We start from the raw sequence: 141,830 nt of genomic DNA on the forward strand, positions 1-141,830 counted from the left end.
ATTGTTAAACATACCCCGCCAAGATATGTATGTATGTATTTATAGTCTGCCTTTCTCACTGAGACTCAAGGCGGATTACATAGTATCAAGGACATTTCCATACAGTGTCAAGGACATTTCCACAATGTCATAGGATTTTACAAAGACACAGCATTAGCAAGGATCCAATACAGAGTTGAAGAATTGCTGAAACAGAACACAATCAATTCTAGGACTGACATTAGATAACATGAAGCACAGGTAGTACATAGGAGTACATATTTAAAGCATCAGATAATATGCAAGGCAACATAGTGGTGAAGTCTGTGGTCCCTGTCTCATTAGTGCAGCATCTAAGTCCCCCTCCCTGCAATACTTCCCTCCTATCTGAGTAAAAAGATAACTAATCACCTGATCAATTAACCAACATGCAAGAAATCATCAAAAGACCTGAGCCAAGAAATGGATGTTCACCTAGTGCTGGAAACAACAGGCCTGGTCCTAGGCTAGTGTCGCCAACCTCCAGGTGGGGACTGGAGTTCTGAAATTGCAGATGATCCCCAGATTACTAAAATCAGTTCCCCCTGGAGAAAATAGATCCAGAGGAGTTGGCCGTGTACTAGAGAATCCAGTAGCACCTTTAACCAACTTAACTGTAGCATAAGCTTTCAAGAGCCACAGCTCTGACAGGTTCTAGAGGGAGGGTGATCCACGTCTGGGGTGCATCAGTGGAATATGCTGGTGGTCCATCCGGCCTCGGTGGCAGATTCAAAGCAGGCGATGAAGTGCCTGTCGTAGGTGATGGGTGGCAGGGATGCTGTGAACCAGAAAGCTTCCAGCTTGGCCCTCCAGCAGGCAGGGCCCAAGGACTGGCAGGAGACCCTCTTGCTGTCTCCTCTGACAGTCAGGGAACGGCAGGAGAAGGAACTGCAGAAGGGCTAGGGGGATGTAGAGGTTAGTGTTGTCAGACTCGGACCCGAGTTCAAATCCCTTTTCTGCCACGGAGCTCACTTTGGGCAAGTCATCTCCTCCCCGCCCCCTGCCTGGTCTGTCTCACAGGTGGTTGTGAGAATAAAACGGAGGTGAACTGTGGACCTTGCCCTCATCTCCTTGGGGAAGGGGTGAACTGAAAATGGGTAGAGGGGATGGGGCAGGGAATTTGGGCTTTCCTAATGGGCCATGTTTGTGCATCCGGTTTTGCTACCGGTTTTATCAGTTTTATTTGAGGTCTTTTAAACTGATGTTAATCTGTTCTGAGCCTGCTTGACGGGAGAACAGACTATAAATTCAATATTTTTTTTAAAAAAATCATGCTTGCCTCTCGACTTCCTTCTGGCTCCCTCACTGAGTCTTCTCTGCAGCCCTCTGGCAGCACCGTAACTGCGAAAGTTGAAGGAAATTAACATTTTTGTCTCATCCACCTTAAAAATAGGCTCCGGCTTTCTGCTTGCTTTCTATTTTGAGGGCGCCTTTATCAGTAGAGAGAAGAAAGGGGAGTGAAGGAGCTCATTGCACAAACAAGAAAATAAATATATCCATGTATATATAAAGACACTTCAGACTTGAAGCAAGTTATATAATTGCGTGTGGGCTGGCTGCATGAGAGAGAATTGCGTGGCAGAAACAGGGGGTCTGCAGCTGCTCGGGAGCCCCGAGGATGATGCAGGCCCTCGAGATCAAGGAATCTCGCAGCAGCACAGGAGAGGCACCCAAGGGTTATCTTGCCCAACCAGCAACTTTAATAGATGTCCAAATGAAACATGTTCCACAGAGCCATAGAGACTGTAAAAGGCAAGAAAACTTCCTCTAGGAAGTGAGTCTTGGCCCAAAGTGAATAGTGACACAATCACCTTGGATAAGGATTCCAATGTATCAGATCCAGAGGAGTTAGCCGTGTTAGTCTGTAGTTGCAAAATAGTAAAGAATCCAGTAGCACTTTTAAGACTAACCAACTTTATTGTAGCATAAGCTTTCGCGAACCACAGCTCTCTTCATCAGATGCATAAAGTTGCATCTGACGAAAAGAGCTGTGGCTCTCGAAAGCTTATGCTACAATAAAGTTGGTTAGTCTTAAAGGTGCACCTGGACTCTTTACTATTTTGCTGTTTACTGGATCTTAGATTTGAAGGGATCTTAGAGATCATCTAGTCCAACTTCCTGTACAATGCAGAAAATCCAAAACAAGCATTCCCGCTAGATGGTTGGCCCACCTCTGCTTTGAGCCCTGTAGCGAAGGAAAGTCCACCAGCCTGGTAATCACTTCTGTTGTTAAGCTGCTCTTACTGCTAGGAAATTTCTCCTGATATTCAGCTACAAGCCCAAGGCGGCACCGGAAAAGGGCCTGCGGCAGCCCAGTACTCCTGCCAGTGCTGACCAGGAAGTGGCTGGTGGCCTCCACCAAGAAGACCGACTGTTTCTACTGAAGAGCAACATGGCTACCCCTAAAACTATATATAAAACATAAAACATACACAACGGTACATAAAACATAAAAACAATTAAAACATGGGGCAGGTAGGAGAACACCAAAGGAAGCAAAGAAGTTTTCACCTGCTGGCAGAAGGCAGCAAGAAGGGGCAGAGGAGTGTCTCTGGGGAGGGAGAGCCAGAGTGGGTGCCACTACCGAGCAGGCCCTCCCCTGTCCAGGGTTGCTGCTCACCTAGGCTCAGAAGGTTGGGGGCACCTGGAGCAGGGCCATGTTGTCGGGAAGGTTCCTAAGAGTAGGCAGTCTTTCAGGCATGTTAGTCCCAAACCATATCAGCCTTTAAAGGTCAATGCCAGCACCTTCCCTTGTGCCCAGGAACAGATTGGGAGCCAGTGCAGACAGGCCAAGACTGGGATGAGATGGCCCCTACAACCCACTCCAGTCAACCTTCTGGCTGCAGCATTGTGAAGCGGCTGTAGCTTCTGGACAGTCTTCGAGGGCAGCCCCACACAGAGCACACTGCAATAATCTAATCTAGATGTAACCAGAGCGTGCACTCCAGTGGCCTGGTCTTTTCTGCCCAGGGAAGGCCACAGCTGGTTAACCAGACAAAAGTTGGTAAAAGGCTCTCCTGGCCTGCTGCCTGGTCAGGAGAGCCTTTTACCAACTTTGTCTGGTTAGTCAGACAAGAGCACTCCAATCACGGACCTGTTCCTTCCAGGGGAGGGCAGTCTCAATCAGAACAGGTGGAACCCCAAATCCCAGGTGAGACCTTCCACTTACCAGTAGCACTTCCATTTTGCTGGGATTAAGCTTCAGTATATTTGCCTGAAGCCACTCGCAAAATACTTCCAGGCACCTGTTTAGGGTTTCTACAGCCTCCCTGTGATCAGCCAGCAATGTGAGCTTGAGCAGCTGAGTGTCATCCGCATATTGGTGACAACCCAGCCCAGATCTTCCGATGACCCCACCCAGTGTTTTCAAGTAGATGTCAAAGATCAAGAAGGGGACAAGATGGAATCTTTGGGCAGGGCTTTTTTTCAGCTGGAACGCGGTGGAACAGAGTTCCGGCACCTCTTGAAAATGGTCACATGGCCGGTGGCCCCGCCCCCTGATCTCCAGACAGAGGGGAGTTTAGATCGCCCTCCACACAGCGGCACAGAGGGCAATCCAAACTCCCCTCTGGAGATCAGGGGGCGGGGCCACCGGCCATGTGACCATTTTTGCCGAGGGCAATTTAAACTTTTAAATACCCCCCCTTGTTCCAGCTGACCCAAAGTGATGTCATTGTGTGGTCCTGGGAGCATGTGCGCACTTTGCGTGGACACTCCCTCTGTCCATCTCCCCGCGCAGGTCATCTCCCAGGCTGAGCAAGGCTGTTTCAGTCCCGTAACCAGCTCTAAAACCAGACTGGAGAGGATCTAAGCAATTTATCTTATCCAGGAAAGCTTGAAGTTGTCCAGTCCCCACCCATGCCATGACCTTGCTCAAGAATGGAACGTTTGAGACTGGCCAAGAGTAAACTTTCCCAAGAGCATTTGGCCAACAGGCTGCCAGAGGTGAAGGAAAAAGCATACTCTCGACATCAAAAGAAAGGACAGAACTGATAAAAGGCATTATCTGCATGGGAACAGCCTAACAGACCAGATACTATGTATGGATCAAAAACCCATTTGAAGCTCCAGAATTCGTCACACTTTCTTGGCCCCAAACACAACACAGGTTTTCAAGATAAATGATCAAAACTCGTAAATTTTCCTTTTCACATGCAATTCCGGGATCCTACAATAAGCAATCCAGGAACAACCATTTGTTCACCTCTCAGACAGCAATAGCATATCCATAATAAGATTATTACTAATCTTATTAATATGCTAGGTGCTTTCTCCATGTATATTCTAATATTACATTATCCTGTCATAGCCCAAATATCTCTGCACGAACCAGCATGGTCCAAAGCTGCACCAATCCGGATCCAGCCTCAAACCCATGATGGACAGGTTCAAAAGTAATGGCCTAATGCCAGGAAGGATCCCAATATTGGGCCAACGGCAATTCTTCCTTATTTGTTTATTGGTTTGTGTATGCTATTTATAATCTGCCTTTCTCACTGAGACTCAAAGAGGATTGCATAGTGCAAGTCCATATGATATATAGCTGGGACAGCCAATAAACAGTGCAACAGGGTTTGGATAGCAGAAACATTTGAAAACAAGCAGATACCTGATACACATCTGAAACAAAGCACAAGCATTTAAACAAGACACGTTAAACAACGCAAGATTACAAAGTGGATTTATAGTAACAGACAGTACATAGTACATACTATATACTGACTATGCAGTACATACACTGCTTAATCTGCCTCGAATCCCAGTGAGAAAAGATCCAGAGGAGTTAGCCGTGTTAATCTGTAGTAGCAAAATAGAAAAGAGTCCAGTAGCACCTTTAAGACTAACCAACTTTACTGTAGCATAAGCTTTCGAGAATCACAGTTCTCTTCATCAGATGAGAAAAGAGAATTATAAATAAAATTAAAAAATAAAATTTAAAAATGATGTAATGAAGTAGTACAATTTTAATCCCTTTACCAATGCATCTATGTAAACCATTTCCTTCCAGTACAGCCCTCCTATCTGTGTAAAAAAGCCATCCCAGATAATTCAGTTTTGCATAGTTTGCAGAAAGCCAGGAGAGGGGGGGCTTTCCTGACTGCTTCGGGCAGGCCGTTCCATAAGGGGGGGGCCGCTACAGAGAATACACGTGTACAAGCAGTGAAGGGTGGTTCCTGCAGAAGATCCTGTTTGGATGAGCAGAGTTGCCATGGCGAAGCGTAGGGAGAGAGGCGGCTCTGTAGATATGAGCCACCAGGGCCGTGAAGGGCTTTGTATGTGATAGCAAATATCTTGAACGGAACCCGGTAACTGATGGGCAGCCAATGGAGTGACTGCAGAATGGGAGTTAGATACCTGCTCCTGTTAGCTCCTGTTAATAACCGAGCTGCAGTAGCCATATCAGTCCATTAGCCAAATATTCCCCAAAGGAACTCCGATCAGCAAGTGGCACATCCTGAGATAGTGCTGGGCTCATGAAACTTCACATAGACCAGGAGACTGAATAAAATGTTTAATTGGACCAGTAATTCAAAACAACAGCAGCGCAAAAGAAATTTTTTAGTATCGACATCATCATTCCAAAATGGTGAGCAAGCTTCCGAGCTCTTCAGAGCTCTACATCAAGCCCGAAAAGAGAAGGGGAGAGAAAAGACAACTTAAGGCTTGTACCTCCACCTGAACATATCTTTCTCCTCTCTCCCCCCTCCCCCCGCATGACCTAGTTATTTTTCTGTTTTGAGCATCCAGTCTGGATCGCACCTGTGCTCCTATCATTTTATACACCTTGCTGGTTTACTACAAGCGACATGATGAACTCAGCAGAATCTCTTTTGCGCCATCTGCTGATCAGAGATCTGTACTGCACCATCCTTTATTTTATAGGACCTTCCCACCTGCTCCTATTTTCTTTGCTGGGAATAGTATGGTGGAGTGGAGTGGTTAGAGCATTGGACTAGGATCTGGGAGATCAAAGGAATATTATTCTTTACTGAACAAGTTTTTAAATTGTGAAATTCACTGCCAGTTGATGTGATGGCCAGGAGCACAGATGGCTTTAAAGGGGAGGAGGGTAGGCAGATTCATTCTTTCTCTTTGAAAAGCAGGTTGTCATGGGAGCCAGGAATGCCCTTTATCAGCTGCATCTGGTGTGCCAGCTCTCTCAATACCTTGACTCGGCCAATCCGGCCACGCTGAGCCATACTTTTGTAACCTCTCAGAGGGATTACTGTGTGAGGCTGCCCCTCCAGACAGCCCGGAAACCACAACTGGTCCAGAATGCAGCACCTCGGCCATTGTCAGGGTCTAGCCACCAGGAACGTATGTTATCCATTTTGAAACAGCTACTGTGGCTGCCAGTATGTTTAAGTTGTGGTTAAGTCTCACCATGTAATGATTAGCATCTGAAACAGGGAAGATGAAAATCCACTCCCAACTTAAAAGCACTGGTGTTTGACTAGCATTATTCTCCCCCGCCCCAAATCACGAACTGAACTCGGCAATGCAGGAAATATACTTAAAATTCAAGGGGTGAACAGCTGCAAGGTGGCTCCCATGTCTTTCCCAGATGAAGGACTTCTGAAGCATTATGATATGATCAGATACACATTCCGAAACACACACTTTTTCAGAGTGCAGGAGATCAGTTCCCTAGATCTGTGTGTTATGAAAAGAATGTCCTGCTGAAAGAACAACAGACATGTTAAAAAAAACTCCTTAGGGCTTTTCAAGGCCTTTTTGCCGCTCCAGAGGAATGAAAATTTTGCTCCCCCTTTCTAGCTTGTGCTCCAAGCATGTGCTCTGAGCAGCCTAACCAGAGCACATAGACATTCTGATCTTAAACCCTCAGTGCTGGCAGTGTCCGCACTGGTGACCCAGCACGTGCTCTTTCTGCAGAGAAAAGACACACCAAATCAGACCCATCTGCAAGAAGGTGAGAATGGTACAGAAGACCACAGCAACACCACCAACGTCCAGCAATCCAGGAGTGGCATGCTGACAGTGGCCCCCCCCATGTCAGCCATACATGAAAGAACTCACCCAGGGCTCCACCTTTCTCCTTGTATCTCTGCAACAGAAACGGCCAGAGATTTACTTTTCTTTTTTCAAACCAAGGCTGGGATCTAGGAGGTTATGGCAATAGATTGTTATAACATTATAAAGCTATAGCTATCTAGCAATTCTTGATCTTTTAAAAAACAGCCACACCCCCCAAAGCCCTCCCGTGTGTGTGTTGTGAAATGGTGGCCATGGGCGCCGAGGCAAGTTAGGAACAGAGAAATCTGCAGTGTGGCTGCTGTCGCAATGAAAATGACACGGAGAATCATCTTTGTGTAGAGCAGCCCCTCTCTGGGGTCCGCTAAGCTCTGAAAAATAGCAAAGAGCCCAGTAGCACCTTTAAGACTAACCAACTTTACTGTAGCGTAAGCTTTCGAGAACCACCGCTCTCTTCATCAGATGCATCTGACGAAGAGAGCTGTGGTTATCGAAAGCCTATGCTACAATAAAGATGGTTAGTCTTAAAGGTGCTACTGGGCTCTTTACTATTTTGCTACTACAGACTAACACGGCCAACTCCTCTGGAACTAAGCTCTGAGGGGCTTGAGCAGGCGGCCCCCTTCTTTTTTAATCTGATTCTCAACATTCCTTCCCTGGGGCATTTTCAGACTTCATTGGGCCAGTCTTTTTCTTTCTTTCTTTCTTTCTTTCTTTCTTTCTTTCTTTCTTTCTTTCTTTCTTTCTTTCTTTCTTTCTTTCTTTCTTTCTTTCTTTCTTTCTTTCCTTCCTTCCTTCCTTCCTTCCTTCCTTCCTTCCTTCCTTCTTTCTTTCTTTCTTCTGTAAAAAGGCACAAGTCCTATCCACAGGGGATGCCAAGACCCCTCCCACCGCCAAGCAGGATTTACCAGCAGGTGCCTCTGGGTTGCGTGGCAGTTGGCACGCCATCCCCAGCCCCCTCTCCAGCAGCCATCTGGAAAAACAGAAGGACGTAGCTTGATCGTGCCTGCGGAGTTTTTATCTTTATTAGATATATTAATAACAACACATAAATACTCCTGTCATTCCATAAACTATGCAAAACTAGGTTTCAGCTGGATAGTTGTGTTGGCTTACATCAAAACAGCAAGATTTGAGTCCAGAGGTGCCCTGAAGACCTATAAGATTCTATTTATTTACTTACTTCGTTCATACCCTGCCTTTCTTCCAGTAGGGAACCCAAAGTGGATTACATTGTTCTCCTCTCCTCCATTTACCCTCACAACAACCCTGTGAGGTAGGTTAGCCTGAGAGTGTATGACTGGCCCAAGGTATAAGCTTTTCAGGGTATACGCTTTTGAGAGTAAAAGATCCCTGCTTCATATATGCAAAACTGAATTATTCAGGAGGACCTTTTTACTCAGGTGATAACAAAACGGTTCTGAAGGACACTTTGGTAAAGGGATAGGAACTGGGGACTACACTACTAACTGTAAAGAGTCCAGTAGCACCTTAAAGACTAGCCAACTTTATTGTAGTATAAGCTTTCGAGAACCACAGCTCTCTTCGTCAGATGCAACTTTATTGTAGGATAAGCTTTTGAGAACCACAGCTCTCTTCATCAGATGCAACTTTATTGTAGGATAAGCTTTTGAGAACCACAGCTCTCTTCATCAGATGCATCATCAGATGCATCTGACGAAGAGAGCTGTGGTTCTCGAAAGCTTAGCCTACAATAAAGTTGGTTAATCTTTAGGGAGCTACTGGATTCTTTACTATTTTGCTACTGCAGACTAACACAGCTAACTCCTCTGGAACTACTAATTGTAGTACGTATTATGTCGCTGTAAGTACATTCCTACTATGTTATTTCTGCATCCTTCAACATATGTTTAAATGCTTATGTTTTCTTTCCGTTTTTTTAGATTTCTCCTTGGTTTTAGATCTTCACAATCCGATTGTTTTGTTTATGGGATGTCTCATCCTGTTGATCGCATTGACTTTCAGTGCATTCCTAAACAGAATCAAAAAGAGTCCAGTAGCACCTTTAAGACTAACCAATTTTATTTTAGCATAAGCTTTCGAGAATCAAGTTCTCTTCGTCAGATGCCTGTATCAGGCATCTGACGAAGAGAACTTGATTCTCGAAAGCTTATGCTAAAATAAAATTGGTTAGTCTTAAAGGTGCTACTGGACTCTTTTTGATTTTGCTACCACAGACTAACACGGCTAACTCCTCTGCATCTCTGTTCCTAAACAGAGTTACTCCAATCCAAGCCCGTTGATTTCAGTGGGCTTAGACGGGAGTAACTCTGCTTAGGATTGCACTGTTACACTGAAAAATCCGCCCTTAGTCCGGGTGAGTAAATAACGTAAGTAAATCAAAATAAAAACACACAATATTCGCTGCATCTCAATCAATTCAATATCAAACGTATTTTTGTTCTTTTACACAGAGAGAAAAATAGCCACGAATTCATCTTTGCCTGCATCTTGGCAGAGTCCACTGGGCGGGGGGGGGGGAGGGGGGCAGGCCCTGTCCTCCTCTGGGGGTGGCCCCTTTGGGTGGCTTTCAGCATGGGCTCACAGGCCAGCAGCTGGAAGGCGTGCGTTGGGCAATGCACCGGGGCAGGGAGACCTATTTAAAATGGTGGCTGTTTATAGTCTGCCTTTCTCACTGAGATTCAAGGCTGATTATATATTGTGAGTCACTACCGTTAATTTCAAAGATATTTCAATAAACAATATAATAGTGTATATACATTACTATGACTATGACTGTTCCACCTTTCTGAGATCCTAAGCAAATCTGCAAAGCACTGAAAAGAGCAGAAGCCCAATACAGACTTGAAGAAGTGCTGAAACGCATCACAAGCCGTTCTAAGCCTGACATAGAATCATAGAGTTGGAAGGGGCCACACAGAGACCTTCTAGTCCAACCCCCTGCCCAGTGCAGGATCAGTCTAAAGCATCTCTGACAAGTATTCATCCAGCCGTTCACCACCTCCCTAGGCAGCTGATTCCACTTTTGAACTACTCTGACCGTGAAAAAGTTTTTCCTAATATCCAGCCGGTACCTTTGTGCATGTAATTTAAGCCCATTGCTTCGCGTTCTACCCTCTGCTGCCAACTGGAACAGCTCTTTGCCCTCCTCCAAATGACAGCCTTTCAAATATTTAAAGAGAGCAATCATGTCCCCCCTCAACCTCCTCTTCTCCAAACTAAACATTCCCAAGGCCCTCAGCCTTTCCTCGTAGGGCTCAGTCTCTAGACCCCTGATCATCCTCGTCGCTCTCCTCTGCACCCTCTCGATTTTGGCCACATCCTTTTTGAAGTGAGGCCTCCAGAACTGCACACAATACTCCAGGTGTGGCCTGACCAAGGCAGTATAGAGAGGGGCTATGACCTCCTGCGATTTCGACACTATGGCCCCTTTGATACAACCCAGGATTGAATTGGCCTTTTTGGCCACCGCATCACACTGACTGCTCATATTCAGTTTACAGTCCACTCTTACCCCAAGATCCCTTTCACATATACTACTGCCCAGAAGTGTATCCCCCATCCAGTATTTGTGCTTCCCATTTTTGTGGCCCAGATATAATACTGTGCACTTGTCTTTGTGGAATTGCATCCTATTCATAGCTGCCCACTTCTCCAGAGTATTCAGGTCTTGTTGAATTTTAATTCTATCTTCTTGGGTGTTTGCTACTCCTCCCAATTTGGTATCATCAGCAAATTCAATGAGCAGCCCTTCCACTCCTTCATCCAGATCACTGATGATATTAAACGACCCAGAAAGTGCCCAGCAGGCTCACACTTACAGCAACAGGCAGTACGTGGTAATAAACAGTGCCATCCTAAACAGAGTTACTCCAATCGAAGCCCCTTGAAATCAATGGCCTTCGACTGCAGTAACTCTCGTAAAGGTTTGCCCGGAAACCGCCTCCAGCCGCCCGCGGGAATCCTTCAGCCCCGCTTCCCTTCGCCGGAGGGCGTGGCCAAGCGAGCGGTGGGGCGGGGCCGCTCTGCTCCCGCCCCGCCTCCCTCCGCCTCGGAAGGGCAGGGACTCCATTTCCCATCGGCCCTCGCGCAGGAGAGCCACCGCCTTCCGGCGAGCGACCGGAAGCGAGCGTGTGAGGAGAAGGAGGCCTTCGGTTGTGCTCCGGCCTCGCCCGGCGGGGCTGCCTCCGGTCCCCCCCCTCCCCTCCCCTCCGGTGGCCGCCGAGATGGAGGCCGTGCCGCGCATGCCCATGATCTGGCTGGACCTGAAGGAGGCCGGGGAGTTCGGCTTCCACCAGGCCGTCAAGAAGGTGAGGGAGAGGCCGGGGGGCGGGGCCGGGAAGGGCCGGGGGAGGGGCGGCAGCTGCTGCTGCTGCTGCTGCTGGGGGAAGGGCCGGGGGGGGGGCTGTGCGTCGGGGCAGGCGGGGGCTGCACCAAAGTGTATGCAAGTACCATTATTATTACTATTATTATTGGTGGGGTAGAGTGCCCTCAAGTCATAGCTGGCTTATGGCGACCCCCCCCCCCCCCGTGGAGTTTTCATGCCAAGAGACTAATAGAGGTGATAGATCCAGAGGGACTAGCCGTGTTAGTCTGTGGTTGCAAAATAGTAAAGAGTCCAGTAGCAACTTTAAGAATAACCAACTTTAGTGCAAGCTTTCGAGAACCACAGCTCTCTTCGTCAGATGCAAGAGGTGGTTTGCCCTTGCCTGCTTCTGCAGCCCTAGCCTTCGTTGGAGGTCTCCCATCCAATTACTAATCAAGACTGACCCTGCTTAGCTTTTGAGTTCTAACAAGATCAGGCTCACCTGGGCTATCCAGGGCCGGGCAATATTGATGATGTTGTGGGTTGAAGAGGGACAGGTGGCTGGCTGGTCCTGGGTGCTCAGGACCTCAGCCTGCTCTTGCCAACTGCGGGGGCGGGCGGTGGCCCCATGTGGACCTCCGGCGTGGCTCCTTCATGCCCAAGGGTCGATCTTGCTTTTTGTACATTAGATCATGAGCTGCTTTGACAATTTGGCATGCAGAAGATCACAGGGTCAGCCCTTTACGTCTCCAGTTAAAATGATCAGGGAGCAGAGTATGTGAAGGACTTCTGCCTGGGACCCCGGAGAACTTCCGCCAGTCTGAGTTGGCAGTACTGACTGTGATGGACCAATGGTCCGATTCGGTATCAGGCGGCTTCACGTGTTTGTGTTGTGTCCATGGGGGTGATTCTGCGTGCCAATGTGTGGCTTTGGGGGTTCAGGAATGTCTGTTTCTAAGACCAGTTCTAAGCATCCCCAGTTCACAGAACTTTGTGACTTACAGGAGACGACATGCTCCTGAGTGCACGTGAAGATCTCTGTATGGACTGATGTGGAACAGATGTGGTTAGAAGGAAATCTAAATTCCCAGTGCTTTGTGGGTTATTTGACATGCAGCACTTGTGAGTGCACTCCTTGCTGTCTCCTGAGACTTTAATATTTATTTACTTGCTGAGTACTTACTTACAAACAATGCAATGGGGACATTTCAAGGTGTAAAACATAGAAATGAGACTGGAATACCAGTTTAGAAAACAATAAAACTAGTATAAGACATGATGTAAAAAATGCAGAAATTGGATTACAAAAATTAGAAAACAATACAGTACCGGTGCAGTAAAAGGAAGAGATGTATATAGTGTCACAAACAGTGTCAAAAAGTACAGCCCTTGTCCCTTTGTAGAAATGTCCTCCCGAACAGCTCCATTTCACAACAGCCTTATTCCTTTTATAAAAATGTCCTCTGGAACAATTCCTTTTTACGTATTTTGTGAAACTACCAAAGCACAGGACCTTTCCTGACCTCCTCTGGCAGGCTGTTCCACTGGGTGGAGGCCCTAAGAGTGCTCGGGTACAGGCCGCTGCTGATCCTCCCCATCTTCAACAGGCTTTGCGTAGAGAAACCCAGCCGTTGCAGTGGGACATAGCAGGGTTGGTGCATTTTAAAAGATTTTAGGCCACATATCTGAAGGGCTCTTCTGGGTCAAGGGGTTGGGTGAGGCAGGAGGGTCATGGGATGATAAGGCAAGTCTGGTGCGGTCAGTGGAAGGAGAAGTTTGAGAAGGTGGGGAATGGGGGCGTGACGCCGATCTTATGACTGCTCAGCTCCTGACTCAGCATCTCTAATTGGATTACTCTCTACCCCCACCCCAGGAATGACACATCTCACCTCTGCATTCAGTCCTCTTCTTATCTTCCATGCCTTCCTGGCTCCAGACTCTCTTTCAGACCTTTTCTGTGCATGCCGTCCTACCAGCCTCCCCCTTCCCATTGATCACATAGGGCTGTGCTGTTGTTCCTGTGAGCTTTGCAGAATAGGAACAGCTTGCTTCTCCGAAGCCCTTCCTTGGGTGATATGCTGTGAGAAGAGGTGTCTGTCACATGAGCAGAGTTTCCTGTGGCATTGGGACTGCCTTGCCTGCAGAGGGGAGAAAGCTTACAAAGAAACCTTCCTGAGCTTCCCTCTTTCTGACTGAAGGGGATTGTTGGCAAGGGCGCTTTCTCTCCAGGGCCATGCTCGTCTCATCCCCACATCCTTTCTTGATGTTCTCATGGTTCCTGGTTTGAGAGAAAGTGTATTGGCAGAAGGGTATTGGCTCTCCCTAATAGTGTTTGGGGTTCCCATGGGCAGGCCTGTGGCTGTTTATGGTCATCGCATTTTCCAGAAGTGGGATGTAAGAAAACTGAAGAGTGCTTGGAGGAGAGCTGTGAAGCAGGTTGGGATTCTTGCATGAGACAAAAGACTTAAGGAAGTGTATCAGTTTGGACCCCCCCCCATGGTTAAGATGGTTAAGATTGCAATCATCTGATCCACCTCAATCCCAAGTCAGTCCCACTGAGATCAGAGGCACTTAAGTCTGCGTAAATATGGATAGACCGGGCCTGTATGGTTGCTTCCAATTTCCCTGACGAAAAGTCAGTGGAATCAGGTCTCTTAGTATAATGTTTATGGGATGTGCGTTCAAAGTGCTGCGTGTACGCAGGCTGGGTATAGTAAGGACTGTCTGTCCACTATGTTTTTCTTCTGCCCTTCCTCCAGGGAGCTCAGGGAGGCAAACGAGATAGGTTAGGCTGAGAGTAAGTGACTGGCCTAAGGTCACCTAGTGAGTTTCATGGCATAGTGGGGATTTGAACCTGGGCCTTCCCAGTCCTAGTCCAGTGCTAACCCCTGCATCAGAGTGGGTGTCCAGCTTCCATCTTGCTTGTGTTCCTCAGTTGGGCATCAGGTACTCAGTTGGCTACCGAAGGCGAGACAATCAAAAGTTGCAGGCAGGCAGAATTTGGATGGAAGATAATCTCCTGGTGCTCCAAAAAAGCAGTGGCCCAGATTGCTCAGGGAAGCAGCTGTAGAGTCCGCTTCCCCTGAGGACCTGGAAGGGCCCACTGAGAAGGGCTTTGGGATGAGCTTGTAGTGGGGTGTTTTTCCACATCCTTGATCGATCATCTGTTAAGGAGTTGTCACTGAAGTTCCATGTGCAGCAACATCAAATTTGTTACCTGCTAATAATGACACTTCTGGCTCATCTGGCTGACTCTTGGTATTTATTCCAACTCTGATTTCTATGGATCAAGTTAAGCTGTTCCCTGGAGCTAACAGCCCTAGAGCTGGGGCAGTGGCAAGCACAAGGCGTGCCTGGAGAGCTTCCTCCTGATTGGTCTCCCTCCCTTTTTGTAAAAGCACCTAAAGCGCTTGGTGCTGTACAGCTGTTGAAAAGAGAGAAGTCTCTGTCTTTCCCGTTTAGACAAATGTAGGAAAATTAAGGTGTGGGGGAGCATGGCGGTTAGGAACACAGAAGAAACGGGGAGGGGCTGTGGCTCAGTGGAAGAGCCTCCTCTTGGCATGCAGAAGGATCCCGTTTCAGTCCCCGGCATCTCCAGTTAAAAAGGATCAAGTAGGAGGTGGAGTGTAAGGCCTCTGCCTAAGGCCCTGGAAAGTCACTGCTAGCCTGACTAGACAAGACTGACCTTGAGAGACCAACGTAGAAGCAGCTCCATGCGTCAGGTAGTGCCTTATTTATCTATTCAGTAATTTTTATTTTACTTGGCGTTTCCTGGGTGATTCATGCCCTGTAAGAGTAGAGAACAGCTGCTAAGACTTGGGACTCTGCTGTGGATTTAAACTGGTTTAATTGCATCCTGTGCCTAGGGAAGTGTTGGGATTGAACTTTTGTGGCGGTGGGCCAGGGATCCATCTGAGAAATTTCAGCACCCTTCCAAATGACAGTACCTAGAAGTGTCTGGAATGGGCCGGGGGGGGATGTAAAAGTTTTAGAAGCCACATGGGGAAAAAATCCTTGATCCAGAAGAAAAACACAGAAGAATCCTTGATCCAGAAGAAAAATCCAGAAGAAAAACACAGAAATTTGGGGAGGAATTAAAATATATGCAATGCTTAATTTTCTACCAAACCTGAACTTTTCTTACTGATTTAACAACATAAAACACATCTTTATTTACTCTAACAACAATTGCAAGAATACCTGTAAGAAAAAGTGGCAAACCTCTGCATCCTATGCTACCATGGCACGTGTGTCTTAATTTTTGCCGTCTGAGAGGTAGGAAAAATACAAGCTGAAAGTAGAAAACAAAATCTGTAGTAAACAAAATAAAATTTGGATAGAAACAGTCACAGTAGGTAGGCCTATTAGTATATTTGGCTACTACAGTAAATTTTATAACATTGAAAACACTAAACTCTTTAATGTATTATTAAGCACATTATAGAGTTTGTTACCAAAACTATTTACATTTAAACAAAAAAAAATCTTGAAAATGTTGTTTACAGCGTACATAGAAATTATCGTTATCCAGTGCTGTAGCTTGTCTTACATAAAAATTTTCAAATTACATATTTTGAGTAAAAACCTTATCTTTCATTTCACTCATAACAAAAGGGAAAAAATGCAGGCTCGCCCCCCCCCCCCCGCCCCTCCACCGTCCTCCAAATTTTCTAATTTTTTTCCATCCGAATTTTTTTCTGAAGTCCTGAGACTTCTTCTAGCTATAAATTTTGAATGAGCATAGACTTTGCCATAAGAAGCATTTCCATCATTCCAAAAGCAAAACTACTTCCTAAGTGAAAATTTCTCAGTTTTTCTGTTGGAAAAGTTAAGAAAATCCTCCGACTCTTTCATGCTGTACATTTAGAACGAGTGAAACACTTTTAAAGAAAAGCTTTTTCTCACTCAAAACAGAAAATATTTCTGTTGGAGTTGTTCCTGCGCTCCCATGCTCCCGGTTTCCTCTGCACTCTCACCCTCCTAGTTCCAGATTGTTTATGAACAAATCAAGTAACATCGGCCCCAATGCCAGTCGTTGTGGGGACCCGTCTGCTCACTTCCCCCATTGAAAGAGCTGCCCAGTTATTCCTATCCTGCTTCCTGCCATTTATCCAACATTTGATCCATAAGAGGACCTGTCCTCTTATCCCAGGACCGCTCAACTTAGCCAGGAGTCTCTCGTGAGGGGCCTTGTCGAAAGAGTTTTGGAACTCCAGGTATATGATAGCTAATAATATCTTTCCCATACAGCTTTTGCACGGCAGTTGTGCAAGAGTCATCATTACCGCATTCCTTTTGTTTCAGTGTCACTGTTGGGGGAGAGAAAGACGACTGTCCCCCTCTCTTCACTTCTTGCATCCTATGCATAGTTGTAAAACACCTCTGAGTAATGAAAAGTCCCAGAACGCTGATTAACCTCACCTCCACTTCTACTGCTTTTGTGTTGTGATGGAAGGTGCCCCATAGGCTTTACAGAGGGCTCTAATAGTCTGTTGGGAGTGTGGGTGCTCAGGTGCTTTGTTTTGTACAGCTTGTTGGATCCAGGACTTGAGCAGAGTCCCGTGAACTCCTTCCTCTGTGCCTGAGCCCTCTTCCGCTAAGCTGCCTTGCTGCCTAGATGCCCGCTTGATGTGGCATCTCAGAGGGCCACCACGATAGGCTTTTCTTTAATCCAGAAGAAGCTGGTTTAATGGTGATGACATCACTCCTGTTTGGTTAGTCTTAACGGTGCTACTGGACCCTTTTTGATTTTGCTAACACAGCTAACTCCTCTGCAGATGCTGAGTTCAGCACCATGCTAGAAAATGCACAGCTTGGTTAGGGGTGCTGAATTTAGAATTGAGGAGACATCTAGGGTCCTGGATCCGGCCATGCAGGGAGAAATTAACCTCTTGTCGGAAATGTAATGGTAGCAGCACCTGATGAGCTGTGACATGGGGGAAGGGATTTAGCCACTGAAAGAACCTTTTGCTCAGTCACCCACTTGTTGACCAAAGGGTTATACTGCTCTTTTGAAGATGCCTGACGGATTTTGTGTCTGTCTGGGATGGAGTTGCCTTACCTAGTTCTTTGTGAAGGACTTAATTGTAGCTTGGCTGGTGGTTAGTTCTTCTGAGGGTAACTGTTTTGTCTCAAAAGGATAGTAGGGGAGGTCTTCTGGGTTGGTCTCTTGTCTGCTGTGATTGGTGGCAGGGTCCCAGGCGGAGGAAGGCCTTTCCTAACTCCTGATGCTGGAGATTTTTTAGCTGGAACTGAACCGGGCCAGCATCCTCCATACAAAGCTTGGCCTATCCCTGGGCAATAGCTGCTCCCCTTGCTCACTTGCTTTATAACCAGGGAAGTCAAGCCACTGAATTGAGGCTTGAATCAGCGGCCGTCTGGACAGGGCTGACGGCTCAGATTCCTCCTTGGGTGGACATGGTTGATCCCTTGTTCTCCCAGGGAAGAGAAAACAAAATAGGGCAAGTGATGCATTTAGTCTGACCAGCAAAGGAACGTGCAGGCTTCTTCCATGGCAGACTGAAGCTGTGGTTGCAGCTGTGGCTGAGTTAAAGCCCCCCCCCGTCCCCCCACCAGTATCTGTTACTCAGTGGCCCAGGTTTTTCCCAAGTCAGTCCAGGGTCTCCTGTTTTGAGTGCTGGTTGTGTGGAAAGACTGGACAGTGTCTGTTCCATCCTTTCCCCACCATCTTCTCTTCGTCCCTTTCCTTGGTTCCTGTTATCATAGTTTTTATTTATTTACATCACATCCATACCTTGCCTTTCTCCTACCGGGGACCCAAAGCAGCTTAACATCGTTCTCCTCCATTTCATCCTGACAACAACCCTGTGAGGCAGGCCAGTCTGAGAGGGGTTAGTCCGGTAAAGAGGGTCTTTTTTCAGCTTGCATTGCTGATTTTCAGAATGGCTGGGTCACACACAGATTTGAAGCGCATAGGATTGGAGAGACATGAATTAAGACCTGTCCGTGCCATGGGCTTCTGATGCAGCCTTGGGCAAGCAACTGTGTCTTCTTCAGGGCCAGATGCCCCCAACTACTTGCGCGTAACACCTAGTGGCCCTGGACTGGGATGTGAAGGCGAGTGCATTCAAAGTTGCACCCTGCTGTTTCAGTGGAGTCTTGTTACGGTGATGTGGCTGTCCAGGATCATCCATGTTGCCTGTGCATGTGGAAACCTCCTTCCATGCTCAGGTCTCCCTTGCTGGATGTTCCTGCTTCCAATTGCCAGCTGTGGAAAAGGATTGCCCTTACGGGGAGGGGGGTTGTCAGAATAAGCACGATAGTGTTCCTTGCCTGTTAACTCAGCAACATAAATAACAGAACGGTGTGGATGGGGAACCTCTCTGGAAACCAAAGCCAGTTCGGGCTGCTTTTCCTTGTTGGTGAGGCCACTCCTCTGAACTGCAGTGTGCCAACATCAACAGTGAGCCAAGAATGAAGCAGGACGGGCTGTTCTGGCCCAGCCTGCTTGTGCCTCGGAAGGCAGCGAGAAGGTAAATCCCTTGGAGAGCTAGCAAGGCTGTGGGAGCTCAGGGAAGCTGTGTATTTGGCAGCTTTTCAGCGTGGAAAAGTAATTTGTAGCTTACACGGCAGGGAGCATTCGTGGACTCGAAGTGCAGTTAGGGTAATTTCTGTGCAAGATCCAATGTTGTTATATTGAAGCCTGAATCCAGGCGAGTTCTGGTGTCAAATCTTAAATTTGCTAGAACCTACAAACTTTAAAGAAATCCAACTATATGGCTACCAAGAAGTTGCTTCTAGACTCTGGGTGAACTTATAAGCTTGTTTGCTTTTTGCAATTAAATTTAACAGCCTTACAGAAGTCAGATTTTTTAAACCTATCTTTTTAAACAAAGATGATTTTAACAAGGAAGTACAATCTGGATGTTCTCCATCTAATTTTTAAAAAACTAATGTTTTGGATTAACAACAACAACAACAACAACATTAGATTTATAAACCACCCTTCAGGATGACTTAACACCCACTCAGAGCGGTTTACAAAATATGTCATTATTATCCCCACAACAAAACACCCTGCGAGGTGGGTAGGGTTGAGAGAGCTGTGACTGAGCCAAGATCACCCAGCTGGCTTCAAGCGGAGGAGTGGGGAATCAAACCCGGCTCTCCAGATTAGAGTCCCATGCTCTTAACCGCTACACCAAACTGGCTCTCTTATACATTTATTATATACAGTTAAAATGTAAACATATAAATTGTACTGTATCTAAGAAGGTGCCCCCACTGTTGACACGCGAGATAGAAATGTGCATGTTGGCTCAAATAAACCTTCTGGGAATCACCCCCAACTTTATTGAACTTGCTACCCTCTACCCCAGTATCCAGTATTAGGGCAGTGGTAGGCCTTTCAGCTGTACTGAGGGTTCCAGGTTTGGGGAGGTTGAAGGGTCACAGTTTTAGATGCTGCATAGAGCACTCTACTCTTTCTGCCGCTGCTGCTGTCTGTTTTACTGTCTTGGCTTCTTATTTTTGTTATGAGCACACTGATGGAAACCATCTTGCTTCTTTGTGGGCTTTCATTGGAAACTTGGTAGAATTGTTCTTAGCTTGTTGAGTTAATTGTGAGTGGTGGAGGTTTAACCGTGTCTGAAAATGTGTTTTTGGAGAGGTTGGCTGCCATTTGCCTCTTTGCCTGCATGTTCTGTGCAAAGTTGGAACAGTCCCTTGCCTGAAGGGAGGTTGCATTTGGACTGAAGCCTGGAAGGCAATTCCGGACTGGACTGGTTGTAGCCCTCCCTTGTGTGGGGCCAGGTGTGTAGCTCTTCTCCCGTGTGCTAGATTCTGCTAAGGTAAGCCAAAACTCTTCTCTTTTTTCCTTCAGTTTGTCCTGAAGAACTATGGTGAGAATCCCGAGAATTACAACGAAGAGCTGAAGAAGTTGGAGCAGCTCCGGCAGGTGAGCTTGTCCTGGCCTCCAGTAACTTTAGAGTAAGCACCCCCCCCTCAAAGTAAATAAGATGGAGGTGGGAATGACCTGTGAGCTCCTGCAAGAGGAAGGGGCTGAACCGTCAAGGTGTGCCTCCAAGCCTGATGCTTGCGCCCTCTGAAAATGTTTTCCCCGCAGATGGTTTTTAGCACAACAGATGTGTTGATGGCCATCTGTGGCACCCCCACTCAGCAGCCCTTTTCGCGGGAGCGCTGTTCCTTCTCGGCATCCTTTGAGTTCCATGGCTCTCCTTTCTCTCTGCAGAATGCCGTGAACGTGCCCAGGGACTTTGAAGGCTGCAGCATCTTGCGGAAGTACTTTGGCCAGCTTCACTATTTGCAGAGCCGCATCCCCATGGGGGCAGAACACGAGGCAGCTGTCCCCATCACCTGGTAAGAGAGGAGGAGGCTGAGAGCAGAGGGGTCCACTTGGTACTCTGCTCCAGATCTCTTTGGCCCTCGGGGGTGGACAAGTGGGGCTGACTTTCTCAGCCTGCTGCTAAATGGCGTGCTGGGGTTGGAGGATGCCCTCCAGGAGACAGCGTGGCACATGGGGAGCTTACATTCTGCATCAGATGGCCGGGAGGGTTAGCTTGCAGCCAAAGGCCTGGGCAAAGTGAGCCTGGTCTGATCCAGGGAGATTGGGATTGGGAGGGGCTGGGAAAGGAGTTGGGGGGCAGAGGTGAGGCAGCTGTAAGCCCAGGAAATGACCGGGCAGTGGGCCAAGAGTGGCAGGGGAGTGCAAGGGCAGAGGGAGGGAAGAATGTAGGAGGCGAGAGGGACGCTGTAATTAGGTAGAGGTGCTGAGCCTCTGTAAGGACTAGGAGCTTATTGTTTGAGGAATGGCAGGAAGCACCTGCAGGCTCAGGGCTTTTTTTCAGCTGGAACGCGGTGGAACGGAGTTCCAGCACCTCTCGAAAATGGTCACATGGCCAGTGGCCCCGCCCCCTGATCTCCAGACAGAGGAGAGCTTAGATTGCCCTCCGTGTCATGGCGCAGAGGGCGATCTAAACTCCCCTCTGTCTGGAGATCAGGGGCGGGGCCACCGGCCATGTGACCATTTTCACTGAGGGTGACTTAACTTTTAAAAACTCCCCCCTTGCTCCAGCTGATCCAAAGTGACGTCATTGTGCAGTCCTGGAAGCGTGCGCGCACTTTGTGCATGTGGTACCAGGGGCACCACCTTCCGCCAGCAGTTGCCCTCTGTGCTGGCAACCCTCTGAGTTCCACCACCTCTTTTCTCAGAAAAAAAGCCCTGCGCAGATTTGAGTGGTGCCTCAGTTTAGAGCTCTCAGGGGAAGCAAGCAGGGTATCTTCTGCACTCTTCCAGGCAATGCATGAGGACAGAGATGTGAAATTTATGGAATTTTTGAAGTCACGAGGAGGAGATTCCCCCCCCCCATTAAATTTGGAGGGGAAATTGAAATGTGTACAATATTTACTATCCTATCAAACCTTTCTGATTGAACAACATAAAAGAAATCATTTACAACTTAGCGTATAAAATTGTACAGTCTAGCATATTTATATAAACATCTTCAATGTAAACATCTTCATTTTCTATAAGAAAAATTGTAAGAATGCTCAGTCCTCGAGTAAGAATTGCAAATTGCTGCACCTTATGCTACTGTAGCACGTATGTTAGGAAGAATACACGAGGATTAGGAAGAAAGGAAAGCTGAAGGTTGAAAACAAATCCTGTAGTAAAGAAAAGAAAGTATCATCTGGACAGAAACTCTCTGAGTCTCAATAGGTAGGACCGACAGCATATTTCAACAGTTAAAACATCGAACTCTTTAGTAATGTACTACCGTTAAACACATTATAGTATATTAATTGTTGCCAAAATTATTTCCATTGAAACCAAAAGAAATTCTTGAAAATGCTGTATATGACTACAGCATAAGAGGTTTTGTTTTTTTTAAAGTACTCCCACAAATTGTCCAGTTTTTCTACTGGAAAAATTGAGACGGTCCTCAGACTTTTTGAGACCATACATTTTGAATGTGAAAAACCTTGCCTTAAGAAGCATTTTAAGACAATACATTAGAGGCATTTGGGGGTTTATTTAGCGTTCCCTAGGATTGGGGGGAATGGGAAAATGGGGGGGAGGTGATCTTGGGTGGTGGTAGGTTTTTTCCTGACTGTTTCTAGTTTTTCCCTGGTACTTCACGTCTCTCTGTAAGGATGGTATCTGAGGGAACCTGGAACCTGCATCCATTCTGTATCATCACATGAGGTGTTTCCGTCTGACTTGACTTCAAACCTCGCCCTCCCGCCCCCCCCCCCCCCCAGAGGCATTTGCTTGAGCTGACTGGGGCCTGGAATGGGAGAGGATGTGGGGCAGTTCGGGGGCGCCTCCCTGTCTCCATGCACGTTCTGATCCTCCACCATCACAGCACTCTCTCTGCTTGCAGGACAGAGATCTTCTCTGGGAAGTCTGTTACCCACGAGGATATCAAGTACGAGCAGGCCTGCATCCTCTACAATCTTGGTAAGACCCTTTTGGCTGCCTGAGGTGGCACCTGCAGCGTCTGCGTTTGCTTCTACGTGAGGTGGCAGCATTAGAGGGGGGATTCGCTAGCCTTTCCCTGGAGGAGGAGGCTGCAGGCCTCTCTGGCCACTGTCTGTGCCTTTATGGCTGTGAGGCTAGACAACACTTAAGCTGCCCTCAGAAGTGTTTGGAGGCCACAACTCTGAAGAATGCAGTGAGCAGCCTCATAACAGTGCTACACGCTGCATAGCACAGTGTACGTCAGGGACTGTGCTGGCTTTCTGCACCTTCCTAAGCACACGCGCATTTGCTGCATAAGACTAAGCAGGGCTGTTCGTGTTCTGCAATCCCTCTCTGCGAGCTGGAATACAGAACCACGAGAGCAGAGCGTCCCATTTGAAGAAGCGAGTTTCTACCCATTTCGCCTGTGAAGACGGGCATGGAACGTGTGTGGGATGCCTGGGAAATCGGAGGTTCCGGAGTGCTTGTCTGAGTGGTTGATGGTGGGACTTCAGTGTTTAATTTGAATAAAAGCTGCCAGTCATGGGATGCAGTTTTTCTTGGCACAGACTGTGTGTGAATGTGGGTGAGTTGAAATGAATGAAATCCTGCCCGCGAGTCATAGTTGACTTAGGGCGACCCTGGCAGGGTTTTCAGGCCATTGCCTGCCTCTGCAGCCCTGGTCTTCAGTAGAGATCTCCCATCCAATGACTAGCCAAGGCTGACCCTGCTTGGCTTCTGAGATCTGATGAGATCAGGCTCCCCTGGGCTATCCAGGTCAGGCAAGGATCCAGCAGATCCTTGCCTGGCGTTCCACCTGCTGCTCCCTGCCGCCGCTCACTCTATCGCTTTTCCCTTCCCCAGGTGCCTTGCACTCCATGCTCGGGGCTATGGACAAGCGGGTGTCTGAGGAGGTAAGGCTTTGGGCTTGTGTGGCTTCCTGGCAGAGGCACAAGGTCAGTAGGGGGGCTCTTGATTTTAAGGGGATGTGAAAAATCCTCCTGGCTCTGCCAGGTTTCCTTCCTCAGTGTCAGCCCAGTGCACAGGGCATTGCAGTGGGGTGAGGGAGGGGGCATGAAAGAGAGTGGGGCAGGTGGGCTGGCAGGAAGGCGGGTTGGTTGGTGTTCTGTGGCACAGTGCAAGCCTGGCTGCTGGGGAGGTTTTGTTTGGAGCCCCATCTCTCTGCTCGTCCCTCGGGGGCAAAAGAGACTGCGGATTTCTGGCTGTGTCTGGGCAGGTTGGTTGTCTCCTTAAACTGAGCATTTACATTGGCCAAGCCCACAGCCAGGCGTGGGATGCAGCCCCTTCCCACCGTGCGGTGGACTGCTGGATGCAAGATCTCAGTCTAGTTTCTGCTGTCTAGGGAGGCAGCAGATGGAGGAGACTTAATGAGCCCCCTCCCAGCAGTGGGTCTGGGGAGGGGGAATCAATTTTACCACCTGGCCCAGTTTTAAACTGAGGGTGGGGAGCACCTGAATCGTCAGGCAGAGAAATTCTTGCCCTCTGTGCCTGAATTAAAGACGTCCCTCCTGCCCCTTGGCTTGCTGAACACAGATGATCCGTGTCTCCCTGTGTCTCATCCCTCTTACTGTCCCTCCTCCCCTAAATGTGGCAGGGCATGAAGGTCTCCTGCACCCACTTCCAGTGTGCAGCCGGTGCGTTCACGTACCTGCGGGACCACTTCCCTCATTCCTACAGCGTCGACATGAGCCACCAGATCCTCAACCTCAACATCAACCTCATGCTGGTAAGGAGTGGGAGCTTCCTCCCGTGTAGCTCGGCCCTTTGCTATCAGCCCCAAGGAAGGGCCGCACAACCTGAATTGCACTGCTGCTCTTCTTGGTTACGTGCCTGACTCTGGAGGCCACATCTGTCTTTTTGTGAAAAGGGGGCATGCAGGGTTTCAAGGAAGCCAGGCTCTTGGGCCCTAGCAGCAGAAGCCGAGTCCACAGCAGCAGCAGCAGCAACTACGCATATATATGTGTGTGTTTTGATGGCACTCAGTGGAGACAGCTGATTGCATGTACTGCATCACACAATAGTTTTTAGCCAGATGGGTGAACTGACTTGAGATAACGGGAGGAAATCCAAAAGTTCAGTATGAACTGTGCTGACTCATTCTCACGTACAAGTTATCCCCCGTTGCTGCAGTCAGGAAGTGAGCAGTGCTCGTTCATCCAGTGAGTTTCTTCACAATAATAGCTTGGAACAGAGCTGCCACCCTTTGCAACACTGTGGGGGAGAGAGAGGACGTGTGTGGCATATCTGGTGCACCACAGAAGCCCATTTGGGTCGCTCATCCCAAGGCTGCCTGCACTTTTTGTTTCCGGGAAAACGTCGCTGCTCGCCACTGCCTTTTCCCAGTCCTCCTCCTCCACAGACCTGCCCCTCCGCCCATGTTCCATTGCGTGGCTCGCTTCCTTGTTCAGGCCCTCCTGGACTCAGCTTTTTCATTGCCTTTTTAGGCTCCTCAGAGAAGCTTAGCAGTAAGATGGCCCGGGCTGTGGAGCTGAGTGCTGAGCTGGATTGGGTCCTTGTGGACTGACCCCACAGTGTGCAAGATCATAGTCTTTAGATTCCGACAGAGCAGTGCGGCTGGCTTGGGTGGGGGTAGGATTAGATCTCTTCCACTTAAGCATTGTCCTTAACCCTCATGGGGACAGTTGGTGGCAGTCCTTCTGCTTGACTCGCTGAGGGAGAAATCTGTTAACTGATTGGCATGAATGGGGTTCTGTGAACGGTGGCATTACTAGGGACAGACAGATTGTTTAGCTAGTGTCATCAGACTGCCCAGCGCAGGCAGCTTCCAGGGGTGGTGCCCTCTCGTGCTGAGGAACTTGCCCTCTGTGGTTGGCCAAGGAGAGGAAATGCAGCAGGCCTGCGCAGGGCTGCCTTCAGATGGGCGGGGAGACTGGTTAGTCTCTGTGGCCGCGATCCCCTGAGGCCCCTTCCTGCGTCCATCTCTGGAGGGACGCATTTTGGGGCCGTTGGCTTGCGCCCAGATGCTTTGGGTGGGTTTCCTGCTGGCTGCTGCTCTCTCATTCTGGGCCAGGGGCCGTGCCCACCGTGCCCACGTCGCTTTTCTTCTTGTTCCCTGGAGGGCCAAGCTCAGGAGTGCCTGCTGGAGAAGTCAATGCTGGACAACCGCAAGAGCTTCCTCGTGGCCAGGATTAGTGCCCAGGTGAGTTGTTTGCCACGGAGAGAACCTGGGAGCCTCAGCTTTGGGCAGCTAATTGTGAAAGGGTCGGGACCCAAGAAAGAAAACCTCTCCAGGGCAGCTGCAATGCCTACGGCACCCCCTTGCTTCTCTAGTTACCCTTGTCAAACAGGGTCCCCCGCACTCCTTTCAGGGCTGTGCCTGAGACATTCCTGCTCTTGATTCCCTTCTGAAGGTGGTGGATTACTACAAAGAAGCTTGTCGGGCCTTGGAGAACTCCGAAACGGCTTCCCTTCTGGGCAAGATTCAGAAAGACTGGAAGAAGCTGGTGCAGATGAAAATCTACTACTTTGCTGCTGTAGCCCACGTGAGTGTCCGAGACAGGCCCAGCTCTGGAAGGCAGGGCCTTTGCCCAGCGCTGTCCTCTGCATCTTTGATTTGTGCAGGACAGCACTGCCCACTGGCTGTGTCCTTAGAACACTGGCTGCTTAGAGCTCTGCTAAGGTTTTAATTTTACCTTTGCCTGATATTACCTTAGCACGCCGCTTCTGAAAACAAATGTGTAGCAAATGCATTGGAAATCTTAGAAAAGAAAGTCCTCTCTTAGCTTGAATGGCAATGATCCAAAAAGCAATCTCTGGGTCCCATCCCCCCCTCCCAAAGATATCTTACTGTGCTTGGAAAATGCTTTCCGTTCTCGCTGAAGGTTGCATTTAGACACTGATCAGTCCCGGGAATTGAGGACTCAGTGGTTAGAGGGAGGGGCAGTGTGGCAGAGGGCCTCAGCCACGAGGGGTCGGACTGGGCTCTTTCTGCCCGTCTGCTTCAGCACTGTTCTTTTTCTGTGTCTTTGCAGCTGCACATGGGGAAGCAGGCGGAGGAGCAGCAGAAGTACGGGGAGAGGGTAAGTCGAGCGGTTGTCTTGTGGAGCCTGGCAGGGCTGGGGCGGCCTAGAGAGGAAGGGGCCACTGGGGTGGGTGTGGAATCCGGGTGAGTATGCAGGCCCTCGGTGCAGAGGAAGAAAAGGGACTGACACCGACCCCAGGCTGGCTGGCGAGGGAAGGAGAGGGGAGCCTGTCCTTGGCCCAGCCGGGAAATGGAAGGTGGCTTGGCAAGAGACTGGCCGAGGGGGAGCTCCCTCTTGCTCTCGCCTCGTTCCCTGTCATTCTTCATTGAGGTATTCCTTGACCTCTGAGGCCCCTGGCCCTGCCTCCAGCGAGCGTCTAGGATTGGCCCTTGACAGGCAGGCACTTCCCTGGGGACCAGGGCAACTGTGCACGCTGGCCTTCGCTAGGAACTCGCTGGGGCCTTTTCCCTAAGCCCATGGCTTTTCCTTCTTTTTCGATACGAGGTTTTTCAAAATAGAATGCAAATAACGCATTTCATACTCCCAGCTACAGAAAGAAACCAAGGCGCATTGTAATGACTCATAAAACACTTTCTCACTTAATCTTACTACTAGCCCGTTGTGAGAAGGAATACAACGGGCTCTAGCAGTAGGGCCTTAGGAGAGCCATGCCGGCGCAGCCCTCCCAAGGCCTTGCAGTGGCCATGGGGAGCCCCCCTCCTGGCATGGCCTTCCCACCACCTCTGAGGCCCCTCAGAGGCCTGCTGCAGGCCGGACCTCCCAAGGCCCTGCAGCGACCCCCACGAGGTCTCCACGCCAACAACTCTCCTTTTATCTGGGCACAGGTGCACCCACAGGCCCCTCAGTGTGCCTGCATGGGTATAATAAGTGAGTCGTCGCCAATACGGCTTGGCTTTTATATAGTAGGAGGATTCTAAAATGTTATAAACAACACCCAATGCTCAATAAATTTGTCTTAACATTAAAAATGCTTTCTCAGGACCCTTTGAAAATAAGTTAAATAGGGAATAATGCATTGTTCCACACACGATAGATCCGTTCAGCGTGCAAAGGAGGGTCAAACTTTCCCCATTTTTCTGCTGTTGCCCATTGAGCAGTGGTAAGCCAGCTAGCTCGGGACCAGTCCTCCACCTGAAAGGGGAACACGTCCTTTTAAATAACCTAACAGAGTAACTTTTGGATCATGGGGTATGTTATGACCCACCATTTCATTAACAGACTCAATTGCCAGTTTCCAAAAAGATTGCATTTTTTAATATGACCCCCAAAATTGTGAAAAGTATCTTCTATGGATGAGCCGTACCGCTAACACTGGTACCACATATTTCTGTATAATGTGGCTAACTTACATGGAAGAGAGATACCATTGAAACAAAGTTTGAAAGAATCTTTGTTTTAAACTTGTAGAAATCATTTTAGGTACCACACAATTCCACATCCGCCTCCGTTCCTCTAAATTTCTGTCCCATTTTCTAATGTATCTTAGCAAATACATTTTTGTGATTAAACCACCAGGTAGCTGATCACTGATTTTCAGCTTTTTCCTCCTTAAACGGTGTTGGCTGAGCCCTTTGTCTGATACCAGTCAAGCCTTGCGTTCAGAATCCCAGTTAGAAGACCATGCGAGGTCCTGTTTCTTCCAGGTGCCTGAAAGGGGCAGTGCCCGGCCACGTGGACTTGGCTTGCCTCTGCGTTTGGGAGTTTCTCGAGCTGTTCTCTCTTCTTCACAGCTTTTGGCTTCGGGGCTAACTTAACCTTTTGCTGCCTTTGCAGGTCGTCTACTTCCAGAGCGCTTTGGATAAGCTCAACGAAGCCATCAAACTGGCTAAGGTACAGCGTGTCTTCGTAGCCTGAAGTTTTGCACACGAGAAACCCGGGTTTCCTGTAGCCTCAACGTTCTGTCGTCCAAAAAGATCGTGCGCAGTGAGGGAGTTTGCATTAATGAGTGTAGCCTGTTTCCCGTCAACAACTGGAATTCAGAGAGAAAGAGAGCGCAAGAGCACTGCTGATCACAGAGCTTGCAGTTAGCCATTGTCACCTCTTTCCTCCATTAGTGTATTTTTATCCCCATTTAGAACCGTCTCTGCCAGGGGCGGCCACTGCATTGTGCAGCAAAGGACACCACCGTTGTGTGAAAAAAATGTTCCCTTCTGTTTTGAAATCTGCCAACTTCACTGGGTGGCCCCATGTTCTTCTACAAATTTTTTTTCTTCTAGGGTCAGCCTGAAACTGTGCAGGAGGCTTTGCGGTTCACCATGGATGTGATTGGAGGAAAGTGAGTCCGCAGCAGCTGCAGGGGCCTCTCTGGTGCTGGAGTCTCTGTCTCTTCCGTGCTGTCCAGGTCTCATTCTTCACCCAAAAAACCCAGCACTGTGCAAAAAGAGACAAACTGTGATTGTGGCACCAGAGCTTGTTTTTTCAGTTTTTCAAACTGTTCTGAACGTTTGGCAAGGAATTAAAGTGGGGGAGGTTGGCAGGGGGCAATGGTGGTAAAATGGCCCGAAGAGGGCTGAAAAACTAGACACTGCCCTGTTACGAAATACGAGTTGAGATGCAGAGAAGTACCACCTCTCGACTGCGGGAAGCTCAGCTTTTGAGGCACTTCTCACATGTTTCTGTGCCAGTGCTGTACAGCTCGTAGGGCTAGGAGCCTCCTTCATTGACGCCATGTATATGACCCTAGAGGTAGCGCGTGTCAGAAACTAATCCATTCCTGCCAGTATGGTTTTGAGCTCAGGTGGGAAGGAATGACCGGCCAAGCAGGCTTTCCCTGCTCCTGAGCGTGGGTTTTTGGATCTCCTCTTCCAGGGATACAAGAAGCCTAAATAGGAGAGCCAGCCCAGTGTAGTGTTGGGCTTGGAGTGGGGAGATCTGGCTTCCCATCTCTACTCAGCCATGAATCTCAGTGGGTGACCACGGGACCGTCACTCTGTTACAGCCTCAGGGTGATTGTGGTGATAGAATGAAAGAGGGAAGAGCCAAAGAGATCCTTGGATGGCAGCGCAGTAGAGAAAAGTGTCCTGCAGCAAATGGCCATTACGACACGCTTGAGCCTCACTTGGATATAAGCCCAAAGATTGGGAGAAATTGCATCCCCCCCCCCCCCCACACACACACACACGCGCGCGCGCGCCAGTCTCTGGCTGCGTCAGTCTCCTAAGCTCCTCGTTTTGCTCTTTGGTTGCTGATCAGGTTCAATTCTGCCAAGAAGGACAACGACTTCGTTTACCATGAAGCAGTTCCCGCTTTGGATACCTTGCAGTCGGTGAAAGGTAAAGCAGGTTCTCCAGGGCTTTGTTTGCCTTCTGCGCGGGGGGAGGGGGCGCACAGGAGCATGGTGCAATAAGACCGTCTTGAGTGTGCCGTCCTCCTAGTGTGCTGCATTTGAAAGCTGTAATGGTGAAGCTCAGCACAGCATCAACCCACAGACATGCCCACCTCTGTACACTTGTCTGCCACAGGGCAGCACCAACTGTTTGCCAGGAGAGGAGAAAAGCAAAATTCCTCATGGTGCCCTCCCCCATCTTCGGTTGTCTTTTTTTGCCTAAGCACCTGCGCCCCCCCCCCCCCCATCACGATTGTTAGCCTTTTCTCACAGGGGAAGCACTCCCACGCCGTGATCCTTTGGGGCGCCAGTGCTGGTTCAGTCACATCTGTTTTGAGATGAGGCAACCAGAACTGTACACAAGACTCCAAGAGCAACCACCCCATCCATCCCTACGTGGACATAACAGTATGGCTGTTCCGTTTTCAAGCCCTTGCCTGATGGTCCCTGCCTTTCCCTCCCTACCAAAGGCAAGCAGTTCACCAGCAAGCAGCTCCTGCTTCTTAAAAGCTTCTCTCTAGCCCTATTCACAAGCTGCAGCGAATGCACGTAGCCTGTGTACATTGTGCCCCTGGTGGTTCTTTATTCGTGTGCTGAGAATTCTCGTGTTACAGAAAACACACATACAGCTGAACGTGCGATTTAAGCTACATACTTATCTAGGGAATGGCACCCAGTGTCACGCGTAAACACACGTTGGTTCTGTCTCACGAAGAGGCGCACCCGCACCAGAGCAGGAGGCACCCGCCCCCTTGTGTTTACCTTACGATTGGGGAAATTGAAGGGGGCCGCCATTTTGAGATGCTCTTCTGTGTATTCAAGTTCTTGGATTTTTAAATGTTACTGAGCATTTTATTGCACCTCACCCTGTCTGCGGGGAGGGCGGGCTAAAAATTAAATTCAGTAAAATAAATGAATAAATGCACGGGCCTTGAGTCATAGCACATCAACTGGGCTTCTGCAGGATGCAGGGCTAGCAACTTGTCCTGATGCTTCTCACGTTTGCTGATGCTGAAGGATCCTGAGTCCTGGCCATAATTCTGACCTGTAAGTGGTCTGTGGTCACACTGCCCTGTCTTGCCCTTAGGTGCGCCTCTGGTGAAGGCCCTTCCTGTCAACCCCACCGACCCAGCTGTAACAGGCCCTGATATTTTTGCCAAGCTGGTACCGATGGCCGCCCACGAGGCATCTTCGCTATACAGGCAAGTCCGTTGAGGTGGGGCGGGGGCGGGGCTCGCTGGTTACTCTTGCCTGGCCTTGGCCTGCGTGTCTTGCAAGAGGATGGGGAGTGTTTTGGTTCAGAATGGGCAAAATGGAATTGGTTGGGGTCAGAAGGTGAGAGAGAGAAGACTTCATTGGAAGGTCCAAGATTTTCTAAGAAAGGGAGAATGTATGTGGGTCAGCGAAGGCTGTGCTCCAGACCCAGTGCACCCACGGCAAGACGGCAGGCCATAAAAACAGTGGGCAATGGTGCGTTTGGAGCGCTGGGTTGGCCAGACACTGGCCAATTCCTCCCCCTGCCTGCAGTGGAGCGGATGGCCTGGTCCATCCAGTCATGGAGCTCAGCAGCTGCTCTTTCTCCTTTTCGTGCCCCAGTGAAGAAAAGGCCAAGCTGCTGAGAGAAGTGATGGCCAAGATCGACGCTAAGAATGAAGTTCTGGAGTAAGTCTGCTTTTGGTTTCTGGGGGTGGGGGGAGGAGGATGGAAGGGGGCATGCTGTGTGTGTGTGTGTGATGTTGCTCCAGGAGGGGGTGGTGATTGCTCCCTGTGGTCAGGAATGAGGTGAGCTCCCGTGGCGCGCTGGCCTTTATCATTGCTTGGGTGGCTCAGTAGGAGCCCCAGCTCCGGCGGCTGCCTCGTCATGGTTTCCTCTGTTTATAGGCAGTTCATGGACTCTCTGCAGCTGGACCCTGACACGGTGGACAATCTGGACATGTACAATCACATCCCGCCCATCTTGATGGAGAAGTGCGCAGCCCTGAGCGTGCGCCCGGAGACGGTGAAGAACCTCATCCAGTCCATGCAGGGTAAGCAGCTGCCTCCCCAGTCCTGCATCTGGGGTGTGATGCTTCTACCGGGACTGTCAGAGATGTGCCACAGGAACCCCTGAGTTGGCACCAAGGAAGACAAAGCTTGAAGGTTTCTGATACCACAGAATTTGTCATAAAGAACCACTGGTTGGTACCAATGGGCCAAAACTTCTTGCTTGGGCACATGACTTGCATCTTCCTGTGCGTATGTGGAGGAACTCGATGCATCCTGTTGGAGTTCTATACAAATCTGCTATTCCCAATTTGTGCCGCCTGCAGAACAGACACTGGCAATAAGAACCAGTATCCATCCTAGCCTCCTTTTGGGGTACATATTTTTTGCTTTTGTATATTGGAGTGTAGCAACTTGAATTTGGGAAGAGGGAAAATGTGCACAATGTGGGTGTGCCCTAGTGGGGGGGGGAGCATCATCCATTACCATCCCCAGATGTGTGATCAGGCACTTCCATGAAGAAGGGGGGCAGCAGGGGCACTGGAGCCCAGGAGTAGAGGATGGTGCTACTTGCGCCTTTGGGCTGTAATTCTAGACTGGGCAGACTCTGTTTCCAAGACCCGGGTCGGATGCCAGAACTGTCCTCTGCCTGTGTGTTGTGCTGGGCAGGTCCTGGCACTGTTCAGCTTGCCGTTCCGTCTCCATCAGTGACTGCTGTCCTTCCTCCTCCAGTGCTGTCCGGCGTCTTCACAGATGTGGAGGCCTCTCTGAAGGAGATCAAGGACTTCCTTGACGAAGACGAGGCCCAGGAACGGAAGCTGCAGGAGGCTCTGGGGAAGCTCCCCCCACAGCAGAGCTCTCCTCCCACCCCTCCTTCCAGTCTGGCGGAAGTGGCCAAGGAGTGGGCCAAGTACATGGAGGTGCACGAGAAGGCCAGCTTCACCAATGCTGAGCTGCACAAGGCCATGAACCTTCACATCAGCAACCTGCGGCTGCTCAGTGGGCCCCTGGAGCAAGTGAGGGCCGCCTTGCCAACACCCAGTCTCACCGAAGGTTCGAGGCGCTGCTGCTTCTTCACCTCTCAGTCCCTGTTGGCCCAACGGTGCCTGCCCTTTTTAGCACGGGGCTGGCTTGCGGTATTTGTTCCCCCGAGTGAGTGAGTGAGGGCCCTGGTGCTGCCGGCTTGGCTAAGGCCGGCTCCTCCTCCTCTGCTGCTGGGGCTGAGGATCAAGCTGGGCCCCTGCGGAACACCGGCAGCCCCCACCCCCCATTGTGCTGTCTCAAGCAGGCACTTGGGGGACTTGGCCAGAGGCCCTGTGCGAAGGTCTGCTGCGGGTTTCGTCTTTGGAATTAGGAGAATTCGCCCCGTTGCATCTTGACCAGATGTTCAGCCTCTCCCCTCCTTCTTGCAAGCAGGGTTTGTGTGTGCGTGTGTGCGCACGTGCGCTGTCAGAAAGAGAGTGAACGTGGTGCCGGATGCAGAATGTGGTGCCCTGAAACCTCAGCTTCAGATGTTTATGGAAGCTGCTAGTTGGGATGTTGGGAAGCTGAGCCTTGGCGGGCAGTGCCTGGTGAATCTTCCCAAACTGCCTGGGCATTGCTGAATGTTAGTGTGTGAGGTGAGGCTTCAGTGCTCCCTGCCCCCCCCCCCGCCCCCATCAAAAACACAATGCATTTAGTAAAGTAGTATACTTTGCCAGTCCAGAGTTGAGCTCTTCTCGGCCCTGGATTTTTGTAGCCAAACGCCTGCCCTTCTGGACAGTCTCCCTGCTCCGTGGAGGCCCCTTGTGTTTGAGCAGCCCCGCAGATGTCCGAACCCCTTCTTCTGCCTAGCAGCTAATCTGGCCAGTTTGGGGGACCCCCTGCTCTTGTGTTCTGGAGTTAAATTGACATGACTCTGGTCCCAGTTTTCTCTCCCAGTTAGGTGTGCTTGGTCTGTTGCTGGGAAAGGGAGAAATGCAAGGTTGGGCACTCATGGTGGCACTTTCCTCTCGTGCCAGAAGGCTACCCCCGTGCAAAACCAGAGGAGGGTTCCTTGCATTAGGGGAAGCACTGTTGCTAACCAAAGCGGTCCGTGGATCCCACCCAAGAGGTAGATCCAGGAGGGCAGCTCCCCCCAGCTGCAGTTGACCAGCTGCACCTTGCTTTTCAGATGACAAGCAGGTGATGCAGAACCTGAAGCGGATCCTGGCCAAAGTGCAGGAGATGAAGGACCAGCGGGTGTCCCTGGAGCAGCAGCTGCGGGAGATGGTCCAGGAGGATGACATCACCACCTCCCTGGTGACAACAGACAGATCGGAGATGAAGGTCAGAGCCAGAGGAGGGCGGTCTTGCCCGTCCCGGGGGGGAGGAGCTTGGAGGGGACACGCCCTTACTCGTGCTTGGGGGCGGATTGCTCATCAGCAGTTATTTCCATGGAGAACTCTGGAACTGGGGAAATTATTTCTTTTCCCATATCAGCCGTTAAAAAATTATTCTGCTGTTTGGATCCCTAGTGGGATTAGGGCCAAAATGGTGAGGAGCCCTGTAGCACCTTTAAGACTAACTAACTTTATTGTAGCATAAGTTTTTGAGAACCACAGCTCTCTTCTGATGATGCATCTGACGAAGAGAGCTGTGGTTCTCGAAAGCTTATGCTACAATAAAGCTGGTTAGCCTTAAAGGTGCTACTGGACTCTTTACTATTTTGCAGCTACAGACTAACACGGCTAACTCCTTTGGATCTATGAAAATGGTGAGGGGTTCCATACTCTCCAGGGTATGACTGGAGAGACCACATTGGGCCAGGAAAGTTACTTGGCCTGCCTCCCTTTCTAGTCCACCTTACAAGGTGGTTGTAAGGATGAAATGAGGGAGGACGCCCATTACGTTGTTGCTTGGAGGAGGAATGAGATGGATATGGGCTAGACGGATAGACCTGAACAATTCAGAGGCTTTTGGAAAAGGTGGCGGCTGGCCTGTCTCTCAGCCAGGTGGAGGTTACCGGGAAGGATGGGATGGCCTTTGGGCCCTTGCGGTGTCACCTTTGGCGTGCCGGGGCTTCTTGGGCAAGCCCTCGGTCTCTGGTCCCAGATGGAGCCGAACCGATTCAGGGGTGACGGAACACACGAGCATCCTGCAGCTGGCCTCCTGTTTCAGTCATGCTTCTCTGGCATCCTGACTCCTGTTCCTTTGCCTCTGGGCAGAAACTCTTTGAAGAGCAGCTGAAGAAGTATGACCAGATCAAGGTGTACTTGGAGCAGAACCTCGCGGCCCAAGAGAACATTCTCAAAGCCCTGACAGATGCAAATGTCAAGTACGCGACAGTGCGCAAGGCCCTTGCCGAGGTGGAGCACAAGTGAGTTGCTTGGCGGGGGGAGCTTTGGGGCCTCAGCCCCGCCATAAGGAGGGGTCAGCCGCACTGGTTTGCTCCAGCCAGCCTGATCTGCCTGTTAGCAACAGGCTTTTCAGTCTGCAAGGCTCCCTCCCAAGTTGGGGGTAGGGGTGGGAATTCCGGGCTGCCGAGCCACAGGTGTGTGGGTCTGACGTTCGGGGCAGGAACTCCTGCCACCCCTTCTCCAGAAACGCCTCCCCTTAGCAAGGAAAACAAAGAGGTGCCTCCTCCCGAACCAGGGCTGGCTGAGGATCGGAGGGGGAGCTTCCTTGGCCACCCATGGAAGAGAATGCAGCGCCTCTGGCGGCACCGTTCAGGGCATCCTGCCTTGGCTCTGCTCTCAGGCTCTTCGGCCTCTGATCACTGACCGGGCAGGCTTTAGGACACCCCGGAAGGCATCCTGCCTGCTCTGCCTGCTCTGCCTCTCACTCGGACTTTGCTGTCTCTCCCTCCCCAGGTGGAACACCACCTTGCAGACTTTGGTGGCTTCCTATGAGGCTTATGAAGACCTGATGAAGAAATCCCAGGAGGGAAAAGATTTCTACTCTGACCTGGAAGGCAAAGTAGCCAAACTCCTGGAGAAAGCCCAGACTGGCTGCAAGGAGGCTGAAGCCTCCCGGCAGCAGATCCTGGAGAGGTAAGGGGTGCTTGCGTAGCGAGGAGGTGTTGACAGTGCGATCCTTGCGTCTCCCGCACGGGCAGCTGCTGGCCTAGCAAGGAAGACTTGGGGCTCTGTAGTTTCCGTTGGAGATGCACCACTGAATACCGCCAGTCTCAGCAGATGTCTGACGTTTCCAGTATCCGATCAGGCAGCGTCCAATACCATGGAAGTCTCTCCAAGTGTTTCCTGATTCCGACTTTTCGCTCCAGATAAATATCAGAGATGCCTGGAACTGGGTTCAGAGGCCTTTGTGTAGGTGCCGCAACAGCCCTTGAAAGGGTCGCTGTGTCCCTGGGTGGTAGACGTGGACTCCAGGGGCCAGGGCTGCGGCCCATTGAAAACTACAACCCTGTCAAGCTCATGGGGTGCTTAAAGGGGCCGATGTACAGGAGCCCAGCTGCCCACCGTGCACAGCAGAAGCAGGGGGAGTGGAGGGGAGGAGAGAGTGCTCTCCAACTGGGCCGCGTGGCGTTACCATGGCCCATTAAACGTCACTGTGGTAGACCTCTGGTCTACCTAGGGTTGCCAAGTCTGGGTTGGGAAATCCCTGGAAATTTGGGGGGCAGAGCCCGGGGAGGTTGCTCAGCAAAAATATGATGCCGTAAACTCCATACTACAAAGTAGCCCTTTTCTCTAGGGGAACTGACCCTTGTAGTCTGGAGAACTGTAATTCTGGGTGATCTCCAGGAGGTTGGCAACTCTAGGCCTACCACGTGGAGCGTTCTCTGTTGTACCCCCTGCTGCTTCTGCTGCATTGGTCAGGGTCGGTCCAGGGCACGTGGGCCCCTAAAGGGCTATTCTTTTCAATGGGCAATAGCTTCGGGCTCTGGAATCCAGAGGCCGCATCTGCCATCCAAGGCCCGCTTACCATCGATCAGCTTGGGCATGCTTCCTCTCCTCCCAGCTCCTCTTGCGGCTTGCATGAATTTTGCTTTAGAGTTTTAGGAAGGGCATCAGCATAATTTTCGCTCGGTCTTGGGGCCACCGCAGAGAATGTGTTTGTACAGGCAGTTGTTGGCTTTGCCCCTGTGCAGGGTGGTACCTGCAGAAGGCCCTGTCCAAATGAGTGAAGCGTGAGTGGTGGAGCAGAGGGAGGGAGGCGGTCCTGCAGATCCGAGGACAGAAAGCCACGAAGGGCTGTGCAGGTGACCGCCAAAGCCTTGAATTGAGCTTGGTAGCTGATGGGTAGTCAGCGGAGTGACTGCAGGGTGGGCGCAATATGAATGCTTTGCCTAGTTCCTGATGACAGTGACGCTGCAGCGTTCTGGGGAGACCTGCGTGGAGTGCATTACGGTAGTCTGTTCTCGATGTCCCGGCTGTTGCTTACACTGTATAATATGCCTTGGTTCTGAGAAAGGTAAACCATAAACCATATAAATAAATAGTATTTTCCCAATATTAATTAAAATGGAAATTTCCCCCCCATTTCCAATACAGCATCAGTACTCCTGATTAACCACCAATGATAGTCATACCCTTACAGACCTTCCGATACAAAATTAAAATGGTTTTAACTGAAACATACTGAACTGTTTATTGAGAGAGAGAGTAAAAGATTATGAGAATGCCTAGGAAGAAATCAGCAAAAGGGCGGCATGGAAATACAACTCAATAGGACTGGGAGTTCTTGCTTCCATAAACCCTCTCCTGCCCCCTCTAATTTCAAGTTAAGTTACTAAATTTTTTTGTAGGCCTGTAAACCATAGGCATCTGTGGTTACATGTGTAGAGACCTGGACTTCTGGAAGGCTCCAGCGGCTCCCTCCCTGCTACTGCAGGGCCTGGAGTTGCCAAGATGCCAGGGGCCTTGGGCAGGCAGATGGTCTGTGCTGCCTGCCTACTGCTGGCCACGTCTTGCCCCTTCTCCTTCCCCTCCCAGATGAGGAGGCCTCTGGATTGGGGGCAGCTGTCAAGGGTAGGTTGGAGGCTTGCTGGTTCCCCTCCTCCTCCTCATGTTGCTTGCATGCCTGCTCTTGTTTTGCAGAGAGATGAAGAAGAGGCCCCCGCCCAGGCCCACCACCCCCAAGCCTGCTCTTCAGAAGGGGCCCCCGGAGCTGGAGCTTGCTGAGCCCCTGCCTCTGAGCTCCCTTTCCCTGGCTGACCTGCCTGAGGAACTGAGGAGCCTGCCTCCTGAAGTGCTGGCCGCTCACCTGGCGCAGCTGCCTGCAGATGCCCTGGCGGCTCTTGGGGTAGCTCCCACCCCTGGCTGTGGGGGCCCGAGAGCCCCGGGCCCCGAGGGGTTTGGAGTGGGTAGCAGGGCTGCCAGTGCTCCTCTGCTGCCTCTGGTGACAGGCCAGCCCAGAGCTCCCTACCCCCCCAGCCAGTACCTTGCTGCAGGCCCTCTGCCCAGGCAGTACCACCCCACGGCAGGAATCCCGGCCAGCTCTGGGCAAGGGACTCCTTTCCCAGGGGCCTTGAGGCCGCCTCACATTCCTGCCTCACGGCCAGCTGTGCCTCCCCTGAGCTCTGCCCCTTCCTCTGTCCCTGGCCCACATGCCTTCCCTCCCGGGGCCCTTCTGCAGGGCCCAGCCGTAGTCTCTATGCAGCCTACCTACCCTGGCCCCCAGCTGCCCCCGCAGAGGTCCTCCCCTCAGCATATCCCCACTCCAGGGGTTGTTTATTGCCTGGGGCAGCCGGCTTCTTCCTGTGGGGCGCTGCCAGCAGGCCACCCCCCTCCGCTTCCTATTCAGCCACCCCCGACAGCCCCCAACCACTTTGGGGTAGGCAGCTTCCCCTCCCACACCCAGGCTGTGCGGCCAGCAACCACCACTGTGGACAGCATCCAAGCCCCCATCTCCAGCTGCACGGCCCCCAGGGGCATGACTGGCCCCCTCCAGCACTGGGCGGGGCTTCCCCCCTCAGGTGGCTTTGTGGGACCGCAGGGGCCCGGCCTGCAGTTCCCCTACGCCCAAGCAGGAGCCCCTCCCTACTTGCAGCAGGCCCTGCCTCCGTTCTCAGCTGCTCAGCCCCCACAGGGCTTCTCTGCTCAGGGGCAGCCCCAGGTCATTGTGGGCCCACAGCCATCCCAGCAGCTCCCACCTCAGTTCCTGTCCCAGGTGCAGCCCCCTCATCAGCCGGCCTTCCCACCTCCGTTCCCAGGCCAGGTTTCCAGCCAACAGCCAGTTCTGAGTCAAGGCCCTGCTCCTCCTACCAGCCAGGGGCGGTTCCCAGGTCAGCCGGGAGCCCAGCGCTACCAGCTTCCTGCCCATGACAAGCCGCCTTCATTGGGCCTGCCTCCCCACTCAGGGGCCATGGTTTTCCCTACTGCTGTTGCCAGAGGCCCCAACCTCTCGGCTGGCCTGATGGGGCCAGCCCAGCACCTGCCCCACCACCCACCTCTCGCTGCCCTCCAGCCCTTGCCTCCCGGCTCACCTGCCCCCATCACCTTTGGTCCCACCCCCTCAGCCAGGCCTCCAGGCCCTGCTACGGCCCAGCTGCCGCCTAACGCTCCCATGGTGCTGGCTGGCCACCAGCCCCCGCCTGCCAGCCAGCCTGTCGGTCCTCACAGCCCTGCTGTGCCCCAGATGCCAGGTGGGGTGGTGGTGCAGGGAGCGGCCCTGCCCTCCCCAGCCCCCTCTCCCCAGCCCTCCTTGGCCATCCCGCCTCCCTCCCTCCGGCCTTCGTCTGTGCCTTGCTCAGGCCCACTGCCCCAGCTGCCCCCGTCCTCCTTGGCCGCGGGAGCCACGCCCCTCATCCAGGGCTCCTCTGAGGTCCAGTTTCACCGGCAGAGTACCTCCACCGATGACCTCTTGTCCTCCAGCCCTGAAAGCCAGTTGGGGTGCGCCAAGGCCTCGGTCAGCCAACCGCTGCTGCAGCCCACCAAGGCTGACGCCAAAGAGGGTCTGAAACCCAAGGCAGTGCAGCTGATTGAGAACGACCCGTACGAGAAGCCGGAGCACATTCGCCGGCTGCTGGTGGAGCTGGACCGTTTCCAGGACACGGTGGCCGGCCTGGAGAAGCCGACCTCCGTGGGCGGGGTCAGCGAGCTGGACGCCACCTGGAAGGAGCTGCAGGAGGCCCAGGAGAAGGACGCCCGGCAGCTGTCCATCGCCATCGCCCGCTGCTACTCCATGAAGAACCGCCACCAGGACATCATGCCCTACGACAAGAACCGCATCATCCTCCGGTCGGGCAAGGATGACTACATCAACGCCAGCAGGGTGGAGGACCTGTCCTCTTACTGCCCCACCATCATTGCCACCCAGGCGCCGCTGGTGGGCACAGCCTCTGACTTCTGGCTCATGATCTACGAACAGAAGGTGTCCGTCGTGGTCATGCTGGTCTCGGAGCAGGAAATTGAGAAGGTAGATGTTGAGGCAGCGGCAGCCAGGCACGTCCAGCGGCCAAGTAAAACCACCTTTCAGCCAGGAAGCAAAAAAACCTAGAGGGACTCCTGTGGCGCTTTAAAGAACCAAACATGGTTTGAGTTAAGCCAGAGCCCCTGAGGCCTAGAAAGTGGCATCTACAGCTGATGGCTGTGCTGATGTGTGTGCCTGCTTCTTTAATAGATAATAACGGTAAATGTGGGGATGGCGTGGGTTGCAGAATGAAATGCAGCCCAGAGTCCCAACCCCAGGCCAGAGGGACCGGCCTCCCTGGAACGCATGCACGAAGCGTGATGCGAGGTGGGAGGGAGATTTCTCTAGTGTGCTGGTTGCTCTTGAGCCCAGTTTGGATCATGTCAGACTTGCAGTAGTTTGCAACTCTCCGGCTGGGAACGGCAGGCACCCTCCTGAAAGGAAAGGGTCCCCTGCATAACCCTCATTTTGCTTTGCCAGTTAACAGCTAGCTGGAAATAGGTGTCATTCCACTCTGATTGGATTTTCTGCATTTTTTGGGGGGGGGTCTTGTTTTTATTTGCTGAAATCTAAAAAGGTTTCAGATAAGCAGCCTTTTCTGAGGCAAGGTTGATAGGGAGGTTCTAGTTCTGGAGCTGTTCTGTCATCACTTATTCCCTGTTAGGACAAGAGAGTCTTTTCACGGCCGGGTGGTTGGAAGAGGCTGGCCTGTCTGTCTCCCTGAGCAAGGAATACTGCTATGCAGGAAGCCGCTCTCCCCGCCTGCTGGGGAGGGCTCTTTTGGGCCTGCTCAGGTGCATTCGTGTGTGGGGGACTGCACAGAAGCCCCAGGGAGCCCAGAGCACGGGGCATCTGTCAATTTTCCTGGCCCTATCTTTTCTGTGGGTTAGCCAAGGACTGACCCTGTCCTGGCCAGATGGCCAAGTGTTGCTTTGGCCCGCTGCCACCACCAAGAGGTGCTGTTTCTTCTCACTCACCCAGTCTGAAGGTTTGCAGCCCGCAGTGACGGCTGTCGTGGGGTCTTGGCTGCCCAAGGGGGAGTGTGCTAGAAGCTTCTAGGGCTTGCTTGCCTTTCTCGGATGTTCTCCTGGCTTGTCTCAGGCCCTGCCCCCCCCCATCTGTTTTTCTGCAGCAAAAGGTGGTCCGATACTTCCCCACGGAGCGGGGCCAGCCCATGGTGCACGGTCCAATCACCCTGGTCCTTACCAGCTTGAAGGCCAGCCCAACCCACGTGGAAAGGATGATCACCCTTCAGTTCCGTGACCAGAGCTTGAAGCGGACGGTCATTCACCTGCAGTTCTCCTCCTGGCCAGAGCTGTATGCAGCCACCTTCTTGTTTGCCCCGAGTGGCATGAGTGGGGGGTGGGTGGGTGGGGGCGATGTGAGGGGGGGCTCCTGGAATCGGCTTCCCGTGCCTGCAACCCGCCAGAGTAACATGGATCAGCCCTGGAGTGAGCGGGTGGAGGGCTGCGGCTGGCACGTGGCCCCGGGCGAGACGCAGCCGCTCCGGGCCTGTGTGAGGGGACGGCTGCCTCGAGCTTTCCTGCTGCGCCTGCTGTGCCCAGGAACACAGAACACGCCTGCCAGCTTGAGCACAGCCAGGTGATGCCTGCAAAAAGCTGGGAAAGCAGAAACACACGAGCCTCTCCTGCTTTGCTTCCTTCAGGGGCCTTCCGGACAGCAAAGGGAACCTTCTCCGTTTCATCCAGGAGGTGCACAGCCATTACCTTCACCAGCGGCCTCTTCATACCCCCATTGTTGTCCACTGCAGGTAATCCAAGCAGGCTCCTCAGGCAACTGCCCCCCCCCCCCCGCCACACAATCTGGAGACGGACTGAAGCCTTCACTAAGGCATACACCACACACACACACACACACACTCCGCAGCTTTGCCTCCAGAACTGGCCAGTCAGAAGCCCTCCAGAAGTACTTACGCTGGGAGGGAGGGCCATCCACTGTGGATTGCTCCCAGCAGCTGGGAGGCAGAAGCATACTGCCTCTGAACATGGAGGCTCCACGTTCACCTGCCTCAGCCAGTGCAGTGACTGGACTTGGGAGAATCTCAGTTCAAATCCCAACTGCGGAGTGGGTGACCTGGGGCCATTTCTGTGCTCCAGGCCTAAACTACCTCTCAGGATTGTTGTGAAGGGCAAAAGGGAGTGAGGAATAGCCCATGTGCCCCCTGAGCTCCTTGGTGAAAGAGAAGAGTGCAGGAGGATCCTTAGCTCTGCTGGCCCTCCCCTTCACCAGCCTGCCATAGCACAGCCAGCTCCATGGGGGACTTGGGCTTAGGTGCACCTCAGAACTGCTGGGCAGGAATAGCTGCCTAGTTTCAATGAAGTGCAGGTAACTGCAAAGCCCCCCCCCCCCCCCCGCCAACCGCTTCTCTTGCTTCAGGCAGCCACATTTAAATCAGGCCTCTGAAAAGGCCTTTACGCTGGTAGCCGCTGGATTGTGTCCGAGAATGGTGGATGTGACTGGGTGAGGAATCCATGGTGGGGAGGCGTGGCTGCCTGCATGTGCAGGGGGGCAAGGCAGCAGAACCTGAGTTGGCGCATGCCTCCCCCACAGCTCTGGCGTCGGCCGCACGGGGGCCTTCTGCCTCTTGTATGCAGCCCTGCAGGAGGTCGAGGCTGGGAACAGCATCCCAGACTTAGTCCAGCTGGTGAAGAGGATCCGCCAACAGAGGAAGCACATGCTGCAGGAGAAGGTACCGTGGGGGTCAGGGCAACTCTGAGTAGACTGGAGGCTGAGCTCTGGGTCTGGGGGCTGCAGTGAGCTGCAGTGAGGAGGAGACGCTCCCGGTGCCCCTCCCCCAACCCAGCACCGTGGCAGCTGAGGCCTGGTGCCTTGGGGTGAGGTGTGGGTGCCACACAGTCTGGGTGTTCAGGCTCTCACGGGCTGCTCCTTTTCCAGCTCCACCTCAAGTTTTGCTATGAGGCAGTCCTTAAGCACGCGAAGCAGGTGCTGCAGAGACATGGGGTCACCGCGCCATCCACCAGCAAGCCTCCGAGCAGTACCTCTCAAAAGGTAGGGGGTGCCTGGGGCTCTCCTGCCTCCAGATGCAGCCACAGGCAAGGGCAGGAGGGGAGGGAAGAATGCCCCCTTCTGTGTCACGGCTGCCCCCTTTCCCAGCTCCAGGAGACTGAAAGAGGTGAGCTCTAGCGCCTCTCAGTGTAGTCAGGCAGGGCCTCAAGTTCGTTCCTCTTTCCCTGTCCCTCGCCCCAGTCGTGGTGGGGGTTTAGGGCAGTGGTTTTCAGGTTACAGTTGCAAGCCTTCAACGTCACATGAGAGGAAGGAGAGGGACCCCAGCCCCTGCCCGCGCTAAGAGGGACCTTTCTCCTTGCTGTGCGTCTCTGTCAAGAGAGAAGGGCGCCATGGAGCTGTTGTGATCTGGGCAGGGGCGTTACCAGCAGAAAACAGCAGCATTGCAGGGGCTTATGACCCAACAGCCCTACCCTGTGCGTCTTGGCCTAGGAGGGTGAAGACCTCTGGTCTAGAGCCACAGGCTGCCCCCCTGCCATACTGTGACATGGTTCAGTGGCTGTTGAATCTGAGCAAGAAAGGTGGGCTGTAAAGAGAGTAAATCCATAAATGCCCAGGAGTCCTGGTGTCATTTCCTGGTTCCGGGCAAGACCTGATAAGTTGTTGTGGCTCTTTCCCCCTCGTAGCCATATGTTCAAGACCCACAGGATCTGGTGCTGGGAGCAGACATGCCCATCAGTTCCATCCAGGCCACCATTGCCAAGCTGAGCATCCGGCCCTCCTTGGGAGGAGGCTCAGAACCTTCTGCAAACGGGCAGCCATTAGAGCCCCCCTCCGTGCCTACCATGGGTCATGCCACCCCAGTCCTGCCACCACCTGCCACGCCGCCTCAACCTGTGCCTGCTGATTATGGGTGTACCAACAGCCTCGAAATGGCCCCCCCACTCTCGCCGCCTGCCAGGCCCGAGTCCACCGGCCCTCCAACCGTAGAGAACAGCAGCCATGCGGAGGATGAGGGCGAAGAGGAAGGGCAGCGTTTGGAGCCCACCGCTGCTCTGGTGGCCCCTTCGTCCTCCTCACTGGAGCTCCTGGCCTCCTTGACCCCGGAGGCCTTCACTCTGGACAGCTCCCTCAAGGGCAGGCACAAGACGAGCAAACAAAGCTTCCTCCAGCCCCAGAATGGCGAGGGTCTGCGGGGGGCCAGACCCAGCGACGACGACCCCCTGAGCATGCTCGACCCACTCTGGACACTCAACAAGACATGAGAAGAGGGCAAGGAGAGGGAGCAGGCTGCTGCCTGAGGTGTCTTCCGCCCAGACACAGCGGGGCAGAGGGGGTGTTGCCCCGTCTGTCCCTTGGTCACGCTGCTGCTTCACTTCAAATAGGATTACAGCCAGGAAGCCTCTGCTATGGTTGCAGCAAGTTGCCAGTCTAATTCCCCTTTTGTCAAGATTTTTGAGCTGGCCGTTTCCCTCGCCTTCACGGTGAAGTCTAGTTATTGGGGGTGCCCCCCCCCACTCTCCAGGCAGCAGGGGCAAGCAGGAAAGGGGGGGGAGGGGCAGCTTGGCTCTGCCTCAGATCGGGGGCCTGGCAGTTACTCACAGCCCGCTACTCCCTTCTGATCAGCCACAAAAGGGCTTGGGCTGGGAGGGGGGGGAAGGAGGAGGAGGGCCACCAGTCTGCCAAAACAGCAGTTTTGGCCAGCTCAGGCAGCCCTGTCCCTCTTTGCGCGGTTCCTCCTCTTTGGGGCTGGGGCACGCCTTTATGTCACAGAAGAGGGCACAGGTAGCTCTGGACTAGGTCACCTTCCGGAGTGATCCCATGGGCACGGAGGTGGATCTTTTGCACTTTAGCTATTTTGCTTGATGGTGGGGGGGGGGGGAGAGGAGCGTGTGTCTTCTGCTTCCTGCCATCTGTTGAGTAGCCCTGCTAGTGACGAAAAGGGTAGATGTCACCTGAGTGCTGGCCTGTCGGTCTCTTCTATTCCTTTCCACTGTGGACTATGTAACCCTTCTTGTCCTGGAGTGGTTCTGGCGTCCCACAGGGTGCTCGTCTTCAGGAGTAGGCAGTGCTAATGTGACATACGTGTCCATATGCTGACTGCTGCCTCCACAGGCACCCTCCTTGCGTCTCCAGCAGATGCTCAATTACTGGGGTATGTGGCACTCCCCCCTCCCCCTGCTGGCTGAAAGGTCCTGTGTAGCAATGGACAAGGCCTGCTTCTTGCGGCTTGGGCCGGGAGTTGCCCTGTTGCTAGCACTCATATAGGGAAGGGCAGCGCTCCACTTCAGAGGACAAGCAGCAAGGGGAAAGGGGAACGGGCAGCCCTGAGACAGGCGGGCTGGAGGACCAGCGCAAGGACCAGGCCTTTCCGCCCACGACGGGGCGTCTCCTTGCCCCTCCCCTCTTCTGTCAGCAAGAAAAGCAGCGACACTCATTGGGGTTTTGCTGCATCCTTGGGTGGGGTTGGGGAGAAGAGCAGTCGCTTTCTGGGTTCCTTTTTTCTTTTGTATAAATGTAATATGTCTTCACCTTATTTACTCCAAATTAGAACCAAACTTTTTCAGCTCTTTGCTACTTAAATAAATGGAGCATTGCAGATGGAACAGTGCCCGATGTTTTGTAACCGGGTTTGGGGGGGGGGGATGCTGGACTGGGTGCAGAGGGCTTGGCTGCCTTTGACCAGCAGCATCTGCCGTAACAGTAACTGGAGGGAACAATCATTTCCAGGCCCGGGGCGGGGGGCGGGGCTGGTAAGAGGTTGGGCAGCTGTACTACGTCTCAAGCGAGGCTGAACATGGATTGAAAAGCATATTCTGTTTTAAAACCGTACACGGTTAGGCCCGCTTTCATTTCAAGCATCCTCCCCCCGCCCCATTTTTGTCATAATTAAACCACAGTGCACTTAGACACACACTACGGAAGGAGTTTCTATTCTGTGATTAGCATTAGAGAAACGTACACAAATTTATCCTGGGTGAGCAAAGTGACTGGGCTGGAAGGAAAAGCCTCTTCCCTCTCCCACCCCCGTCTACTGACCCCGTGTGCTGTTTTTCAGCTGCCCATGAAAAGAAAGCAAACGGCGATGCTTTAATGACCAATGGCAAACTTTTGGGCAGCAGAACCCAGTTCACTAGATGCTCTGAAGTGTGCATCTCTTCAGCAGGCAGCAGAAAGGGGGAGTGGGTATCCTTATCAAGGGTAGCAATCTGGTTAGAACGGATGAAGACAATTCCCAACTCCTGGTAATCCTACCCTACCTAATATTAATATATGGCTAGTATACGTGGGTCAAGTGTTGCTGACTTACAGCAACCTTCTCAGGAGTTGTCACGGCAAACGATGACCAGAACGAGTTTGCCATTGCCTCCCTTTGCACAGCACCCTCGGACCTCCCTTCGTGGTCTCCCACTCAAGTAATAACCGGGGCTGACTTTTTACATCTGTCTAGCCTGGAACATCCAGGCCATGATATGCTTAGTATATAGGATGAACTACACAGGTACAGGAGAACTCACTAACCCCATCTGTAAGCGGGTGGACCTAAGGAAAGCTTTAGGGTGCAATGAAGCGCATTACCCTTCAAGATGCCACCGGGCTTTGCTGTTGCAGCCACAAATGTAGGATCTCCACTCCTTGGAAGTGCATAGTGTGTCGGTGCTTCTTGGCAGCGAAGATGAGCTTTTGGGAAACTAGCTAGCACAAGAGCAGAAGCTCTTTTTCGGCCTGCCTCGCCACTCATCATGACACAGCTCAGATTTTGCTGCCAAACGTGCGGCATCCAAAGGGAAGGGACCAGGAGAAACTCCAAACTCTGCTTCCTTTTTTGTCTCTCCCCCATCCCCCTGAAAAACCACGACTGAGGCATTGAGTTAGTTCTGTTTAATGTGCCTGTACTTCCACACATTAGAAAACACAACCTGGTACAAAAGCTGCTGCCACTGTACAGTCCAAAGGGTACAGCAGAGCTAAGGCCACCTGAGGCATCGGGCAGACACTGAAGACAAGCCAGTGGGGATCGGCAGGAGCAGCGAGGGTGGGAGCAGCAGTGAGGAGCTGCGTGAGCACAGCCGGGGCAGCCTTCTGTGGCAGCAGCCCTCCCTCCGCAGCAGGTGAGTGCTTAGCCCAGCTTGGGGAAACGGGACAGGCAGGATACAGCAGATTAATGCTAAAGCACCCTTACGAGGTTACAGTGCATTCTACGCTAACTGGGATTAAAAACAAAAACAGGAACCTGATAGTCAATGGAGCTTCAACACAAAATGGTTCCAGTTGCTCTTAATATCTTTCTCCCCGCTCTTTATTTCTGTTAGTTGGTCATCCTTCCGTGGCCGGAAGCAGCCCCCTGAATGCCAACTTCTGCACCACACGCCATTCCTTTCTGGCCAGAAGGCTCTCCGTTGTGCCATCCCCAGCAGGCAGAAAAGCCTGTCCCTGGCAGGCCACCTCGCCACGCAAGCTCTCCTGCCCAGGCCGCTTCCTCACTCTGCCACAAGTGACCACAGGCAGCTTTTCAGGGGGCAGGACTGATCCACTACCAGAACGGCAACTTCAACAGGAGCCTTTCCCTCCCTAGTAGGCAAGTAGGCATGTGGAGAAAGGTGGTGGACAGCACTGTCCCACTGGTCTCCAAGCCACGCCCTCCTGCCACAATAAATAAATCTGTACAAACACATCAATAAATATGGCAAGCGGCACAGCAGGCCTGCCTTCCACTGGCCAGGCAGGGACAGGACACCGGCCAGAGTGGGCTTATTGCTAGGAGGAGCAGCCAGGCCTTTGGTGGGCTGAGCAGGAGCAGAGCAGGGCTCGCGGAATTTGCTTCTTCCCCAGGCCTGAGACCCAGGGAACACCCCCCCCTTCCTTTAGCCCTGAGCCAGCCCAACCCCCTTAATGTGGGCAGGACAGAAAAGAGGCAGCACAGGGAGGAGAGGAGGCTAAAGGGCCAGACTCCAGGGAAGGCAGGCGCCCCAGGGGCCACCGGGCAGGGCCGCCTTTCTGAATTCCTTCCTCTGGAGGTCGTGGCTGTCAAGAACAACCTGGGCAGATCCTTCTGTTCCTCACCACAATTCTTCCTTTTAGGGAGAGTAAGCGCTCAGGCTCTGAAGCATGCAGGCCCATCTTTGCACAGGCCGAGGAATCCATCACACACGCCACAGCGAAGGGGCACTATGGCTCACAAGCAGCTTGTGTGACCACTTCCACCCTGGCACATGCAAGGGGTGCGGGCACTACCCTCTCCAATTATTCTATTTCCTACGACCACAAGGGCTAAAAGCTATCCCTGTCTACCCCTTCAGAGGCCAACTTCATCCCCTTCCCTTCCACTACTGACCAAAAGTTCATAATCAGTGCTGAGAGAGGTGGCCAGGAGGCGCACTCTCTCCCCACCATGGAAGAAGCGGAGCCTGCATTCCGTGATTGCACAGAGCTGGGAGGGGCCATGCCCTGCTAGGAGCCCCCCCCCCGCACCCTCCTCCTCAGTCTCGCTTCTCCAGCACCGACGGGACGTACACCAGGCTGAGCTCACTGCCGAAGTTGCAGACGATGGCAGCGTTCTCCAGCACCAGGATCTGCCGGGCAGGCTGGGCCTCGTTACTCTTGCCCAGGTAGACAGTTTGCAGCAGGTCGCCGTAGCCGATGTCCCAGAAGGAAACGCAGCCCTGGCCTCCTGTGACCAGCAGGTTGTCGGAGATGACACCCAAACTTGCCCCACATCCCATATCCTGTGTAGAAAGCAAGAAAGGCAGGGAGGTAGAGCAGAAGGCAGTGGGCCGAGCCTCCACCCCACGTCCCCAGGTGTTGGCAGCTGGGGGGGCTTTCTGCTCATTTTTCCTGGCAGAGGATTTGCCTCTTGGAGCTGAAACACCATCACTCTAGTGAGAAGAGAGAGAGGGAGCCAACGGAACAGGCTGGAGGGACTGGCTACTCCCAGCCTTCTTGAGATAGAATAATTATGCTCCATTGTTCAGCTTGTATAATGAAGAATCTGCATTTCTAAATATATTTAGAAGATTTAAAACAAATCCAACCCTCACTCAGCTACAAAACCAAAGTAAGGTCAGATGTCTTCAGTTAAAAATCTGTTTATGGCTTTGCTTTTTAAAACAAATTTGCAAACCAACCAAGCTCACAAAACTGGCAGAACTGAGATGGCAAAGAGGCCTCTCCATGATAAAAGTTCTGCTGCAGAGAGCCCGAGATCTGACCAGATAGTCTAAGATATGCCACAACATCTTGGTTCTAGACCACAAAAAGCAGGGTGGGGCATGTAGGGGAAGACAGACCCCCCCCCGGCTGCCGCCGCCAACTCTTATGGACTGAACAGGTGGGACCAGCACCTTGAATCTGACCTCAGAACAAACCCAACCAACGTCTTCCCTTTGGCTACCACCAGCCACTACTCTCTCTCTCTGGCCGTCCAGCAAAGACAGGGTTTGAGCAGCCTTCTAGGACAGCAGCGAAGATGCTCCCTCCGGCATCCTGACCCAAATGCTGCCATGCACCTCCCCAACACTGCTTCAAGGAAAGGGTCCCAGTACCCACCTGCTGGATGGAATAATGTTTGATCCCAGAGCTTCGGTCCCAAATGCTGATGACGTCATCCAAGCCACTGCTGATGACACAGGAGCTAGTGCAGGTTAAGGACGTGACGTCCCCGCGGTGGGCATACATGTGGCTCACTCTGCTGCCTGTCAGCACATCCCAGAGGCAGATGGCGCCATCCTGGCCCCCACTTGCTAGCACCATGGTCTGGAAGGCAGAAGGGCAAGTCACTCAGAGCTCCATGGCCTAGCTGAGACCACTGCCTAGGGCAGAGTGCAACTGAGCACCTCCTGGTGAATTAGTAGAGAGTCCAGATGCATCCGACGAAGAGAGCTGTGCTTCTCAAAAGCTTATGCTACAATAAAGTTGGTTAGTCTGAAAGGTGGTACCGGACTCTCTACTATTTTGCAATTACAGACTAACATGGCTAGCTCCTCTGGATCCTGGTGAATTAAAATCAACAGACCAACTCTTTGCAAGCTGAAGAATGACCAGACAGGTGGAACCCAAAACACAATCTCCTCCCCCAGAAGGGAGGGGAGTCGGCCCCTCACCAAGCCTGGCGAAGAACCTTTCCCTTGCCGTTTGTATCTAAGGTAAGCCAGGACAACTGGCCCTCCTTGGGCACTGTGGGAGCCAGCTCAAGAGGAACGCCAGGCATGAAAGCAGGCTGGGACATACTGTGATTCCCAATCGCAGCACAGGCTTTCAGTAGCTTAGCTGTGACGTCAAACACTAGAAGCAACTGAACTGACTAGAATGCACATTAAGTCTATCTTTTGGACATGGCTCTTCCATGGCACCTCTGGGCCTTTAACTTGTTTATTCTGAAAAGCTATATATCTGGAATCTGTATTCCGGATTGAGAAATATACAGGAGGAGGCCTTTTTTTTTTAACGTTTATGATACCCCAATGTATTTTGCACTTATCAGAAATGGGACCCTACCTCCAATATACCCCAAAATTCTTCTATTGCAAAGTTTTGATAAAATGCAGGTTTGTGTGTTAAATCGTTTAATATCCACATTATTAAACTGAAACTGGTGGAGTAGACCTACAAGGATTCTTTATTCTCATACAGCACAGTTCAAAAGGTGATAAAGAGGAACATCCCAATTAAACATTTACCACTGAAAATTTTAATCATTTCCATTACTAAGTTTTTTCAGACACAAGACCGTCTAGAAGCCTGAAACGACAGGACATTCCCACACGACGTGCCCCAGTGACCCCACATCCCCAGGAGGCTGTGGTGCTGCTCCATTTCTTTTAATAAAGTGATTCAAATGTAATGTACGTATTGCCGTATGTATCATAATTTTTAGTCTACAAAGACTCTTATATGGATTCTACTGTAATCTACTACTGAGGTTTAAGAACACAAATCTCGTGTGCCTAAAGGTTTGGAGCTCCTTTCTTTTTGTGTTTATTTTACTTTTTGTTCCAGTTTGGCTGGCGTACCGTTGCAATCAGCAAGTGGCTGCTGGATTTCAGGGTATTTGCTAAGGAAAGCTCCGCACTCCAATCCCCAATGCTAGCCTCACCACTGTGAAGGAGTTTGGAAAGCAGGATGCTGGGGTAGGACTTGGCCTCTCCACTGCTGTTCATCAGCCCTCCTCCCTTCCAGCACCCCCGTAAACCCAGAGCCGCCCCCCCCGCCCCCGCCTTCTTCTCATCCTGACCTGCAACAGCGTGTGCCTGGTAACTATCGCCTACCTGATCCATGTAGACTGCTGTGATTGCTCCTGAGTGACCCTGCAAGGTGAAGAGGCAGCAGGAGTCTTCCAAACGATACACCTGCAAGTGGGAAAGGAGTAGTGCCATCAGGAGTGGCGCAGGGGGGCCTGCGTGGGAGAAGGTCCCCCGCCCTCTTCCTCTCACCCTCTGCCACAATCAGTGGGTTTCCTGGAGGGCTGATCCTGGGGCTGTGCAGCTCTGAATCTGCTAGGAAGAGGCTCAGGGCCAGAAGAGCAGATGGGCACACAAACACATCACTAAGGGCAGGAGCACTACGAAGCTTGGCAGACTCCATCTTGGTATGTTTCTCCCACAGCAACTCTGGAGACAGATCTCAACCAGTCCCTTAGAGACCCTCTCCTTAGATCGGGGCCAGACCACGAGGAGAGCGCCCCGGTGAAACTGGGTCCTCCAGTGGGGCTTAAGCACTCCCATGCTGCTGGTTGGCTGCCTACACACACACACACACACGAACCAGGCAGGCGACTCACTCTCAGTGTGTGATCTTGGCTCCCTGTGACCAGCCGCCCCGCTGCAGCCTTGAGGGCCGTAATTGGCTTTTGATGAGCACATGTCACCGTATGGGTCAGCTGACAAACGATGACATCGTTGCTGCTGTACATTGGAGATGACGGGAGGCTGCTCCTGCCCGGAGTTCCTGTGGAGAAAGGGAGGCAGATCAGGCCTCTTCCTGCCCAGGGCTGTGCCTGAATGCCAGCAACCCCAAAGAGCGAGCGGATGTGTAATTTAATGTAATTAAAAACTACATTAAAGTTCATACACAGTTCACTAAAATGCATGTGTATAACTAGGGTATACTGTGATATAATCCATATTCCTATTACAGGTGGGGGAGAGCTGAGCTCAGCTCATCTTGGAGCACAGCAGCAACCACTGTCCAGGATCTTCCAGCACCATCCAGGAGCGCTGCCTTCTTATTTCATATGTTCACATTATTTTCAGTCCCCCTTCCCCACTGAGACTCAGGGCGGATTATACAGCACGAGTCAATACAGCCAACAGCCCCGGGACATTCAATGAACGACACAATAGGGTACAGATAGCAGAAATCTGAGAAAGAAGCATAAGCCCGAATACAGAGCTGAAAGCAATGTGGAAACAAAAGACAATCGATTGGCCATGACATACTGAACGACGTGGAAAGTTCTTACCCCGGAACTGCGAATGATCCAAAGAGGCGCGTGTCTTCAAGGAGAAGAAATCCAAGGAACCGTTCAGCCGGGCAGCCACAATTCTAGTCACAGGGCACAGAGAGAAAGGGACAAGAGTAACTCCCTCCCGACACAACTTTTAGCCCCTCCTGCCCGTCACCCCTCATCCAACCGAGGAGAGCTTCCTATTCGGGAGAGTGGATGCCTTTGGGGAGGACATCTGACACCCAGGCCGGGTCGCTTCTCTTTCAAGTCTGGAATACAGCAAATGTAGCCCAATTTTTAAAAACACAGCCAGAGGGATGCTGGAAATTAGAAGTCATTTCCCAGTAAATCAGAAGAAACGGTTCTTCAAGAGAGAATTAAGCACGTCGAAGAACAAAGCCTGTTAAAGGAAAAATCAGCACGGCTTCTGCCAAGGGAAGTCCTGCCTCACAAACATTATCGAGTTCTTTGAGAGGGCTCGTGCAGACAAGAGTGATCTGGTAAACACTGCACACCTGTACTTCCAGAAGGCCTTTGACAAGGGGCCTCCCCCCAAAGACTCCTGAGTAAGCTTAGAAGTCACTGGCTAAGAGGATGGGTAGGGATAAATGGACAGTTCTCGCAAGGGAGGGAAGTGAGCAGTGGAGTCCCCACAGACGTCAATTCCTGGAGCCAGGGTGATTCAATTTGTTCATAAATGAATTGGGACTGAGGTTTTAACTTGATGTAAATGTTGGTAGAGCGTGGCAGTAATGAAAAAAGCAAACTCTGGTCCGGGAATTATTAGGGACTAAAAATAAAACAACTAATAATGTCCTTCTATAAACAGCAACAACATTTGATTTATATACCGCCCTTCACGACAACTTAATGCCCACTCAGAGCAGTTTATAAAAGTGTATTGTTATTATCCTCACCCTGTGAGGTTGGTGGGGCTGAGAGAGCTCCAGAGAGCTGTGACTGACTCAAGAGCAGCCCGCTGGCTTCAAGCGGAAGAGTGGGAAACCAAACCCAGTTCTCCAGATTAGAGTCCTGCCGTTCTTAACCACTACACCAAACTGGCTCTGAAGCTATTGTAGGCCTTATTTGGAATACTGTGTGCCGTTCTGGTGGCTGTATCTCAAAAAAGATATTGCAGAGTTTGGGAAGTACAAAGGAGGGCGGCCAAAATGATTGGGAGTTGGAGCACCTCTCCTATGAGGAAAAGCTGGAGATTCTGGGACTTTTCAGTCTAGCAAAAAGATGGCCAAGTGGGAAGAATGAAAGAGGATTATAAAATCACACATCACTCCACTTGCTCAGTTCAAGCTATTACGGCTCTTCAAAGCCTTGGTTCAGCATACGTACTTATGGCACTGCCTCGCCTCTTACGTTCTTCCATGGCAGCTTCACTCATTTGAATAGGGCCTCTTGCAGGTGCCAGGCTGCACGTGGGCAAAATCAACAGCTGCCTGTACACGGGCCTTCTCTGTGGTGGCCCCTACCCTGTGGAACGGCCTGCCTGAGGAGGTCAGGAGAGCCCCCCCTCTCCTGGCTTTTCGCAAACAATGCAAAACTGAATGATTCAAAAGGGCTTTCTTTCTCAAGAGGGCTGTGAAGTGGGGAGGTGGTCTCAAAGAGATGCTTAACTAATGAGACAGGGACCACAGACTTCACCACTATGTTGCCTTACATTTTATCTGCTGAAGTATGTGCTCCTATGTACTACCTGTTGCTTTAAGTATGACCCTACTGGGTAGTTCTATGTTGTCTAATGGCAGGCCTAGAATTGCTTATGCTTCATTTCAGCATTTCTTCAACTCTGTACTGGATTTCTGCTAACGTTATGTCTTTGAAACACTTGCAATTATTTATCCCATGGCATTGTTTACTGAAATGTCTTTGATATTGAGGGTACTAATCTAACACTATGTAATCTGCCTTGAGTCCCAGTGAAAAAGGTGGACTATAAACAAATGAACAAAATAGAAGGGGGCTTGTTTTCTCCCTTCCCTATAATATTAGGGCACCCAACGAAGTAGGTTCAGGAGAGACCAAAAACAAAAAAGAGTAATTAAACTGTGGAAATCATTGCCAGTAGAGGCAGCAGTAGAGGCCCTAAGCAAAGATGCCTTTAAGAGGGAATTAGACGGATTCGTGGAGGAGGGGCCCCTCAGTGGCGACTAGCCATAGTGGCTAAGAGGGAAGGTCCACACTCAAGGGCTGTAGACCTCTGTAGCACCATGAAACAGGGCTTTGGTGGCCAACTGCTCTGATCCGGCAGGGCTCTTCTTACGCTCTGTTTTGAAATGAACTCTCATCCCACACACTCATGTTTTTTCCACAAAAAGCAGTCAAGGCAGTCAAGCCCTGGAGCATGAAGCCCCCCACCACCAAAGCACTCAACGGCAGCCAGAAGGACAGCTGCCCCTTGGCCCCGGCGAGGTGCCACCACTTTCACCACTGCTGCCCACAGATCAAACTGCTGACAGGAGGACTCCCACGACCGACCAGGCCCGTGTAGCAGCTCCAGCTCTCTGGGGCTTTCTGGGATTGCCCAGACAGGGGTTCTTCAGCAGCTGCCCCCTCGCTTTGGGGCAGAGAGGAAGGCTCTCGTTTTGCCGGCCTTTTGGAGGAGCTTTCAGGGCAAGTTCAGAACACTCTGGGTCAGGAGAAGCCTCTACTCAGCTGCCCCAACGCACGGGAGATCCGGCCCCGGCCCATGTCAGGTGGGGTTTATAAACGGTGCCAGGTAAGAACAGGAGTACCTGCTGTTGAGGAAAACGAGGGAGGTGATGCCGGACTGGCCATCTTCATTGCTGCACTGCAGAGTGCCTTCAATGGCATCCCATACCTGGAACAGAGGAGGACGGTGGCAAGGCTGGTGGCTTTCCAGCACCCCAGACCCAAACAGCCAGAGCCTGGAGGTCGGCTCCCCTCCTGCTTGCCATCCCCAGACAACGGGGCCACGATCACTGCCCTACCTGCAGGGAGCAAGTCAGTGATCCAGAGCAGCAACGCTTCTGGCCGGTGCTCCTCTCCCTTCCACCCCCACCCCAATCCTTTTTTGGGGGGGGGAGAATTAAAACAGCTGTTAAATTCACATCAGGGCCAGCACATAAATAAATGCACCCTGAGAGTCAGGCAACAGCTTTCCTCCCCTCCCCTCTGATCCTGGGGCAGTCCTGGCTTTTCTTTCACTGCTTCAGAGATCACCCCAGCGGCAGACAGCATGGAGAGAGGGACTGGGCCAGGTTCCCTCTTGGGGTGACTTCAGACATTTTGCATCCATTTCCAAAGACCTCCAAATGTTCTGCAGAGCCCTCAAAAAAAGGGCTGTTCTTATACCCAGAGCATCGAGAGAAGTGCGTCCCAATGCACAGCCCACTGGCTTGAAGGACTGGGTGAGCCCCTTCTTGGTCTGCTCGGTGCAGATTGTGGCCTGGTGCCAGAAGGGAGGGGCTCTGGGGGTACGTGCACGAGGCCGCTGCCGAAGGGCAGGGAGCTGAACCCCTTGAGAGACCTGCCATGCAGATCCTTATATCAGCCTCTCTCCTTCCCTACTGTGCGGAGGGGCCTGCGAAGTGAGCGGATTACATGAGCAGCTCCCTTGCCATAAACACAGCCAGCCCCACCCCCCTGCCTTACCTCCAGCCTCCCGTTGCTCCGGCCCGCGACAATGAGGTTCCCCTGCAGCTCCAGGCTCCAGATGGAGCTTTCAAAGTCACCTCCCCAATAGGGAAGGGGTGAGGGTGTGTCCAAACCCACAGAGGGCTCATCTCCCAGGCTGCTCCTGCGGGTGCCAGAGTCCCCCTCCTCGCCCCCGCAGCCTGGGGACCTGAAGGCTGCCTGTCCAGAGGGGGCTGAGAAGCCCACAACGCTCAGGCTGTTTGAGGTGCTCTGTTCCTCGTAGACCTTCTCCACCAGGCTGCTGAAGTCATAGCCCAGATCTTTCGGGCAGCTGCAGAGGGCACGCTGGCGGGGCTCTGGGGTGGCCACCTTTGCTTGCTCGGAGAAGTTGGTGTCAATGAGGGCGCTGAGGTCCGGCTGGTCACTGAACAGGGGGGGCTGGGGAGGGCTCCGCACTCTCTTGAACGGGTGGCTACCATCAAAGGGGTTATCTAGCCCACTCTTGCCGTTGGGGCTCTGATCCCAGCAGTCATGGTAATCAAAGACACCGCTGTTGTCTCGGCGCAACCTGAAATACAGCAGCAGCAGCAGCCGCAGGAGGAAACAGAGTGGGAGGGCTGTGGTCAACAGTATGCTGCACCTCCACTGGTCAGGCACGTGGGGCAGCAGGAAGGAGGTTCCCATGGGACCACGGGGGTGTCCTTTCAGAAGCCCCTACACTGTCTCGATTCTTCCAGAAGCCAGCAGTCACTTGTGCAAACATTAGAAACTCCAGGAATTAATCTGGGGAGGGGGACAGTCCCAGCTAGTCAAGCGGAACTGGAGCAGCTCGCTCCTCTGGCCAGCCAGGCCACGCTCTCTCTTGGCTTGCTCTTGGCCACCAGCTGCCTCCACAGGAACATCCCACAGGGAACTTCCCAGGTCAGTTAAAGGGGGAAGTCCGCCCTCGGGAGGAAAGGCGGGATCAGATCCTGTTCCATGAACATTTTTCAGGAAAACCAGGCGCGCTTCAGGAAGAAAGGATCCAGAGCAGTTAGCCATGTTAGTCTGTAGCTGCAAAATAGTAAAGAGTCCAGTAGCACCTTTAAGACTAACCAACTTTGTTGTAGCGTAAGCTTCCGAGAAGCACAGCTCTCTTCGTCGGAGGCATCGTCAGAACCCCCCTCCCGTGGCAGAACTGATGGGTCAAGGCTCACCTACCCTTGTTTAGGAATAACAGTGAGGCAGTCGCCGGTCTGAGCGTCCCACACCCGGATCTGACCAACCAAGCAGCAGCTGACAAGCAGCATCCCATCGCTAGCCAGGCATTCGATGTCCTACAGAGACAGAACAGGTCAAGGTGAGCAAGAGCACGTAAGAAGAGCCCTGCTGGATCAGACCCACCGTCCATCTCCTCCACCATCCTGCCTCACACAGCCAAGGTCCACAACATGGCGCTGAGGCTGAGGCCTTGCCCTGATGCTGCCTCCTGGCACTGGGCTTCAGAAGTTTCCTGCCTCTGACTGTGAATGTTCCCTTTAGCCACCATGACTAGTAGCCACTGACAGACCTATCCTCCAGGACTATGCCTAACTCCCTTTAAAGCCGTCCATGCTCGTGGTTATCACTCCATCCTCTGACAGTGAATGCCACATTTTAATCACTCGTCGTGTAAAAAGATACTTCCTTTCATCTGTCCTGAATCTACCACCCATCAACTTTATTGCATGTCCTCAAGTTCTAGAATTTGGCAGATGGAGAAAAAGCTCTCTCTCTCTCTCTCTATACACCTCTATTACATCCCCCTTAGTTGCCTCTTTTGTAAACTGAAACATCCCAGACGCTCCAGCCTTTCTTCACCCTTCCTGTTCTTTCTTCTGTACTTTTCCTGATCTCAGAAGGTCACTATTGGAGCGCTGGCCGGGCACAGCATGTTGGCAAGGAAACTCCACAGGTTCCCACCCAACTGCTGAAGCTCAACAGTCCACTTCCTTCTGACCACAGAGTAAGCTTTGGAGCAGCAAGCGGAAGAGGGTGGGAAGCCCCAAGTTAGAGGGGGGGGGGGACTTTCCAGGGATCAGGGAGACTGGCGCTGAGGGCCACGTTGTTCCAAAAGTCACCGTCCCTTCCAGATCTGCTGCCCTTCTATAGGCCCCATGCTTCCTTCTGCAGGCAACATTCCCTTACTCCACCAGCCCATGTCAAAAGGGACTGGGAATCTAAAGCAGCAGAAGGGATTCCTCAACAGCTGACGATTCAGGCGACTCACTTGGCATAACTGATGCCGAATCTACAGAGCCCTCCTGGTTGCACACTTCGCTGCACAACCCCACTCAGCAGCCGGGCCTCTGCCAAGCTCCCTTTCCTGTGCCTTACCATGAGGTGCCCTCTGAGGACGAGAGGGATGATCTCCGTCTCCGGAGGGGAGTAGCCGTAGTCATCGCAGGGCAGGTCTCCCCTTCTCCGCCTGCTGTGGGAGAGCCCACTCTGGCCGTAGGTTTTGGGGCACAAGATTTTGTACAGGCAGAAGAGCAAGAGGACCAGGAGGATCCCAGAGGCCAGGCCCAAAGCAGCCACCCTGGCAGGACACAAGCAACACAAATCAGGCAGAGACTCTCTTCCAGGCCCAACTCTCTTAAGGCCACAGAGGGCGGTTCAACAGAATGCACTTGATTTGCATGAAGGATGTATACGCTGCCCCTCCAGTGAAATCTACTCAAGGTGACTTACAAAGGAAAACATGATAAAAATCATAAAAATAGTTAAAACTTAACCCCTAAAAAGCCCAGCCAGAACACAGAAATAGCACAAAACCCTCAGCAGCCTAAAATGATTCCTACGTTAAGCTAATAAACCCCAAGTGAGCCATCTCATCCTTCATCCCAGCCAAGTGGCTCCTGAGAGGACCAGGTGAGGACCAGCCACTGAAAAGCAGGAAGGAGCACAGTTTATGCCAGCTTCACACCCGGCGATCCATTTAGCCCAGCAGGTCTCAGGGCCTTCTGCACCCTGGCCACTCAAGATGCCGGAGGTCACACTTGGATCCTCCTGCATGCAATGCATGGCCTCGAGTGGGGGGAGAGGGGCCTTGAGCGAAGAGAAGTGCCCCAACCTATCTATTATGCTTGACTCCTGGGATTCTCATGCCCTAATCGCAACCCCTGCAGCACACTGACTCTGCAAACACAGCTGCAACAGCACAATACGGCTGTAAGGGCATTTATGACGCTGCCTGATGCAGAGTCGAGCCCATTGACTCAAGCCCATCGAATGTTGTTATGGTCTACCCTGACCAGCAGGGGGTCTTCAGCAGAGAAGGCTCTCCCTCAACACCCATCCTGTCCCCTTACTGGGGATTGAATGGGAGGGCCTTCGGCATGCGAGCCAGGTGCTTTGCCTGTGCCTGTGGCCTCGTCCCTCCCCTGCATGATTCAGCACATCCAGAAGCCTGCTTGGAGGGAAGGCACTGCGAGGCTGGCTCAGAATTGCAGTGGCTGACTTCGCAGAAGGCCTGGAAACCTCAGGGCTGGTCTCCACTGCCACTCCCCACCCCCATGCTCATCTTCTGTCCCCCGTGCCTCCTGGCCACCTCTCCGCTCTCTTACTTATAGAGCGTGATGTCACGGTGCCCCTGCCCCCTTGGCACGCCTTCGACCAGCTGTTCAGTCAGTCCCGGCTTCCCACTGCTCAGTGAGAAGAAAGGGTGGTAGCGATTGGCCTCCTGGGGGTGACGCGCTTCTAAGGCTTCTTGCGGATTCAGGTACAGAGTGACGGGGATCACCGGGAGGATGCTGATGTACCTGTTTTTTTAAAAAAGGACATGGACTGATGGACAAGAGAGGAAAAAAAACAGACGGAAGAGACGCAAAGGCCAGGTGATTCTGAGCTGGTGCACCACCTTTGGCCTCGGGGCTGAGTAGTGACTTTGTGACAGAGGCACAGTTTGAACTCGGAACCGCACAGATCACAGCGCCTAGCCACTGCACTGCACCATCTGCAGAGAATGTGCCTGGAGGCTGGTATGAAGCAGCACCGATGGTGGGCAGGGGAAGGAGAAAGACCAGCTTACTGACAGGGTGCTCCAAGCAAGGAGGGGATTCGCCAAGTATCTCAACATAGATAAGAGTCCCGTTGCACCTTTAAGACTAACCCACTTTATTGTAACGTAAGCTTTCATGAACCACAGCTCTCTTGGTTAGATGCAACCGTCAGTGGTTCTCGAAAGCTTATGCTACAATAAAGTGGGTTAGTCTTAAAGGTGCAACGGGACTCTTTACTATTTTGCAACGTAGATAAAGCTCAGCAATCGGTTAATGGGGCCGTTGTGGGTCAAAAGGCCAAGGGGCTGGCAGGGCTGCAGTGAAGAGGGGGAATCGAGAGCAAATCCCTCCACCTTTGAGAAGCAGATGGCCACATCCTGGGTCCAGGTATCCAGTGTAAAATGCCACGGCAGCACAAGGGGTGCACGTCTGATTTCATTGGGAAATACACGGAAACGGGTGGCCAATCAGAACATGCTTCCAAGGGGAATGGACAGGGCCCTAATTGCTGGGCTTCCAGCCTAGGGAGGCACGTCAATCTCCACTTGCAAGAAGCAAGCAAGGCGGGGGGTGATGGGCCACGGCGAAAGTGTTTACAGACTTCTGTCCTGGCTGAACTGCTGCTCAGTTCTTGTCTGCATTTCATGCCATCACCTTTTATGATTGCTAGACAGCAGTGCTTTTACTTAAAATGCGAACGCAAATTGCATCAAGAAACATTGGCTGGGAAGTGGTATGTGAAGAGAAGGAAGGAGCAGGTAATACAAAACACGGGCAGACAGCCTCCTGCTCCACCTTCACCCGCGACTAGAGGGGCCTGAAAGCTCCTTGTAAACCACAGACACACACAGTTGAGAGCCACGCACCCCCCCCCCCCGCTTCTCCAAAGCAGCCGTCAACTGAGGAAACTAAAGGGAAGCCAAGAGCCTCCTTTGGCCCAATAAAAATGCCAGTGTTGTCTCGACCCAGCTCACCTTTTGGCCAGCGTGATGTTGTAGTAGCTGAAGAGTGATGGCCAGTGCCGGAAGGACAGCTTCCTCCAGATCTCTTCATCCTCGGCTCCCCATGTCACTTCTGCTCTGGGGCCCACCTCTGGGTGCCCATTATTACCCTGGCTCTCTTGCTCCTCGGCTGGGTGACTGGCCTCCTGCCTCTTCAGAGAATCCGATGACTGATTCTCCAGCAACTGCTGCACTGGGTCCGGAGGGAAGACCGAAAGCGACAGCTTGGCATCCCCCGTGGGGAGGACTTCTCCAGGAACGGGCATGGCCGGCAGACCTGCCTCCCCCAGTGGGCTCTGCTCAGTGACTTGTGATGTCAGGTAGGGGCGAAGCCCTGCAGGATCAGTGTAAACCAGGATGCCAATCCAAACCACTGTTCCAGTCTCCAAGGAAGACAAGGGGAAAGAACATTGTGACAACAGGCAGACACACCAACACCCCTGCGAACACACAAGTCCCCCCAAACAAGAGCCTCAGCGTTTTAACTACAGAAGCCATCTTGGCCATCAGAACACCACGGCCTTCTTGGGGCTCCCCGGCATTCTTCCGCTGAAGAAAGAGCCGGAGCAGATCCGGGAAGCCACAGAGGCGCCCCCCCCCCCCCTTACTAGCCTCTCTGCTCCTGTCTGCCCAGCTCCCAGGTATGACCGGTGCCAGCATCCGCTCCCCAGCTGACTATGCTGCCTCAAGTACTTTTATGCCACAGAACTAATCTGTCAAGAGTGCATCACAATCCTCACCAAAGCAGAGGTGAGCTACATTCCTATGTCAAAGATGGGGAACAGAGACCAAGGGGCAACAACTTCCCAAGGCTATGCTAAAAAAAAAATTATAATGACCCACATCTTCCACAAATACAGGATGGCTTTTAAAAAATCAATTAAAACATAAAGATATGAGCAGGATATGAGCCCATTGGCACCTTAGAGCAACAAGTTTTCCAAAATGTAAGATTTTGAGAGTCAGAGATCCCTTCTTCAGACAGTCTGAAGAAGGGAGCTCTGACTCTTGAAAGCTTACACTCTGAAAATATGAATGTATCGGCCACTACGTTTGCAGCAGGCCCTACAAATCCTGGAGCAACACAGCCCCCTTCTGGTACAGATGGCATACCATGATGAGTCTCTGGGCAAGCCGAGTTCTGGCAAAGAAGTAGACCACCCGCAGTCGCTTGGGCAAGCGCAGATTCCTGAAGGACGAGGGCTGGAGAGTGATGGTGTGTGGGGTGGTGGGTCGCATGGGTGGCTGGCGCTCGTACCGTTGGGAGCGACTCACTGGCTTAGCTGGGGGCATGCAGGCTTCAGCTGGGAGCCGCCTGTTCAGATCGGCAAGCTGCCAAGAGAAGGGAAATGGGTGGGACTAGAACCAGAAGTGCAGCAAACTCTCCTGCCCTGGGGGTTTCTTCCCATCATTCCTAGATGTTAAAGAGAACCCTGGATGCCATCATTGCTTGGCACAATACGGAAGCCAACTTTTCAGCCTGAAACTTCTAAAGGTTCTGAGAACTTAGATTCAGCGATCCTCCTCTGGTAACACAAACTCACATCATCCAAGCCAACTGAGTCCTGGCCTGCTCCCCGAGCTCAAAAGACTGGCCAACACTCTTTTCATTGCAACAAAGCGTGCCCCATCTCTCACAACCAGCCTCTATTGCTCAACCCTGCTGCTGCTGCTGCTGCCGCCGCCTTGCGTTCCACAGGACACAGACCAAGAGCCCTGCTTGAGCCTTTTACCTCCATACGGCGAATGTCAATGGACAGGACAGTGGTGAAGAAGAACATCTGGAGGAAGAAGTCAGACACCAGGCCAACCACAGCAAAAAGGCAGAACTCCTGCAAAACAAGACCCAGGAAAGGAAGGGTTGTGACTTGCAGGGCTTCACCATGTAAACTATTCTTCCGACACTACCTGGCAAGGAAACTGTTCCGGAGCTTTTGTGACTCTTCAGCAAGTAATACAAGTGGCTTACTCAACAAGAGGAGCAGCAGTCCAGAGCCAAGGGGAAGGGGGTCTGCCAGCAGGACAGCTCGGGCTGCCTTGAGGCAATGAGTGATCTCCAAACACTTCTGAGCAGCAACCAAGAGGGAGCCATGAACCAGACGCAGAATTACGACTTCACCAGGGCCAAGTCTAGGACTGCAGGCGGGAGACCAGGGGAACACGGAACAGCAAACACAATTTGAGCACTGGGAGGTGGGCCATAGGCAAGGATCAGAACCCCGGGGGAATCCTTTCCACCACTGAGGGACCTCACCTCACCATACTGTTGCTCCTCTCAGTGTGAATGCAAAGGGAGACGGGAGCCACGGGATCCTGCCTGTGGGCGCTTGCGCATTATCAGCAGGTCCTTCCAAAACAAAGCAAAAAATGTTGCCTCTTTGAGAGCTTTAGCTCTCTTGACAGTCCCCGCCCATGGGCTGAAGACCACTCTCTTCAAGGCCGCCTTGTATCTGCCCATCACCCAGACAGGAAACAAAGGTGAGAGGCCGGGGTGGGGGGTGGGGGGAAGACTGGGAAGCCAAGGCTGAGCAGGAAGCACCCAAGAAGCCAGGAGAACAAAGCGGAAGTACACCAGGAAGGCCAAGAGGCTGTGGCTCTCAGACGCACTACTGCGATCATTAGCGAAAGAGCACAGCTCCAGGAACACAGCCTGATGGCGTGCTCTTTCGGTGGGGGTCACCTGACTTCCAAGCCTTCTTCACAGAATTCATCACCACACTCCAAACTTGCCCCAGGGACAACAGAGGGCTCAGTCAGCTGATTACTCTTTGTTCAGGGCAGTCTCTCTCACTTGTATTCATTTCTGGACTTGAAAAGTTTGTGAGACAGTATTTCAAAAGCTCTGCTGGATGAACGTGAAACATGTGAAAGGGGGCTGGCCGGCCACGCCTTCTCCCAGAGGCAGAATCCTACCAAATATTAACAAGTCTGAAGGCACCTACCCTCCCCAGATTATCTTGGCATCTACACATGCGAGCTTGAGCCTGTTCCCCTGCATGTACAGGAAGAACCAAGGGCCCAAAGCAGTGAGTTGCCCAAGATGAGGCCGAGGCAAGGAGTGATTTCTACACAGGTCTCCTGCAGCGAACACTTGGACCGCCGTCACTCACTCGCCCTGTCCCTGCTACAGCGAATGGTAAAGAAGAGCCACTGCGTGTTCACTTGACAAATGCCTGGATAAAGGTGGGATCTGAACCACAGGTTGGGCCTTACGGGCATTGGATGTAATGTGAGAATTATTCACACATACAAAGGAAAAAATGCAGACTGTTAGGTGCATCCACTGTAACTTGTGAACAGGTAAACTGGGCAACAAGGAGGGGGTCAGAACAAGTAGGGTGCCCCTGATCAGTGATTCGTAACTATTATGCAATTTAAAGCAGGTTTTGCCAATATTTGCTTGATTCGCTTAATTTATCCTGGAGAAAGACAGAACTTGGCAGGGCACCAACGCCCGTTCCCAGTGGAAACCCTGTGCCAGTTCTCCTGCGCTCTCTTATTATCACGAAAGGACAGGAAAAGAGGACAGGAGAGGGCTCCCCTTGGCAGCTGCAGCAGAATTGCCAACCTGGGCAACGGCCTCCGTTTGCCGCCAGTAAGAGGCTCTGTGAAAGCCCAACACTTCTCTGCTTTAGCCAATTCAGTGCAAATGTCACCAGCAGGCCAGGGCTGCTGATCTCTCCACCACCAGGGTCCCTTGGACTGGGCTCTGCGACAGGACACGGTGTCCTTCATGCTCAGGGACACTGATAAGCGACGCACGTGCAGATCCATCCTACTCTTAATCAGACAGCATCACTGTGGGGGGGGGGGGCAAGCAGAAACACGAACCGGAAACCTTTGAATTGGGCCACCTATGCCACCATAGCGCTCTCACAATGCAAGAGGAACAAAGAGTCCCTTGGCTGGCTACTAACAGGATCAGAGAACTGGACAATATTTTTAAACTATAACTACTGGAGGGAGGAGGGGGAGCCACCACAGTAAGGACACTTCCACGAGGGTCTCTCTGAAAGAAGATTCAGGCAATGCTGGGCCTGCAGGGGGAAGGCAGGTACCTGGATGGCTGGAACAAGGGTGAAGTAACCAATCAGGATAATCCCCAGCTCCGTGGCCATGTTCTTCATGATGGACCAGCTCTCATTGCTCAGTCCTGGGGGAGAAGAAAAGCCGCAGAGGACAGGTCACTCACGACCCACCGGGATGGCCCAGGTCTTCCACAACAGTCAGGGCTCAAGCAAAACTACAACCAGACACAACAGGAAGTGGCACATCTGTCCAAGCAGTTCACCAGATGTTCTAAAAATCCAGGTGTGGGCTATATTATAGGCAAGGGTGGTATCGACAGAGATACCTGGAAGTGATGTCAGTCCTCTCTTGCAAGAAACTCTGTGGTAAAGCCACAGGGTTTCCAGTGATTCCTAGATAGGTTTGACATCGATTCTGGGTTTTGCCGATGAGTTACATCGCAGCTTTTGCCCATCTGTCGTTTTTTTTCTCCCACCACCACTCTGAGAAGCAGCAGGAAACAAGAAAGGGGTGGCAGAATCCTTGCCTCTGCTTGGGGGCTGGCACCCCTACCTGAGGCTGAGAGATGGAGCGGTCTGAAGGCCTCAAAACAGCCTTCTCCCCCCTACGTTTCCCAAGCACCTTCCAAGCTGGGGGGCTGGCAACCCCTGCCGCTTTGGGAGGGAGTGGATCCCTCACCACAAAGTGGGGGTGAAACTCACCTGTAGGGGATCTGGCACGAAAACAGCAGTAGGATTCCAGTCAGTCTATCACATTAAGGTACTTTAATAGCAAAGAGTCCAGTAGCACCTTTAAGACTAACTAACTTTATTGTAGCATAAGCTTTCGAGAGCCACAGCTCTCTTTGTCAGATGCATCATCAGCATTTGAGAACCACAGCTCTCTTCGTCAGATGCATCATCAGCATTTGAAAACCACAGCTCTCTTCATCAGATGCATCATCAGCATTTGAGAACCACAGCTCTTTTCGTCAGATGCATCATCAGCATTTGAAAACCACAGATCTCTTCATCAGATGCATCATCAGCATTTGAGAACCACAGCTCTTTTTGTCAGATGCATCATCAGCTTTTGAGAACCACAGCTCTCTTCGTCAGATGCCTCTGACGACGCATCTGACGAAGAGAGCTGTGGCTCTCGAAAGCTTATGCTACAATAAAGTCGGTCAGTCTGAAAGGTGCTACTGGACTCAGCCATGGTAGTCTGCAGTAGCAAAATAGCAAACTCCTCTGGATTAAGGTATTTTGTTTTCCTGCTGGCTTCTTTCCCTGAGAATTTTTCTCTGTGTGGTTGCAGTGTGCCTTGGATTAGTTCTGCTTCATTTTTATAGCTGCTTTCCTGCTTACTTGTCTATTTGTTCCATAACTTACGTCTTTCCCATTCACTCTGCCTGGGTCCTTCAGGTCTTTCCCTCAGCCCCACAACACAGCACGCCTGGACTGAAGAGAGAGCTGCCCAGGAGGGCAGGGAGGGTGCCCTGAGCCCTCCCCAGACAAGCCCCAGAACGAGAGTGCTGGCAGCCAACCAAGGTCCTTGCCTGCTTCAGGCCTGAAGGCGGAAGAGCACGCAGGAGGGGCTGCAGGTCTCCACAGTGAAATGCTGCACGGCCCCGCCCCTTTCTGCAACGAAGGGACAAGGCAGAAATCTTGGTTTTCTGCACTTTAACCAGTTTTACTACGAGGGGAGCTACTGTGAACTGTTTTGGCCCAGAGGTTCTCTCCTCAGAGTGCAAAGATGAGAAGGGGCACTTCCATAGAAAGCAGCACGTCCAATGCCAGTTGGAACCAACCCCCCGCCCCCCCACCACTCACAAGACCAAGTCCTCAAACTGCAGTCAGCTCTCAAAGGATACGCAAGCTCCCTCACCCAAACGCCTGCACTCTAAAGGGATCTCTCTGACCCCCCAGCACTGTCTCTCTTGAGTGGGCCAGGAACGGCCACCAGTTTTTCCCAAATCGGAGCAATCAAGGCAATACGTTTCATTCTTCTGCAGGTTCTCAGAGCAAGCCGGGTAAAGTCACACTCTCTGACCTTTGATATCCCAGTGCAGAGAATGAATGATGAATATTTAATTAAAAAAACATTATGTTATTCGAAAACAAGATCGTCAAGGGTTAGATACAACACAAGATAAAATCATCATAAGAAAGCCAAAGCAAATAAAAAGACTAATGATACAACAGCTAAGATTCATAGACAAGCTGGCAACAAACCGAAGAGGAAAAACCCCTGCGGCAGGAAATATACCAGTGTTTTAAGCTGGCTTCTGAAGGTAAACAGTAATGGGGCAGGGGAAGTGTCCCTGAGGAGAGAGCTTGCACTTTATGCAGATATTTAATCCAATTAAAAGGACATCCAGTACAGGGGTTCACAAATTTGTTCACCGAGAGAGAGAGAGAGAGAGAGAGAGAGAGAGAGAGAGAGAGAGAGAGACCGACCCCACTGGAGTGTGTGATGAGCCTCTGCCTTCTCCTGAACACATGAACACGAGAAGCTGCCTTATAATCAGACTATCATTCCACCAAGTTCAGTATCGTCTACTGAAAGTGGCAGCAGCTCTCCAGGGTTGCAGGTGGAGGTCTTCTGTATCATCTGCTACCTGATCCTTTTAAGTGGAGGTGCTGGGGATCGAACCTGGGACCTTCCGCATGCCAAGCAGATGCTCTACGACTCAGCACTGAGCCCCGACAGGCTCAGGCATCTGGGGATGGAGAGGTGGTCAGGGGAATCATGCCTGATCCACCCAAAGCTCAGCACAGCAAGACAGTCAAGATCCGACCCCTACCAACAAATCATTTGTGTGCCCAGGCAGCAGGGATAGAAAAGACCCCTCCCTGAGAACTGGGGGGCCTTTAGCAGGTAAAAGGACCAACAATCCAACTTATTGGAGGGCACTGGCGGTTTGCTCCACATCAAATGGAAAAGAGCTGCTTTTTCACATACCTTGAGCAATTCTCAGCTTCACTTCCAGGTCGACAGGTGTGGAAACAACAGACTTGGTAAGGACCAGCACATTCTCCAAGCCGATCACAACAACCAGATAAGGGAAAATCTCCCTAAGTGCAAGAGGAAAATGAGAGCAGAGCCCAGTATGAGAAATGCTGACCAGACAACTCCCTGGAAACAGATCTGTGCAAGGCAGTTTCTGTGCTCCAGAAGCATCTTTCAATACATTCAATAAAATGTGGGGGCGGGGGGGGGGGGGAGAGTGCACGTGCATGACTGATTATACTGTAACAAATACTTTCAGAAAGGCAAGCAATGTAATTTCAGTAAAATGCTTCAGATGCTGTCCTCCATATTCCAAAAGGGGGCAGCAGAAATGTCCACCAATGCCCCATGGATTCCAAACGGCCCGGGTCCCAGCCCTGCCAGCCCAGCATGCGCCCTGGAGACGGCCACAGGCGCTGCCACAAGGGGAAGGTCATGGGGAGAAACGCAACATTCCTCTGACATGTTTGTGTAACTGGCTGAGCTGTTTGCATAAGCAGGTGATGCAACAGTCTCACCAAGGCCAGGCAGCCAAAGAGGCTCAATGTCTTGGAAGGTCCCAGAGAGGAACTCCATTTATTTAAGAACAAAATGATTTGTCTCTCCAGGGACCTGCTTGAAGCAGCTCACAATAAAATTATTTTTAAAAATCACCACTGGCAAAAGATCCTGGATGGGCACAGAAGGAACCCCAGTTCCCGAGGACTCTCCCTGTCGCCAGGGCTGCAGGGAGGTCTGCTGGTGCAGAAGCGCTAACCTGAGGATTCTGGGGTTCCTTCCAACAACACGGCCGGCTTAAGTGCATCTTCCCAACCAGCAAGATTTGGTTCCTATCCTCACTTAGCTATGAAGTTCAGTGGGTGACCCGGGACTAGCCTCCTGTCAGCATAACCTGAGTTGTTGTCATGAGAGAATGGAAGTAGGGGAGGAGCCATGGCTGTATCTGACCACTTGGAACCCCTGTAAAGTTTCCACTAATGGCGGGCGGGGGGGGGGGGAGGATTTTGCCAATTCCCCTCTCTTCCTCAGGCTATCCCTGGGGGCCCCTGCCCCAACACCTGCCCTTCGGGGATCATCTGGGATTGTAGTGCAAAGAGAAAGTCTTGCTCTACTAATGGAAATCCCTTCTGTTAGCAGGATCCAAACCACTGATTATTTTTCTTATTATTTGGAAACAAAGGAGCCACGAGGGCAGTGATCTAAAGGGCCCCATGTGAGGGAGGGGCAAGAAGCGCCATCTTGCATCAGCAAAATGCACCCCAGATACGAACAGCATCAGCAATGATTAATGTGAGATATTTTCCGCCTCATGCGACTGCGGTTTGCTGGCTCTGGCTGTTTCGGTAATGTCTCCTGCCAGCAATAACAGTTTTTTTATTCTTTTATGGGACATTTTCGATTCCAAGGTATGTTGGAATCTGGCTTAGGGAAAACAAATACATCCTGAAACACAGTATGTGCAAGTTTTTTCTTAGCAAGTCAGCGGGGTTTTAATGTCTGTGAAATTTCAGGTAGTTTTCGTTCTTGTATTTGATGTGTACAGGCATATTGTTGTACCGTGTAATCCATACCTGTTTCATTGTTTGTTGTATGCATTATTCTGTCTTATTGTATGTACCATACTGTTTTTAGTGGACAGCTCAGTAATTTTGTAATTCTGTTTTATTGTATTGTTAATTGTATATTTTATACTGCTCTGATGGCTTTGTTTTTTATCGTGTAATCTACCCTGAATCTCAGTGAGAAAGAGTGAGCAAGAAAGTAAACGAATAGTATTGAGACTTAAGGGCATTTAAGAGGTTCAAAAGAGAGGCTGGTGATTGTCATTGGTTCCCTCCCTTCACTGGAGACACCCACTTTGCCTCCTGTGCTGTTCTTTAAGATCCACTGAACCCTCCGGCCAGGGCTCGGTGGGCTGCAGTGGGCAAGCGAAATTTGGAAAAATCACCTCCGCCTTCCTCTATGATTTACAAAACCTTGGGGCACTATTTTGACAAAGCATCCTACAAGCACCCCTCCCTAGGGGACAATTCACATATTATGGAGCCGGAGCAACTCCTACCTCGTAGATAAATTAACTGTATGGTTTTACGGCTGTATTTACACTTTGCACTTTAAAACAGACACTTGGAAAATGTAAGGTATGAAGAAAATGGGAAGGAAGCCCTGAAGGCTGCGGCCTAGGGTGCGACTCCTGCCTCTGGGCCACCAATCCGGCGCCAGCTCTTTCCTTTGGGCTCTTCCACCGCTACGTCGACCAATAAGCTCGCTCTCAGCACATACCCTCCGTTGAGTGTCGGCGTCAGGCCAAAGAGTGTGCACAAGCCAACAGACATGAGCAGAGAGCTGAGGACAGTCACAACCGCGGCCAGCGCCAAACCCCACTTCGATTTCACCAAGTCGATTTTGCCTGCCGGAGAGAAAGCAACGCCTCTGTTACACCCGTCTCTGGACTGAGACACAAAACCCATTCCAAAGCTAGAGAAGTGGACCCAGAACAGCGGACAGAGTGCAATCTCAAAAACAGGATGCAATGAAGGCAAACGTCCGCTCTCCAAAACCAGAGCTGAGGTTCTCTTTCTCAAGGCCCCAAAGTGAGTCCACCAAATGCCACACCAGCTATTAAAATAATGCCCTTTCCATTGTAAACGTAGAAGATATCCAAGCTGTTGTTTCTTTCTCTGCTTTCCACCCTGACAGACGTTGCTGATCCGGTGCTTGAGGCAGTGGCCCCTCGGCTGCTTAACCATGCAGCTCTTGCCTCGTTGCCCTGCCTGCAGCCCCCACACAGGGCTTCCCAGCTCCCTCCAACTTACGTGTAGAGAAGTAGATGTAGGCAAAGAGGATGATGTAGGTGGTGACCAGGGGGATCAGCTCAGCAATGCCAATCTCCTCCTTGAAGTGGACATGAACGATCTGTTCCTCTCGCAGAGTGCAGTTGGGACTGGGATGCAGCAGCTTGAGGCGGGAGCGGAGGCTGGAGAGGAACCTGCCAGGAAAGCACAAATGACGCCGTGTTCAAGACGTGCTCTCAGGGGGAAGCTTTCTGCAGCTGTGAGCACTGCACTGGAATTTCCAGACAGGGTTCTCCATACAGCTTCCAAGCAGGTCTATCCCACAGGCTGGGCATTATTTACTACATTTATACCCTGTGCTTCCCCCAAGAAACTCAGAGCGGCATACCCTGGTCTCCCTTCCTCCATTCTGTCTGCATTACTCTGTGAACTAGGTTAGGCTGAGAGTGTGCTTGCCCAATAGTAAAGAGTCCAGTAGCACCTTTAAGACTAACCACGATGCATCTGACGAAGAGAGCTGTGGTTCTCGAAAGCTTATGCTACAATAAAGTTGGTTCGTCTTAAAGGTGCTACTGGACTCTTTACTAGTTTGCAATGACAGACTAACATGGCTAACTCCTCTGGATGCTTGCCCAATGTTACCCAGTGATCTTCCACGACTGCATGGGGATTTGAATCAGTGCCACCAAGCTCACTGGGTGACCTTGGGCCAGTCAGGAAGAATTAAACAAGCACAGCTGCGAACGTGAACATGGCTTACTTCTCACCATTCAGAGGGGACAGATGTGGATTTTAAGATCATATTAGTAAAACATGCTAGATACTGTCCTAAGATCCAGGCAACACAGTGTTAGAGGGCAGAGAAAGGGGGCCCTGGGTTCATGAAACCAGGAACCGCAGAGCCCAGGACAGTCGTGGTGTTTTCCACTACCTTTTCATGATCAGCTGAACATGCAATGAGAATTGGACCCCCACCTGGAATCATAGTGCTGCAGACCCAAGGTGACTGTGTAGGATACCACCCGCTTCCGGTTGTACAGGTTCACCCCGTTGTACTTCCCCGGAACTCCAAACAATAGATCTGAGGAAAATGAGAGAAATAAACTGAAGTCTGAAAGGCGTGATCAGGCAGGAATCTTTTTTTTTTTTTTGCTTTCCTGAACGGTAAAGAGTCCAGTGGCACCTGTCAAGGGTTCCAAGCCCCTCTGCCTCGACCCTGCTAAGGGGAAGGGACACAGGCTGCCTGGAAGGCCTTTTTCAAACAGCACACAAATTACAAAACGGGCAAGAAGAGAAACTCTCACTCTTGCCTCGGTAGGCAGCCACCAGCTCCCTTATCTATCCCAAGGCTGAGGAGCAGGGGGGCCAAGCTCCAGAGCCCACTAGGGAATTAACAGAACAGAAGTCTACCTTGCAAAGGTGGTTTGCAAGCAGAGGTCTCAACACAAAGTACTATGATGGTAGGTGGTTCTCGAGCACACACAGGGTGAGTTCAACAAAGATTTTGTAACTCTGAGGCATCAGAGTCACAATAACCCACACAGGGTAAAAAGATAATTGTTTATTAATCAGAGTGCAAAGTTATCACAAAGCGTAAGACAGAATGTGAGGACAAAACAAAAACAGCTGTAGCTGTTAGCACCAACTCCTACGTGCCCCAGTGACTCCTTAGGAGGCACAGCAAGCTGGCCTCAAAGAAGCAGCAATCAAAGCCTCTGGTCAAGAGTCCACAACGTCAAGCTGCCATCTCAAAGTTGGGAGCCTCAGCGTCCCTCACAAAACGCGCCAGAAGCAGAACAAAGGGGCAAGGGCAGTTGTCTCTTGCTGACACCCACCACAAGCTCAGACGCCATGTTTTTAGTAGCCAATTTATGCTAGTTGAGGCCACAGTGGCTCAGGCCTGACAGCCAATCGGGTCACAACTTGCCAACATCACCTGAGAAACAGGTGTCCGCATGCAAAAGGGAAGCGGGTCACATCTGCAGCTCTTGGCGCACGGCCCAAACCCACCAGGTGCAACTTTGATTGCCAATTAACTCACAAAAAAAGCTTCAGCTACGGAGGCTTGACTTGACATCAACGAGAACATCTTATCTTATCTCAAGGAGAGAGGCTGGAAAGCGAAAGTAGCTTGCTGCTAGTAAGAGACGAAAAAGGCCTCTGGGGAGGGGAGAGCAAGGGGGAGGATTTCTCTCAGCAACAAAGCCTCTAAACTAACTCTCAAGAAATTGCTTCTGATACAACTGAAACATTGCATTTTTTCTTCACAGCACCTTTAAGACTAACCAACTTTATTGTAGCATAAGCGTTCAAGAACCACAGCTCTCTTCCTCAGATGCAACTTTATTGTAGCATAAGCTTTCGAGAACCACAGCTCTCTTCCTCAGATGCAACTTTATTGTAGCATAAGCTTTCGAGAACCACAGCTCTCTTCCTCAGATGCAACTTTATTGTAGCATAAGCTTTCGAGAACCACAGCTCTCTTCCTCAGATGCAACTTTATTGTAGCATAAGCTTTCGAGAACCACAGCTCTCTTCCTCAGATGCAACTTTATTGTAGCATAAGCTTTCGAGAACCACAGCTCTCTTCCTCAGATGCAACTTTATTGTAGCATAAGCTTTCGAGAACCACAGCTCTCTTCCTCAGATGCAACTTTATTGTAGCATAAGCGTTCGAGAACCACAGCTCTCTTCCTCAGATGCAACTTTATTGTAGCATAAGCGTTCGAGAACCACAGCTCTCTTCCTCAGATGCAACTTTATTGTAGCATAAGCTTTCGAGAACCACAGCTCTCTTCCTCAGATGCAACTTTATTGTAGCATAAGCTTTCGAGAACCACAGCTCTCTTCCTCAGATGCAACTTTATTGTAGCATAAGCTTTCGAGAACCACAGCTCTCTTCCTCAGATGCAACTTTATTGTAGCATAAGCTTTCGAGAACCACAGCTCTCTTCGTCAGATGCAACCATCAGGTTCTCGAAAGCTTATGCTACAATAAAGTTGGTTAGTCTTAAAGGTGCTACTGGACTCTTTACTATTTTGCAACTACAGACTAGCACAGCTAACACCTCTTGCTTTCCTAATAAACTGACACACATTCCTGCTCAAGGAGGCACTTTCTGCAGATCTGGGGGGGGGGGGGGGAATTAACTTCACGCTCTCACAAACAACAAGCATTTCCTGGACCTATAAACTCCCCCTTTCAAAACTGCAAGCTAAATGTTCTCCTTGACAGAGACTCCGTAGAGGGGCTTACTCATAAGCCCCCCCCCAAATGATTTAGGTTTGCTGAAGAAAGGTGAAAAAGCCTTGAGATGGAATTGTAAAGAAGCCGCTTCCATTTTCTGCCAAAGAGATTAGCAGATTAAATTAATGAAGTGATGCAGTCAGTATAACGACACAAAGGTACAAGGATGCAAAGGAAAAATAATACCGGATGAGAGAGAAGGTGCAGCTTCTGTCTAGACAATTCCCATGTAAGATGCCCAGACTCCAGCACCACCACCAAGTACCACTACAAATCCCAACAGACTGGAAATGAATTAGCGAAGCACACAAGGACGGGCAAGTCTCACTTCCATCAGGTCACGTCAAGTTGCCGTCAGAACTTCCATAGCTAAATTCGTTGTTAATCTGCCTCCAGTCACTGAAGGCTTCCTACCTTTGGGGGTAGCTGATGTTTGCAGCGTCTTTGGTTCGTGCTGGTGGATTGTTTTGATGATGTCGGGGTCATCGTTAAAGCGTTCCCGGTCATTCTGCCAGAAGTTCCCGGGGGACAGCAGCAGGCAGCCATGTTCAGGAAGCAGGCCCCGAAGCCTCTTTAGGTTGGGCAGCAGATCTGTTACCTGAAGGCAGATTTCTTCCAAACTTTTGATACTGGAGCTGAAAAGAAAAAGAAGCCAAGAGATGGAGCTTATCGCCGTGTTCACAAATAGCCAAACCAGAAAGCATCAATGAAACTCCATTTACAATCCCTCCAGTAAGTGGCAACAAACATGAAGCTCGTTTTTACAAGCATTTGTCAGTTCTCTTGAGTGGCAAGCTGCCTCTCTGGTGTTTTTCTTTTCCATGTGAAATTCATGTGCTTTACACATGATACAACCCTTGGCATTGATACAACCCTTGGCATGTGCTCTGATCATTTTTCCTCCCCCAATCCTAACTAACTTTGTGTCCTGCAATTTTAAAATGCCACAGTGAAGACAACTTCTCCCCTCTTTGGCTGTAATGATGTTACTCTTTTCGCTTTCTTCATCATCACCACGCATATGCACACAAACTTCTAGCCTGCACGATCTCTCTCATCACTCCCTTTCACCCTCCTAACTAACTCTGCAAAACTTTGACTCAGGGGACGGGGAAAGGAAGAAATCCACCATCTGTAAGTCAGAGGATAAGCATATCATCACCATGTGCTGCTTCCAAAGCACAGGCCCCGGATCTAGTTGCAGGTTCCAGGTGTCAGGGTCCATCAATCTCCTTGCAATGCAGGTTACTACAATCTCAGAACGGGGTGCGTCCGAAGAAGGGAGCTCTGACTCTTGAAAGTTCACACTCTGAAATTCCTGGTCTCTAAGGTGCCACTGGACTCAAATCCTACTGCAAGAGCTCTTGAAAGCTGATACTTGAAAATACTGTTAGTCTCTCAGGTGCCACTGGACTCAAATCCTGCTGTTCTACTGCAGACCAACATGGCTACCCACCTAAAACTCTCTGCAAGTTCTCTGTAAAGATGAGATGTCAAGACATCATCTTAAGAAACAGGACACAAGTGGAACTCTGGATGCCCAAACTGTGCCCCAGACATTAAATGGCCTGCCTAGGTGGTGAAGGTCCCACCACCTAGGCAGGCCATTTACAAACCATCCTGTGCTTCAGCAGCTACAACCCGGCAGCACAGAGCTATTTTGCAATGTTCCTGGACAAAGGGAAGCAAACTGTTCACAAGCCCATCATCACCTCTGTCTCCGCTACCTACCCGTCTCGCAAGGCGTGGTTTCTGATTTCCTCCACAAGCTGAAAGACACGGGAGAGTGGCGACCGAAACACATCGACAGCTAGGAAGTGCCTGGGCCACGGAGAGACTGCCGCTTTCACCAGGACCTGCTGGATGTAGGCTACAGGAGCACCAGTGTACTGTGGAGGGAGAGGACACAAATGAGCACGGGGGGCCAGATCTCAGAGCGGGCAAGCAGGGGCGTGCCAGGCCCTTTCCATACTGAGCATCCAACATGCTCATTTCTTAAAGAATTTTGCCCAAACGCCTCTGTGCTGCAGCTCTTTCCCTTCTTGTCCAGGATTCCTTGAGGCATATCTTCTCATGCGCATTTCCCATACACCCATATCTTCAAACAGCAGCGAGGTTTGGGCTGACAGCAACACCGAATAAAGAACAGCAGGCAGCAAAACTGGTGCTAAACTGGTACTGGAAAGGCTTTTCAGAAGTGGATTTCAAAGAGGATTTGAGGGAGAAGAGAGAATCAGATCTGTGGGTAGAGCAAGGGAAGCCAACACACAGAAGACACAGGAGAGGAAGAAAGAAACAGGTGGGCTAGTCTGTGCCTTGGCACGAGGCGGCACAAATAAAGGGGCAGCCAAGTTCTCCCCCCCCTACCCCTCATACAGAAACAGCCAAGCAACTCTGAGCCTGCTCATCGCCCTCTGCTGTGGAAGACATACCCAGTCGGGCCTCTCATTAAGCTCTCCTTGCTGGTGGGCTGGGTAGGCTGGAGGCTGAGAATAATCCTTAACAGAGGTGGTATATTCCACAGGTCCAGTTCCAGGTAATGGGAGCTTGAGCAATGGATAGCTAGGAGGCACAAAACAGGAAGCATGACGTTTTGAGGCAAACACAAGTTTTGAAGCTGCAGTAGTGACAAGAGACCTTCTGGCTGTAAAACTGGAATTTCTACAGCTACAGTATCCCATGACAAATGCCAGATAAACCACGTACAGCAAAACAGAGTTCCGTGTCACCTTAACACCTCTTTAACACTTAAAAGGTGGCACGAACACCTGAGAACCAAATCTCCAACTGCATCACCTTCCCTTGCAACTGTAAGGAAAGGTAAACAGACCCCATAACTTCTCCAAGGCTGCTTGTGCCTGTGTTGAACTGTTCCCTGACGTCTAATCTAAAGCTATCTCCCTGGATTTCCAACACGTCGCTTCTTGACCTGTGTTCTGCCCTGGACAAGTTCAAAAATTCTCAGGATTTTTCTAGACCCAAGCATAGCACAGAAAGCATGAAAAAAACACTCCAATGCTGATTTTGAGGCTTCAATTAATGGATTATGGATGACCACAACACTTTCCTTCTCGGATCCCCCTTTAGTTTTTTCGACGCTTGCAACAGTAGCTACAAGTCAATTTCAAAAGCCAAACTAATTTGAGCAAAATTAGTTCTCTGATTCGCATTTGGATCTGTGCTCTCACATCAAAGCTTGCCAAAACCCAGAGCAGTGCGAGATTCAGCTCTTCGTTCTAATTCAGGGCAATGATGCTATGCATGGTCCCTCTTCCAGCAAACCACTAACTGGTGGTCAGTTCTGCAGCACGTGGACAGCAGAGAAACCATCAAAGTTTCATGTGCAAAGATCAGCACCTCTGAACTCATACAGGAAGGATTGTGCAATACTGCAGATTACAGCCAGGCTCATCTCTAAGACACCATTCAGCTCAAAGTTTGCAGAGTAACTACGGAGAACCCTTTTTTCCAGTTTGGTGTAACGGTTAAGAGCGCAGGACTCTAATCTGGAGTGCCGGGTTTGAGTCCCCACTCCTCCGCTTGAAGCCAGCTGGGTGACCTTGGGTCAGTCACAGCTCTTTCAGAGCTCTCTCAGTCCCACCCACCTCACAGGGTGATTGTACTGAGGCTAATAATAACATACTTTGTAAACCGCTCTGAGAGTGGCATTAAGTTGTCCTGAAGGGTGGTATATAAATCGAATGTTATTAATCAATTTCTGTGTCCCTACTTGTCCAACTGACAGCTGAAAAAAGCTCCACGGGTGATTCTGAACCCGGTAACTGCCTGCTTGTAGACTGACCTACTTATTTTGGTTTGATCATGCATAATTGATCCATGGCAGGAGGATGTTGCTTAACCAAGACTCTTCATATTTCATACAACATTCCCCCAAACAAAAAATGTAACATTATGCAGGGATGGTGAAGGTTCGATCTTGTCGACTGACTTGCCCTTTTTGCAGTTTGTCCTTTGTACTGAGCTGTCAGCCAAGCAAGAGCCTGCCTTCGAGTGCCTCTGAATGAACAGTTAGTAACTTAACCAGTTCTTAAGAAAAACAGACACCTCTAAGAGCATCTGAATATCACAAGCTGCTGGTAAAAAGGCTTAAGAATGCTTTGAAGGGTAACCAGAAGTTACAGCGCCTCAGTAAGCCTCGGAAGGTGAATCTTGTTGCACATGGGGAATAAATGGATCTGTGTGCAGAAGACGCCTGCAGACCTGTGAAATCAAGAAGGGGTCTGCAATGCATTTTCACCAAGGGGAACCTTGAAGGAACAAACCACACAGCACCGCCAGGTTGCCACGCATATTTATTTGTAACCCCTCTTTTCTCCTGAGACAGCCAGAACGCTGTTCCATCTATCTCAGCAGTGTCTCCTTAACACAGAGAGGGGGTCTCCATCGTCTGAGAAAGAGAAGGGTCCTTCTCAACATCTGCGGATGTCAGGGACTGGATATGGGACTTTCTCCACCCAAAGCAGGCACTCCGCTTCAATTCCATAGCTCTCTGAAGCAGCCCCAAGACTTCAGGTGTTTTTCATTGGAGGAAGGTGGCCTTAGGCTGGGGAATACTTTAAACCTGCATGTGTGGACTGGTAGGATACAAGCAATATTTTAAAATATTCTGTTTTTAAAGTACAACAGCACGGGCAGTGTCAACCTTAACCTCGGATCAACAAATATTTCGAAAGAGACTCTTACCAGCAGGCTAGGACACAGAGGGCGGTGAAGAGGATGATGGGAATAGGGCAGGAGGCACACAGCAGCCCGTGGTTGTAGAACGCCTGTGATATCTTCTCACGCAATCTATCAGTCAAGGTCATCCTCAGCTGTCCGTCAGCTCGCTGCCATCCCCGGAAGCATCAGTGGAGGGTTCCGCGGCGCCTACCATGAGCCCCGTTCCAGAAGAGATGCAACTCAGGACACGACTCTGAAAGAGAAGGCGGGTGGGCACATGAGCGCAAGAAGGGAAAACAGCCAAACCACCTCAGGCCTGGCCTTCCCAGAGCCATTCCCAGCTAAAGAGAAGACATTTCCACAAGGTACATAAGCACTTGTACCAGAATGTGGGGGGATCTGGATTGCTGTGGCACCCCCACCTCCTGCCCCGAAGCAGACATATAAACAAAACACTTGTGCAGTAACTTTCAGGCTCAGTGACCCTCAGAGGTACCCCCCCCCACCTCTCTCAGAGGACTCGAGCCTGGGATCTAAAGGACGTGAGGCAGGAAGTTAGCCTGCGCACCAACCCAAATATCTGGCCCCAAGGACAAAACTAACGGGAAGCTAATTACACATTCAAGGAAGCCCCGCAGCAGCAATACTCCCTAGTGGCTGATGTGATCCTCCCCGTCTGGTTATCTCACAGTCTGAGCAACCGGGGCGGGGGGGGGGGGGTTCTGCTACTGTCCCCTGTGATTGGCTGTCATGGACCATCTCATCACACACACCCCTCCATCAAGCACCCCTCCTCAAAATGGGGCACTGCCACGCCTTTCAATGAAGCCGGGGGGGGGGGCCTTACATTGGCATCACAAGAGCTCCCAGCCGTGGGTGCCATGAATTTATCCGGAACGCTAGCCAATGTAGCCTTAAGAAGTAACCAGGGGATAAGATGAACGAGAACGCACGGAGAAAAGGCAGCGATGCAGCTGCAGGAAAGATGCGGACGCTTCCGAGAGCCAGCAGGCAGGCTCTTCCGTGTCCCGCGACCTGAAAGCTACTTGAGTTTATATATAATTATCAGGTGACAGAGGATGGGAAACAGGGGGTGTCACTCATATCCTCTTTTCACAGCCTGCATGGATGATTTGTCAAGATACTTAAGCTCCGAAACACGCAGCTCTTGCAGGTAAACGTTAAGATCCCAGATTCACAGAAAACAGGCACCCTCCACACAGGGCCTATCGAGGCGTAATGGACGTCTCCAGCCGGCTCCCAGGGACACACCTGCCGAGCCAGGACCTCACTTCAATCTGCGCTGTGGGGGCACAATTCTGGCTGGAGTGGATCCTGCCTCCCGCCCCGTTGTTTTTCTTCCCTGAAATAGCACTGGGGTGCATTATTTCCCCCACCCACTCAAGTGCTGTTTCGGGGAAACTGCCCTGAGGGAAAGGCAGGATTCCCTCCCCCCCCCCCCCCGTCCACATGGTTCTCAACCAGAATCAGGCTTTGTAAAACGATGGCGTATCCCTGGGACAAACCCAGCGCCACCTGCCACGTCCCAATGGGCCCACAGTCTGGTATCTGTGGATATAGTCAGAGCTGAGAGGGGGAAAAAACGCCTGCCGTATAGCGGCTGGAAGTCCAGAGGAGTAGCCATGTTTCTCTGCTACAGCAAAATAAAGTCAAGCCTCGTGATTCCTTAAAGAGCAACATTTTTTCCAGCATGTGCTTTTCGGCAGCGCGATTCATCAGACCTGTGAAGAGGTTTAACTCACTTCAATGTATTAGAGAAAGGGCCAGCTATTGCTATTGCTTGTTTATATTATTTACAGCCTACCTTTCTAACTGAGACTCAAGGAGGATTGCGCAATGTAAATCAGTACAATCAACAGAATAAGACAGCTGAAAAGCAAAGTGATTACAAAAATGTGAAACAAAATGTACGTACGAGACAAGCTATTTAAGGATGCAAGAAGTGGAATTGTATATATTGAAAACAATATAATGTGAGCAAGACATTTATTTGTTTGTTTGTTTATTGTCCACCTTCCTTAATGAGACCCAAGGCAGATTCACAGTGCAAGTTAGCATGAACAACTAGGACATTAAATGAACAAACAGGACAGGGTATGGATTGCAGAAATTTAAAAACAAGCACAAATCTGAACACAGAAATGAACCTTTGCTGAAACAAAGCATGTCATTAAAACACGACATCTTTAATGACATGAAAACTAGCCAGTAGGAGCATAGCTACATCAACAGACAATACCCGGTAGAACAGTCTACAGTTCTGGCACCTTTACTAAGGCTTCTCTCTGAGCCATTTCTTACAGCACAGCACTATTACCGGAGCAAAAAGCCTTCCTGATAACTCAGTTTTGTACAGTTTGCAGAAAGCCAAGAGAGAGGGAGCTTTCCTAACCTCCTCAGGCAGGCTATTCCATAAGGTGAGAATGCACATATACTGACAGCTGTTGATTTTGTCCATTTTCAAGAGGGCACCTACAGAAAGTGCAGTTCACGCAAGTAAAACTATCATGGCATAGCACAGGGAGAGAGGCAGTCCTGTAGATATGAGGGACCAAGGCCATGGGACAGCCAAAAGCTTGAATTGAGCCTGATAACTGACGGGTAGCCAATGGAGTGACTGCAGAATAGGAGTAATATTTATATTCCACCTAGCTCCTGATAGCAAAAGAGCTGCGATGTTCTCCACCAGCTGGAGTGCCCAAGTTGACTCTGAGGGGAGACCTATGTAGAGTGCAATACAGTAGTCTAGTCTCAATGTTACCATGACATGAATCCAGGTGGCCAGATCAACTGTGTCAAGGTGGGGGGGGGGGCATCTTCCAGGTTAGTGTGAGTTGGGAGAAGGCCTTTTTTGCAACTGCATTTACTTACTTCTCTAGCAGCAGTGATGGATCCAGTATAACTCCTAGGCTCTTAACTGAGAGTCATTCAGGGTCACCTGAATCCCACTGAAGGCAGGAAGCATAGTCCAAAGTCCCATTCCTTTTATTGAAGCACCTTCATGAACCACTGCATACGGCCCTATCACCTTTATATAAAAATGCCCTCCTGAACAATTGTTTTGCATAGCTTGTGGAATGCCAGAAGTGTGTGGGGGGCCACAACAGAGAATGCATTTGTATGGGCAGTTGCTGATCTTGCCCATTTGCAAGGTGGCACCTGCAGAAGGCCCTGTTCAGATGAGCAAAGCTGTGATGGTGGAGTACGGGGTGGGTGGGTGGACAGCTGTGAGGGAGCAGGTCATGAAGGGCTTCGTGTGTGATCACCAAAACCTTGAACTGAACCTGGTAATTGCCTCTGTACTTTTCTTGATTATATTTGAATTTAACATTACATTTCACAAACCCTTGACCTGGCTGTTATTTCTCCCCATAACCTCATATATAAATGTGTGTCTAGCGGGGAGACAATGCTCGCTTCAGACCAAGTGGGCTTAAATCTACAGAAGTTTATTCTGATAAAAATCTTGTTCGCCTTAACAATGCCCAAAGACTCCTGTTCATTTCTGCTGGTAAAATTGCCTCTGTGTGTAATGATATCCACACCTACCCCTGAAATTTCTTCCCAGCAAGCTACCCCTGTGACCCTCGAGTGCTGGAGGGAAGAGGGAATGAACATGTACACATCATTTGTATTTTTAAATGTTCAAAGAATTTCATTTGTTGATGATATAGAAAGAAATCAGTGCTCTCACACTGTATTTTTAGATACGGAGGTAAACTGCAGAAGATCCCACTGCCGGGCAGCAGAGTCCTTCCCTCGCTGTGCTGAAGGTGGCTGGAGAAAGCACAGGAGGAATCCAGATCATAAAGCAAAGCCATAAAACAAGCCAGGAGGGGAATTCAAAAGCGAAGTTCTCCATTATCACCCCACCCACTATTTCTTCACATTCTCTTTTCTGAAAACTCAAAAGATCCCGAACTATTCAAACAAACACCATTTCAGAGCTATGTTAAGCCATTTTTCAAATGCCAAAGAATAAGCTGCAGAACATAGTATGCTCTAGATAGCATTTCATAACATTTATGTAGAAGCCTTCGTCACCTTCGAAGGACAGCTGATAAACTCAGACAAGACCTTGCAAGAGGACAGCAGAGAGAGATCAGGCTAGCTCCTTTCAAAACATTTGGGCCTTGGGTAATGAAGACACTGGCTCTTCCAGCTGCATCATCGGCTATCTTCTGCTAATAATAATACACTTATATATTACACAAACGCTGTTTCCAACTTATTTTTCCTACCTCTCAGACAGCGAGCGCAAGATACGCAGCCAGCACAGCGTGCAGCAATATGGACTGTGGCCTCTCCAACACTGCTTACATTCAAAATTTTGCTCCGTTTCCCTCCCCTAGAAACGCACTTTTTTTTCCTTTTGTGGATTTAAGGCTCTTGAAAATTTTGCACCTGTAAGGTGAAGATCAGTAATGAAGATACACAACCTGTTTTTTTTTTAGCAAAGCTTACAACACGCATCCAAAGAACTCCAGGATTCTGAGGTGTATAGCTTTTCATTTCCATAGTACTCGCATTCATAAAGAGACCATTTCATTTTATTAGTCATTTTTCAACTTTAGAAGCTCTTCAACTGACTAAAGAGTAGAATATCACGACACACAAAAAATGGCCAATATAGTATTTTAAACAACACAATCATTCTTCACAGCACCTTCAGGTGCGATGGGAAGCAGCTCAACCGTCAGGGATATCCTGCCCTCCGAGAGGCAGCAGAGCTGAAGGAGTGGCCTGCAGTCTCTTCAGGTGCAAAGGTTAGCTGCTGAACCCTGGGGGGACTGCTCAACACCACAATGAGTCCACGGCAAGTACAATTTTAACCCCAAACCTCCACATCCATCCACCATTGTGCACCGCACCACACAAGCTATTGGTATTTACAGAAACATAACGGAGCTCTCACACTGACATACATAGGTAGTCATTCAAATCTATTCCGTTTAAGAATCATAATTGTGGCTGTCAGACTGAGCTGTGGCAAGTAAGAAACTGACCCAGAGTCAGTTTTTCAGCACTGGTGTTCTTATACCATATCCTGTATCCTGCACTTTGAACGCTACCATAGCAAGCACATCTGTGCCTTATTAGGAATACAGTTTATCCTGCATTATCTTGCTGCCTTACAGAGCAGCATTTGCATGCATGGTTCTTGCTCCCCACCCCGTTCCACAACCCCAGCCCCACTGCAGTACTGTGTCTTACTAGGAGTCTTTGCTGTTAGATTCAAGTCTTACCACATCTTGCAATCTGCTTACTGACTGACAAAATTTTATCATCATACCTGTAATCTGCCTTGAGAGACAGGAAGACTATAAATGATAATAATTTAGAGGTTTTTATCTTACTAGCTTTTTTTAATGGCCTGCTTCTGTTTTATGGGTAGTTTTTATGCTGTGTATGGCCAATGGCTTGTTTTTATATGGTTACATTGTTTTTAATTGTAAGCCACTTTCTTTGCTGAGGAAAATACTCAGTTTTGAAAAACAAGAATGCGTACTGAATAAACTCTCTTTGTAAGTCCGATACAGAGGAACGCTAGTCCGCTACTGTTCTCCTTGAACATTCCCATGGGAAGAACTGTGCCTTCTTCCAATATGCAGACACACACAAAAGCCAAGCGGGAAAAAACTTGCTGTGGGAAAGCCACAAGTCAAGTGTTCCCACTGGAGGCCCACAACAATCTGCAAATTCCGACAAGGAGCTGAGACCTCCAACTGCTGTGTGGCTATTTTTTTTCTTCCACAATTTCCCCTCTAATCATAAACTTGGGAAACGAGAGAGGAGCAGCAAGGAGGAAAGAGATGGGTGCGGGGGGGGAGGGGCACAAACTGTTCTCAAAACTGCTGAACAAAAAAGGATCTGTAGCTGCGATAAATATTAATTGCACAAAGTAGTGAAAAAGTGCTATGTTCTTTGACCTTGACTCTTCTTTAGGAAACAATCACTTTCTTTCCCCACGTAGTGTACTGCTTGTAACAGCTTTCCAAATTAAAGAAAGCTGGCACTTCCAAAGCAGAACACCGACTCTGACCTAGGTGGCCCAGAGAGCAGCCTTACACCTTTGAACAGAGTGCTGCAGCCGCCTCCTCTCTGCTGATTTCACCACGAGGACTCGCGCTCACAGGAAACACCTGCTTCTCCAGTACACCACATAATGAACTCACACCAATGTCTTTGCCTTCGGGGCATCAAACAACTTTACACAATTATTCTGGTGATATCCAGATCAACCACGGTTTACAACAAGCTCTCCTGTTTACAGGACAAGCACAGCTTATTCATCCACGCTTACTTCACAGAAGCAGATCATGCAAATGACTGCAGAGTCACTCTCACTGAGGGCTGCTTCATGCATACCCGGACCCCACTGGAATTCCTCCTCTCGGAGAAAGGGCCAGCACCCTCATCCTCCGCTTGGCAGCTTGATGGAAGCATCTTCCCAGTCACTGTGGAAAAGAGATTTCTGAACTAGATGGGCTTTAAGCCAATCCAGAGCAGGGTCTTTTTATTATTGTCCACAGGTGAATAGGGCTGTGCATGGGTGGGGATATTCACCCGAAGCGGGAAACCGATTCAGAATACCCCCAAATCGATTCGGGAATCACTTTGGTATGCTCCATAAAGATTCAAAGCATACTGAAGCGAGTGGAGGGGACTCCCCACCACCCCCCCCACCCTCCCTGGGGCAACCCGTCTACCCCCACCCCCCTGGGGAAACCCCTACACCCCCCACCCAACCCTGGGGAGACCCCTCCAATCCCCACTGACTTACCTGGTGGCGGGAGGGTCACCAGCTGGGCAGCGGGCTGGCACCGCCGCCGTGGTGGCGGCGGCGGCAGCACAAGGCAGTGCAGCCTGGAGCCAGCCAGTTCCTCTGCCGCCGCCGCACTGCCGCAGGAGCCTGCGTGGTGGTGGGGAAGGCCGGAGCCACCTCCTCCGGCTCTTCCTGCCCCTCAAATGGCCATGGCGTGCTGGTGGCTAGCGGCCATCTGAGGGGCAGGAAAGTCTTTCTCCGCCTCCTCCGGCCCTTCCTGCCCCTCAAATGGCTGCCAGCCACCAGCACGCCATGGCCATTTGAGGGGCAGGAAGAGCCGGAGGAGGCGGCTCCGGCCTTCCCCACCACTCCGCAGGCTTGGGCGGTGGAGCGGCGGCGGCAGAGGAGCCGGCCCGGAGCCCCCGCAAGGTAGGTGGGGGGTTGATGTTTAAAGAGCCCCGCCGCTGCTTGCAACCAGTGGCAGGGCCCTTTAAACAAGCCCTGAAGCTTTCCAAAGCATTTCCGAATGCTTCGGAAAGCTTTGCTTCGGTATTCCGAAGCTTTCCGAATCAGGTATGCTTCGGGTATCTCTACCCAAAGCGAAACCCGAATAGCACAGCCCTACAGGTGAATGTGAGAAAGCATTCAGATCACTGAGTTGGATTCCGCAGATCCATTTTGCTAGTGGAGGCGCTTTCCTCTGACAGGGGCTCTTCCAAACATCTTTCATTGGGGAAGGCTCCACTGACAAAATCCACAGGATTTAACTTGCTGTGTTGGAGAGAACCCCCATGTCCTCTTTATGATGGCCCCTTTTTAAAAAGACACGTTGTTTTCACCACCGGTTCAGGCCAAGTGCTATCCCCTCACCTTTCCTGCCATCACTGCTTTTCTGTATTAAAGGGATGCTTATTCACTGTAACCCAGAATAACTCCTACCTCACCCTACTTACTCTCATATTTGTACTGAGATTTTACTATTTGTTTTCCAGGGTTTACCCACAAATATACACTTTGTTCTGAGGGAGAAAGCAGGGCTATCCCTTGCAGTGTTTTCATGGTTTTTAAAAAAGCACCACTACTTATCTATATGACTGCAAGGTGTGTGCTATGTGCCGTTGAGTCGCCTCCAACCTATGGCAACCCTATGAATCAAACACCTCCAAACAGTCCTATACTTGCAATATTTTCTACCAATTCCCCCCTCAGGACTTGAGGATCACCCCCCAAAAGTGCCAGCGGTCAGTACCACTAAATACAGTCGGAGGGGCAGGGAGAGCCCAGGTCTTTTAATAGAGGAAGAGAAATCTAACCTTTTTGACCAGGAGGGCAGACATGGCGATGCGAAACCTCTCCTGAACTGTCTAGTCAACGTGACCTGCGGAACTACACTGCATTCTTCCACCATTAACCAAATCTGACCTAATGCCGAACTCCCACTGCATAAGGCACTGATGGCCTTGCTTTGGACTTTCCATAGCAGTCTCTGCCAGAAAGCAGTGGTAAATCTCTAGCACTGGTACAGACAGTAATCCAGCCTTCTTCATGTCATCTGCCATTATGGACAAAGGTAAATGCCAAGTTGTCAATTTCCATGCCTTCTCCTTGTTTATTGACTCAGTTACTGTACAACAAGGCACCAGGGAATTCACCTTTCCTTCATTATCAGAAGAGATGATGTAAGATACACCTCAAATTACATATAAAGGCTAAAAACCACTGGGAGAGGGGGGGGGTAGAAAGGTCTGGAACCATCTCTCTAATGAGGGGCAAGCTGCCCTTTCTAAAGGTATTCTTACTTTGCAAAAGGGAACAATGTGAACCACCCATTAACATGATTTTGCAACAGGCGGGACAGTTTCCCTGCTTGTCAGCAGGTTACTAATTAAGCAAGAAATAATCCCTGGACGCAGTCGGGATCAATGAATTTTAAATGTTTTATTCAATAAATTCAGTTCCTTAACAGCTACACTTCCAACAATTAAAAACCTCAAATTATAATTTTGTATGTATTTTCATATTGTATTAGTTTGCACTCTTGGCATAGCTATGTGCAATACTTTCATTCACCACTTATTAGGCTTGCTGTTTTTACTGGCTATGTATGTATGTATGTATGTATGTATGTATGTATGTATGTATGTATGTATATATGTATGTATGTATGTATGTATGTATGTATGTATGTATGTCATTTATGGTCCGCCTTTCTTACTGAGACTCAAGGCGGATTACACAGTGTGAGAGTAGCGCAGTCAGTATCAAGGACAATTTCATAAACAATGCCACAGGGGAAATAAATGCAAGTTTACAAAGACAAAACATCAGCAAGAATCCAATACAGAGTTGAAGAAATGCTGAAACAGAACATAAGCAATTCTAGGGCTGACATAGGAGCACATATTAAAACAACTGACAGTACATAAGGCAACATAGTGGTGAAGTCTTTGGTCCCTAACTCATTAGCGGAGCATTTGAGACCCCTCCCTACACTATAAAAGCCTTTTTGAATAATTTGGTTTTGTATCATTTGTGGAAAGCTAGAAGAGTTGGGGGCTCTCCTGACCTCCTCAGGCAGGCCGTTCCACAGCACAGGGGCCACCACAGAGAAAGCCCGTGTACGGGCTGCTGTTGATTTCACCCACGTGCAGGGTGGCACCTGCAGGAGACCCTGTTCAGATGAGTGAAATTGCCATGGAGGAACATAGGGAGGGAGGTGGTCCCGTAGGTATGCTGGGCCAAAGCCGTGATAACCAATGTGATGCGATTTGTATGTGATAACCAATACCTTGAACTGAGCACGGTAACTGATGGGTAGCCAATGGAGTGACTGCAGAACGGGGGTGATGCTCCTGCTCCTGCTCACTCCTGATAACAGTCAAGCCGCAGCATTTTGCACCAATTGGAGTCTTCTGGTTCTGTTCTGTTGGAGTCTACCATTCTGCTTTGCTTCTTAACAGACTACCAAAGGTTCCTGCATTATGGACAGCATATGACAAGCACCAGGAAAGCACCAAATGAGAAATGAAGTTCTTTCTGCTCTTTGACCCAGATGCACCAAGCAAGTAAGAGGAAGGAAAAGGGATGCTAGGTAGCAGATAGAAACTGTTAAGTCTTACGCATACACCTATCACTGAGATCTATTTAATACAGAATTTTAAAAAACGATCCCCATTCGTTATAGACCAGTATTCAGCATTGAAATTAGCCCTGAGTAGCAGTTCTCAATGCCAGTCCCATAAGTACCATAGCGTAAGTGTCCAGGGAATTTGCTGAACTACAATAGTAACCATTCCCAGAGCACAATGATTCACTGTGCTGCTCTCCAAAAGTAGCAAGATAGAACAGAACACTCTGTCTGTCTGTATCTTCCAGCTTAAAGTTTCTCTCCTGGCCTTCGCTGTGATCAAGGTTAATAAATATCACACTGAAATATGCTGCAAAGAAGTCAATGTCTTGAAGGGTGGTTTTCAAGCCTCCTATCATCAAGGAATTCCATAATGACTCGTCTGTCAAGAACGCTGCCTGCAGAAAACCAGTGCATTGCAAAACTTTATGTAGTTGTCTTGGGCACACACACACACACACACAGGCCACACAGATCAGTGGCAAGGTCTGAAGAGCCCCTGTGTCAAAAACCCTGTCTAGCTTTCCTGATCCTGTCACTGCTCAGCATGTCCAGGCCTCCATTTGGCTCAATCAAGAGCCCCTACCACACTATGTAATGTAAACCCAAAATATGGTGCAGAGTTGGTTTCCCAATTATGTTTTTCTTCCTCCCAGCGCACAGCTTGGCAAATTCACTTTCACCCCGTAGCGCAGCAGGCTCTGGATGTGGGGCAGGGGCCATTTCTATGGCTCATCAGTGCAGGCTGCATGCTAACCCACAGTTAATGCAACCCCACCAAATGGCTGCCAATTCCTATTTGCTGGCTAACAAAACTAGGACTTGTCTATTTCCAGACATCCTGCCAAATCCTACTTAAGCTTCCTTGACTAGGATTTGCGGCAATGTCTGAAGACAGCCTTCAAAAGCTGCCTTGAGCCAAGAGGAAAGTTGGGCTACAAGCATTTTAATAAACGTTTAAAGGTTTAAAGAACCGAACAGGCTCCACAAGCAACTATTCTAATGTCAAAAAGCCACAACACATGCATTCCCAGATCCAGCCACCATGAGCCACAACCCATCCCTCTTCACCGAGGAATGTATCGTCTTGATTCGATTCCTCCTCCCAATGACTTTTTTAATACACAAGATTTTCCTCACACAGAAGGCCTTCCAAATCTACATAATAAATAAGTCTAGTGCTGTGTATAACAGCTATGTTTGCACAGTGGTCAAGAATCCATGGCATTAGAGAATGACAGGGGGCGTGGTCACATGCAATTATGGGAGAGGGGAAATCCCATTCTCCCTACACCAGCTCTCCCTACACCCACCCCCACCGCCACTGGCTCTCCTCTTCCCACCACTGTATTAGCTCCCGCTACAAGCCACCACAAATCTAGGCTTTTCTTTTGCATGTACATATGTACAGACATCACTACTGACTGACATGGGTGGGGTTTATGCCAAGACTGGGGCAGGGGGGCAGATTTTTCTGCAAACCAGAACTCGTAGCTGTGGCTGGCCTTGTTGGTAAGATATACTGACCATCTAAGACTAGCCCTTGGCTATTAGATACAGGGATAATTCCTGTGTACACACCATGTGTTTCAGTGTGACTAATTCCGTCCAAAGAATACAGTATTAAAGATGTCAATGTTTAATGTTAAGTTTAACTAAACAAACAAATCTGCTGATGCTCTTTAACGATGTGACTGTATGAAGAGCATTTCTAATAAACCACCTTTCGTTTACTAACAGTGCAATCCTGTGGAGAGTTACTCCAGTCTCAGCCCATTGACTTCAATGGGCTAAGACTGGAGTAACTCTCCATAGGATTGCACTGTAAGACACTTAGTTATTATTTTCAGCTTAGTTTTCCTATTTCTTGGATGGCAAAATTTCAGATGCGTATGTTTACATCGCATAGGGTACAGCAGTTTGCCACTCTCCCGCTCTTGAACAAAATGTAGGCATATATACTTCAAAATTTCACAAGTGGTAAACAGTAGAGTTTTATATGTTAAGTTATGAATGACATGTTTTATGCTCTTAAAGCAGTAAAATAAGTTTGGATTTCTTAAATAAATATTGCAGAGATTTAAATTTTCTCCAAAATTAGTTTTCCCTCTGAAAAAATGGGGAGGGGGATTTCTCCATGGTTCCAAAACTCGCAGAAGGCGTATATTTCTACTTCTAACCCTAAAGACATAAAAAAACCCACATGCTAACTGAGCCTCTCAGTTTTTAGAGGCAAATTCTTTCAGGGGGGGAAAAAAACCCACAACAGGCACTTATCAGAACTGACCGCTGCACACACTGTGTTGACAGAGAACACGCGAGCTAAAAGCTTTGGCTTAACACAACAGAACTTTTGACTAGGGAATGGCAGGTGAAGAAGCCCTATTGTATTTGCCAACTCCATTTCCCCGTTACAATATTTAACTGAAGGGAGGGGTAGAATCTCATTTAATCTGCAACGTAGGCCTTATCAACGATGTCTTGCATTTCCATGATTAACTGACCTCGCACCAGCAGTGAAGCAAGAGAGAACCAGAACCAAGGAGTTCCTGTCGGGGTTAGAATCTGCCCACGGGACACAAGTTGTTTTGTCTATATCTTCACCCATCATAATTTGCTTTTACAAATTCAGGAATGGCACCATTTCACGAGGCTGTTTTTTCTCAAGCCAAGAAACCAGAATAACTGGTTGCTGTGTCAGTCCTTCGGCAATAAAGAACTGACATCCTCCAACCTGCTATTTGGTTCCCAACCTAAAAATACATGATCATTTTCGTGAGTTTAGTGATACTGAGTTTCATGAGAGAATAAACCTCCACCGAGAAAGCACTCAGGTTTGATCAACATGCATATTCCTTTCCATTAACTGAACAGTTTAAAGCATACCACAGAACTATCTTAATTATGTCACTTCCATCACACACACACACCCCTAGCCAACATATTTAATAAGCTATGATAATGCCAAGGGGGGGGGGAAGTACAGCTCCCCAAGGCTCCTGAATTCCTAATGTGGTTAGGCAAAAGAGAAACTCATCAAAGCAACAGAGAGCAAACACTGTCTACGAAGGCACACAGAAAAGTTTCAGTTCATCCAGAAATACACCCTCAATACATTTTGAGCCAACTGGCTCTTTAGCAGGGGAATTTCACTTCTAGCAAGGAACTAAAAAGTCATGAGAACGGAGCACACACTCATACAACACAAGCAATGTTCTCTTGATTTTCTTCCATTCACTACATACAAGTTTCCCATAATGAAACAAATGGCTTGGAATTGGTTGGGATCCAATTCCTGCATTAAAACTACTTTGCATCCCTTGATGGTCTTCCTCTGCTCAACTCCTAAGTCCCTTATACACATAAATGCAGATGGCTACTAATTGCCCTCTAGAATTACATTTGGTACAGTAAAAACCATTCAGTGCACACATCAAGAAGTTTTGTTCTATGGCTGATTAAACAGGCACCTGAATACTATCAGAGACACAAAGGTGATCTTATGCGCATGGAAGGCAAGCGAGAAGTGAAACTAATGGTGCAAATCTGTGTGCATGTATCAGGCTACAGAATCTGTCTCACCGAGCTCCACAAGATCGACTCCTGAGTGCGCATGCACCAGACCGAACCATATTTTAAATCCTTTCTTGGTACAGCACCAGATCTATTGCCTGGTATTTAGGTATATGGAAGTTTCCTAGAGGCCTGCCATTTTCAGAAGTCAGCATCAGATTTAAGAACTGGCATTCAAAGGGGTTATTTTAATTGTTTTAAAGTACAATCCTAAGCAAAGTTACTCCCAGTCTAAGCCAACTGAAATCAGTGGTCTTAGACTGGAATAATTCTGTTTAGGATTGAACTGTTAATGTCATAAATTGCAGCATCAAATTTCTAGACGCCCAGGTAAAACTCCCAATTTCTTCCAACCCTGTCATGATAAAGCAAGAGAAACAAGTCGTCATGAGGCTGAGGCTAGGTGGGAAAGCATATGGTTTACAAAAGGAACGTGTGGGATTAACCCCTGCCATCTAGTGAAAGCATCTGTGGTAGCAGGAAGTGTCAAAATAGACAACCATGAGCAAGATGGACCAATGGTCAGATATGGTATAATGCAGCTTTGTATCTTTAAATTATGTTGGCCACTGGAGATAGAAAGACACATGAGTATGTGGCTGAGCCTTATACTCAGCCTATCTTCACTGATTTATAATTTATTTATACTCCACCGTTCTCTCTAATGGGGACCCAAGTTGGTTTACATAATTGTCTTCTCCGTTTTATTAACTTCTATCCTCCATTTGATCTCCTTGGTCTATCCACTTTAGCTATCCTTGTTCTACCCAGGTTAGCATTGTGTACTTTAAGTGGTAGCGACTCTCCAGGGTGTTAAGAAGAGGTCTTCCACATCACCTATTACAAGATCCTTTTAACAGGTGGTGCTGGGGATTGAATCTGGAACCTGCATGCCAAAAGATACTCTATCACTGAGCCAAGGCCCTCCCTGTGGAGACTCTAAAACCTTATTTTTATTTATCAATGCAATTTATTTTTTTACACAACAATTTGGAATCTACAACAAAATTTTACACAGTATTTGAATTTTGGGGAGGCAGCTTTCGACTCCAGAAACTCAGCTTGGCAGAAAAACATAGAAATTTCTCTACGCTGAAGGGAGGCAGGTAAGCATCTTGGTTCTTACCTCTTCCTTTGTCAGAGCAACATTACCAGGAAATTTGCCCTTCCCACAGTAATTTGTCAGCTGAATTGGCCTGGAGGGAAACCACCTGCTTCTACTCAGCTTGCCATCAAGGTGAATGAGGGCTTGTGGTCAAGTTCTGCCCTACGCTGCAAGGGTTCCAGGGCAACAGAAGTATACACGTGGAGACACCATTCTGGACAGGCGGAAAGTATCCCCTTTATGGAGGGTAATTTATTTTAATTGTTTCCCAGGTATTTCCTCTTCATGGCTGGTCCTGTTACGCCACCGAAGTAAACCATGAACCATCCATTTCATTATTATACAGGCCCAACCACCATTCCCGCAGCAGGTTATAATAAAAAGTAAAATAATAAAAACACAGACATCAATCAAAACAATCATAAAAGCCAAAACACAGTATGAAGATTCCAGCAGCTTGCAGTTTAGAGTCCAGGGGTAGGGGTGGAGTGGATTAACAATCTTTTAAATAGTCCTCTAGTGTGGAATTCTCAGCAAGGAATGCTACAAGGAACTACTCCCCCCCCCCCGCCCCAAAAAAGGGCTCTCGCTCCAATATCAGCAACTCTCACCTGAAAGGACTTAACACATCTCAGTCATGACAAGAAGAGTCAGCAAGAAGAGTGCATATTTTTGTCACATTCCCTGAAACACCCCAGACTCAAAGCTTGGTAAATTAACACCAGTACCCTAAAATTAACCAAGAATAAACTGCAAGGGGAACTTTTAAAAATGGTCCCTCAAGGCACCCTCACTCATCAGCTGTATTGCCACATTCAAGACCAACTGAAGTTTTCAGAACCATCTTCACAGGAAGCCATATTGAGCACACTTTTGTTAAGTTGAGAAGGCACCAAGACACCCAAACACTGGCAAGGTTACAAGGAGAAAACCGCTCCTGGCCTCAGCTGCCCTCTGAACTTCGCAGAGCAGGCCTAGATCCAGGAGCATTCCTGTTTCTTTATGCTGAGAGTATTTCCATCCAGGACAAGTATATCCTCTTAATCAATGAGCCACCACAAAAAGCATCTGTTGGGATTGAGCTTCAATTCCCCTTCCTCTGATGAAAAAGAGAAACGCAACTCAGCAACATCACCACAAGCTGCAGGCAACCTCTCCTGGCAACTGGCAAAACTCTTTGGGAGCAAAATTCTGGGGAAAGAACTTGAGGAGGGGGAGGCCAGAAACACTCCCAGCCTCAGCATCTCTCATTCCCATGGATATTACTGCTGCTGCTTTCCTCTACTGCTGTAGTAATGGAAGCTCTATTTTCTCTCCAAAATATTACAAGACCAGCCAAACACATTTCCAATCACAACACACAAAGGTAAGAATAACAAATGCCAAGCAGATAAAAAGCTGCTCGCTGGGATTATAAAGTCAATGCTGGTCCCTTATCCTTAATTGCATCCCACAGTAAGCTCTACCAAAAATAAAATCAATACTTCTCCTTAAGGAAAAGCTGTGTGAACCCTCTCTCGCAGGGACACTTTGATTAAAAACAAGTGTCCCAGCAAGTCACTGCTCTGCTTGGATTCTACAGATGACACCAGAACCGTGCCACCGCTCAAGAATTCCAAGAACCATTGTGGCAAGATGCTGTTCACCAGCTTTTGTGGCTGGCACATAACCAGAGCCAGCAGTGGAAGTACATCACCATCAGTAAATTAGCAGCGTTCTTTTCAACGCAACAATTTTTACTTTCCTTCACAGGGCAGGTCACAAGCTGCAATACTCACTGTGGTACACAAGAGAAATTACCTGTTAATGGAAGGGTATATAGAGAGACTTCAGAAATGAATTAATACTGACTATGGCTCTGAGAGTTAAGACTGACTAAAGTATCCTGGGAGTTTCCAGGCATATGAGGCAACAAAATTGAGTTATCCAAGGCAGCAGGAAATCTTTGAACAGCTAAAGGTGGTGCAGCCGGAGTATCAAATGCTAGTATAGTCTGGGTTAGAAACAAAAGTTAACTGCAGCAAAATCAGTTCCTTCTTGAAGCAAAGGACAACGACTTCTGCAACAGTTTGCACAACATGCATACAGACTCATAGAGTTGGAAAGGGCCAGTTGGAAGAGGTCTTACAGACCATCTAGTCCAACCCCCTGCCCAATACAGGAACAGCCTAAAGCACCCCCCACAAGTATTCATCCAGCCACTCCCTGAAGACTGCCAATGAGGGGGAACCCACCACATCCCTGGGCAGCTGATGCCACCGTTGAATTACTCATCATGTAAAGAAGTTTTTCCTAATGTCCAGCCGAATGTCCAGCCATTATTTTGAGTCTTATCTTCACATTAACTGCCCCTACGATTAAGATGTTTGTTCTTCCCTACCTTGTGCAAATTGTAAACCAAGAAAGGGCGCTTTACTTCTTTGCATACAAGAACATATGAAAATGCCTGATATTAAATCAGACTATGTTCTTGACCACTGAGCCATCGCCCTTCCCTGAATGCATCTTAGAAGGGAAACACAGGGTTTCAGATTTCAAATTTACTTCATACTGCCAATGCAAGGATGCTGGAAGAGGCATTTGCAGGAGAGGATCAACGAGGAGGAAGGGGGTGGTTAACCCATTTTGAAGAGAGATCTGAAGGAAGTGAAAGGTGGCACCACGGAAGGGTCCCGGGACAGATCCAGGCGTATGAGGAAGCAAAACAGAGTTATCTGAAGAAACAGAAAATATCTGGACCGCTAAAAGGTGGAGCAGCTGAAGGATCAAATGCCAGAAAGCAGAAGGGCGAGGGGAGCTAGGACATCAGTGCAAAGAGGTGGCGACGGGCAAAGCCACGGAGGACGCGGGTATACAAAGCCTTTGAACAGAATCTCAGCACGCCCATGACCGCAGCAGATACACAAGCAGACAAGAAGTCAGGGTAGGAATTGAAGGACAGACATAACATGGTCACACGGAGGTGAATTAATCTGGAAGCACAGAGTTAAACTGAGGGGAGGAGGCCTGCATACGACAACAGAAAACCAGAGGAGGAAGGTAGAGCAGTCAAGAAAAGAAATTACCAGAGTCTGAACCAGAGTTTTTGCTGGAGGGGCAGAAAGAAAGGTCAGTACTCCTGCAATGCTGCAAAGTGAGAAGCAACATGACTTTGCAACAGACTTAACATGGGGGCCAAATTAGAGGAAAGATTCAGAGGTGGATGGTGACTTTGTCAATGTATACAGACAGTACACTGGAAGAAGACGGGTGAGGTGGAAAAATAAGACGCTCCGTCTTAGAGTCAAACTACCACTCACTGACATGAGAGTTGAGCTGCGTTAACTGAACGTGGCTCCGCGGCCATTTAGGCTCAAGAAAATGGCACAGAAGGGAAGACTGAAACCCCTCCTCCCCCCCTTACCATGCCCCTGAGCTGAACTGAGCCACGCTGTGCTTGGGAACGTTATTTTCCCCATGACACACCAGTCTGCAAAAAGGACACAGTCAGTTCAGGGCTGACTTATAATAATAATAATATTTGATTTATACACCGCCCTTCGGGACAATTTAATGCCACACTCAGAGTGGCTTACAAAGTGTGTTATCATCTTCATAGCAATCACCCTGTGAGTTGGACGGGGCTGAGAGAGCTGTAACTGATCCAACATCACCCAGTTGGCTTCAAACGGCGGAGTGCGGAAATCAAACCTGGTTCTCCAGATTAGTCTCACCACCCTTAATCACTACACCAAACTGTATGACCAGCAACACGTAGTTGACCCCTAAACATACTGAGTTTGAGATGGCGATGAGATAGTCACGGGGTTATATCAGAGAAGCCATCAGGAATATAGGAATAAATGGAAGGAGACAGCAAGTTTGGAAATGAAGAGGCAGAGCTGGGTGATACTGAAAGCCATGGGATTCGGTGACGCTTGATAACACCATTACCAACATACCCAGACTAATACAGACTTCCACAGCAGACTCACTACTGCTTCCTGCCTGTTATCTTTGGGCTCTCTGTTTCTTTGTTTACACTTTCATAATCATAATTGTCATACCTCACTATTAGATTTAGAACACCTATCAACTGTCCCACAACTATTTCCAACTGAGCAGTCAATTAGTTTACCACAGTCAAACATTGTTAAATATTCCCTGAAGCCAGGAATGCCGAAGATAGCAGCTTTCATTTTTTTATTTCATTAGAGGTAGCAAGGGACATCATACAACAAGTAGCAACAAACTCAGCAGTATAGCAAAGCTTCCTGATGTAACTGCAGGCATCTCCCAAAAGACAGCCCCCTCAGTGTCAAAGTTCACGTCTAGGGTCACCTTTGACTCCAGCAAACTTGCTTCAGGAGCCAGAGAATACCTTTCTCCAGGTTACCTGGCTCTCATCTCATTTTTTAAAAAATGTCATAGCTGTAGGCTTACTCATTTTTTTTTTAGATAACAGCCAAAGAAAAGAACTGTTATTGTTCCAATTTACCAAAAGCATTAGCTAACACTCAACATTTTAAGAATGTGTCAAAGTATTTAAAAGCAACGTTAATATTTAACAGTTAATTGATTAGTAGATGCCTAAGATCTATTTTCTTAAAGTATATTCTTTATCCTAAGTTGGCTTTGCCAATATTTGATGAGAGAAACGCAAGCTCTGACCCAAAAAAGCTCATACCGGAATATACACTGTTAAGATTTTAAGGTGCCGGTGGACCGGTTTTGGTCTTTTGGAAAGCCCAATAGGAATTACATTAACCTGTCACCTCCATCCCACACACCAAGATGAGTCTGAAGAGCCAAGTTCCGCATGTTATCCAACTGTTTACTTACGTGGTTACTGGGAATGTACCTAAAGGCATGCATTAGGAAAATGTGATGGTGAAACCTGCAATGAGTCAGGGGTGGAGGTGTGAAGCACTGCCCTAGTGCCCAAAATGTACTTTCCATTTGCTTCATGAAATAATATTTGTTCTATTAATAGGAACATCTTTTATGAAGACGCACATCTCTCCATTAACAGGAATCAGAGAAGGAAGCAACAGGGATCTCCTTTGAGCTTACCTTCTATATCATCCAAAAATGGCATGGACAATATCTCATAATCCTGATAACATTTTACCCATGCCACACTTCTCTCACTTCACCTTCTCTGTTCCTAGCCAGCCACCTTAAGGGTTCAAGCCCTATGTCCTTTGATCACCCTCTGCTGGTTTCATCCCAGAGCTCATTGATCAGTCCTGCCACTTTCTCTCGGGTGCACTTCTTATACCAGCAGAGCCTGTCCAGGATCATGTTACCTCCTACCTCATCCTTGAACCTTGGGCTTCCTCCCTGTGGTGGGAATCCTGCTCCTGACAGCACCTACTTCCAATTACAGGTGGGGTCTCATGACTGAATGGTCTTCCATACAAGAACAAAACACCAAAATCTCCCCAACATGGAGTGCAAGCATGTTAGCAAAAAGGTGAAGCTAGAACTTGCCCTTCTAATACTGACTTTCTGCCAATGAGGGAATTTCTCTGAATACCCCTTCAAATATTTGAACCTCAAGAGTGGTTTGATTGTTGGCCTAGGACCTGGGAAACCCAGGTTCAAATCCTCACTCTGCCAGGAAAGCTTTCTGAGTGATCTTGGGCCAGTCACATACTATGGGCCTAACCTACCTTACAGGGTTGTTGTGAGGATAAAGATGTAAGGCACTTTGGATCTCCATTGGGGAGAATGGTGGGAAAGGCACATCAATGAACTAAATAGAATGAGCATAGGCTGACCTGAGACAATGTCCACAGTCTAACCTAACTAAAAGGGCTGTTGTAAAAAAAAGAACAATATGCATTGTCCTGAGCTCCACAGGGGAAAAGAGAACTGGGTGCACTTTACCTAAACCCAGTGACTCAAGGAGCCCAACCTAGGCTGAAAAATGTGTGGGTTTTTTTCCCAATAGCTATTTCAGAAGGACTGCAAAGTTTTTCCCCATCATATTACATCACTCATGAGATCCTAGTGAAGAGACCGGATTCAGAAGCATACAATAAAGGATGAAATAACCTAGCCTAGTGAAGTGATACTTGGGCCTGGAGAGGCCTTTGCCTCCGACCTATGCCGACCCTATGAAGGAAAGACCTCCAAAACGTCCTCTCCTTAACAGACTTGCTCAGATCCTGCAAACTGGAGGATGTGGCTTCCTTTATTGAGTCCAGCCATCTCGTTTTAGGGCTTCCTCTTTTCCTGCTGCCTTCCACTTTCCCCAGCATTATTGACTTTTCCAGAGAGTCGTCTTCTCATGATGTGACCAAAGTACAATAGCAGCCTCAGTTTTGTTATTTTAGCTTCTAGGGAGGATTCAGGCTTGATTTGATCTAGCACCCACTTATTTGTCTTTCTGGCTGTCCGTGGTATCCGCAAACTCTCCTCCAGCACCACATTTCAAATGAATCAATTTTCTTCCTTTCACCTTTCTTCACTGTCCGACTTTCACATCCATGCACAGCAACGGGGAATACCACAACAACAACAACTGTGCTTATATACCACTCTTCTAGACAGATTAGTGGGGGGAGGGGGGAGAAAAAGAGAGTCCAGCATGGCTGCCCCAGTGCAGTACAGTGGTCAGAGGGTCTGACTAGGATCTGGAAGACCCAGGCCCGAATCCCCCCTCTGCCATGGAAGCTCGCTGCGTGACCTTTGGCCAGTTACACACTCTCAGTCTGGCCTACCTCACAGGGATGCTGTGAGGGCAAAATAGAGGAGAGAAGGAGGATGTCAGCTGCTTGGAGTCCCCATTGGGGAGAAAGAAAGGGTAGAAATGAAGTGAAACTCCCACATGCAACTCTCCCTTCAGGGACTCCCTCTTCCTGTATCCCCTCCTCACAACGACCCTGCGAGGTAGGCAACGCGGACCCGCCGGGCCTCCCTGACGGAGGGGGAACCCGGGCAGCTCCTCCCGCACGCCGGTTCTCCTCAGGGCCCGAGCGAACCAACACGCGGCCCCCGCCCGCCCCGCGTCGCCGCCTGAGGGGAAAAGCCGCGCGAGGCTCTCCGCTCACCTGGTCTCGAGGCGCGAGCGGGGGCTTCGCGCCGGCGGGTCCCTCGTCGGCTTCCTTCCCTTCCTCGCTCCGCGCGACTGCCGCTCCCGCTCTCGCCGCCGCCTCGCCTCTTCCCCCACCCCCGGCGCGCGCTCGCCCCACCCCCGACCTTTCCCCTCTCACCTGCGCGCGCACTGCCCTTCCCGACGCAAGGCGCCGCTCTAAGCCACGCCCCCGCCTCCCTAGCCCCTCCTCCTACGCTTTCTCTGCGCGCATGCGCTGCGCTGCCGGCGGAGCTCATGCCTGACCTTCGCAGAGATGCCGCTGGTGAGCGCGGGGCAAGCGGACGTCGTCCCGTCGGCTCCTGCAGATTTTTAGCATCGCGTTTGCCATTTCCATCTTCTAGGAAATATAAATACATCTTAATTTTGTTTCTCAAATGCAGATGCCAGCTTTAACTTACTAGGCCAGTTCCTGGAGGGCCACCGCTAGCCAAGAAGCCCCTGCTGGGCTGTTCGAAACCCAGCCTCGAGCCTTCGGACAGGCAGCCTTCGGCTTGGCATGCCAAGGAGAGCCTCTGCACTGATCGCTCGCTGGAGCTCAGTTGTTTCCTGGGATGCCTGGCCAAGAGTAATCGTCCTCTCTTCCCCAGCCCCTCCTTTAGTTTGGCAGCACTCCACACCTTCGCAGGTAGCCCTTGCATTGTTTTGTTACTCAGGCTCAAAAGGCTGCACACCCCAGCACTAGTCTTTAAATGTAACACTGGACTGCAAAACCTAGCCTCGCAATTGAACTCTTTAAACCTAGCTTAAAGTTAGGGTTGCCAGCCTCCAGGTGGGACTCGGAGAGCTCCTGGAATTACAACTCAACTCCAGACTAGAGAGCTCTGTTCCCTTGGAGAAAATGGCAGCTTTGGAGGGTGGACTCTATGGCATCATATAATAATAGCTGCACTTATAAACTGCTCTTCTGGATAGTAAAGAGTCCAGTAGCACCTTTAAGACTAATCAACGTTATTGTAGCATAAGCTTTTGAGAACCACAGTTCTCTTCCTCAGATGCAACATAGTATGTTACTGGACGTTTTGCTATTTTGCTACTGGACTCTTTACTATTTTGTTGTACTCAAATTATGTGTGTCTGGTTATCTTAGCCAATTAAAAGAAATGAATACACAGAGAATGAAGTTTAGTGAAGGACGTAGTAAAGAAAAACCAGATATATTTGCAAATATAGGACTCACAGCTACTAGGTGAGCTCCGAGTGTGCCACAACAACAAAGGATTACGTGCTATTTTAAAGGCACATTACATCACATTGGAGAAACGAGAGTCACACTCAACGCAAAGCATCTGACCTCTTTCACATCTTTGGATTGGCTATTGTCTATTTCTCAGACTTAGTCTTGCAACAGCATCTGCAGTTCTATCCCTGTTCATACCTTCTTACCGATTTCCCCTTATATGGTCATTTCACTTTTCCTTCAGACTCCATAGCCCATCAGTTATGCTGCACGTATCCTCTTCCAGGGGGAGGAAGACCCTCACTCTTGTTTTATCTGTTTCTGCAGATGTGTCTAAGGAATATCTATGTCTCCTATGTTTCCTAAGCAGTAGGAGGAGAATGGAGGCCAAGAGTTCTTCTTTCTGGCCTGCAACCTCAAGTTTTTAGGCTTCCCATACAAAGAGAGAAAGGCCAAGGCTGAACAGTGACTTTAAAACATGCACAAAGAACACATTTCATGTCTCTTTTTTATACTTGTGTGATTACATTGTGATCTAAAAGTTACTACTAAAATTTGCTAATCCCACATTTTGCTACTACAGACTAACACGGCTAACTCCTCCGGATCTATGCTCTTCTAGACAGATTTGTCCCCATTTAGAGCAGTTAACAAAGACAGTGTTGTTATCCCCACAATAAAGCTGGGGGGCTGGGGCTGGGGCTGAGTGGCTGACCCAAGGCTCCTCGCTGAGCTCATGGCAAGAGAGGGATTCGAACCAACAGAGTGCAGACTTGCAGCCCAACCATTAAACCTCTATGCTGCTGAGGTCCCTCCCCTCCTCAACTTTCACCCCAAACCTTTGGGAATCTCCCAACCCAGAGTTGGCAAGCCTAGCTTAGATCTAGGTCTAGCTGCACCTGGTTTTTCTTACCTGTTTTAGCATAGCTAAGAGAAGGCAAGATGTCAGTTGCAACAGGACTTCTTCACTTTGCACATTATTCTGCTTTCAGTTTAGCTTTAAACTCTGTTCAGGAATAAAGCGCTTCCCTTCTCATTGCAGCTGCTGGACTCGCTTTTTTCTTCACCTTTGGGGACAGCTTTGTTGCCATGATGCTGTATCACTGGGGCTGTCCGGCTCACAACTGACAGAGAGGTGCCTATGGGAGAAGGCATCCCTCCGGGTCCCTTCATCCTGCCCATTCAGAGCTATAAAAGCTAACACCAGGATTGTGGTTCATACCTAGAAATGGACTGGGAGACAGTGGAGATCTTGGGGCATCTCAGAGATGGGATTGACCCCCCTCTGGCCTGGAGCATCTGCAGCCCTTTCAACGGTAGCTTGTGCACAAGGCGTGATTACAGGAACGTAGCCTGGGAAGCATGGCCATGACTTCATGGATATGAGTTGGAGCACTGGCCTGCCACACCCAGGACTGTCTGCGTTAGCACCACCTTTCAGAGGCCTCAGGCAAAAGAGGCTCTCTTCAGCACTTCCTGCCTGAAATCTTTTTAAGTGGAGCTGCCAGAGATTCTAACAAAGCAAGGCAGTTTTAGGATTCTTGTCATCTAACGCCAACAACGTTGTTGACCAAGCATGTAGCCCCTAGCCTACAGGCCTTCTCTGTGCTCTCTCCCCAAAATTATACTGACCATAAAAGTTACTTATGAAACAGCAAATGAAATTCAAAAATAGTAAGGGAGTCAATCTGCCTTCATGATGGCGGCAGCCTACTGCCAAAACTGTACGGTTGGCAGCCCTACTGGTGATCCTAGCTAATATCTGCCCATATTGCAGGTTCTCCCTTTACTGGAGTAGGCCCATAACCAGAAATGTTATGAATGCACCTGGGCGTGACTACACTGGGTCGAGGGTGGGGGTTGGAGTCCCCCTCATCCCACACCCTGAGACTCACTGGGTGGGGCCTGATGACGTCATGAGGCAGAATAGAGTGATGCCGCTGGGAACAGCCATATTAATTGCAGAACTTTAATGCACCACTAAGTATTGCGCCACGTATCTTTGTGTGTGATCCAGCCTTCCTCCAGTTTCTCATCCCTATTCCTTCCCAGTCTGTTCAAGAACTGCTTGTATGTTTCCTCTTGTATACCCACAATTAGAAGGGCTACAGACTTTTTAAAAAATACAGCTGGGAATTTGACATAATTCTACTCCCCCCCCCCCCGCATATGCCTGCTCCAGCTACGATCCTGGATAGGGTTCAAGTTTTCTTTGCACACAAATGCAAATACAATGAGCAGGGCTTTTTTTTTCTGGGGAAAGAGGTGGTGGAACTCAGTGGGTTGCCCTCGGAGAAAATGGTCACATGGCCGGTGGCCCCGCCCCCTGATCTCCAGACAGAGGGGAGTTGAGATTGCCCTCCGCACTGCTGAGCGGCGCGGAGGGCAATCTCAACTCCCCTCTGTCTGGAGATCAGGGGGCGGGGCCACCAGCCATGTGACCATTTTCAAGAGGTGCCAGAACTCCGTTCCACCGCGTTCCAGCTGAAAAAAAGCCCTGACAATGAGGGAGACTAAGGAAATGTTGCTGTTAGCAGAAAATCAACAATCCAGTAAACCTTTCCTGGCAAGGGAGAAGACAATTCCTTCAATGTTGTTTCAATTGCACAGAGATGATATCACAGTTTTCTAAATGTAGTAGTAACAATGGTGCTGCCTGCACGAAGCAAACAACTCCATCTTCCTATGACCATCTCTTTAGAGTATGTGATAAATCTTTAGGGTGGGGTAGGTCATAAAATAAGTCAGGAGGGAAAACTTAGTATTGTTATGAAAGAGAAGATAGACATTTGTTGATAAGAAAGCATTTCTGCTGCTTGCAACACTCCTTTCTCTGGCAGCTTCACAATTACCTTAGACACATTGGAAGCATCTTTTAAAAGAATTTGAGAATTAAAACTTCTAACGTTGTTTACAAGGATTTACAAACCCTGTGCCACAAATCCTTGATTATGTATAGGGCGCCAGGTGCTTGAGTGATGCTGCTTTTAGGTGGTCTTGGAGGAGATAGATTGGCTAGACCCATTTCAAAATTTGGACTGAAAGGGCCTCAGTCTCTCTGACTGAAGAGCTTTGGGTTGGGAGGTAGGGCTCCCGTGCTTTGATGGTTCTGCTCTTACTTGACCAGCTGGGTGCCATCACACATGCAAGGGAACAGGTTCAGGAGCAGAGACTGGGTCAGGTGCCACTACTTCTCCCCCCGCCCCAATGTCTTGCATTGTGTTCCAGAGCCTGAGCTCCTTGTAGGTCACCTCACCTGGGCAACAGCAGAAAGAGGATGTCCTGCGCTCTGCGGGCAGGCCTAACCAAGTTTCCCTTGGAGCTCAGGCCTAAGGCTTGGCCAGTGAGACTCAAGACTGTAGACTGGAGGCATGAAGAACAAAGCCTGCCCCTAGTGAACTGGAAGATCCAGTAAGGCAGCCTTCCCAGAGCTGGGAGGGAACTGGGCTCAGCTGCACTGGCAGCAGCTGCTGGAGTTCCTAAGGCTGCATTGTGCATGGGTCAGGATCCTACAGGGAAGTGCTGCTTTCAGCACTCTGCTCTGGATCTAGAGGAAGGTTGTGTGCAGCCAGCCTGGTGCTTCACTTCCTTGGTGCCACCTCAGCCTGGGCTTTCTATCACTGCTAGGCTTCCCAGGTGCCCACCGGTGGAGGGCAAACTCCCAGCGGTTTGCCCTATTGCCCGCCAATCACTGGTGATCAGTGGGAAGATGCAAGCTGCCTGGCGATTTCTCTCCACTGGCAGGCAACCCAGGCAAGCTTGTGCCAGAGCGCGATGATGTCACTTCCTGAAGTGACATCATTGCACTTCACACAGGAGTGCTCCCACGCTTCTATAAGAATCGGCCCCATGTGAAGCACACGCACATTCCTGCACAAAGCACAATGACGTCACTTCCGAAAGATCCTTGTGCAGTTGAGTAGCGGCTCCCCCTCCCACCAGGGTATGCAAACCTGCAATCCTTATCACTGCCCTTCTTGTGGGGTGGGAGATGGTCCCGGAGGCTGCAGGCCCGGGTTTGAGTCCTGCCTAGCAGAGGCCTAGCAGCTACCGCATGGGCTGAGTGGCATGGTTTCCCTCGCAGGCTCACAGGCTCGGTGCAGGCTCGCAGGCACGGTGGCCCTTGGTGCTGCTGGTTCATCCTCAGCAGAGGCCTCTGTGGTGCTGGGCCCTCCTCAGCCACTGCCTGGCCTCCTCGGGTTGCTCCCCTCAGGACTGTGAGTTGGAGTCACTGAGATGCCCAAAGGGGTCATGACAGGAAGGGAAGAGGGACCCTCACTATGAGACGCACAAATAAAAGCAGGAGTCAAGTAGGAAAAAGAGCAGGAGATTTACGCTCCCCCCCCTCAGCCAGGCAAGACCACCCCACCCACTCTCCTGGCACCTCCTCAGTGGCGAACCTATATTTTGGGGGCCCTGAAGCTCGAACTGTTATGGGGGCTCATTCTCAATCAGCAACAATAGGGCAACATCCAACAAGGTCCAAAAGGCTTTGCTGCCCTTGCAAGGACCTCAAGGCCCAAATGGCAGAGGACGGGGTGGTGAGGTGGAGCCCTTGAAAATGGGGCCTACAGTGAGCCCCTTCCCACCAGCAACGAGGCCTGGGTAACCGCTGTTATCTTCAACGGGGTTGTTCCATGGCAGAACACCACCATTTTTTAAAAGATTAACCACTACATCTCAGATTTTGATTAAAATTGCTGTACTGGGTTATCTCACATGTCAAAGTCACTTGCGCGAATAAAAATTTCCTAGACTATGCTTTATATCGTTCAAGTTATGGGGGATGAAAATTAGGTAAATGTTATATACATTATGATTCTGTCACTAAAAGCCTTACTTTAATAACAAACACTTTAAAAACTCCATCAATTTTGTTGAAAAATTCACTCATTAAAAAAAAAGTTGCTTCGGGGCCGCTCCGGGATTAGGGCTCTGAAACTTCAGCTTCGTTAGTTTCATGGGAGATCTGCCCCCTGCACCCGCCACCTCTAAAGGACTTTCTCGCCGATGGCACAGGAAACGTGATCAGTGGTGTCTTCTGTGATGTGCCAAGAAGACTGCAAAACGTTTGGCTTTTTTTGTAAAAACAGTGAGAATACCAACCAAGTGGCCCTTTTGAACGTGGCATCATCTGAAAGTGTGGGTTAGCTGGAGTTGGCACACCACCCAGTTTGCCTTGGCAACTCTTTACATTCCTAATTTCTGGTCAGTTGGCACACCACAACAGGAATCAGGGAGTAGTTATAATATGTTTTATCTCGTTCTCTCATCATTCTCAGAGCAGAATATTCCCATACACTCTTAAGTAATATTCTTACATGTCTTTTAAGGTCCACTGTGTTCCTCTCGCTACGCTTCATAGATAAGACAAAGGCGGATCACAGCATACTTGCCCATCTGCCTGTGACTGGTTTAGAATGTGTAACGGTTGCTATAGACATATATGGGCATTGCTCTTTTCCGGGTTCCTGAAAAGCTTTCTCAATAAAACTCTCACCTCCATCTTGGAGGGACAGACTTTGCATCCAGATCCTGTCTCGTGTCGTTACTACATCTGGCGCCCGAGCAGCCAGGGACCCTCCCCCATCTACCAGTGCCTGGAACAGGCCCCTCATCGACTGCACTCCGTCATTTCTGCGACCTCTTATCACTGGTAAGCATGGGAAGTTCGTTATCGCTGCCTCAGCAAAGGCATGTGAAAGAATTGTGTTTTTTAGTCAAGAAGTCTGGAGGATCTAGCACATTTGCAGAGATTGCATGTCTGTTGCGCCACCTAGCCATTCATTGTCCGGCTTATCTGGAGGCTGGATCTTTGAAGCTCAAAGATTGGAAAAGGGTGGGCAGATTTTTATATACAGAACCTAGGGCACCTGTTCAATTGCTGCACACTTGGCACCAATGTCACCATGCAGTGGAGCACTTTGGTCTGCTTTCATCTATGCCTCCAAGATCTCTTCTTACTTTTCCTCCTCAATATCCTCCTTGCCATATCCTGCCTCCTTCGGCATCTGCTCCTTCAGCACCTGCTGCCGAGGTTCCTAAACCTGAAACGCCAATCAGGGAATCCCCGGAGAAACCACCTCAGATTCAGCCAACAAACACCCTGTTAAATTCCTCTTCTCCAAAGGCTTCGGAATGTAAGCTAGTCCCTCCTTCAGCTCAATTATGTAAGGACTGTTCACCAAAGTATGCTGAGGTGCAGTTGCTTCCTCCAGCACCGCTCAGCTCTTCCTTCCCTCCACAACCTTCTGCACCCCCCAGTAAAGATTTCAATCCTCTACCTTCTGCTGGAAGAATCTCAGCAGGTCTTGTGAGGGAGGTACTGGAACAAGATCGCCTCCAGGCTGCTCTAGCCGAGGCTCCCACTGAAAGCATTCCAGAATCGACGGAAATGCTGTCAGTGAGCTCAGTGCATTTCACGGGGAATGTGGATGCTGCAGAATTAACTGAAATGGCTAAATCTGAGGATGTGGCAGAATTAACTGAGATGCTTGCTATCTGCCCAGTTCATTTAACAGATCAAGCTGATGATCAAATCCATCAGACTGTGGAATACAAGTCTCTCTCTTATACTGTTCTTACTGAGTTGAGAAAAACCACAGAGCCCTATCCAGATTTTATCAAGTGTCAAGTTAATAACACTGACTCTCAAGAAAAGCTGCTCCTTAACTTGGCTAAAGAGAATGCTGCTTCTGAGTACCGAAGGGTTATTGCAGGTCTGGGAAAAAACCCAGACTTGGCAGACATGGTTAGAGCATGCCAAGAGATAGAAAATTCCTCTCATCAAGACTTTTTGCTTGCTGCCACTCTCCCTCAGGGAGAATGCCAGGATCCTGTGGGTGGAAGTGTAAAACCAAAACCTACCAGCCCGACTGGAAATGGAAAAGCCCCCACACTTGTAGCTTTACAACGGCTTCTGGGTACTCTAAATTGGGTCAATCCCTCTTTTTGCTCTTCCTACCAGTCTCCTAAGCCTCCTGTTCTCTTCACTGACCACTGCAAAAAACATTCAAGTGATGTTATTCAAGTCTTACAATCAGTTAATGGCATTCTGGCTCAGCAGTGTGTCAATCAGATTCCTTCCATGAATTCAGGATTTTCCTTGTGCATTCTTCCTACCACTCAGACTCCTACAGGTGTTTTGGCAATTTCTCAAGAGTCTCTCCAACCTTATGGCCTCATTGTAGCTCCTGAAACGGTGCAAATTGTGGAGACTTATACCTCTCTGATAGTTCCTTGTTCAAAGTTCCTGTCTCCGCTCACCCTCGTTGCTTTGCAGCTTTGCAGCAGCTCCTAGGCAACCTCAATTGGGTGCAACTTTATTTTTCTTTACCTACCAGTCTGTTAAGTCCATTGTTTTCCTGGCTTACTACCACGAAACATCCCAGCAATCTTATCACTGCTCCCCTGCCAACCCAGGCAGCTTTACAACAAGTAAACGAGATTTTAGCTCAGCAGTGTGTTAACAGAATCCCTGCGGGGCTTGATAGCCTTCGCCTTTTCATCCTCCCCACACTCCCTCTGGAGTTCTGGGAATACTATGGGAATGTCTTTCTTGCAAAATGATTGTATCTCTCTCTCATGGCTCACAAAAATGTTCATGCCACGGCTGATCTCTGTGCTATGGCACGACAGCGTGCTATTGAGCACACTGGTTATGTTTTGCTGTTCATAGCTCTGCCTTTTCCTAAAAATGATTTCAATCACCTCCTGTGTAATTCTGTGCAAGTTTCAGATTGCTCTTGCAAACTTTGTGGAATCTCCTCAGCAGCTGCACGCTGCAGCTACAGTTTTTTCTAATAGTAGCCACTCCAGAGGAGTTATGTTTTTCAGAACGAAGGTTGCTGAATTACTAAATATTCTCTTCAAGCTCATCTCTAACTCACACTATGTTTATAAACTAATCAGCTGTCTTCCTGGTGCTTATTTAGCACCCCCTATCAATTCTAATCTTATAGCTCTGTTTCTACACTCCTTTCACTGTTATAAATGACATTCTATCTTAAAATCTTCTGCCTTGTAGGATCAACAGAAATCCTGGTATCAAAGTACACAAAGCCTAAAAATTTTCTGAAAGCTCTCTGTCATCTGCCTCAAAAAAACTTCTTTGGTTTGATTGGTTATCTGTTCCTTAATTATTCACATTATTTCTAGTCTGTCTTTCTCACTGAAACTCCAGGTGAATTACAGCATAGGTCTGTAGATTCTCCTTAAAATCTTAAATCGCTAAAGCAGCTCCACTGCCCTCCTGTTTAGCACTTGTTTAGCAAGTGTTTACTTTCAGTCAAAAGAAATAAAAGTTCAACTGTTTGTGTTACTTATTTGCATGCAACCACTTAGTTTTCTAGTGAGGATTCCCACCATGGAAAGGGGAGTCTCTATTCTTTATGAAATAGAATTCTCTATTAGACCACTCCTCAGAGGGGGGAAAACTGCTTCTCATGTTCTTTCCTATCTCCTGGGCTATAACACTGACAGCTACTCTAGCATATAACAAAACAAAATAAATGTTTATTTTTCAAAAAGCATATTGGTTTCATAAAAGTAGTTCTTAGTTCTTGAAGTTACTTCATCCAAACTCATTCACACAGATCTCTTATAAGGTTTTACACACAGCTATCCTCTCCGACTCTTATCCACAGATAATATTTCTCTCATCACCACTTCAACATATTCAGGCAGCGCACAGCTAGCCTGCTTTCTTCTCACCCCCCTTCTCCCCCACACTCCCACAAACAAAGCTAAGTTAGTGAACATTCCTGAGGTGGGAGATGCTTGACTCTCAGCTTGCCAGCCGCTGTTTCCAGGCTGCTCTACAGCACTCTCTTGCAAAGTTTTTACGTTGCTTCTGATAATAACTAGAAACTCTTTAACAACTGTTTACAAAAACTTAGTCCCGTGAATGTGCAGTTTTTTTCTGTAAGAAATAAAATGCATTCTAAGCTGCCACAGTCCCAATTTAAGCTGCACATCAGGACAGCGGGAGCGCACATGTCCTGCCTGTCTTGGCTTTTTCCCTTCCCCACACTTTGGCTCCTTCCTACTTCAGACATAGCTTCAGTGTCTAAGGAGTAGGAGCTGCTTGCTTAAGCGTGCCAATCGCTCTATTAAAACCCTCCTCGCTAAACAAATACAACAAGGGAGGAGGAGGGTACCAACGCTGGGAATAACTATGCAGCAAATTCATAAATGTTTGTTCACGTATAATCAGCTCAATTTTTCGCAGCCATAAGCTGCTGCCTCCCCAAATACCTCTGCCGTTAATAGACATTTCTGGCAGAAACCACAGTTACCTACTCCGCAGGCGAACTATCGGAGCCTGCCAGATAAGACCTGGCAGGGGCCGGTCCCCCTTTTACCATGGGGGAAAGGGTATGTTTCTGTTTTGTCATCCACAGGTCCTTTGTGGGTCCCTACCAGGTGTATCCAGCCAGCTCAGGGCATCCAAGTGGCAACCAACCCAAAATGGAAAAAGTCAGCCCTGGAGCAAGTTCAGACTGCCAAATTCACTTCAGACTGCCAATTCACTTCTCATTCCTTGTGTGCTGTTTTCCTCATGTCGCAAGTTAATGTCTCACAACTTTTGCCTTGAGGAGTCTGCGGATTAATTGCTCCTCTGTTGAAAAGTGCTATGCTAGATTCCAGCTGTGACTCTACAGTGAATCTCCTAAGTGATGAGAGGCCTTGGCCCTTGCAGCCTATGTTGGTCTTCCAGTGCTCACCATTGTGAACCATCGAACTCTTAGCAAAAATAGCTTGCAGCCTGACTAAGACAATGAATGCAACTTCTATTGTAATTGCTGTCCTGAATGCTGAGCTCATAGAGCTCAGACGTGCTGCTTTGGACAATCATGCTGTCATCTTTGCAGTTATTACTGCCAATTCTACACTCATTCTGTGTGTGCTTCTCTGTTTTCTACCAATGACTGTACACGCTGAAGCCCAGCCTCTACAGGACCGTCTTCAGTACAATTTGTGGGAACAGCTGGCTGCACAAATGAACAGTTCCAACCTTTTGCCTGCAGCAAACAAATGACATGAACTTATTGCTAGCTTCTTATTCCTGTGTGTACCCCTCTTGCCTTGCTTTTGAATGACACGTCTTTAAGCATGTTTTTGAAACATAGTAACATGAAATATACTCAAATGTATGATTGGGGTCCAACTGTGCCCCGACTTCCATTGTTTGCAATGTCTCTTTACACTCCTTATGTAGCTTCCAATTCATCACAAAATCAAACTGTCTGTGCTCAAATAGTGAACTGCACCAAGCACAAATTCGAACCTCACAGTCTTTCTGTAGGACCAAATGTTACTAATTGTTCAAAAACAGAAAATGTTTCTTTTGCCTTTGCATATACCCAATTACCTTGGTTGGTTCTTTACCTGTGGCTCAAGAACTTTTAATTACATAACTGCTAATTTGTCTGACTCTCTCTGCTGCTTAAGTCATTTAGCTATTGCTTTACCTTCTAAAGCCATGCTTACTGCTTCTCGTGAATATCACTTAGTTACCCTTGATGCTACATGCTCTGAAGAAACCTCTCTCATTAATAAAGCTGAAGCTGTTGCTTTAGGGGCTTCTCTTATAGGGGTTCCAGCTCTTGCTGTACTTAATGCTAACAATTTAAGACACTTGGCTTGCAACTTAGCTAAAATTATTAATGCCACCTCTGTAGCTTTAGCAGCACTAAATTCTGAGCAACAAGAACTTCGCAGTGCTGTTTTAGACAACAGAGCTGCTATTAACTGTGAATCTGTAAGGAATATGGGTTGTTTTAATTTGTCTGATAATTCTAAAACTATAAGCAAGCAATTGCAACAACTTTCCCACTTACAATCTTCCATAAAAGATGTTTTACTCTCCTGGTGGAAAGCTCTATGGAGCTGTCTGCCAGGTGGCCTCTTAGGTACCATTGTACAATATGGTACATATGCTCTAATAGCACTTATTGCAGGATGCTGTTGTATTCAATGTATTCAATGTACTTATTGCTTTAGTAATTCCAAAACCACATCCTGCTGCATATTTAGTTGCCACTTCATTGTCTAGCTTTCCAGCCTCTTGGCTTATATTCTCTGGTGATGAGGAGAAGATGACTGCTCTTGGAATGATGTAGAGAACGGCCCTTTGCTGCCCACTTAAATTAATAAATAAAAAAGAGTGAACTGTAGGTTAGCTGGAGTTGGCACACCACCCAGTTTGCCTTGGCAACTCTTTACATTCCTAATTTCTGGTCAGTTGGCACACCACAACAGGAATCAGGGAGTAGTTATAATATGTTTTATCTTGTTCTCTCACCCTTCACAGAGCACAATATTCCCATACACTCTAAGTAATATTCTTACATGTCTTAAGGTCCACTGTGTTCCTTTCGCTATGCTTCATAGATAAGACAAAGGCGGATCACAGCATACTTGCCCATCTGCCTGTGACTGGTTTAGAATGTGTAACGGTTGCTATAGACATATATTGGCATTGCTCTTTTCCGGGTTCCTGAAAAGCTTTCTCAATAAAACTCTCGCCTCCATCTTGGACAGACTTTGCATCCAGATCCTGTCTCGTGTCATTACTACATGAAAGATCTAAAAACTCCTGCAAGATGACGGTACAAAGATGGGAGAATCGACCATTCAGCGCTGCGGCTTCCATGCAAAACGTGAGTCTGCGTGTCTCCCCCCTGCAACCTCTCACCACCAGGTATTGCAGGCCAAGGACTTGGGTTGCCAGCCTCCAGGTAGTGGCTGGAGATCTCCCAGAATTACAACTGGTCTCCAGGCCACAGAGATCAGTTCACCTGGAGAAAATGGCGACTTTAGGGGGTGGACTCTATGGAATTATGCCTGCCAGGGTCCTTTCCCTCCCCAAACCCCCACTTTCTCCAGGTTTCTCCAGCTTTCACCCCCCAGATCTCCAGGAATTTCTCAACTTGGAGCTGGCAACCCTGCCAAGGACAGAAGCTGACAAGGGGCTCAGTACTAAGGACTAGACATGGGCACAAACAGCGTTACGAACAGAAAAAAACCACGAACAACCCAATCTGCTGCTCGCGGACAAGCTGTTTGTGAGGCCCCATCCTAAACTAACAGGTGGTCATTGCAAGCCTCATTGTTGCCTTCCGCAGCTGTTCATCAAGCCAGACAGTCTGGCACCTGCATCAATCCCCTTGGCAACTGGAGGCAGGGACTGAACTCTGTCTGAACTCCTTCTGCCTTTCCTTCTGGCTTTAACCCTTCAAAGTACTTCCAGCAGAGACTCCTGTTTTTGCCACTGTGAAGAGAAAATGACAGCCAACAGGAGACCCGCGGATCATGCCTTTCCCGGGGTGCAAACCCTCTGAAACTTGGGGGGTCTTCAGAGGACAGTGAGGACTATGTCCCCTGCAAATTTGGTGGGTATTGGACATTGGGAAGGTCAGTTGGTAACCCCTCAAAGTAGCTGCCAGCAGACACTGCTGTTTTTGCCAGGACAGGGCCCTTTAAACGATCAGCTGGCAGGTGGGGGGGATTCCCCCCTGCCGCCTACCAGCTGATCGTTTAAAGGGATCTTTAAAGGGCCAGGTAAGTGAGTTTGAGGGGAGGGGGGCTAAGTGGGGGTGGTTCTGGCCCCCACGAACAATGAACATGTCTGGGAACAGTTCATGTTTGTTGTTCGTGGATGGCACCGAACGACGAACAGGGTGTTTGGGTTTTTTTCCCGCTCGTGCCCATGTCTACTCAGGACTGGTTGACACAGGCTGCAGAATGAAAGCGGAACTGGTCCTGAGGTGGTAGAGTGGACTGCGGTGGGGCACTACATTTTTAAACTTTCTTCTATGTTAAAAATACCGTTAAATAGAAAACTACTGCATCAAGTAACAGACCAGACTAGAAGCTTTCTTCCAGAGGTGTGGCTTTTGACTTGTAAGGGTATTGTTCATAGGAGGGGGAACCTTCAGAGCGGCCGTACACTCCCTTGCAATTCAGAGTGCTATAGGCTATAGCCCTTTCTTCAGCAGAGATCTATGCAAACATCAGCGTACTGCAATTACTGGTGGGACTTCAGGAGTGACACTACCAGTGAAAACTATTTGATCTACATCTAGTAATCCTTGGTTGAGGAATTTAGAGGCAGAGCCATTGCATGTCCTGATAAGGTTGTCCTGTACTTGATAAAAGAGGTGATGCAAGATATTTCGCAAGTGATGGATCAATAAAACTGTTGGTTGTTGTGGATTTTCCGGGCTGTATAGCCATAGTCTTGGCATTGTAGTTCCTGACATTTCGCCAGCAGCTGTGGCTGGCATCTTCAGAGGTGTAGCACCAAAAGACAGAGATCTCTCAGTGTCACAGTGTGGAAAAGATGTTGGCAGGTCATTTATATCTACTCAGGAGGGGTGGGGTTGAGCTGAGTCATCCTGTAAGAGTTTCCCAGGGTGTGGAATGCTAATGGAGGGAGGCTTCACTGTATCCTTAGGAGGTTCTTTTGCATATGGATTGGTGCTTGATGTGCTAATCTTCTCTGCAGGGCTATTGTCGGGTATAGAGTGTTTTGTTAGCCTGGTGTTTTTCAGGACTGGAAACCATGCTCTATTCATTCTTAAAGTCTCTTCTTTCCTGTTGAAATTTCAGGATGGTTTACTCACTTTAAGGATAAATCAAACAACTAAGGAAAAACCGTCTCCCATAGGAAAAGTGTTTTTGCCATATATCAAAGGAATCACTGATCAGATGGGAAAGCTTATGAAAAAGCATAGCTTACAAACAGTATTCAGACCCACCAGAAAAATACAACAGATGCTATGTTCAACAAACGACAGTAGAGACCCCCTCACCTCTGCAGGAGTATACCGTATACCCTGCAGCTGTGGACAAGTTTACATCGGGACCACAAAGTGTAGCATCCAGACAAGAATAAAAGAACATGAAAGACACTGCAGACTTGGCCATCCTGAAAAATCAGCAGTGGCTGAACATAGCCTAACTCAAACAGGACACAGTATCCTATTCCAGGACACTAAAATACTTGACAACACTTCCAACTACTTTGTCAGACTGCACAGGAAAGCCATTGAGATTCATAAGCATAAGCACAATTTCAACAGGAAAGAAGAGACTTTAAGAATGAATAGAGCATGGTTTCCAGTCCTGAAAAACACCAGGCTAACAAAACACTCTATACCCGACAATAGCCCTGCAGAGAAGATTAGCACATCAAGCACCAATCCATATGCAAAAGAACCTCCTCAGGATACAGTGAAGCCTCCCTCCATTAGCATTCCACACCCTGGGAAACTCTTACAGGATGACTCAGCTCAACCCCACCCCTCCTGAGTGTTGGAAATAGCAATGTCTGGTGTACAACAGCAGCAAGAAGGAAGAAGAGCCTACCATGCAGGGGGCAGCAAGGGTCACTTAGTTAGGACAGTGAGAGCAGCACCTCTCTTGTTTCCTGGAGGGTCATTTCCTTGTCTTGTCTCCTGTTGGGCTAAACAGGGCAATATCCTGCTTCTTCTCTCTCCTGCCACACTTCTTCTCTCTCTCTGCAAGATGTAGTCAGATAGCAAGGAATCTCTCTCTCCTCTTTACTCTCAAGTATGTAACTTCCTCAAATAAAAGTTTTTGCCTCTTTAATCAGCACAGCGTAATTCCGCTGCATTATTTGCACTCATCCATCACTGAGTAGATATAAATGACCTGCCAACATCTTTTCCACACTGTGACACTGAGAGATCTCTGTCTTTCGGTGCTACGCCTCTGAAGATGCCAGCCACAGCTGCTGGCGAAACGTCAGGAACTACAATGCCAAGACCACGGCTATACAGCCTGGAAAATCCACAACAACCATCATTCACCGGCCGTGAAAGCCTTCGACAATATATTAAATAAAACTGTTGCTACGAATCTTATGAACACTAAATACAAAACACCTGTGCAATCTGAAAAAGTGGTTCATGGGATGTCTTGATCTGTGAGAAATGGCAGCTCTTTGCTTCATTCCCACTGGCAACTGAAAGACGGACACCATTTATTTCAATATGAGTCACCATTCATTTCTTCAGATATGTATCAAACAGACAGCACTTTTCTCTAACTCCCTTCTCTTTGTAACCTGCTCCATAAAGGATTCTCAGCTCGATTTGCACACACATTGAAATAAATGTGGATAGTCTTTAAGGAACTCCTAGACTTTTGTTTTCGTATCAGTAAAAAGCTCTTTACTAGCATCTGGCGGGTGGGTAGGTACAAGTGTTAGTTAATATGCAACAGGAACACCAGCCAGGACTTCCAAGATCACAGAAAACTCATCTGGAGATTTTTTCTAAGCACAGAAGCTGCCCTGGGGCTGCAGGCACTAGACTGTGCAACACGCGCACAGGTGGGTCTTCCTTGGAATTGTTCGCTGGATGCTGGGATGGCCAGTCTGGCTCACAGGCTATAAGGACTGAACTCTCGTGACTGTTCCTCTGGGGAACTGCAGTTTTGGAAAAGGAGCTTGGGATTCTGTGCCGCAGCTCCCCAAACCCCAGTTCCACAGAGGGGATCCATGATAATGTGGACAAAGTTCACAGCAGGGAGGTGTCCATGTTTGCAGAGGCCGCGGAGGCAATGAGGCACACACCTCTGCAAAACCCAGGGCAGGAGGATCTTTCAGGAGCTTTAGTTATTCGCTATGTGTGCAGATCAGAGAGAACGGGAGAAAGGGTTCGCTTTCCATGCATGTTTAATTCCTTGGCCACATAATGCAGACGCACAACTGGTCCCACGTATGAGATCTGGCTCACTTTCTTGAGCCATCTGCTCTGCATGTAGGATGGTTTCCGTCCGGGGTACAGCTGCAGCCTGCATCATGTTGTAGCCTGATGGCCTATCCAGGTGACATTCCTTAGTGACAGGGGCCTGGTCAGCTCAGGCAGCCCCTTCCACTGACCGAGTGTTTTCCACGCACCCTGCCTCCTGAACTGCCGGGCTCTATCCTGAGTCTGTCCCCAGAGACCTGAGCTGGCCAAGGTTGCCAAGCCAGCCTGTACTTACCCCGCTTGGAAACTGCTGGATCCATCATTAGCTCTTTTAACGGAAGTGTGTCAAAACCACCACGGAATCCACGGCAGTCTTTTCCTTGCTGTTTACCTTGCCCACTAAGGATTTTAGCAGGATTTAGCAGGACCAAAGGGCCTCACCACATTCCAGAACTGATCATCCCATGCTAGCCAATTTCATCTGCAACTTCCATCAGTCTGTCTCCCATTCCTTAGTAAGTATTCTGCCGTGACTCCTCTCCCCACCCCACCCCGCTTCACAACACAGCTGCAGACATCCCCCTGGCAAAGAAGGTGACATTCTTGTCCTGGATTTTGTACTGGTAAACTTGCAGGAGGTCCTTCTCGGCTTTTTTCTCCCATGAGCTCCGATGGATGATTGTTAACTGCAGGAAAGAAAGGAAAGGGGTTCTCACAGCTTAGAACCACTTCGGGTCCCTTTTTGCAGGGAGAAAAGTGAGACATAAATGAAATTAGGGATACCTCACCCTGCCCCAGGTGGTCAAGGCCCTCAGAGGCACAAAAATACAGGTGCGTAGCGTTAACACTGTATGAAAGGGAGCGGCAGTGGCTGCAGTGCTGCTTTTAGCTGCAAGATGCTTCTGCCTCTTTAAGAACTCTGGGGAAAGGGGGCAGGAGTAGAATCTGTGTTTGAAGAGGTTTGAGGCCTGGCAGAAGGTAAGGCCAGCATTACCATCCCCTCACTTCATATTTTTGTATGCCTTACCTTTAGAATGCAGGGAGGAGCTTTGCATTCGGGGGTAGTCAGGACCTGCTCCGATTCTCTTAGGAAAAGAGAAACTAGGCAAGTTTGGAGAGAGGAGCTTTCCTACCCTGGCTGCATTCAGACAGCAAAGTGAACGACAGAGAATCTAAAAGGTGCAGGGACACAGGCACGCTTTTGCACATGAAGGGAAGGAGGAAGGAGGAATGCACACAAGCCCAGCTGCAACCTGGGTTTGTGCATATCTAAACTGTGGTTAAATCTGCTGTCTGAATACAGTCTTAGAAACTGTGTTAGTAATGTCTAATATTCTGCAGGAAGTAATTGTTTGTAAAATGAGCAAAGAACAGCAACAGCTGACAATTCCCTGGGGATACAAATGCTAAACATGCACAGAAACAGGTCAAAGAGCTGTCTTTTAAAGATGAAATATTAAAATGGTATAACCGGGAATTACTTATTTTTTATTTTATGTATTTGAAACATTTTTATGCCACCTTTCCACCCAACTTAGGGCCTTAAACATTAAATTTATATATAACAATTAAACAGAAACAGTGAAGGAATGCCAAACAAAACAGAAGAGTCTTCACTTCTGGTATAAGACCATGATAGAAGGGAACGGACAAATCTCCGTTCTGGAATTTGAACTATAAAGATCTTTACAAAATGGTATAGAAATGTGCAAATAAATGAGAAAAAAAAGCCATAGGAGGCCCGCAGCCCTCTTGTTTTGAGTTCCAGGCCTCCTTTGGATTCAAAATCTCTTCTTGTGCTGACAAAAACCCAGCCATGAAGACTTGGGAAATACAATTCCAAAGACTTCCAGGCAAATGTCTGAACAAGAAGGCTGATGTTAAAACAGGAGGGCTCCCAAATCCGTGATAGTTGTACTGATTACGTCAACTCCTCTCTACCACTTTGAAAAGCTCTTATAGCTCATATTTGTACAATTTTGAAAATTCTTGAAGTAAGACAGCATTGTCTCTCTCTTTGTATTTGTGCACTTGTGTAGCTTTAGCATTTGCAGCATCATGGTAGTAATAGTTCAAAAATAACATCTGTTCACAGTTCTCATCAGCGTCATTGCTTCAGGGGAGAAGGGAGCTCCGGGGACATGGCACCACCACCAAGAAGTCCCTGGCCCCCAGCTGCCATCCATCTCAGCTGAGAAGACCTTTAGATGCACGACTGAGTTCCGCGTACCCCACCCAATTTCAACAGCCTGCCATTCACTAATCCGTTGGCTCCCTTTTGCCACACAGCCATCCACAGACAGCATGGACCCAGAAAACTTGGAATTCAATCTCAGTTTGTCTGTGTACTTATTGGGCAAGCTCTCTTCTGAAATAGCATCCCTTTCATCTGCAGGATGGGGGTGTGGAAACGGTCCTTCTCTCATGAAGGGCACACAGTTCCGTAAATCTGAAGTTGCCAACTCAATGCAGGAGATTCTGGAGAAGAAAAAGACCAACTCACCTGCCCGTGAACATCCTTGCAGAAGCCGGTAGCGAGCCCTTCGGCCCACAGGATCCGGTTACTCTGGTGACGGAGGGCCCTCACAAGCAGCTCGTTCTCCTCGTCCTCTGAATCGTCACTGCTGTGTTCCATCACCACCATGTTCCCCTAGGCCAGAAAGCATCACAAGCAGAGACTAAAGGCGGGCACAAACCAGGAAAATGGCGGTTTGTTGCGGTTTGTGGTTCGCTGCGTTTCACGAACCATGAACTGCCATGAACTGGCCCAGTTCACGAACTGGTTCATTTGGTTCGTCACTTCCAGGGCTGCAGAAGGTCTGCAGAAAGCCCATCCCCACGTTACCTAGGAAACAGATTGACTGGCGCCAGGCTGTCTGCAGTGACAAACTGAAAAAATGAACCGTACAAACCGCTCTAAAAATCCTAGCAGTTCGTTGCAGTTCTCCAGAAATGAGCTCCGACAAACCGCCGGTTTGCAAACCAAAAACTGGCCCGGTTCGTGATGAACTTTGGTTCATGTTTCGGTTTGTGCTCTAGCGGAGACGTTTCAGGGAGACTTTTTAGCCCTGGATTTGGAACAGAGAGGGGAGGAGAGGGAGAAACTGGGAACCTCAAAGAAGCCATGACAGTAGCGGCAGAGGAGGGGGTTTGGGGCAGCTGGGAATTTCTATCCCAGAGGAAAGACAAAGAAGAGTGACCGATGGGATTGCCAGTGCGCAAACAGGCATGCATTCTTGGCTGGGTTTGTGGTATCTACATTCAGGTCAGTCCTTTGCAAAGAAGCACAAGGTAAAATTGTTGTTGTTGTTGTTGTTGTTGTTGTTGTTATTATTATTATTATTTAATTTATAGCCCGCTCTCCCCACAAGCGAGCTCAGGGTGGGTTACAATAAAATAAATCTCACGTGACATTTTAGCAATTCACCTGCTCACCATATATAAAAGAGGAGTAGGTGTGGATCGATATCCTGTGGCTGTTCATGCGTGGAGGGGCAGGTGGCCATATAGCTCTCCCCCAAATAGGAGACCGGCAGGGAGACTCATTTGGTAGATTTAATGTTGGCCTCAACCAAATGCCCGGCAGGACCTACCTGTCTTGCAGACCAGGGACCACCAGCAGGACCACCTGCTGATCTCAGCACCCTCTGGAGTATATACGGGGAGAGGTGGTCCCTCAGGTATGCTGGTCCCAGTCAGTTTAGGGCTTTATAGGTTAAAACCAACACCCTGAACCTGATCTGGAAGTCCATAGGGAGCCAGTGTAGCTGCTGCAAAGTTGGAGTTATGTGTGCCCTGTAGGTTATACTCATCAAGACACACGCAGCAGCATTCTGGACCCGCTGCAATTTCTGGGTCAGACTCACAGGAAGCCCTGCATGGAGTGAGTTACAGCAATCTGGAGGTGACCGTTGCATGGATCACTGTCATTAGGCCATGGGTCGAGAGATAGGGAGCAAGCTGCCTGGCCTGCCAAAAGTGGGAAAAAAGCAGACCGGGCAACTGCCACGACCGGGGCAGGGAGGAGACCAGCCAAGAATCCTGACCGATGGAATTGGCACAAGTGGTGCCCCATGAAAGGCCGGGAGCTGGAAGTCTCAGAAACCACAGCTTTCCAAGAATTACAGTGTAATATCCATAAAAACATCGGGCTATGTGGTTGCGCCCTTTAAAAGGAAGTCCCACACGTGCTTTTCCTGGGTGGGCAGGAAGGGGTGGTAGAATCAAGCTCCCCCCCTTGAAAAGACAGTCGTAGAGGAGGACTATGAGAAGAAGAATCAGTCTACCCAGAGAAAACAGGAAGGATAGCACCTACGAAGAGTCCAGAAAGTCATGTGCGCACAGTAAAATGACTGGCAGCTCAAATTATCCTAGGCTTGTCACAGCTTGGGAGCTAAACAGGGTTGGCAATGGTCAGTACTTAGATGGGAGACCACCAGGGAAGTCTCTGGTTGCTCCACAGAGGAAGGCAATGGCAAAGCACCTCTGCTTGTCTCTGGACAGAGTTACCAGGAGTCAGTTACAGCTTGACATCTTCTTCTTATAAAGCTGTAATTCACCTTGAGCCTCAGCAAGGGAGGTGGGACTATAAATAAAACCGTTTCTACTAACTTACTTAGACAAGAGGTTAGGCTAACTGGTTTGTAATTTTCAGGAACGTTTTTTAAAAATTAGATGTTACATTTGCTACCAGCTGGTCCTCTGGAAGAGAGGCTGATTTTAACAAGTTGTATATTAAGTTTGTTAAGAGGCAACCATTTTTGCATCTGAGTTCTTAAAGAGCTTTGGGTGTATGTCATCTGAATTAGGTGACTTTTAATTTGTCCTTTGTCCCTAGAACTTTATTTCTTGTCCCTTCTCGTTGACTCGGTTCTTCCAACCCCCTCCCGACAACTACAGCTCTGGTATGGGTAATTATCCCACATTTTCTGCAGTGAAAACAGATGCAAAGGATTCAGTCTTCTCCTCTGCAACCCCCCACCCTACTTTCTTTAGCAATCCTCTCGCCCCTTCACTGTCCAAGCCCCACCCCCAGGCCGGTTGCTTGCTTCTGCTGTACTTCTTCTTATGGCATTTATAGTCCACCTTTCTCACTGGGACTCAAGGCAGATTATGCAGAGTAAATAGATACAATGAACAGGATGGCGCATGCAATAAACAATGCAACAGGCTATGTATTATAGAAATCTGGAACCAACCAGAAACCAGAAAGAGAACTGAAGCAACATACATATTAACATGATGTGAAAAACCATGCAGAAAATTACATAGTAGGGTCCGACTTACAGCAAGAGACAGCGTGAACTATACACAGTAGTATATAAGAGAAAAGAGCAAGAGTCCAGTAGCACCCATAAGTCTAACAAGATTCGTGGCAGGGTGTGAGTCACAGTGCACATCTTCAGATACCAGAGCTGTGACTCATGAAAGTTCATCCCCTACCACAAATCTTGGTAGTCTTATGGGTGCTACCGGACTCTTGCTCTTCTCTACTACTACAGACAAACATGGCTACCCATCTTGATCTATCAGTAGTATATATTTAGAGAGATTCTCCCTGACAGCTATGGCAATACCTTAAGCAGAGAGTTCACTGTGACTCTGCAATAGTGGATGAAATCCAGCACGTCAGTCGGCCTCGCACCCAGGCTCAGCAAGACGCTGAGGTCGTCCACAATAAGCACAGGGCACTTCCACGAGTCCCCACCCACAGCCGGGCTTAGGGCTGTCTGGACGAACTCATACAGCGCTTTCAGGTTTGAGCCATCTCCACTGCAACGGAGGGAGAAAGAGAAGGTCACACCAAGGACCAAGCATTTGGGGGGGGGGGGGGCGGACACACAACACGGTTGCGATTTTCTTTTGCGTGTGGTCCCAGCACGGCAGGCTGGGCTGGGCTGGGCAACATGATCAGCTCTGAAACTGACTGCAAAAATCATGGGCCACGCACGGTATAACTGGCTCTCGTTCGCGAGGGATTAACGCAAATACACATTCTTTTCTTCGCAAGCCTTGTTTGTTACGAGAACAACACGGGCAAAAGGTCACACACCCACTCCAGGTTAACGTGAAATAGACGTTGTTAGTATTTAAGGCGTTATTTTGCTATGAGAGACTACCCCCCCCTTTGCAATAATTTGATTAATTTGATTAAAAACTGCACTCACAATTGTGAACACCATCGAGAAAGCGCCTCATCCCCTCGGACGGTGAAATCCTAAGAAGAGTTACTCCATTCTAAGCCCACTGATTTCTATGGGCTTAGACTGGAGTAACTCTGCTTAGGATTTCACTGTGACAGCACAAAAAGGTAATTCAGGTATGCGGAGGGGAAACTGAAATCAGCCATCTGGAATATCCACCTCCAGTTTAGGGCTGCCGCCTCCTGACTCTCTGGAACGTTTCCCCAACACAGAGATGTTCCCCCCCCCCCATCTTATTCTCACAACAACCCTGTCAGGTAGGTTAGGCCGACAAATTTAGGCAGTTCCTGCACGGGGCAGGGGGTTGGACTAGATGGTCTGTAAGGTACCTTCCAACTGAATGATTCTATGATTGTGAGTAACTCAACGTAACTCAGAGAAACGTCATGGTTGAGCATGGAGAGGAAGCCTGGTCTATTTGATCCTAATCCGGTAACTTTGCCACAGTGGCTCTCAAAAAGCTCTCCTGCACCAGATTGCCTCTCTGGTTTTCCTTTACAGCACAGCGTTCTGGGAGCACCCTATCCAGGCCTGGCTCTTAGGGCCACTGCTTTAGAGAACTCAAAGGAATCCAACTAGTACGTCTGCAAAGGGGTGCTTTATCTACAGACAGACCAACGCCCCTGCACCCCAGACAGCACCTCCCCTGCTCGGGGTTACCTGATGAACTGGAAAGGCCTGGACTCCAGCGACTGCTGCTTGCCAAAAAAGATGTCATGTGAAACTTTCAGGCCTTCTAAGAAAACCAGCTGTCCCCGTTCTTTGGCTGTAGTCAGACTAAGTCCCTAGGAAAAGAGAAGGCGTCACATCCAGCCCTCCACTGGAAAAGGAGCGTCTGTTTCCAGCTCCTCAAGGGACACCTTGTGAGTTGGCTTCTTGGCGGCTCCCACCATTCCCCACCACCATTCCCCACCTGCCCCTGGCAGCCCCCCGGATGTGAGGAGTGAAAACGTGTACAGCACGCTCAGCTCTCTAAATTGCAGCCAGGGAGGCTGTTGAAGAGGTAACAAATTGACATTAAAGGTTTAAAAGGGCTACAGGCAGAAATGTCAGATGTTAGGCACTGGGAAAGCACGGCTAGTTTGCTGCTTACATTTGCCATGTTTCCCATGACAGGGAGACAAAACATACCCCTCCCGCACCTTGGAAGCTACGCCCTGGCTTTGGTTGGTTTCCTGGGGTGCCGCCTTGACTAGGTCTTTCCAGCAGTCTGCAGGTGTGTCCACACAGGGGTGAGTCCCTGTTTTGCTCTCATTGCTGCTGTGGCCGCAAAGGCAGTTGCACTGGCAATGGAGGTGCCGTCTGGACTTCCCCCTCCCCACCCATGGCCCGCTTCTTGCCTTTAAAAAAATGGGTAGCAAGAAATGTTGCTGTGGTGTTTTAACATTATACCGACATATCAGCCATTTGGTAGAGGGGCTGTAGAAGAACATCTGCTTGGAAGGCAGAAGGTTCAATCTCCCGTTAAAATACGAGGACCAGGTGCTAAGTAATGCGCTGCCTAAGACACTGCAAGGTTGTTAGCAGTCTGAGTAGACAATACTGATCTTGATGGACCAATCATCTGATTCGGTATAAGGCAACTTCATGTGTGTTGACAATTTTTTTAATGGTAAAAAAATTAGCTGGCAGCAGAGTGGGGTGGAAGGAGAAACAGCACCGGCTGTGATGCCACATGTGGTCAGGCAGGTACAGAAATCCATCCAGACATCCCCCATACTTCCTTTCAGCCAAATTAGGATTATTTTGGAAGGGGCAATACAGGTAGTGATAAGACGGGCAGGAGAGAAGAGACATCCAACTGACTGAGCAAGGAAATCACGTGAAGGACTCTTTCCCTTCCCCCAAACACACTGGCCTTTTGCAAACCCCAACTGTGTGCTGCAAAAGAATATTGTCATAACAATATATTACAATCAACCAAAAATAAGTACAGTCGGCTGTGAGGAAATTCGGCATGAGGTCCCATGAGGAAGGACTGATGAGAAGCATTCCTGCCAGGCAGGTGCAGCCAGAAACCCACCAACCACCAGAGACAGGTCGCTAAAGCTGTGCCCCACCCCACCAGCACTGCGAGGTTCTTGGGAGCATCTACAGAAAATCATCAGAAGGAACGCACCCGCTCCTATTCCGTATAGTGCTCTTCCCCTGCACCCATGACCCAAAACAAGCCCATTGTATATAAGATACAATAAAAAGGAAATGTGGTATCAAATGGAGGTTTGGCATAAGGAGCATTTCAGAGATTGGGAATGCACCCAATCAAAGCATTTAAGAACAGCAATCCCTTCTACAGTAAGCAAGAAGAGTCGCTTATATACAGAAGGGAAGGACAGGCACACTTTCAGTCCGTCTAGGAGATTCCTTTCTCATTCCCCTTCCAACCTGATTTCCATCCTCAGAAGGCAGTGCTTGTTTTCCCCACTCCGCGGATCCAGTTTGGTGTAGTGGTTAAGAGCAGCAGGACTCTAATCTGGAGAGCCGAGTTTGATCCCCCACTCCTCCACTTGGAAGCCAGCTGGGTGACTTTGGGCCAGTCACAGCTCTCTCAGAGCTCTCTCAGCCCCACTCACCTCACAGGGTGTTTTGTGGTGGGGATAATAATGGCATACTTTCTAAACTGCTCTGAGTGGGCGTTAAGTTGTCCTGAAGGGCGGAATATAAATCGAATGATGTTGTTGTTGTTGTTATCATCCCTCCAACAGGAACATGCCACTGAACTGGGACAGAAATTTTGTTTTACCAGCATTTCACAAGCGAGTGCCTCAATTCCTAGAAACACAGCATCATTTTTGGCATGGGAGGAGGACCCTGGTTAAGCAAGCATCTTTGACAGACTGAGAAACTTTCAAAAGCTAGAACACACACAGTTTTATCAGAGTGCAAACTGAAATTGTTGTGGTCAATGGTACCACAATAAAATGTTCTGCAGGAGCTGAACAGTCTAAGAGTAACCAGGGGTTTTTTTCTGGGAAAAGAGGTGGTGGAACTCAGTGGGTTGCCCTCAGAGAAAATGGTCACATGGCTGGTGGCCCCACCCTCTGCTCTCCATGCAATCTCAACTCCCCTCTGTCTGGAGATCAGGGGGCGGGGCCACCAGCCATGTGACCATTTTCAAGAGGTGCCAGAACTCCGTTCCCCCGCGTTCCAGCTGAAAAAAAGCCCTGAGAGCAACCAAATACAAGAGTAACCAAGAACAATGTATTGCTGGAACAGATTCAGTAACATATGGCCTCTGGTTGGCTGACTGCAGCACATGCAAGTTGCATTTTATCATAAAAGAATCACCGTGGCTCTTCAGTTTGGGGAAGGCTAACATTGCTCATCGTACAAGGAGATGTTAAGCAAGATTGTAGAAATAAAAAAGCAACCTCTCTCTTCCCCCGAAGTTGTGCATGCTCCACTTTCTTTCTATGTGTACAGAAAAAGTTAAAGATCTCAAGGGAAAGGGAAAGAAGACTTACATTGCAATCCCAAGGAGAGTTACTCCAGTCTAAGATCATTGAAATCAATGGGCTTAGACTGGAGTAGACTCTAAATCCCACTAAAATGACAGAAATGCTGGAGCCATGATGAGAGAGCTGAACTGATGCAACAAGGGGAGCGTTATTTGTGGAGGACAAACCACAAGTGATTTGCTAGAAACCCAAGCAGGCAGGCATGCACACACTCACGCAGAGAGCACATCCTACAAGCCCTCCAACTACTAACTCAGGATTACGGAAACACTCATTCATGTGGCTTACCAGCTTCTGGGCCACAATACTGTAGTGGCTGAAGGACTGCAGAAGGGCCAGAAAACAGACTTTGCACCCAGCTAAGGAAGAGGACAAAGACACACATTTTGTTGTTATCAGGCATTCTGACTAGCAAAATAATGCTGAGACAAAACATTGCTTTGAAAAATCTTTCCAAAAACGAGAGGGTTTTTCACGTTTACAATCTACATTCCCCTTTAATCTTTATAACCTATATGCAAAAATTTTCCATGCACTTGGCAAAGTGCAGCCTGGAGACACAGTGGTTAATTGGTTGGGCTATGAGTTGGCACTCTTGCTGGTTCAAATCCCACGACTGCCATGAAAGAGGTAGGTGGCCTTGGGTCAGCCACTCCTCTCAGCCCCAGCTGGCTGGTGGGGATAATAAGAACACTGACTTTGAGCATCATTCTTCAGGCAACTAAGCCGTCTAGAACAGTGATATACAAGCACACTGTTGTTGTTGTTGTTGTTGTTGTTGTTATTGCAAGCTACCTGGCTCAAGCTGCATATGCTAATCCCAATACACATTTTCAGAACCTGGATTTTTTTTTCTTGGTATAGAATGGGGGTGACAGCAATAGGAAATCTTGGTACATGTAAGGCCCTGAGTCAATTCCTGACATCTCCAGTTAAAGGGTCAGGAGTTGCTGTTCTAAAAGAGAAGAGAAAATCTGCCCCAGACTCTAGGTGGCAGCTTCCAGGAGTTCAACATGGTCCAAGGTCGCTCCTTAAATCCTCGGGATGGATAAACAGAAGCCATAAAAAAGTTCATAGGGAGGGCAACGAGGCAGGAAACCACAAATGTGAAGGGCCCCCACCCAACTCGGCCAGGGGCCACTTTGGAGAAGAAGGGCAGGAAGCCACACAAGGTGCAGAAGCCTGGCCCAGAACTGCAGCTTGTTGCGGAAACTGCTTGACTGTTTTCAAACAGATTTTTCCAAACATCCGGATGAGATGCCATGGGCCAAAAGGTAAGAAGAAACTGCTTAGGAATGGAGCAGGTGACCGCAGAGGGGCTTTCCTGTCCCCTGCCACTGGCTGCCGGCTGCCTTTCAGCCCAAGCAGCTTTGGACAGTTGCCAGGACTGACAAGAGATCCTCAGTGGCCCATACTGAGATCACAGTGGCCCATAAGGCCACCCGACCGAAGCCCGGCCAAGGAAGGAAGTCGCTTACCGTTGTTCTCTTCTGTATTCACTGTCACCAAATACCCCTTTCCCTGAGCCCAAAGAGGTCTGCATAAGAAATGCGTTCAAAATGTTTCATCATCCTGCATACCTTTTAAATAAAAGGAGAGGAAATGGTGAACCAAGAAGCTGGCATCTGTCTTGGTGGAAACCAGCAGTGTCAGCTTGCCCTGGGGAGAGAGGACAAGGCAGTCAAACCCAACAGTCTCCAGAGAGGGCGGGGCTTTGGGGCAGGGCTCCCAGAGTCCCTCTCTGGCTACTCCAGCTTAAGGGGGTCTCAGCAAGTGACAGGAAAAATCTCCCTTTCTCTCTCCGGAGGCCTTGAATAGCCTCCTCCACTTGAAGCCAACTGGGCAGCCTTTGGTCAGTCACAGCTCTCTCAGAGCTCTCTCAGCCCCACCCACCTCACAGGGTGATTGTCCTGAGGATAATTATAACACACTTTGTAAACTGCTCTGAGAGGGCGTTAGGTTGTCCTGAAGGGCGGTATAGGAATTGAATGTTGATAGCCATCATCAGGCAGATCAGAGATGCAAGCCACCTTGAAAGAACTTCTCCCCAGCGTTGCCACCCTCCAGGGAGGGCCTGGAGACATCCCAGAATTACACCTGCTCTCCAGGCCATAGAGATCGGTTACCTTGGAGGAAACGGCCGCCTTGGAGGGTGGGCTCTCTGGCTTTATACCCTGCTGAGGTCCCTCCCCTCCCCCAAACCACGGTCACCCTCAGTTTTCACCCCCAAATCTCCACGGATTTCCCGGCCTGGAGTTGGCCACCCTAGGCAGCCCTTTAGTGAAGCTCCTCCCTCCAAGCCCTGGTATCCGTGCTCCGCCTGCAGAGCTGAGGCGGGCAATGTCCAGAGGCAGGGCTTTTCCCGCGGTGGCGCCTTGCCTAAGAATCACTCCTCCCCCAGAGTGGGCGGCGCCCCATCTCCCTGCTGCGGGGCCCAAGGACTACAAGTCCCAGCATGCCTGTCTTCCGATGAGGCGCGCATTGCACCCTGGGAGCCCTCCCACGGCTGCCCCCTCCCTGCCGGCGGCCGAAGCCTCCCCGAGCCGGCGCCTCACCTGCTCCGGCCGCTCCACGAAGTCGGCCAGCAGCTCAGTCAGCTGCGCGAACATGGCGGCTCTGTCAACTACGGATCCTGCGAAGGGACATAGAAAGCCCCGCGGTTTTGATTTCGCGCCTCTGGCGGTGTCTTGCGAGCGAGCGCGGAGGGTTTGAGAGGAAGTTGGACGATGCGCATGCGCCGCTGGACCCTGGTTCTCCGCTGTCGATTTCTCAGCGGGCGGGCGCAGAAAGGTCGGGTTGCGCTTTGCAGGAGGGGCGTGGCCGGCTGCGAGCCCGAAGGTGCTTGACCCGGAGTCCCGCGGGATGGGATAACGGGCGAGGATGACTCCCAAGCAAGCGCGTTCGTAGTTGCCTGCCTACTTCAACTGATCGCAGTGGGACTTTACGCCAGAGCAAGCAAGTGGGTTTGCCAACCTCCAGGTGGCGGCGGGGGATCTCCCAGTATTGCAGCTGATCTCCAAGCAGCAGAGATCAGATCCCCAGGAGAAAATGGGTGCTTTGGAGGGTGGGCTCTATGCATTATACCCCACTGAGGTCCCTCCCCTCCCCCAACCCCACCTTCCCCAAACCTTCACCTTCCCCAACCCCACCTTCCCCAACCTCCACCCCCCAAATCTCCAGGAAATTCCCAGCCAGGAGTTGGCAACCTTCCAGTGCATGGTTGCTTGGGAGCGAGGTAAGCCCAGTCCAACTCCATGAGCATTGATTTCAAATAAACATGGCTTGGTCAGTTTTACACGTGATGTGTGCCTGTATTTATGCAATTGATGCTGGCGGGGCCACACAGCCCCCTTAGGCCAAATACCTACCAGTGTGCTGTGGAAACGACCAGTTAAGATGCATTTAACAATTACTTAGTGTGCAAAACATTTGATTTCGATGGGGACTGGAGTGGCAACTGGAGGACAGAGAAATGCTTATTTTCAAATATTTGAAGGAAGTTGTCCCATATTCACACACACAAGACAGTTGACAGTCGCTTGCTTTGCCTGGGAAACGGTGGGGGGACACTTTACACGTTTATAAAATTGTGGGTGTGTGAAGACAGTAGCTAGAACTCTATTTATTTTGCATGATCCGTGAATGTGGCGTCAGCCAGAGAAGTGGGTGGTAGTTTCAGGACAGGAGAGGGAAGCATTACATGTGAGGAACTCCTGGAATTCACTGCCGCAAGATGTGCTGATGGCTATTGGACACGATAACTCTAAGGGGGTTTTTTGGACAAATTCCTGGGAGAATCTAGCTCATGATCTCATTTTTATCTCGCCCTTCCTCCAAATAATAACTTTTTATTTATATACCGCCCTTCGGGACAACTTAACACCCACTCAGAGTAGTTTACAAAGTATGTTATTGTTATCCCCACAACAATAAACACCCTGTGAGGTGGGTGGAGCTAAGAGAGCTCTGAGAAGCTGTGACTGACCCAAGGTCACCCAGCTGGCTTCAAGCAGAGGAGTGGGGAAATCAAACCCAGTTGTCCAGATTAGAGAGCCACTGCTCTTAACCACGACACCAAACTGGCACTACACCAAAGAGCTCGAGGCAGGGTATAGAGTTCTCTCCTTCCCCATTTAATTCTCACAACAGTCCTGTGAGGTAGGTTAGGCTGAATGGCCCAAGGTAACCCAATAGGATGCTTTTAACCTTGTCTCTGAATGGCGGTTGAGCGTAATAGCTAAGTGACAGGCAGAGGCAGCACGTCTTGGTTCTCGGCTGCTGGAGCAAGGGAAAAGGGAGGGCAGCAGCTCCCATACTTGTCGCCTTCCAGTGGCTTTTTTTGGGAAGAGGCTACGGGAGGAGTCTCATTCAGAAAGACAATTCCGGACTTCCTTGTGCTCCACCAGGTGGCACTACAGATAAGCAGATTCTTTGGGGAGCAGGAAGCAGAAAGAACTCAAAGGAGAGGGGGGATCTAAAAGGACCCCTTCATCACCACAGGGGTTTGGTAAAATCAGGAAGTGCGTCCCAGGAGAGGGCATTTTTAAAAATCTGGCCGCAGTGATCCATTCTCTGATTTTATTCAGGTTAGATCACTGTAATGTGCTGCCTTTGAAAACAATTTGGAAACTTCAGCAGGTCCAAAATGTAGCAGCCAGGCTACTGATGGGCTGGCTACAGGGACTGTACCACCCCGGCGCTGAAAGGTCCGCACTGGTTGCCTGTTTGTTTCCAAGCACAATTGGAAGTGCTGCTTCATATCTATAAGGCCCTGAATGGTTTTGGAATGAAGGATCATCTCCTCCCGTATTGTCCACCAGTTAAGATCTGTCTCGCAAGCCCTCCAGAGACGAGACTGGTGGCAACCGGAGACAGGGCTTTTTCAGTGATGGCTCCTTACTTGTGGAATGCTCCTCACCTTGAGGCTGGCCTGGCACCTACATTGCTTTCATTTAGGCACCAGGCCGGAACGTTTCTGTTCTCCCAGGCTCAGGACTATGTGGAACCTTAACCACCCTAGAAGGAATAGGGAGAGGCAACACATACTCCAAGGGCAGGAATAATAACAAAATAACATTTGATTTATATACCGCCCTCCAGGACAACTGAATGCCCATTCAGAGTGGTTTACAAAGTGTGTTGTTATTTTCCTCATGACAATCACCCTGTGAGGTGGGTGGGGCTGAGAGAGCTCTAAGAGAGCTGTGACTGAGCCAAGGTCACCCAGCTGGCTTCAAGCGGAGAAGTGGGGAATCAAACCCAGCTCTCCAGATTAGAGTCCCGTTGCTCTTAACCACTACACCAAACTGGCTCTCAGTCTCCCATGATCAAAGTAGTTGGTCCCATTACAGAGCTCGAGGTGGATCCGGCGGATGCCCAGACGGTAATCCATCCAGATCCAATCCCGTGCCAGTTCTACCGGGGACCCGCATTTTGTGCCTTCAGACAATGCTGGCTTTGCCTTGCTGTTAAGCTAAGAGACCGGCAACTTGGAGGGCTGTACAGAGACCCCGGCCGATCCTACTGCAGTAAAGCCTCCTGTTAAGGAATGCCGTGAGATTCTCTCCAGCCACAGATGGCTTTTCTTGCTGAGGTGGGGCACAGTGGTTCCGAGTGACAACGTGGAGACCAAGCTCCATCCCTGGGGGACTGGGCTTGCAAGAACCCTTCCAAAATAGCACCCGTTGCTTTGAACAAGGCAGTGGTTGCCGTGAGGAGCAAGGCCTATTCAGGCCTCTCGGGTTCGTGTTGGAGGGTTTCCAGACGCCCAGCGAACCGGTTCATAAAGCCTGCTATTCTGCAGCCAGCCAGTTCCATTTGCATCTGAAACGTGGTGGCCGCCAGCCATGTGGTCAGAGGGTTTGAATTCCTTCCTTCTCCTCACTTGAAGCCATGGGAAGGAGGAGAGCTGCCCTCTTGACCCCTCCCGTCTCCGCTTTCCCTTCCCGTGGGGCTTTGCTCAGCTCCCCTTCCTAGCCAGAGCCAGCCGGGGGAGAAGAATGGCTTCTTGTCTCAAGGTTCATGGCTTCCATCCTGATCGGAGTCCAAGGGAGAAGAGCAAACACAGGCCTGGTTTGCATGCCAGCCAGTTCCTCCTCTCCCTGCCTTACCCCCTGCCACTGCCAGCCGTCGGCCTCTCACAAAAAGAGACAAGCCCGCCCCCCCTTTCTTGGCCGACCTAACCAAGCATTGCAATTTAATAGCCTCGCCGTTTCAAAGTGATTACACTTCTCACAAAGGCCGGTTTGGCCATGCTGAGTGGCAAGCCAATCCTGCTCCGAATCCCCTCCAAAAGGGAGCTGGTTAGCGCTACCGTGTGAACGGCACCTCCGACCAACCGGGCTCCCTTCCTCTTTGTATCTGCATCCATGCTTGCAAGGTGAAAAGCGCTGACATTTTACATCCGAAAAGCCTCCCTTCTGCCCAGATTCCTGGGAGACATAAATAGCTAGTTGCACGAGCGGTCTGTGCATGGACCCCTTAGCCCACTGTCTGTAAGAGGATGTGTGTGCAGCGTTCCTCTGTGAGAAAGCTAGAGTAGACTTCTCTCCCTAAACGCCTGGGCAGTGATAACAGCCAGGAAATCACCCGGGCCCCCCACCCTCAACGAGTCCATCAATGATGGGAGGATAATAACAGCAGCAGCAGCAATATCAATGTGCTTATCTCCCACCCTTCTGGGCAGGTGAGGGCCCCACTCAGAGCAGTAAACAAAGCCAGCGTTATCATTATCCCCCCCAATACAGCTGGGGAGCTGGGCTGAGAGGAGTAGCTCACCCAAGACCACCTGCTGAGCTCGTCGCAGTGCTGGGATTCGAACTAGCGGAGTGCTGATTCACAACCCAGCCACTTAACCACTATGCTACAGCAAGCCCCATGCATTTGGCGAGCACCAGCAGCCACTCGGTCTTTCTACATCCCAGCCCATTCACTGTTTGCTGCAAAAACACTTTGGGGGTATTTTACAGAATGATTAGGAGATGGTGGGGACAAGCTTTGCTGGCAGAGATCCGCTGGTTCCTTCCCTGGATGAAAGGTTCTAGGGAGATCGCAGGTGCTAGGAAAGGCTTTGGGGGACGTCTCCTGATCAGAGCAGAGTCAATGCTGGTTTGGAGCGGGAGAGAGGCTCTGCTCTGGCTCAAGGTCTGTCCTCTGTGGGTTGGGGCCTGCCACTCTGCCCCTGGCTACGGAGGGAAGCTTCTTGTGCTAGAGAAAGGTGTTGCCATTAGCTGAGCAGAGAGTTCTGCTCCAAGCCAAAGTTTCTTTCTTTCTTTCTTTCTTTCTTTCTTTCTTTCTTTCTTTCTTTCTTTCTTTCTTTCTTTCTTTCTTTCTTTCTTTCTTTCTTTCTTTCTTTCTTTCTTTCTTTCTTTTTGGAATGTCTGTTGGCAACTGAGCCTCCGAGGCAGCACAAGCTAAACATGGAATGAATATAGATCATCTTCTGTGTGGGAGGCTGCCAGTGTGTGTCTGCAAACACACAAGCTGTTCTGGGGCCCCATCCTGCCGCCCCATCCCGTTCTTTCATATGCAGACTGAACTGCCTCTTCTTCTGGCGCAGAGCCAAAAATGTTCATGGCATGCTCGGGTGGCTGCCCTGGGGAGACCATCGCAGGAGGAGGGGTTGCTCTGCCTCCCCCTCCTGTCTGCTGTCAGCACAGCAAAACACTGTGTGGGGTCTCGGGCATTGTGCCGTGAAAGTTAAACCGCTTGGTACGGCATTCCTATCACAGGGACCCCCTTGGAACTGCTGAGAGAGAATGGCAGGCCCCAGCCTACACTTGAGAGCATTCAAGTTGCCTTGCTGGATCTCACCAAGTCTGCCTAAACCAGCATCTGGTGTCCAACAGCAGACAGCTCAGTATCTCTGGAAGCAGGGAACGGTGGGCATATTTGTTCTCAGCAGCTGAGGTATATTGCCTCTGTACATGGAGGTTTGCTTATAATTTAGCACCCGTCTTTTGACATTATGGTCTCAAGGCAACTTAGGAAACACAACAAAAACACTCCCAACAGAAATAGAAAATTGGACAAATATGAAATGGTAACAACTTCCTGTATATTCTGCTTAGCTGTTAATGGCCAACAGCCATGGATAGATTGAGCTGGCCCATCTTGTCTTTTTTAAATCTATCTAAGCCACTGGAGAGCAGCAATCCTGGTAGAGAGGAGAGTCCCATGAGCGAATTATGTGTTTTGTGAAGAAGTCCTCCCTTTCGTGTGTCCAGAATGTGCAACGAAGCCGTTTTTCTGGAGTGACTCTGAGTTCTGGTATGATATGAAAAAAGTGGAAATGTCTTTTTTCCTCCACGTTTTCCATCCTTTTGTACATCTTGATCAATTCCTTCATCCTCTTCCCCCCTGCAAGCTAAAAACGCTTACCAGCCTGACCCCCCAAAAGACGCTGAGAAAGGTTATTCCACCAACTGGATGGCTGATTCTCCGGCTGAATGAGCAGCTCCTGGAATGAAACTTCCTCTAAGGTTTCAGCCGAAACTCCTCTTGTGTTATTTGATCACATTCTTTGGTTCAGTCCTCTGGACATGTGGAACAAGGGCCTCACCTCTCAAAGCCTTGACGCTCCTTTTCCGTACATGCATCCCGTTCTTTCAGCTTCCTCCCCGCTCCCGCCCCAGTTGCCTTTTGGATTGTGAATGTCTTCCCACTTCAGGGCCTGTCTCAAACGGTGGCACTCAGAGCTACGTACAAAACTCCAGGTGGGATGGCACCAAGCACTGACCCACTCTTGGAGACAGGCGCCCTTCTGACCTGACACACAATACTGCTCACTCATCTGGATAGCTGCTTCTAGAGCCATACAAGTGGAAAGGACATTCAGTGTGGCCCCAGAGAGACAAACGAGAGATCGGATGGAAGTCCGGAACACAAACACGTGCCGCGTCTTGGTATATATCCTCCAAATGCATGTAAACTCGACAATTTGCAGCTAAGCAGAGGCAGCAGATTCGAGATCTCTGGCCAGCAGGTGGTGGCTGGAGATCTCCTGGAATTACAACTGATCTCCAGGCTGCTGTTGTGGCCTCTGAGTCCTCAGAGGATGAAGACCTCGGGGAGGACGACAGGAGTGGGACTATTCCAAGCCCCTCCAGAGGCAGCCGCTTGGAAGACCAGCAGGGAGTGGAGCAGCAGGAACCCTTGCCAGAGCTGGCTGAGGAATCCCGGGCAGACTCAGGGGCAGAGGCTGTTCCCTTACCTGCACCAGCCCCTGAGTCCAGGGCAGAATCTCCACCCAGCTCCCCTGAGCCTGATAGGCAGTGCAGAGGGAGACAGCGTCTTGCTGCACAGGAAAGGAGGCAAAGTGCAAGGCTCCAGGCACTCAAACAACGACGTAACGACCTTGAGTTGTAACAGGGTGCAGCACTGCCCTGCAGGTGAGAGCTCTTAAGCCAGGGCGCCCTTTCCCTCGTTGCAGAAGCACCTGTGCACAGACCCCGCCCGGTTCTACTGCAACTCAGTTCTGCTCTGACTGCTCTTTGGCTCTGACCCTTGCATTCGGCTCCTTGGACTACGCTTCCTGCCTGCTCCCCCGTCGGCTTGGTTGAACTCCGGACGTTCAGAGAGGCTTGTGGCAGACTCCCCGCCTGCATTCCAGCACAGCTGCAGAAATCAGTTGGCCTGGAGAAAATGGCTGCTTTGGAGGGTGGACTCCTTGGCGTTACACCCCGCCGATGTCCTTCCCTCCCCAAACCCTGCCCTCTCCAGGCTCCACCCCCAAATCTCCAGGAATTTCCCAACCCAGAGCTGGCATCCCTGGAGGAAGCTGAGTCCAGTGCCCCCTCCAGCGCTGTTAGGGCTCTGGGAGCATCTTGGCTCGAACTGGCGCTGCAGCAGCAGTGGCAATAAGTGTAGGCAAATGGAGCGGACCCTTTCGGCCCACCTGGCTCTGGCCACCAGACCAGTGGCTGACCAGGGCAGCTGCACACCTGGAACTTGCCCAGTAAGTTAAAAGGTCGGTTCAGCTATGTTTTCGGATTCAGTATACTGAAACGATCCCTTCCTCACCACTCTCCACTGCTGAGATGTTATGGAACATTTATTAATATTTCAACCGCCGTAAAAAGAAAAATCTGGGCCTAGGGACAGATGGTGGTTGTGGCCAGAAAGGCAGCAGCAAAGCAGACTGCACCGTCAACGCAGGGCTGCGTTTTCAGCTTGTGTTTGGATTTAGAGTGTCTATGTGAGTGGCACGTGAACAGAGTGTGTGAGCAGCATCTAAGTATTGTGCCGGGGAAAGGGATGCAGAGATGGCTTTCCTAGCACGTTTTCATCAGTCTCCACTTGTATGTCCCCCAGGTTTCTTGGAAGTCTGTCTCACCAGTTTATTTAGCCCTTAGATTTCCAGAGCAACATTTGAATATGTCCTCCCAATGTATCCCCATAGCCGCCCTCCATGCCACCACAGGGCCTTATAGGTGGCTGGCTGTCTCCACCTGGCTGTACCTTAGGATGGCACTGGGCAGGGGGGCAGCTTCTCCTTGCCTAGGCTGCACAGCCCTTGCCCCGTCTCTGGCATGAGAATCTGAGCTGGTTTCCCAGAAACATAAAAGCTGCATCCAGACAAAGGAGGAGAACTAAAAATGGGTCAAGCTGTCTGCAAAGGCAAAGGGCCGCGGCCCCTGCAAGCGCTTCTCATCAGCAAGCCTGTTCGGCTCACAATGAAGGCAGGGAGAGCAAGCGCCGCGCCAGCAGCCCCTGGCTTCATTCTGCCCAGGCAAAAGGCGATGATTAATGGCAAGGAGAGGCAAATGGCCTTTGTGTTCCCCCTCCCCAGAGGCCAGCCTGCTAGTTCCCAGCACCGACCAGGGTTGTGGGGAAGGAGGCCTTCTGTCAGCAGGCTACGGGCCTCAAGGCCCGGAAGGTCCCAGAATCTGGCAGAGAGCAGCAGCAACAAAGAGGGATTTTCTTTAGCGGCTGAGGCTGTTCTGGTGGAGACAACTGTTGACCATGTCAGCTGGCCCCGGACAACAGGAAAATCCATAGAACAGGAGGCAGCGCACGGTTCTGTGGGGAGAAAGCCGAAGCCTTAAGCTGAGTTTCATGGGGAATGGGATTTATTTTATTTTAGATATGTTTACCCTTCTCACCTTTGCAAATTGCACATAGCGTGCTTCCAGCAATAATGAAAAAATGGCACAGAATGATGAATAAATGGCTTAAAAGACCCACAGTGACTTTTTTCACCGAAGACAGTATAAGCATTCCGTTTCTGCTGTCTTAAATACAGTCTAACGAAACCGTTGTCTCCATCCCAGATGGGGTGAAATTTTAGCCCAGTAGATTTTGTGGCCCGTTTGAGTCCCAGAACAACCACAAACCATTACCACTTTCTGGCAGCCTTTTGCTTTTGTCCCTTTTCTGCACTTTTAGGTTAGTGTGAAAATATTGGTGGTGTTTTCCTGGACGTGCCCTTTATGTTGTGCATAATTAACCTGTGGAACTCACTGCCACAGTATGGAATGACAGCCAGTAGTCTAGATAGACAGATTCTTGGAAGATAACCTCATCAATGGCTATTAGCCATGATGGCTAAATAGAACCCATATTCAGGGGCCTGAATGTCGGGTCTTGGGGGCGGCAACAGGGAGAAGGCTTGGTTTCTGTGTCCCCACTTATGAGCTTTCCAAGGCATCTAGTTGGCCACTGTGAAAAGCTCCTGCCCTAGGTGGGCTTTGTCCTGTTCCAACAGATCTCTTCTTTGACCTGATCCAAGAGGCCTTGTGATATTTGAAAGCTTAGATAGGGTTAGAATCATAGAATAATAGGGCTAGAAGGGACCTACAGGGTCATCTAGTCCAATGCCCTGCAGAATGCAGGAAATTTACCCTGGGTGTGTAAGAAGGGGCCACGAGAACAAAGCCCCGATGTAACCCTTCCTGCTCTCCCTCTCGAGATCGGCCCAGGTTCACAGACTCAGCCTTGCTGTCAGGTGGCCATCTAGCCTCTGCTTAAAAGCCTCCAAAGAAGGAGAGCCCACCACCTCCCGAGGAAGCCTGTTCCACCGAGGGACTGCTCTAACCGGCAGGAAGTTCTTCCTAACGTTTAGCTGAAAACTCTTTGGATTTAATTTCAGCCCATTAGTTCTGGTCTATCAAAGAAAAGTTTGTTCAAGAGAAAAAGTAGTCACATTGTGTGTTTTAAGTGGGTATCCGTGTTGGTCTGCAGTAGAAGAGCAAGAGCCAAGTCCAGCGGCACCTTCAAGCAACAAGATTTCCAGGGTCTGGACTTTTGAGAGTCAAAGCTGCCTCCCTTTGTCTTGCTCTCGTCGTGTGTTTTGTGCCTGACTCCTGATAAGTCGCCGGACAAGCTCTGCCTCCGCAAACTAAGGAAGACTTAGTGGGTTGTTCTACAGCTGTTGGGGAGACCGTCTGACTTTCTCACAGAAGCTGATTTGCTTCTACCTACCCCACTCCAGAAACTGTGCTGGGTCTTTACCTGGTCACAGGTAAGGTGACAAAGAAGAGCCTGCAGAGATAAGAGGCCTCCTCTCATTCACTGCTTGCATCCAGGAAGCCTCGTGGCTTGCAGCGAGTGGAAGGACGGCGTCTCTGCAGCTGCTACAGAAGGTGGCAGGCTGGTGGAATCCAGGCCGTGTCCCTTGACTGCCTCTTCACAAAAGGAGTTCAGGGTAACGTATGGAGTATTCCCTTCCTCCAGTTATCCTCACAACAACCTTGTGAGGCAGACTAACAAAAAGGAAGTAGCTTCATGGCTGAGCAAGGATTAGGCCTTCCCAATCTTAATACGTTGTGCTGATCACTACAACGCAAAGGCTCTCTGTCCACTTGGCCCAATAATCAGCAACCCAAACTGTGACTGGAAGCTAGTGTGACACTCAAGATCACCTTGCCTTGTGCCTCTCTGACCACCAGAGGTGGACATGGCACAAGGGCAGGCAAGGGGAGGGACGGATAGCTATGAGCCGCTACACTGTTGTGATCATAGATCCAGAGGAGTTAGCTGTGTTAGTCTGTAGTTGCAAAATATTAAAGAGTCCAGTAGCACCTTTAAGACTAACCAACTTTACTGTAGCATAAGCTTTCGAGAACCACAGCTCTCTTCGTCAGATGCATCGTCAGCTTTTGAGAACCACGGCTCTCTTCGTCAGATGCATCTGATGAAGACAGCTGTGGTTCTCGAAAGCTGATGATGCATCTGATGAAGAGAGCTGTGGTTCTTGAAAGCTTACAATGCATTTGATGAAGAGAGCTGTGGTTCTCAAAAGCTTATGCTACAATAAAGTTGGTTAGTCTGAAAGGTGCTACTGGGCTCTTTACTATTTTACACTGCTGTGAGAATCCTAAATCTTTCCTCCTCATGATGCATGCCTGTTATTGCTCAAGTGCTCATAGGAGGGGATTAAACTCTAGTAAGCTCCAGAAAACCCGTGTGAGCCCCCCTGCCCCAGGATTGCCTGCCATAAGAGGTGGAAACCTGACTATTCTCCCGTTCTGCTCAGAAACGAGCCTGCAGATTGGAATGCTGTGAGAAAATTGTGCGTGTGTGTGTCTTTCTTACCCACTCAAAGCTGCACACGCCAGTTTTATTTGAGAGGAAATCCCTTAGAGTTAAACCAATTGGCTCCAATTTGCCACCTAGATGTGCCCTACATTCTATTTTTAATCCAATACTCCTGCTTAACTGGTTAGTGACTCTGGCTGGAAATTTATGATTCTAATCATCATTTCTGTGAAGCAGCAAAAAAATCCTTTCCGAGGTTTCCCTGTCTCAGAACTATCGGCTAAGCAATCCAGGGCTAGGAACAGGATGAGGCAGGTGGGTGAAGCTCCCAAGGGCAAAGCTCACTGCACAGACCTGTAACCACTCCTCACCTCCCAGCCTTTCTGCTGGTCCAGATGTATCGCCAGGGCAGTGCAATGATCAGAGTGTCAGAGACACTCCGGTCAAACCCCCTCTACCCACAATGCTCTCTGTGTGACATCTCTTTTAGTCCAGCCTCACTTGCAGGGTTGCAGTGAGGATAAATGTGTGTGTGTGTGTGGGGGGGGGGCATCTATTCCGTACAAGAAAGGTTGGATTAAAGTGTAATAAATAAATTCCTCTTCTTAGTTATTTATTTTTATTTAGAAAAATGTATATGCTGCCTCTCCAGAGACTTGCTCAAGGCAGCTCACAAAGTAAAAATAATACAGTAAAATTATAAAACCAACAACATATGAATGATCACGAATAAAAGAAGCCATTTAAAGCAAGCCAGGGGCATAAAAGCAGCATCAAACGAGTCAGCGGCCTACATGATATTCCTAAAACAGTCCTCAGGCTAGAAGAAGAGCGTCTGACACCCTGCTGTGAAACAGACATGCCTGAAGCCCAGCCCCTCAATCAGGAACCAGGCAATTCACAGCTGGGTTCCGTAACCG

General features: G+C 49.6%; 3 protein-coding genes across 3 annotated transcripts; 1 reads left to right on the forward strand and 2 right to left on the reverse strand.

The window, feature by feature from the left end:
* The first annotated feature begins 11,120 nt into the window (after positions 1 to 11,120).
* PTPN23 (protein tyrosine phosphatase non-receptor type 23) lies at positions 11,121 to 45,986 on the forward strand. Its single transcript, XM_054991279.1, has 25 exons — positions 11,121 to 11,303; positions 20,142 to 20,216; positions 20,511 to 20,638; positions 22,663 to 22,739; positions 23,604 to 23,653; positions 24,355 to 24,486; positions 25,840 to 25,920; positions 26,132 to 26,263; positions 26,753 to 26,800; positions 28,538 to 28,594; positions 28,981 to 29,039; positions 29,957 to 30,036; positions 31,177 to 31,291; positions 31,686 to 31,751; positions 31,971 to 32,116; positions 32,805 to 33,125; positions 34,225 to 34,379; positions 35,258 to 35,409; positions 35,903 to 36,082; positions 38,090 to 40,409; positions 41,536 to 41,720; positions 42,070 to 42,174; positions 42,975 to 43,113; positions 43,320 to 43,433; positions 44,075 to 45,986. Exons 1-25 carry the CDS (start codon positions 11,220 to 11,222, stop codon positions 44,651 to 44,653), a joined length of 5,580 nt encoding a protein of 1,859 aa, XP_054847254.1. The 5' UTR covers positions 11,121 to 11,219; the 3' UTR covers positions 44,654 to 45,986.
* A 1,269-nt stretch (positions 45,987 to 47,255) lies between these two features.
* On the reverse strand, positions 47,256 to 100,941 carry SCAP (SREBF chaperone). Its single transcript, XM_054991280.1, has 23 exons — positions 100,831 to 100,941; positions 79,226 to 79,454; positions 76,954 to 77,083; positions 76,253 to 76,410; positions 74,936 to 75,156; positions 72,250 to 72,355; positions 71,296 to 71,468; positions 70,763 to 70,889; positions 68,432 to 68,544; positions 65,518 to 65,612; positions 63,193 to 63,291; positions 62,573 to 62,791; positions 61,433 to 61,842; positions 60,024 to 60,218; positions 58,795 to 58,996; positions 57,640 to 57,755; positions 56,458 to 57,007; positions 55,578 to 55,663; positions 52,846 to 52,928; positions 52,165 to 52,331; positions 51,653 to 51,733; positions 49,935 to 50,141; positions 47,256 to 49,114 (listed from the first exon to the last, which is right to left on the reverse strand). Exons 2-23 carry the CDS (start codon positions 79,345 to 79,347, stop codon positions 48,869 to 48,871), a joined length of 3,906 nt encoding a protein of 1,301 aa, XP_054847255.1. The 5' UTR covers positions 79,348 to 79,454; positions 100,831 to 100,941; the 3' UTR covers positions 47,256 to 48,868.
* Positions 100,942 to 116,969: 16,028 nt separating this feature from the next.
* On the reverse strand, positions 116,970 to 130,120 carry ELP6 (elongator acetyltransferase complex subunit 6). Its single transcript, XM_054991298.1, has 7 exons — positions 129,990 to 130,120; positions 129,015 to 129,093; positions 127,723 to 127,793; positions 124,637 to 124,761; positions 123,350 to 123,545; positions 120,277 to 120,423; positions 116,970 to 118,459 (listed from the first exon to the last, which is right to left on the reverse strand). The coding sequence occupies exons 1-7, from the start codon at positions 130,041 to 130,043 to the stop codon at positions 118,331 to 118,333; spliced, it is 801 nt and encodes a 266-aa protein (XP_054847273.1). The 5' UTR covers positions 130,044 to 130,120; the 3' UTR covers positions 116,970 to 118,330.
* Positions 130,121 to 141,830: the final 11,710 nt, after the last annotated feature.

The sequence above is a fragment of the Eublepharis macularius genome, chromosome 11, assembly GCF_028583425.1.
Source record: "Eublepharis macularius isolate TG4126 chromosome 11, MPM_Emac_v1.0, whole genome shotgun sequence".
Lineage (NCBI taxonomy): Eukaryota > Metazoa > Chordata > Lepidosauria > Squamata > Eublepharidae > Eublepharis > Eublepharis macularius.

Excerpts from the sequence above, each read along its gene's own strand:
- SCAP (XM_054991280.1), bottom strand. The coding sequence starts at position 79,347 with ATGACCTTGACTGATAGATTGCGTGAGAAGATATCACAGGCGTTCTAC. Across the intron at positions 57,756-58,794 it reads TCCTCAGAGGGCACCTCATG|GACATCGAATGCCTGGCTAG; the intron begins GTAAGGCACAGG and ends CTGTCTCTGTAG. Across the intron at positions 50,142-51,652 it reads CAGCAGTCTACATGGATCAG|ACCATGGTGCTAGCAAGTGG; the intron begins GTAGGCGATAGT and ends TCTGCCTTCCAG.
- PTPN23 (XM_054991279.1), top strand. The coding sequence starts at position 11,220 with ATGGAGGCCGTGCCGCGCATGCCCATGATCTGGCTGGACCTGAAGGAG. Across the intron at positions 22,740-23,603 it reads CTGCATCCTCTACAATCTTG|GTGCCTTGCACTCCATGCTC; the intron begins GTAAGACCCTTT and ends TCCCTTCCCCAG. Across the intron at positions 30,037-31,176 it reads TACCTTGCAGTCGGTGAAAG|GTGCGCCTCTGGTGAAGGCC; the intron begins GTAAAGCAGGTT and ends TCTTGCCCTTAG.
- ELP6 (XM_054991298.1), bottom strand. The coding sequence starts at position 130,043 with ATGTTCGCGCAGCTGACTGAGCTGCTGGCCGACTTCGTGGAGCGGCCG. Across the intron at positions 127,794-129,014 it reads CCTCTCCTTTTATTTAAAAG|CTGGGTGCAAAGTCTGTTTT; the intron begins GTATGCAGGATG and ends CCTCTTCCTTAG. Across the intron at positions 118,460-120,276 it reads GCAAGGATGTTCACGGGCAG|TTAACAATCATCCATCGGAG; the intron begins GTGAGTTGGTCT and ends TCTTTCCTGCAG.